General features: G+C 33.0%; 7 protein-coding genes and 1 long non-coding RNA gene across 9 annotated transcripts; 1 reads left to right on the forward strand and 7 right to left on the reverse strand.

Moving 5' to 3' along the window:
* Window positions 1–1,280: 1,280 nt before the first annotated feature.
* Window positions 1,281–2,670, reverse strand: LOC132069461 (protein LURP-one-related 4-like). The gene is made up of 3 exons (XM_059462804.1): window positions 2,327–2,670; window positions 1,842–2,063; window positions 1,281–1,733 (listed from the first exon to the last, which is right to left on the reverse strand). The coding sequence occupies exons 1-3, from the start codon at window positions 2,579–2,581 to the stop codon at window positions 1,599–1,601; spliced, it is 612 nt and encodes a 203-aa protein (XP_059318787.1). The 5' UTR covers window positions 2,582–2,670; the 3' UTR covers window positions 1,281–1,598.
* A 22,520-nt stretch (window positions 2,671–25,190) lies between these two features.
* Window positions 25,191–27,339, reverse strand: LOC132031851 (protein neprosin-like). The gene is made up of 9 exons (XM_059421737.1): window positions 27,158–27,339; window positions 26,977–27,069; window positions 26,699–26,893; window positions 26,423–26,479; window positions 26,245–26,332; window positions 26,068–26,078; window positions 25,949–26,002; window positions 25,719–25,862; window positions 25,191–25,614 (listed from the first exon to the last, which is right to left on the reverse strand). The coding sequence occupies exons 1-9, from the start codon at window positions 27,317–27,319 to the stop codon at window positions 25,240–25,242; spliced, it is 1,179 nt and encodes a 392-aa protein (XP_059277720.1). The 5' UTR covers window positions 27,320–27,339; the 3' UTR covers window positions 25,191–25,239.
* A 5,463-nt stretch (window positions 27,340–32,802) lies between these two features.
* Window positions 32,803–34,514, reverse strand: LOC132069462 (protein neprosin-like). Its single transcript, XM_059462806.1, has 6 exons — window positions 34,358–34,514; window positions 34,111–34,203; window positions 33,826–34,020; window positions 33,701–33,736; window positions 33,169–33,222; window positions 32,803–33,049 (listed from the first exon to the last, which is right to left on the reverse strand). Exons 1-6 carry the CDS (start codon window positions 34,475–34,477, stop codon window positions 32,885–32,887), a joined length of 663 nt encoding a protein of 220 aa, XP_059318789.1. The 5' UTR covers window positions 34,478–34,514; the 3' UTR covers window positions 32,803–32,884.
* Window positions 34,515–54,065: 19,551 nt separating this feature from the next.
* Window positions 54,066–55,283, reverse strand: LOC132031852 (uncharacterized). The gene is made up of 2 exons (XM_059421738.1): window positions 54,995–55,283; window positions 54,066–54,880 (listed from the first exon to the last, which is right to left on the reverse strand). Exons 1-2 carry the CDS (start codon window positions 55,281–55,283, stop codon window positions 54,066–54,068), a joined length of 1,104 nt encoding a protein of 367 aa, XP_059277721.1.
* A 14,406-nt stretch (window positions 55,284–69,689) lies between these two features.
* LOC132030502 (uncharacterized) lies at window positions 69,690–74,647 on the reverse strand. The gene is made up of 2 exons (XR_009408057.1): window positions 74,589–74,647; window positions 69,690–70,024 (listed from the first exon to the last, which is right to left on the reverse strand). It is a non-coding gene; the product is annotated as an uncharacterized LOC132030502 (long non-coding RNA).
* Window positions 74,648–76,824: 2,177 nt separating this feature from the next.
* Window positions 76,825–114,080, reverse strand: LOC132069463 (protein neprosin-like). 2 transcript variants are annotated; one of them, XM_059462808.1, is made up of 8 exons: window positions 113,869–114,080; window positions 113,182–113,274; window positions 112,899–113,093; window positions 112,734–112,787; window positions 77,966–78,121; window positions 77,758–77,811; window positions 77,499–77,636; window positions 76,825–77,374 (listed from the first exon to the last, which is right to left on the reverse strand). In XM_059462808.1, the coding sequence occupies exons 1-8, from the start codon at window positions 114,049–114,051 to the stop codon at window positions 77,291–77,293; spliced, it is 957 nt and encodes a 318-aa protein (XP_059318791.1). In that variant the 5' UTR covers window positions 114,052–114,080; the 3' UTR covers window positions 76,825–77,290. The 2 variants fall into 2 exon arrangements, with proteins under 2 accessions (XP_059318791.1, XP_059318790.1); XM_059462807.1 differs by lacking the exons at window positions 112,734–112,787; window positions 112,899–113,093; window positions 113,182–113,274; window positions 113,869–114,080 and adding exons at window positions 78,223–78,276; window positions 78,487–78,681; window positions 78,771–78,863; window positions 79,509–79,757.
* A 14,174-nt stretch (window positions 114,081–128,254) lies between these two features.
* On the reverse strand, window positions 128,255–130,102 carry LOC132031853 (protein neprosin-like). The gene is made up of 6 exons (XM_059421739.1): window positions 130,058–130,102; window positions 129,893–129,946; window positions 129,637–129,792; window positions 129,421–129,474; window positions 129,149–129,289; window positions 128,255–128,794 (listed from the first exon to the last, which is right to left on the reverse strand). Exons 1-6 carry the CDS (start codon window positions 130,100–130,102, stop codon window positions 128,417–128,419), a joined length of 828 nt encoding a protein of 275 aa, XP_059277722.1. The 3' UTR covers window positions 128,255–128,416.
* A 3,252-nt stretch (window positions 130,103–133,354) lies between these two features.
* Window positions 133,355–137,138, forward strand: LOC132031855 (protein neprosin-like). The gene is made up of 10 exons (XM_059421740.1): window positions 133,355–133,474; window positions 133,611–133,775; window positions 134,734–134,826; window positions 134,916–134,926; window positions 134,994–135,111; window positions 135,205–135,258; window positions 135,719–135,874; window positions 136,200–136,253; window positions 136,349–136,489; window positions 136,621–137,138. Exons 2-10 carry the CDS (start codon window positions 133,614–133,616, stop codon window positions 136,999–137,001), a joined length of 1,170 nt encoding a protein of 389 aa, XP_059277723.1. The 5' UTR covers window positions 133,355–133,474; window positions 133,611–133,613; the 3' UTR covers window positions 137,002–137,138.
* Window positions 137,139–144,179: the final 7,041 nt, after the last annotated feature.

Consider the following 144,179-nt stretch of genomic DNA (forward strand, 5'->3'; position numbering starts at 1 on the left):
ACTGTTCATTGAGTTTATTTTAATTCCTGTGTGTCTGTCTGTATGCCCTATATGATAAATATCCAAACTAACTTAAAATGGACCTTTTAAAAAAAAGTGATTTTGTAATTGGTCAATAATAAAATTCCGTAATTTTAAAAAATTCCAGATTTTAAAAAAATCCATATTTAAAAAAAAAACCTATTAAAAAAAATTCTAGATTTAAAAAAAATCCAGATTTAAAAAAATTCAGATTTTTTTTTAAAAATTCCGTAATTTAAAAATTCCGTAATTGGTCAATAATAAAATTAGTAATTTAAAAAAAAATCCAGATTTTAAAAAAATCCGTATTTAAAAAAAAATTCAGATTTTTTTTTTAAAATTACGGAATTTTATTATGACCAATTACAAAATGCCATTTGGCTTTTTAAAAGAGTTAATTTTCATTGGCCAAAAGTTTTGCCAAAAACAAATTAAGGGTATTTTTAGACCTAAAATTTGGATGGAAAGATTGATCAAAATGTTTAAAAGCATGAGCCTTTTTAATGTCGATTTTTTCCGTTATTTTAATTCCTGTGTGTCTGTCTGTATGCCCTATATAATAGAGTCCGCAACTTAAATGGACCAAAAAGTGGTCGGAGGTATCAAAATATAATTTTCAACTAAATTAGTGCGCAATAAAATCAAACTTTAAATTTACTGTTAAGTCCGCCCAGCCCTTTATTCATTGGCCAAAAGTTTTGAAATTCGTTTTTTTTTTAAAACGACTTAATGTCAATATTTTACATAAAACCTAATATCTTTTTCTTCGAACAATAATGTAGGCTCAACACATCAAGTATACCTATACGTTTGGATCATCGTTTTAGGGATTGTAAAGTGCCCCGAAGTAAGTTTTGTTTGTTTGGAAACTTGTTATCTTTAGGTTTAAGTGTTTTATTTTATAGGGTTTTGATTAATTTAATACGTCGCACAAGTTATTATTAAACGAAAATAAAACTAAGATAACTAATTTTCGTAATGATAATTAGATCAGTGAAAATGTACTTTTGGATTTTGTCCCGCTTAATCGGTATAACGTTGTTCATTCGGATAAAAGATTGCTCTTAACGCATCTATAAATAAGACTAGTGTCTGCTCTTAATTGGTTCACATCTTTTTCAGACTATAAGGATTCTAATTATTAAACTTAGAGCTTCTTCTATTCTAAACTATATACTCTACAAACCTCATAGCAGTTTCGGCAGAAGTAGAATAAAAGGCCATTAAGCACAGATTTCTACATAATTCAACGAAGCAAGTTAATTCAAAAACCCAATAATATATATACCAGTGGTTAACAAATGCAAATATTTAAGAAAGGTCAGATTAGTACCTTTTGAATTACTCATTACAAAAGTTGAAGATTTCTACAACAAGAAATGCAAACAAAATGTAACTAGACTATTTGTTCTCTTTGTCCTACATCTCAAAGCTTAATTCTCTTGTAAACTGCATATACAAATTTGATCTCCTATTTTACAAAGAGAAAATAAATGCACACAACACATTCTAAAATCAGAATGGTGGTTCATATGGAAGAGCCCCATATTTCTTGAATTCTTCATATAATTTCTTGATCATAATTTGCGAGTAATCAAACCGCAAACTGTCACTAAAGCTATAATTAGTGACTGATCAACTTCGGGTTCCACTTCTAGAGTTAACACATCATCTCCATAAGCAAATCCTCTTGATGATTGCTTTTGTTTTAACTGCAACAAGAAAAATCAGTTTTAATTAATCTTTATACTAACAGTATATACAACTTAATAAAACAGGTGTTAAAAAGTGATATGAATCCAAGATTTCAAAGGACATACCTCTGCAACAATTTCTCCAGTATAATTTGTAACTTTAAATGATGATTTTCTGTCCAATTTTTTAATCTTGTAGCAGCTTTCGATGGATTTTTCATGCCCCAAATTGACATTACATATGACATTTCCTCTTGAAAATGTGCAATTCTTTCTCACTTGAAACCATGGCCTTCCTTTAAATCCACCACATAAATATCCATTCCATCGACCAAAAACTCTCAATTTCTGCATAAAGAAAAAGACAAATAAATATAAATACCAACTTCCATAACATGAAATATACCAAAAACATTACTCTCTCTGTCCTAATATATGTGTGGCAGTACTGTTCAGATTTTGAAAATCAAATGAGTTATTCTTTGACTCTATATCTGAATTCACAGTTAAAATCAAGAAGTTTGACTCTCGAAATCTTAACAGTGCCACATAAATTGGGACGGAGCGAATAATTCAAAGTGACAAAAAAAAATTGCCGTCTTTTTTATTACCTCTTTTTTGATGGAGAAGAGAACTTGACCATTGAGATCCATGAGAAATACTTCATTGCTACATTTTTCTTGATAATTATCAACTCTAAAAGCAAGTTCACCTTTGGAATTAAAAACAGTACATCCATTCCCATGAAAAACTAGTGATTTCATCCATATGGTAAAAGTTTCTCTTATGGATGTAACATAAGGAGATGAACAAGAAGAAGGAGAAGTAGGAGGAGAAGATATATTTTCTGGATGAATTTTACCCATTAGAGAAAATTAAATAAAAGCTAGGAATATTGATGAAGGAGATGAAAGGGTTTGAGAGAAGATTTTGGATTCTTTCTGATGAGTGATATAGAGAAGTTGAAGGGCTATAAATAGAAGTTGAAGAAACAACCACTAAAAAATAGCTGAAGAAGCAATCAAGAAAGTAAAAACATTTGACTTTAGATAACATTTTGCCCACGTTTACGTGTAATGTTGACAATGATTTTTATTTTTTTATTTTCTAACCATTTTGATATTTGCTCTTCATTAGTCCGATTAATTTAAATTCGCATATATGTAGGATGCTTTAAAATAGGAAATGCTCCTTATTAGAGGTTCTTACATCTCAAGATTCAAATTCGAGACTTTTGGTTAAATAGAAAAGATCTCATTCATCTCACTATACATCTATTATTGTATATAATAATCTAAAAAAATAGAAGAGTAAATTGTGATAACATATTAAATTATCTGACAGTGTAGCCTTTTTTTTTTTTTTCCAGTGTATGCTCCTTAGTCATTATTACTCCCTCCTTCCCATTTTAATTATTGGTTAAAAGTAATAAATGCACGATATAGTTTACTAAGTTACTTATATTTTTAGATAGTTTTTTAGAATTGAGCAATATTATAAAGGATTAGTACTTCTTTAATGTTAAGGGTATAGTTAGAAACAATTGCTAACTTTAGTTTTATATGTTTAAAATGATTATTTTGAGACAAATTATTTGAGCCAAATCGACGGTAAAAATGGGACGACAGGTGTACAACTTAAATTTCAGAGGTTGATGGTAAGATTTATTGTCTTTGTTTATTCTTCCAGTCTGTCTTAGGCAATAAAGTAAAGTAGAAGATGACTGTTCACTGAGGGGTCTGTTCACTGATTTTTATTATAATCCTCGTGACTAATTTTTATTTGGATTAAATCCGGTGTGTCTGTTTGATTATTTTATATGATAAAAAATTATTTGGATAACCCACCTTATACCTTGAACCAAACGACCACTGAGTTTATTTTAAATCCGGTGTGTCTGTTTGTATGCCCAATATAATATGCTTTTTTGTGGCACTGAGTTGGCCTAGTGGAGAACCACTAAACCAGAAGAACATTTTTCCCCTTATAGTTCTCCTAGGAACTAAATATTCTTTTTGTAAAGTTCTAATATATGGTCAGTAACTCACTTGGAGGTTACTGACCATATATTAGAACTTGATGAAGACTTTGAGGTTCACATTTTATTACTCGAATTGATTCTTCATTTGAAAAACTCAAAAATCCGTTCCAAAGTTTTATTCTTTGTCTAGTTCTTTGTATCCATGTATTCTTTTGGTTGAACGGTAGATCTTCCAAAATATGGAATTGCATTTCTACGTTTTAAATAGTAGGCAGTAACATTGTCAGAAATTTATATAAGGATATTCAAAAAGATATTGCAATATTGAACTGAGATTTGAACCTGTGATTATAAATGCCCTTTTGAACCTCATTTTCTGCTAAACTATTATGTTTCCTTATGTCAAAATGATTCCACAGCAAGATACTTTTATTTTTATTTTTTTTATTTGCAAAGTATAATTGAACACCTTATTTCTACCTAGCTCCACTGATAGGAATTGAGCACTTAAGACTTCGAGTCAACCTGTTAAAGAGTCTCAAATTGATTTGAGACATGTGTAATCTTCAATTTAGTTTCATGAGCTAGTTTTTAAAAGTTGAATTAGTTCCAATATTCATTTTTTGTCATAGTAACAGTCAGATTCATCCCTATTTCTTGCTTTCTTTGTAATTAATTTTCCTTTTTTCCTCTGTTTTTTTCAAACATCAAATTTTCTTCTTAGTCAGAGTTTAGTGATTTGAATAATCATTACGACTTTTTGAGATTAATAAATTTGCTAATTCCGAAGTCAACTCCTTTTCTTAATGACATTATGCTCAATTCAGTGGGGTTCCACTTACGTTTGTGTAACGACCACTAAATATTTCTTCAAAAATAAAACATAGAACAAAGAGGGAATGCAAAGGACTGTTCGAAGTAAAGAGGGACGCAATTAGAGGTTCTAAATTCCACTTAGAGGCAAAGGAATATTTTTTTTATATAAAAAAGAAAGGAACGCTGTCAAGGATTATCATTGATTAAATTAATAAGTAGTCATTGTTAATTGCCTGAGTGCATTATTTTTCGTGCTTATCACTTGATGAGGGATTATTAGGTACTGATAGTGACCAACTGTTTATTCTACATTACTTTGAGACAGTGAAAAAAAAAATGTAAAAAAAAATGTAAATATTAATACTCCGACATTTAAGAAAGAGTTTGACTTTTATGTGAAAAATAAGTCTTGAATATTCACTACAAGAAAGTATAGAAATCGCAACAAAAATTTTTATATATGGCAACAATTTAGAGTGTTCAAAAAAGATTTCGACAACAAAAAAAAAAAAAGTTGTTGCACGTTGTTGTAATAACAAAACAAAAGTTAAGAACAAATTTTTTTTTTTTTTTTTGTTGCAAAATTTTTAAATCAATTGAATAGCAACAAAAAAAAATTTTGTGCCAAATATATTTTTTCTTGTAGTGATTTGTGTGACTGTAAATCATTTCATAAAGTGAATTTGTTTCCAAATTAGGAAAGAGGTTATTCATTTTGGCACAGACTAAAAAGGAAATAGGTTCACATAAATTGAAACAGAGGAAGTATAAATATAACTTCTTATACGTTATTAAACTATATACATAATGGGTGCGGACATAAAAAATAATAGAAACTTATTTTTGCTCCGTGTCGAAAGTATTTGGTTCAGATGAAACCCCAGCTAAAACAAGTGCATCCAACCCTAACTAGTGTTTACATCAAGTCATATTAATTAACTATGGTCAAGTAAGACGAAAGCACTGTATATGAATTAACCATAATAAAGTGATAACTATATAACGTTTCATACTCATTGGTTTAGCATAAACATCAAATATAAATACAACAACATATGCAACACAAGTGGGTAAACATCACATAGAAATAAATACTAATATATTTTTCTACATCAATTACCCCTACTACGTGGTAGTTATTATGAAAACGAGTAAACTTGAAGTTGGTAGTTATTATGAAAACGAGTAAACTTGAAGTGCACATTTAAATTAACATTGAGGTGATGTCCACTGGGAATTTCACACTTTCATGAAAAGTTGGAGCTGGTAAAATGACATCCATATTCTTTTTTTAGTGGAAGAAAAATATGATATTTAATAATTATGAACAAAAAGATGTTATTATTTTCACTGATTTTTCTGCCTTCGGGCGGCAGACTCAATTATGCACCGGCCCAAAAATAAAATTGATTATTACGGTTGAGAATTATGATGAATTTGACTTCGAAATTATTATATAACTCTCAAGCTGGACTAAGGTGAACTTCATAGATGTAATAATTTCAATCTTGAAATCATCATTGTTTTCAATCATTACCATTATTATTTGTTTCTATTATCTAAAATTTTGGAACTCTCTGAATTGTCGTAAAACTACCAATGTAATAGTAAAATATAATCATCATATTAACAAAACACGCTTTTATAGTTAAGAAAAGAATTGCACATCGAATGTGTCATATATTATTTTCAAGACAATTGTGACGCCCCAAATTATCAGCATATCGTATTGCCATATGCTCAATTTCAATAGGGTGGAATCATTTGTGATATCAACCACCTTGTTTTACTCTTTGCACAAGAATGGAATATGTTGAAATATGTTATTGGGTCGTGTCCATCTGTATAGAGTTAATTAGCTTATTAATATACTACCTCGTCCCCTTTTTAAAGCATATCATATTTTATCCGTCTCATATAATCGTTAAAGTTACTGAAAATATTTGTCCTAGGATTAAAATTTGTGATTTTACCAAATCGAGATATAATTACTTAATTTTGTTTTATTTTACCCTTAATATTAAGTGTTCTTGAAAGTACGTACATTGGCTACATGGAAGTTTGAAGAGTTCAAATAAATAATTATTGGTGGATATTGTGATTGTAATACGACTAAAATTAGCTTAGCTCTTAACTAGAATGCAATTATTGAAGAAAAATAAATTAGTAAAAAGAAAATTTATTTATGATTTCTTAAGAGGCGTCCAAAAGGAAAACGTGACAATTGATATGAGGTGGAGGGTAAGATGAGAAATATTTAATTAATTTTAGCTTAGTTTGTAAATGAACAAGTAATTTGAGACATATATTTTTGGTAATGTGGCTAAGTAATATGGGACGGATGAAGTAAATATACTATTAGGGGCACTGAAAAACATAGTGTTTCCCAATAAATATAACCAGGTACTCCCTCCGGATAAAAAAAAGTGTCCACTTAGTCTTTTTATCCTTGGGTCAAAAAAGTGTCCACTTATCAAATCAATAAAGAATCTAGTTTTTCCAGATTTGCTCCTATTAAGTGTTATGATCAAATCTCAATATCTATTTAATTAGGGCTAGTTTAGTCAAATTATCTATTTTTGTTTAGAAGTTAGTATTTTTTTAAGGGTGTGCAAATGGCTAAGTGAATTCTTTTTTTAATCCGAAGGGAGTAGAGTTTACAAGGAGAAAATTCTCAACATCTTAGCACATAGAGAATATATGTAGGTAGTGAAATAAGGTAGTTCGATCGGTCAAGTAAAGATTCCCAACATATATTATTGTATATCTATTTTCACAAGGAAAAAGCCGTAAACATTCTAAACTACTCCTTCCGATCCGGATAAAAAAAGAGTCCATTTAGCCATTTGCACACTCATTAAGAAAGTACTAACTCCTAGACAAAAATAGGTAATTTAACTAACCTACCCCCAATTAAATAGGCATTGGAATTTGATCATAATATCATATACTCCCTCCGGATAAAAAAAAGAGTCCACTTAGCCTTTTTTTTTCTGGATCAAAAAAAGAGTCTACTTAGCAAATTAAGAAAGAATTAATCTTGTTTTTCCACATTTGCCCCTATTAAGTGTTATATGATCAAATCCCAATGCCTATTTAATTAGGGGTACTTCAGTCAAATTACCTATTTTTGTCTAAGAGTTAGTATTTTCTTAAGGGGTGTGCAAACGGCTAAGTAGACTCTTTTTTTGATCCGGAAGGAGTAACACTCAATAGGGGCAAATATGAAAAAACAAGGTTAATTCTTTCTTGATTTGCTAAGTGAACTCTTTTTTTTATCCAAGAAAAAAAGACTAAGTGGACTCTTTTTTTTTTTTATCAGGAGGGAGTAGTATTTACCTTGAAATGCTACGGTATAAGATTCGTTCTTGAATAACTATTTTCCATTACGTATTCCTCTGTTTCAAAAAAGATTGTAACTTTTTATATTTAGTAACTCTTTATGCCTAATATTTTATATATTATATTTAAGATCACAAGATTCAAAAGGTATTTTGATACATTAGAAAATATTTTACTTTAAGTAGGCGTTTGGACATACGATTTCATCTCATGAGATGAAATCAGCGTTTGGACATGCGATTTCATCTCTAATTTCATTTCATGAGATGAAATCCCAAATCATCCAAAAAGGCATGATTTGGGATTTGAAATCATGATTTCAAAAAATGTAAATGTAAAATTTGACCCATATGTTTATATTTTGTAAAAAAAAAAAAAACCATAAGTTGGTAGATATATTTACCAATCATGTTTGCCAACCATTTATATTAAATATTAATCTGCAAGTTGGTAAAATATATTTACCAATCATGTTTACCATGTGGGAGGATTATATTAAAGAGTAGTTACATTACTATTCATGTTAAATTTTTCTTTTTATTGAACTAAAGTATGATCAATTGATGTTGTATTTTTTAGAAAGGCCTTCTAGTAGCGTATTAATTTTATTATGAATTATGATTTACTCATTTGGTAAGATTGTATAAGAATTGGAAAATTTTTGATGATTTTCACAACTTGTGGGGTTTTTATATTTATAAAAAAACTGCAACTTAAGAAATTCAAAATGCATGTCCAAACATGATTTCACCTCATGAGATGAAATCATGTCCAAACGGCTCCTAAAATTATAAAATTTAAAAGTCTTTTCTATTTTCTAAAATTCAGTATCGAATTAAACAAAGACAAATAAATTAAAATTGAGGGAGGATGCTCTTTCCAAAAGAACGTAGAACATTGTGTAGCTCCTCGCAATAAGACAGATTGACCGTCAAAAGTTGGACGTGGCATTTTGTGGAACTAAAGCTTATCACATATTTACTTTATAAAATAATTCATCCATTTCCTTAAAATATGATTGGATAATAGGATATCATATTAAACATAAAGTTAAAAATTAGGATAATTGTATAAATAAATTCTAAGTGCAGGTTGATGCATGCACACCAAAGTTCTTAAAAGTTTGAGTTTGACAGACCATTCTAATTCATCAGCATGATAAGGTATAAATATCCATTTAGGTTACTGTTTTTTCTTTATTTTTTTTTTGGAGAAAAAGTTTTTGAAGTGGCGCAAGCATCTATTGAAGAAATTTAGGTTTGTTTTTTAACTAAGTCTTGATAAGGTATTCACGTGCATGCTGACATTGGTGAACTCACGTTGGAAATAATTTGTTAATGTTTTTTTAATGATTCAATGTTCCTTTCTTTGAGAAAAAAATATTTATTCTGTCCTAATAAGCAAGCATTTAATTGACAACGTGCTACCAAATTGCTGCGATCATCAGCATACCATTTAATTTGGAACACCACTTTTTATGTTTTACTTATTTTTTAGTTTTTATTTTATAGTTTATAATCTATTCAAACTTCAGAAGCTATTCAAAGGTTTTTGGAACACTAAATTAGCGGGGGGAAAGAAATGCAACTTAAAAAGTGTACTTAGACAAATTTAACTTGAGATATATACAAGAATAAGTTGCTGATGCTTAACACTTAAAACAAGAAAGAATGAGCTCATTGGTAATCATGAACCTAAAATAAGATTAAGGGCTACGTTTGAAGTAACTTATCGTATGTGGTTTAGATAATTGTTCCCTTATTAAATTGTTTATAGAGGTGATGCGGTTTTGTCCTACTTTATTAAAATATGCATTTTTAGTTTATAGTTTATATAGAGTTAAAAAAAATAAGACATCCTCTTGGTGACACTTGCGTTTCATGAACGAATTTGATGATCCAGTAATATGCCCTCTTGATATTCGCCTGATTGTTGTTCCAATTCAGTGATTAATTTATGTGACCATCAAAGAATTTTACCGATTTCTTTTATTCTATTAGATTTTAAGATGTTTCGTGATTACAAAATAAAAACCAATAGAAAATGAAAGAAAAATATAAGTGAAAGTATGTGAAATGAATAATGTCAAATAAGACCACCTATATTTCTCCGGATATAATTCATCTTTGGGCATGGATTGTAAATGTTTCCATGGCAAATACATAAACAAGGAGAATTTTTTTTTCTGGTCAAAATAAACGAGGAGACTTAAGAGTTATCAACTGAACCAGGCCCCCCGTAAAAAATAATGTGCTTAAACATTTCATTTATTCCATTTGGAAGATCGAAAACCTTATAAAGATTAGGATTATCACTGTGCGGGTCGTTGCTACATCTATGGTCTCACCTTTATAGTTTAATACTATAATTTTCCTGCATGAAGCGTCATACTGAAATTTTCTATGGGGAAAAAACCGGAGCCCATGGGAGGTTCAGGTATGTTCGCGGGGCTGTAAACCATTCCTCCCCATTCAATGTTCGCAGCAAAGGTTGCCAAGTTAGTGAAGATTTGTTGAGGCCAAAAACCAAGTTCTTTATGGGTTTCTTCAGACAAAACTCTCCAATTTCCATTCGCTAGATCCTTTTGATTTCAAAAGAAAATGTGCTCGTTATATAAAGTATTGTACTATTGAAAAACTTGAAAACAATTCTAGAAAGAGAAATGTAACATACACCCGATCGATGTACATTGGATATTCAAATATGTGCTTAGGATCTCCACGGCGTGAAGTTTTAGTAAATGGCGCTTCAATAGGTAGTTGGTTGTCAACTAGTACAAATCCAAGACATAGTATATTGAAGCAATGCTTTTTACCAGCCTAAAACACATAAAATTATATATCAAGTCTTAATAATTTCATGAACACGAGATAAAAATTCACAGGTACTCGTGAAAATAACTAACCTGAAAATGTATAAACCTCCTAGTTTTACTATTGCCATATAATGTTGGATCAACCTACACAAGAAATAGAACTATCATAATAATTTAATGGTAGTTTATTGATACACGTCAATTCTAACTTGCATTATATTTTAGACGTGAAATATTTAATCCTCTAAACACAGAATAATTTGACTGCAAGAAATCAAATATAACAGAATAAGCAATGGACATGCTATTAAACTTACTCTCCAACCAACTTGTAAAATGTCTGACCCTCTTTGAACTTTCAGTCGGCATCCGCTATCTGCTGACCCTTAACATAAGGCTTCCATATAGTAGCTGTCATTCCAGCTCCCCCGAACTTGTTTTTCGGATCATTAAGAGTTGAAACTATTGCAACCCTCAATATTTTAACAAATTAATTTTTTTTAACTAAACAAATTAAACCTAGCTGAAAAGAGAACCAAAAACTAGAAAATTAAAAGTTACCCTGTATCCTTTTGCAGATAAGAATCTTCTTTTCGGCTCACTACTGTGGTTGCTAGTCTGTGTAAAAGTAATAATTTAAAATATATGAGATTTTCTGCTAATGGTGAAAACTAAACATCTTTACAAGAAACATATATGCATTTTTTCATGTACTTATATTTTGTTTTGTCACCTTGTCATCATTTGTAATCAAATTATTTTAATCTCTTAAAGATGATGGACAGAAAGTTCAATTGTCAGTATAATTGTTATGTTTTGCTATTAGCTAAGCTAGATTGGTCATGAACTCATGATAAGGTGTTTCATTGTGCTTGTAATTAACTAACTTAATAGTTGACATTTGGCAACTTTTCTTTCAGTAATTGCAAATGATAATTAGGGCATTAAGTTAAAAAAATCACAATTATATGGTATTCCTCTTTATAATATTACATGTACTGACGACGTTCTAATCTACCTCTTAAACATCAATCATTTTAAAAGCCAGCTTTATGTGTTTCCTAGTAGAACATCCTAGTATGATTTTTTATCCCGATTGGAAAAAGGAAATTAAAAAAAATTAAGGTCTAATTTGCGCGTATAACGTAGGTATGAAGCTTGAGAGAATTGGGGAAATAAGGGTTATTATTTGGTTGGAGTAATGATTAAATCCCAGGGTATATTTAAACGAGATTAGTATTTTGACCCAAAATAAGTTTGGAGGATATTTTTAATTTTTTTTCAAACCAAAATTTACTCTTTAAAAAAATTAAGGTCTAATTTGCGCGTATAATGTCTAAAAGTAAATTAAATCCCATAAACTTGGGAAACTCTGACCAAAATTTACTCATTAGTAGCACAAGCTGGGATGTTCATATCAAAGCGACTATCTGCTACTCTGTTTCGATTTGAATTTTTGTCTTGTCAAACTTTCTAATTTCTTATTGGACTTTCATTATATAAGATGCAGCATTGTAATAACTAGTAAAGTCTAAAAAGCAAATAATTGCATGGTTTCCCTTCAAATGGGTGGTCTTTAATTTTTTACCTTCAAAATCGAACTTACATATTCAGTTTGTTCCATATATAGAGTTGGTGAAATTGAAGTTCATAGTTTCTGTATTTGTCCTTTTTGTTTTACCACTTTTTTCTTTATTTAGTTTTCAAAAAAAAAAAAAAACGAAAAAAAAGAAGAAGACACTATTAGGCTGCATTAACAAATTTATTTTTAAGAATAATATTAGGACTATATTAGGATAAGTAAGGGTATATCTATGAACAAACACATTTATGGAAAGTAAATGTACATTTGGTTCAGAAAAAAATTGGAATATGACAACTATTTTTTTTTATATGACAAAAGAGTCTCGGAAAAATATTTCAACTCAACAATCTAGATCCGTTTCCTATGCTTTGTACAAATTTTTCAAATTCAAAAACTTGCCTATCAAATATGAAAAAACTATTCGGGGAAGTTGAATATGAGATACGCATCAAACTAAGATCCAACTACATTGGGCAACGTCTATTAATTCAAACAAGGTTTGACGCAATTTGCAAAAGAAATAACATTAAAATTTTAAAAACACGCACAATAAATTTACTTAGATCAATAAGTATACCACGGCACAAACATGTGTCGGTGTAGGTGAGCATAATAAACATGATAAAGTTAAATATATGATGACGAAAATCATAAAAATCTACAAATCATTTAAGGAAAAACTTATATTCCACATTTAAGGAAACACAACTTCCTTACCTTAACAATTGCAGCCCGGTGCACTAAGTTATGCAAGATCCGGAAAGGATCGGAGCACAAGGATCTATTGTATGCAGTTTTACTGTATTTATTGCAAAATGTTGTTTTCACGGCTTGAACCCGTGACCTCCTTATCACATGATAACAATTTTACCAGTTACTACAGTGCTTCTTCTATTGACATAGACTTTTGCTTTAGGCTTTTTGGTGATACGCTAACTTACTTCTTTGTTAATTTCACTAAGTATTTTGTTGATGTTTTGACTTTTAGTTTTTTGGAAAAGCCTTTTTCATCCAAGTTCATAACGGTTGAATTTATATACTTTTATATAGATATAGTTATCGTACGAAAGAATTTTTTTAAAAGTTTAGATTTCACAAAATATAATTTGTGATTACTTCACTATTCGAGTACCAGAAAAACTAAATCATGAATCTAATGAAATTTTTGTGATATGAGCTAAACATTTCAAGGGAACTATATGTAAAGAGATGAGACTGATCTTTCATAAAAAAAAAAAAGTTAAAGAGTCAGCCCAAACCACTCAATCAAAAATTATGATTTCTACTTGGAATCATATCTTATATACGTTTAAAGCTACATATTTGATGATGCTGTATTCAGCATTCTTATAAATCCTCTCCACACTTGTATACATTATCATTAATATATTTGTATACATTATCATCAATATATACAGCACTGTCATGTTAAACATGATATTGGAACTAAATATGAATTTTCCTCTTTTTCTGTCTCTATATTTTTTTTTTCCTTTTTGACTAACTCGTTTTCGGATGAATATGAATTAAATGCCAATATATTTTTAAAAGAATACACTAGATAAATATTGTGTAAAGGATTCTTAGGTATAGAGCCATTGGTGTAGCTACATAAACTAAGGGTGGTCAGTCGAAAATCCATAATTTGTCGAAAATATATATTGTGTATATCAAATTTAGTATTGCGTATTAAATCTTGAATATCATTAACGAAATTTTTGACTTCGCTACGTGGACCTTCTAACTAGACAAAAAAGTTGGTTTTAAATTTCTCTAAGAGATGCTATAGCTAGGTTTTTTTTATCTTTTTTTTTTTGTTGGGGGTGGGGGTGGGGGGTGGGGGGTGGGGGGCTGCTTGGGGGCAAAAAGATTTCATTTTTCATTGTTTTTGCCTTCTCGGAATAAAAAAGAGCAAAAAAAAAAAAAATCTTTTTTAAAAAAAAATGTGGAGATAGGTTATGTTGCTGACTGGTCCCCATGATAAAATAGCAATATTGGAAATTTTTGTTTCTTTTCCTCCAATAAATAAAATGTAATATCCCTAGCTCTTTAGGTTCACATAATTAGATACTCTTGTTAAGAAAGGGAATCTTCACTCACTATCAAAAATTATTTGAAGGTCCATATATATACGTCCCCTTCATGCTTTTGCCAATTCGAATAGCTGGTTTTAGGGATCAGCATAACCCCATCCTATTAAATACATGGCCCTTTTATTATTGGAAAAAAAAAAAAACACTAAAAGCATGATGTGTTTTATTGTCGTTTCCAATTTTAATAATTTGTGGCATTACCTAGAGATTTTGTTATAGATACTTTTTTTTCTTTTTCTGTTTCCAAATACACAAATAAGTTCTCCAGGGTCAATGCAAGTCTCAGGTTGCATGACTTCTATTATAGAGTATGGTCACATGCATTAATACTTTTGTTAATTGGATTTTCCTTTCATAATTTTGGTTTTCTTGAAACAAGTAGCGGGTTTCGAATGTGTTACAACTCTTTTGAATCGTCAGATTTTGTAATATAAGGTAGTGTAGATCGAGAGACATGGGATTGATCATAAAAGGAAAAACAAATAAAGTATAAAAAGAAAAGGATAAAAGAATTCCTGAAATATACAAGAAAGGATTTACCAATTAATCACAATTGGTAAGTCAATCTACTTGATTGGTCTAAATTCAGCCCATCTAACCGTTCAGTTGGAATGGGCCAAGTATGTAACCCAAATTGATCCATGAAAAAAATCTTATCAAGATATTTAAATATTTTTGGGAAAAGGACACTGTGTGTTCACTCAACCAAACTAATCCCACATTTGATCACTGTTTAGGCTTAATCCCACCAGGAGTCCAGTCGGCCCAACTTAATGCCAAAAAATGGCCAGGGGGCCCAAAATAATGCCAAGGCTGGTCGGCACAACAACCCAGGCGCTTTAAAAAAAGACTTTTTGTGGCGACTTAGGCTGCTACAGAAAAATCAGGCTTTTTGGTGGCAATTAAAAAGTCGTCACTAAAGGTTAAATATCCAACATGTATAATATGTGTATATTTAGTAAGAAATATCCAAAAATATGTATAATATGTGTATATTTAGTAAGTATATACAAGAATAATACATTTTTATATACATATGTTGGAATTATATGTACACTTTATATACAAAAATGATATAGTTTGTTTATATACATATGCTGGAATTAATTATACACTTGATATACAAGAATGATGCAGTTTATATACATATGTTGGAATTAATTATACACTTTATATACAAGAATGATACAGTTTATATACATATATACACAAATGATATATATTATATACAAAAATGATACATACCTTAGTGATTCATATTTTATACAGTTTCTATACATTAAGGATAGGTACTGATACATAGTTTTATACACAAATGATACATATTATATACAAAAATCACCGCAAAGTTTTTGGGATATATCTTACTAAATATACACATATTATAGATGTTTTGGGATGTTTAACCTTTAGCGGCGACCTTTTTAATTGCCACTAAAAAACCTGATTTTTCTGTAGCAGCCCTTTAGTGGCGACTTTTAGTCACCACAAAAAGTCTAGTTTTTTAAAGCGCCTGAGCTTTTATTGGAGACTTTTTAAATCTTTTGTGGCGACTAAATTGGCTAGCGGATGGAAATAGTTTATGGGCTAATTTTTGGGTTTGGGAATAGACGGGCCAGCGCGTGGGATTATTTATCGCCCAACGGTCATTTGTGTCCTTTCCCTAATATTTTTTATATGATATGTTACATATATCATAATTTTTTTTTTGTTTTTTTGTATTAATTCAGTTTGTCATCAAAAACAAATTCTAAGAAATAAATAAGGAAATTAAAACTTGATAGAAGTTGAACGGAGTGAGTTGGACTATAACACATTGTCTAGTCCATTTCACTCCAACTCATCTCACCTAACTAACTTTTGAGAAGGGCTGGACGATGGTCCATTAATTGAGTTAGTTCATTTAAGAAGAAATCGCATGACTTGACCTTCAAGTGGAATGATTTTTAATTTTTGTCCTTTAGCAATTGACTTTATACAAAAGTCATTAGAGATATAATTTGTGGATATTATAATGCGAAAATATAAACTTATGTTCCGTAAGAAAGTTATTTTTATGAGGAGCAAAAATGGAAGACCACCCCAAAATAAGGGCATTGGTGTTAATGACCCTCATTTTGACCCTCCAAATTTAGCACAACTTGCTCAATTACGACTCTAAGTCAAAGATTGACTTAACAGCTGGGGTTTTCACAGCTGGGTTTTCAACGCTTCTATCATCAGTCAATTATTGTGTATAAAAAAATATTCTGATCTTCTTTTCAAGGTTTTAATTGCTGTAATTGGCAAGTAGTAACTACGTACCAAGGTAACTTCCTTCGATAGATAAAGCTTCATTAGAATATTGAAATTTGTATCGCCGAGTATTGCCAAATGCTCAATTTCAATAGGGTGGAATCATTTGTGATATCAACCACCTTGATTTACTCTTTGCACAAGAATGGAATATGTTGAAATATGTTATTGGGTCGTGTTCATCTACATAGAGTTAATTAGCTTATTAATATACTACCTTGTTCCCTTTTAAAGCCTATCATATTTTATCCGTCTCATATAGTTGTTAAAGTTACTGAAAATATTTGTCCTCGGATTAGAATTTGTGATTCTACCAAATCGAAATAAAATTACTTAATTTTGTTTTATTTTACTGATAATATTAAGTGTTCTTTAAAGTACGTACATTGGTTACATGGGTGTTTGAAGAGTTCAGATAAATAATTACTAGTGGATATTATGATTATATTACGACTAAAATTAGCTTACCTCTTAACTAGAGTGCAATTACTGAAGAAAGATAAATTAAAAAAAAAAATTATTTATGATTTCTTAAGAGGCGTTCAAAACGAAAATGTGACAATTGATATGAGGTGGAGGGAGTAACATATAAATATACAATTATGGGCACTGAAAACACAGTGTTTCCCAATAGATATAAACAAGTAGAATTTACAAACAGAAAAATCTCAACATCTTAGTAGATAGAGAATATATATAGGTTGTGAAAACAAGGTAGTTCGATCGATCAAGTAAAGATTCCCAACATATATTATTGTAGATCTATTTTCACAAGGAAAAAGCCGAAAATCTTCTAAACTAATACTTATGATTCTTTCTTGAATAATTGTTTTCCATTACGTATTTTCGATTTGTTTGTCTTACTTTACTTTTTTGTTTGTTTCAAAAAAGATTGTCACTTTTTATATTTAGTAACTCTTTACGCCTAACATTTTACATAGCATATTTAAGATCACAAGATTCAAAGGGATTTTGATATTTTACACAAATCTTTAATTTAAAATTATAAGATTTAAAAGTTTTTTCTATTTTTTAAAATTCAGTATCGAGTTAAACTAGACAAATAAATTGTAATTGAGGGATTCTCTTTCCAAAAGAACATTTTGTAGCTCCTCGCAATAAGACAGAATACAACAACAACAACAACAACAACAACAACAACATACCCAGTTGCATCCCATAACGTGAGGTTTGGGGAGGGTAAAGTGTACGCAGACCTTACCCCCACCTTGGAAGGTACCCTCGGCTCAAAAGAAAACAAGGAAAACAAGGGAAAAAAGTCAGATACGGACCAGCAAATCAAAACCATGTAAAAATGAGAAATAGCAAGAGCAACGAAGTCATGATAAAATAACAAAGATAGATAAGACCGCAATAAGACAAAATGACCGTCAAAATTTGGACGTGGCATGTTGTTGAAATTAATTCCCTCCATTCTGCTCAACGTCAAGAATCTCACGAGGAAGATGAAGACGGAACTGGTTGTGTAGATGAAGATAAGATTGGTGTACAGGTTTTAGAAGTCAACTGAGGGTTTATGTCTTAATGTGACTTGTGTCTATTAGGTCGGTTTTGTGCAACATTTGGTCCAACTGATATTTATTGGGCCTCCGGTGGAATTGGGCCTTGTCCAAAGCCGAAATGAAGTGAAGAAACTTGGGCCTCTCGGCAAAGACAACAACAAGTGCCCAAGTCTGATCTTTACAAGGATAAAATCATATGGAAAGATTCCTTCTAGAATAGATATTTGTAGATTGTTATGTGACAGCCAATAGGAACATGTACACAGCCAATAAGAATTTGTACAGCTGTATAGGAAACGTACACATTCATTTTTTTTGTATTCTAGCTAGAATAGATTTGTATTTATACATGAACCAGTCCAGTGAAGAAATCAATCAGAAAATTTCACAAAAACAAATCTGTCTATTTTTATTTCAAATTTTTACATTGTATCAGAGTAGTTCCAAAAGCTCTCAGTCTAAAATCACTCTCATTTTTATCATCTTTTCTTTCTGAATCTTCTATCACTTCATCCTCATGGCTATCACCCCTGAAAACACCTCTGAAGCAAGCACTGGGAGTGAAACCTCTGGAGTAATAGACCAGACTCCCTTATTTTCTCCATGCACACTACAAGCAAAAATATATTTCGCAACAAAATTTTTTTTGTCGCCATAGATCGATTATTGTTGCAAAAAGTAGTTTTAGCAACAAAAAAAAATAATATTTTGCTGCATGCACTTTTTCCAACGGCTGTTATTGCAACAACTTTTTTTTTTGTTGCCAAAAGTACTTTTTGTAACAATAATCAATACTATGGCAACAAAATTAAATTCTTTGGCAACAAAAAAATCATTTGCCAACAATAAAACTAAGTTGTTGCCAAATATAAAATTTTTTGTTGCAATTTCTATACTTTCTTGTAGTGGCATCAGACTCACCTGGTATGACCCTTGTTTTGACTCCATTTGATGGATCTGGATATGGTGCTTGGAGGAGATCAATGCTCATAGCACTTTCAGCCAAAAACAAACTTAGCTACATTGAAGATTCTTCTGCTGCACCTAGTTCTGACTCTGCTGAATACAAGATGTGGAGTAGATGCAATGACATGGTGACTTCCTGGCTGCTCAACTCTCTCTCAAAAGAGATAGCAGGAAGTGTCATCTACTCCAAATCAGCCAAGGAACTGTGGAAGGACCTTGAAGATAGGTTTGGACAACCAAATGGTGCTATGCTCTATCATCTGCAAAAATAGCTTGCAAATTTAGTTCAGGGGTCATCAGATATTGCTGGATACTACACCAAAATGAAAAAAATCCGGGATGAACTTGACACTCTGTACACAAAGGTAACATGTTCTTGTGCTTGTAGCTGTGGAGGAAAGGATAAAATGAACAAGTCCCTATAGGATGAAAGGTTGGTGCAGTTTCTTATGGGTTTGAATGATGTGTATACACCAGGTAGGAGAAACATTCTGATGATGTCACCACTCCCTAGTGTTAATCTTGCTTACTCACTTCTGATGCAAGATGAGAAACAAAGGGAGAGTTACATGAACACCAACTTTCCTGGGGGTTCTAGTTCTTTTCTTGTTGCTCAACACTATCCTATGGGACAAAGGTCATCTGTTCTTTGAATTTAAGGGTAAGAAAATGGAACTTGTGTGCTCAAACTGTAAGAAACTAGGGCACACTGTTGAAAAATCCTTCAGAATCATTGGGTTTCCAGCTAATTTTAAGTTTACTAAGAATAACAAATCGCAAGCTGTGAGGAGCAATGCAGCAGTATCAGGTGCAGCAACTGAAAACAGAGCATTTTCACAAGATCAAATGATGCAAATGATGCAGATGTTTCAAAGCATACAGGGTGTGAGTCAAGAAGTCACAGCATCAGATGCACATGCAAATGTTGTGCATTGTGCTGGTAACATTTTCAATAATCCACTAGCTTATTTCTCTCTTATCAATTCCAGTTCTTGGATCATTGATTCAGGGGCCACTGAACACATGTCTTTTCACCCTAAATTTTTCACTACTCTAGCACATTTACTTTCACCTGTGTTTATTAACTTACTAAATTCTTTTAGAGTAAAGGTAACTCATGCAGGCACTGTAACTCTTTTTCCAGATTTAGTTCTGAAAAATGTTCTTCTAGTCCCATCTTTCAGAATTAACCTCATCTCTGTCCAAAAATTCTGCAAACAGTTCTCCTGTATTCTAAGTTTTTTCTTTTCTTTATGTTTTATGTAGGACCCTTCAGTGAAGATCCCTCTGGTTCTTGGTGAAGCAAGAGATAGATTTTTCCTATTATCTTCTAGTATCAATCAGTCCAAGTATTTCCTTAAGTCTAGTGTTTCTTTAAATCAATGTATTTCAGTTTCTAGTGTTTTTCCTATTCCTATAAGTTCTCAGTCTGATGTGCAATTGTGGCATATTAGATTGGGACACATGCCTTTCAATTCAATGAAAAAGTTTAGTTTCATTTCTTCTACACAATGTGTTGATTGTTCTTGTCAAATTCGTCCATTAGCAAGACAAACCAAGTCACCCTTCCCCCACAGTTCCATCAAGACTAAAAGTTTATTTGAGCTAATTCATATAGATAATTAGGGCCCTTATAAAACTGCCACTTACAATGGTTATAAGTATTTTCTAACTATTGTTGATGACTTTAGCAGAGCCACTTGGACCTATCTTCTAAGTGCAAAAAGCAATGCTTTCTCTATGCTTAAATATTTTATGGCTATGGTAGATAGGCAGTTTGGGGCTAAGATAAAATACATCAGATCTGATAATGCTTTGGAATTGGGAGGGGCGTCAACTATCCTTGAATTTTTTGCTTCACAAGGGATTATCCATCAAACTTCTTGTGTAGCAACCCCTCAACAAAATGGAATTGTCGAGAGGAAGCATAGACAATTATTAGAAACTTCAAGGGCCCTTTTACATCAATCTAAATTACCTCTCTGTTATTGGGGTAAATGTCTTCTTACCTTTACTTTTCTTATTAACAGATTTCCTTCATCAGTTCTCAAAGGAAAAACACCCTATGAAATACTGTTTGGTCATCCTCCTGACTACTCTTTCCTCAAAAGTTTTGGTTGTCTATGCTTTGTCTCTACTCCTACTCAACATAGAGACAAATTTAAACCTAGAGCTTCACCTTGTGTTTTCCTGGGTTATCTAACTGGAAAGAAAGGGTATAAAGTGATGGATTTAAAGACTAAGAGGATATTTGTATCAAGAGATGTTCAGTTTCATGAACACTCTTATCCCTTCTCTCTTCCTATAAGTACCCTACCACCATATCATAGCCAACCCTCTACTCTGATTCTTGATGATAATGAACCAGACTGTTCCATCCCTAATGTCTCTCAATCATCTGTTCCTGATTCTGAAAATGATCCTATAGTTGACTACCCTGCACTCTCTACACCAACTCATGTTGACCCTTTGCCTGTTTCTGATAAGGATCATGTTCCCCATGTTCAAGTTCCTAACCTTGTTCCTATGGAGTTATAGGTTGCTCCTGCTTCAAGAAGAGCAGAGAGGGTCCACAGAAGGCCTATTTACCTAGATGATTATCATTGCAGTTCAGTCTATTTGACTGATTTGGATTCTATTTGTTTCTTGCCCCTCTAACACCTCCTACTTTCCCATTCACTGTTTTATCTATTTCTAATCAAAATTTCCTCACCTCTATTTCTTCTATTATTGAGCCAACAAGTTTTACATAAGCTAATCTAGACCCTGGGTGGAGGCAGGCCATGTCAACTGAAATTGAGGCTTTGGAATCAAACCAAACATGGGATATGGTGGATTTACCACCTGATAAGAAGGCCTTGCCTTGTAAACGGCTGTTTAAGGTGAAAAAAAATTTAGATGGTTCTCTTGAAAGATTAAAGGCTAGATTAGTGGTTCGAGGGGACATACAAAGGGAAGGAATCGGTTTTAATGAAACCTACTCACCTGTTGTCAAGATGACAAGAATCAGATGTATCTTGGCAATTGCAGTAAAGAAGCGATGGGGACTGTCTCAACTTGATGTAAACAATGCCTTCTTGCATGGAGACTTGTAAGAAGAAGTTTACATGAGACTGCCCCCTAGTATGGTTTCTAATTTTCCTAATCAAGTATGCAAGCTTAAGAAATCACTCTATGGTTTGCGACAGGCTTCTAGACAGTGGTATGCAAGGCTTGCAGCAGCCTTGCATTTCAAGGGATACTCATCTTCACTAAATGATTACTCCCATTTCTTTAAGCATACAGGGGATTCCATTTCAATTTTAGGAGTGTATGTGGACGACATAATTTTAACAGGCAATGATGAGTTGGAATTGAACAACATTAAGGCATTTCTACATGAAGAGTTTCAGATAAAGGATCTGGGGGACTTACATTTTTTTTTTGGGGTCTAGAGATTGTTCGTGAACCCCATGGCTTGATTGTTAACCAAAGGAAGTTCACTCTTGAGTTGTTATCAGAATTCAACTGTGACCATTTGAAAGTAGTTTCATCTCCCCTCAATCCCTCACTCAAATTATCTGCAGAACAAGGTGATCCATTAGCTGATCCGACTATTTACAGAAGATTAATAGGGAAATTAAATTACCTGACACATAGTCGTCCGGATCTAAGCTTTGCTGTTCAACACTTATCACAGTTCATGCAATCCCCAAAAATTCCCCATTTTGATGCTGCTTTGCGTGTTCTTCGTTATTTGAGGTTGGATCCTGGGCAAGGTCTATTTATGCGAGCCGATGATTCTTTGTCACTTCTTGCCTTCTGCGATGCCGATTGGGCGTCTTATATGGATACTAGAAGATCAATAAGTGGGTACTATATCAGCTTGGGTGGATCGCCTGTTTCATGGAAGTCCAAGAAACAGGTTTCAGTTTCCCTCTCCTCCGCTGAAGTGGAATACCGCTCGATGTGGCGTGTCGTGGCAGAACTAACCTGGCTCCACAGTCTACTTACAGATCTATTCTTACCTCCACCACTACCTATTCCCCTTCACTCAGATAGCCAAGCTGCACTCCATATAGCACGAAACCTGTTTTTCATGAACGGAGGAAGCACGTCGAGTTAGACTGCCACTTCGTCCGTCAACAATTCCTCTCCGGTCTCATTTCTCTTAATTTTGTTCCCTCTTCTTCTCAATTAGCCAATATCTTCACTAAATCTTTGTCTGGTCCGACGCACCACTCTATTCTCTCCAAGTTGGCGGTTTCTTCTTACCCCTCCAACTTGAAGGGGGGTGTTGAAATTAATTCCCTCCATTCTGCTCAAGGTCAAGAATCTCATGAGGAAGATGAAAATGGAACTGGTTGTGTAGATGAAGATAAGATTGGTGTACAGGTTTTAGAAGTCAACTAAGGGTTTATGTCTTAATGTGACTTGTGTCTATTAGGTCGGTTTTGTGCAACATTTGGTCCAACTGATATTTATTGGGCCTCTGGTGGAATTGGGCCTTGTCCAAAGCTGAAATGAAGTGAAGAAACTTGGGCCTCTCGGCCAGCACAACAACAGTGGCCCAAGTCTGGATCTTTACAAGGATAAAATCTGTTATGGAAAGATTCCTTCTAGAATAGATATTTGTAGGTTGTTATGTGACAGCCAATAGGAAAATGTACACAGCCAATAAGAATTTGTACAGCTGTATAGGAAACGTACACATTCATTTTTTATTTTTTTTTTTGTATTCTAGCTAGAATAGATTTGTATTTATACATGAACCAGTCCAGTGAAGAAATTAATCAGAAAATTTCACAAAAACAAATCTGTCTATTTTTATTTCAAATTTCTACACATGTTGTGGAACTAAAGCTTATCACATATTAACTTTACAAAAGTTCGTCCATTCCTTAAAATATGACTGGATAATAGGACATCATAGTAAACATAAATTTAAAAATTAGGATAATTGTATAAATAAGTTCTAAGTGCAGGTTGATGCATGCACACCAAAGTTCTTAAAAGTTTGAGTTTGACAGACCATTTGCATTTTTCTAAATCATCAGCATGATTAGGTATAAATATCCACTTAGGTTGCTGTGTTTTTTGTTTTGTTTTGTTTTTTTTTGTTTTGAGGGGGTGGGGGGTGGGGGGATTTAGAAGCGGTGCAAGCATTTATTGAAGAAATTTAGGTTGTTTTTTATTTAAGTCTTGGAGAAGGTATTCACGTGCATGCTGACATTGGTGAACTCACGTTGGAAATAATTACTTAATGCTTTTTTAATGATTTAATGTTCCTTTCTTTATGAAAAATATATATTTATTCTGTCCTAATAAGCAAGCATTTACTAGACAACGCGTTACGAAATTGCTGCGATCACCAGCATACCATTTAATTCGGAAGACCACTTTAGATATTTTACTTATTTTTTAGTATTTATTTTGTAGTTTATAATCTATTCAAACTTCAGAAGCTATTCAAAGGTTTTTGGAACATTAAATTAGCGAAAGAAAAAAAATGTACCTTAAAAAGTGTACTTAGACAAATTTAACTTGAGATATCTACAAGAATAAGTTGCTGATGCTTAAAACAAGAAAGAATGAGCTCATTAGTAATCATGAACCTAAAATTAGATTAAGGGCTACGTTTGGAGTAATTTATCGTATGTGGTTTAGATAATTGCTCCCTTATTAAATTGTTTATAGAGGTGAAGTGCTTTTGTCCTAGTTTGTTAAAATATGCATTTTAGTTCCCAGTTTATATAGAGTTACTTAAAAAGTAAGACATCCTCTTGGCGACATTTGCGTTTCATGAATGAATTTGATGATCCAGTAACATGCCCTCTTGATATTCGCCTGATTGTTGTTCCAATTCAGTGATTAATTTATGTGACCATCGAAGAATTTTACCGATTTCTTTTATTCTATTAAATTTTAAGATGTTTCGTGATTACAAAATTAAAACCAATAGAAAATGAAAGAAAAATATAAGTGAAAGCATGTGAAATGACTAATGTTAAGTAAGACCACCTATAATTCTCTGGATATAATTCATCTTTGGGCATGGATTGTAAATGTTGCCATGGCAATACATAAACAAGGAGACTTTTTATTTCTGGTCAAAATAAACAAGGAGACTTAAGAGTTATCAATTGAACCCGGCCCCCCGTAAAAAATAATGTGCTTAAACATTTCATTTATTCCATTTGGAAGATCGAAAACCTTGTAGAAATTAGGATTATCACTGTGCGGGGTCGTTGTTACATCTATGGTCTCACCTTTATAGTTTAATACTATAATTTTCCTGCATGAAGCGTCATACTGAAATTTTCTAACGGGAAAAAAACCGGAGCCCATGGGAGGTTCAGGTATGTTCGCGGGGCTATAAGCCATTCCTCCCCATTCAATGTTCGTAGCAAAGGTTGCCAAGTCAGTGAAGATGTGTTGAGGCCAAAAACCGAGTTCTTTATGGGTTTCTTCAAGCAAAACCCACCAATTTCCATTCACTAGATCCTTTTGATTTCAAAAGAAAATGTGTAATTAGTATCTCGTTATATAAAGAATTGTACTATTGAAAAACTTGAAAACAATTCTAGAAAGAGAAATGTAACATATACCCGATCGATGTACATTGGATATTCAAATATGTGCTTAGGATCTCCACGGCGTGAAGTTTTAGTAAATGGCGCTTCAATTGGTAGTTGGTTATCTACTAGTACAAATCCAGGACATAGTGTATTGAAGCAATGCTTTTTACCGGCCTAAAGCACATAAAATTATTTATGAAGTCTTAATAATGTCATGAACACGAGATAGAAATTAACAGGTACTCGTGAAAATAACTAACCTGAAAATGTATAAACCTCCTAGTTTTACTATCGCCATATAATGTTGGATCCACCTACACAAGAAATTGAAGTATCATAATAATTTAATGGTAGCTTATTGATACGCATTAATTCTAACTTGCATTATATCTTAGAGGTGCAATATTTAATCCTCTAAACACAGAATAAATTGTTTGCAAGAAATCGAATATAACATAATAAGAAATGGACACATTATTAAACTTACTCTCCAACCAACTTGTACAACGTCTGGCCCTTTTTGAACTTTCAATCGGCATCCGCTATCTTTGCTGACCCTTAACATAAGGCTTCCATATAGTAGCTGTCATTCCAGCTCCCCCGAACTTGTTTTTCGGATCATTTGGAGTTGAAACTATTGCAACCTTCAATATTTTAACAAATTTAATTATTTTTAACTAAATAAATTAAACCTAGCTGAAAAGACAACCAAAAACTAGAAAATTAAAAGTTACCCTGTATCCTTTTGCAGATAAGAATCTTCTTTTCAGCTCACTACTGTGGTTGCTAGTCTGTGTAAAAGTAATAAATTAAAATATATGAGATTTTCTGCTAATGGTGAAAACTAAACATCTTTAAGATATATACATGGATTATCTTTTTCTTATTTATTATATTATGAATTGTTAACCTGCATGATTACATAAATATATAACTGAAACAATAGATTCTATTGTTTGGAAACGGATTATTAATGCTATAAGCAGTAAATTGATTTTACATTATCTTACCTTACCAAATTGAGTATAAAGTGCGACATCTTCGGGTGGTGGCATAAGTCTTTGTCTGATAAGATCATCTTTAGTAACTCTTTTGATAGGAACTGATCCTAAAGGACAACCTCGATCGTTTAGCCATATCGTCGATGACTTATTAGTTGTTGGGGTAACTGAAGTTTGCATTATCCTAGGTAAGGTAGGCTTCATCTGTCCATCCAAAACTTAAATTCTAGATCAATATATCCTTGTTTAAATGTTTATAGTAATAAATAGATATTGGAATGACATGCCTTTGGATGAAAATTGTGATTCTTCAACGATGGATGATCAAATGCAGGTTGCTTGTAAAAATCCACACAATCATATATATCTCCATACTTCGTCTGTGAATCAAAACTTTATAAATAAGTTATTTTGGTTATAACAATTGCATATCTTGCTATCCAATGTTTAACCCGAAACAAATACTACCTTAATGGTTGTGATTGCAGGTTTGTTCAAAAGTTTAAGTTGTCTTTCCAACTCTTGATCCTCTACTTCAGATAGTTTTATTTCTCCTTGAACCTCAGTATAACTCAGAAGAAAATATAATACCAGCAATGTTTGTTGAATAATTCTTCGATTTATCTGCATTGCCTGAATTCATGAAGTATGTTTTTATTGGTATGTAAGTTAGGATATACGAATGTAAAACAAACTAACTAGGGACGATAATTAATCCACATCTACATCAGGCAAAAGTACTCATAGAGCATGAGACAAAACTATAGTCTTAATAAGTCATTTGGTTTTTGAGGTTTTCCTAGACCAACACTTTTTTCAAACATAGTTCCCAACTTATGATCATTTCATCACATTAAATTCCTAAAGTTATTAACTATTGATCGAACTAAGTCATATGTACTAACTTTATAAGAACTTTTACATGAATTATAAATGTAATTTTACTAGCTGTGACAAAGAATCTATCATCTGTTACTTGATATCAATCGACACTTGTTATAAAAAGTTAAATCTAATTGCCTTTTAGCTAACTTGACAGTGCAAATTTCATTATATTGTCATTGTATATAAATTAAACTCTTCAATTGGTGGAGAGAAGAACGATGGCATTTGAGAAAAACAGTTTAACTACTGTCAATTTTCAGAGAGAGCATACACCAAACAGATCTAAAAGTGGAAAACTAAAGAAATTCAGTTGTTAGAGTGGAAAATAAAAAAATAAAAAATAAAAAGATGTTACAGAGGCACCTTAAACTATATAACAAGCTACATTATAATATCAAAACACAACATGATGAAAGCACTAAAAAGTGTACTTACTTGTTGCTGTGTGTTTGTGAGTTGATGTTACTACGAGGGAGATGTTATATAGAGAGGTAAATGAGATTTAAATTGGCTAATTAATGTAGTTTCTTCTGAAGCAGGATTAACAAAATCTGCAAAAAGTTTCAGTCAACGAACGTTTAAATTCTAATGCTCATTTCTGAGTAAAATCCAAAAAGATAATCTTATAAAGATTTTCTATTTAATGAAGGTTGACTGTTCACTTCTTAGTAATCTACAAAAAAAAGATAATCTCGCCACATAAATTATGATCACTCCTTGCGTAAGAATTTGGAGAATGATATGTTTCTGATGATTTTTTTCTTTTTAAAAAACAGTTATCGTGCTTCTCACGAGCCAATTCTGTAAAATGAGCTTTCAACCACAAGTATATAAAATCTTGGTCAAGAAGTGACGTGACGCTTATCTTAGAACAGAAAAGTTATTATTATCCAAACCACACCCCCCCGCCCCCCCCCCCCGCGCCCCCACGCCCGCCAAACATATTGTCCAAGTACTTAAACATTTTGATTCTTTTCCTATTTATCTTTTTCAGGCGGTATATATCAAGTAAATCATAATCAAATCATTTTTTTGGCGCGCGGATTGTCCTTCAAATGCACTGGTCTTTAATTTTTGTCGCTTTTTTTAATATCGAGGTTTGGGATTCGAATCTCAATTTCGAAAAAAAATAATTCGAGGTAGAGTTTTGTAGAAGAAAGTTAAGGCTTATTTGGGCGAAAAGTTTTTGCAAAAATTGGCGAGTGTAAAAAAAAAAAAAAAAAAAAAAATGCCTTAATGCAAGCCTCTACCTTAAGGTAGAGATTTGCCTTATGCCAGAAGGCAAAACTCTGCCTTAAGCTAGAGTTGACTGCGAATTCTACTTAAGGGGTAGTAGAACTCTGCCGTGTGAATTCAAACTCTACCTGCGCGATTTTTTAAAATTTTTTGAGCTTGAAAATAATTCGAACTCGTAACCAAGGAATTTTTAGCGAAAAAATTTAAGGGAAAAATTAAAGACCACCCCCCCAAGAAGAACAATCGTGCAAATTGCCCTATTAAAATTGGGGTACATTCAGCCAAATGAATGCACATCATTTTTTTGCGCGGATTGCCCTTCTTTTGGGTGGTCTTTAAATTTTGCCCCTCAAATTTGTGGTCTTTAAATTTTGCCCCTCATATGTTGTGTCTTTTAAGTTGTGCCCTTCGCTTGGAAAGGTGGGCGAATACATGAAGTTCGGGTTCGAACCCCCGCTCGCATAAAATAAAAAAATAATTTCGCAAGGCAGGCTTGGGGGGAGTGTATCTCTGGATCCGGCATACAATCTTTAAGGAAAAGCTAAAGTTATGCGGATCCTAAGATAACTAAAAGTATGCCCCATAAGGCAGAATTTTTCCTAAGACATAGTTTAGTTATGCCCTAATGGGGGGCGGATTTTAGTTAAGGCATAACAAAATTATGCCCCAAAGGAGAACTTTTCCTTAAGGCATAGACTTTGCCTTATAAGGCAAAGTTTAAGTTATGCCTTAAGGAAAAGTTCCGCCTATGGGCATACTTTAGTTATGTCTTTGGAGCATACTTTTTAGTTAAGGCATAACTAAAAGTTTACCTTGAAAAGTAAAAAAAATAAATATATATATATATATATATATATATATATATATATATATATATATATATAACTAAAGTACGCACATCCGTACTTTTTTAAACATAACTAAAAGTCTCCATTAGGAAGGGCATAGCAAAATTTAAACTTTGCCTTATAAGGCAAACTTTTAGTTATGCCTTAAGGAAAACTTACGCCTTGTATGGGGTATACTTTTAGTTATGTTTTTATAGGACACACTTTTAGTTAAGGCATTACTAAAAGTTTACCGAGAATGAAAAGTTAAAAAATAATAATAAAAAAAAAAAATGCTATATATATATATATATATATATATATATATATATATATATATATATATATATATATGCTTCAAGGCAAAGCCCCTCCGGCAGACTTTTAATGGGCAAACTTTTATCTCAGGACCCCGGCATAAACTTGTGAAGAAATTATCAAAGTTATCCGGACCCGCATACTTATGCCTACCGCCCATAAGGCATAAGTATGCGGGATCCGCATAACTTTCGTAATTCCTTCACAAGTGTCTTGGGTGGGGGCATAGCGAATTTTAAACTCGCTTACGAATTTTTTTTAAAATTTTATTTGTGTGTGGGTTCGAACCTGGAACCATGGGTTTTAAGCCAGAATGGGCGCAAAATTTAAAGATTTCAAATATGAGGGGCAAAATTTAAAGACCACCCCAAAAGAAGGGCAATTCCCAATGCACATTGACCATCCAAACATTCATCATGAAAATCCATAAACCCACAGGCCTAAGGTTGTCTATAACGGGCCCAAGGTTTTCCTTCCGGAGCCCAAATCATTCAGCACACAAAGTCCAACTCAAAATACCAAAAGAGCAGGGTCAGTCGCACAAATGCTCTATTTCGGGGGTTGTCCTTAATTTTTGGCCCTCAAATTACTTTCTTTAATTTTTTTCCCTTTGGCACTTTAAGTGGCAGAAAACACTCCTGAGATTCTGGGTTCGAAGTCCAGTAGAATATATAAAAAAAATTCGTAAGGCAGAAGAATATATAAAAAAAATTCGCAAGGCAGAATATTTGCTACAAAATTCTGCCTAGCGAAATAATTTGTGAATGAGGGAGAAATAGGTCAGGAAGAAACTATATGATTCCACAATCAATTGCGGATCAAAATTCAAAGAAGGGGATTAAAAAATAATTCTTATGCATAGAGTTCAACAACTTATATATATGCAAACAAAAAGAACTTACTCCATTTACATAGCATAATTTATCATTGAAGAGTTCAATTGAACTAAATTGAACCCCCTTCCCTGTCCATAATCATCAAACTAACAAGCAAAATGAAGATTCCAAATGGAAATTCCTTGTAACTAGCTAGATTAACATTTGAGATAAATCTTATGAGTGACAACAAAAGATGGATAACATATATACTTAAAAAAAACTTATACTTACTCCGTCCCAATTTATGTAGCAAAGTGGCACCGTTTGACTAGACACGTAGTTTAAGAAAGAAATAAAGACTTTTAGAATTTGTGGTCTAAAATAAGTCTTGAATATTTTTGTGGTTGTAAATCATTTCATCAAAGATAAAACTGAAATTTTGAAGTTAAATAATTTCTAAATATAGAAAGGTTACGTTCTTTTTGGAACAGACCAAAAAAGAAAATGTGCCACGTAAATTGGGAGTATTTTTTTGTATTCAAACCTTTTTTTCTTTTGAGTTGTAGACTGTAGAGACCTTAAAACAGGGACAAGAGAAATTATATACTTAGCTGTAAGTCCACTTAGTTTTTGAATAATTAGAAGTAAAACCAATAAAACCTTTCTTTATACCGATTGTTTGCACTGCATGACCTTTTTTTGTATTTTATCTCCAGTTAACCACTCGAAAGAATCCTCATTAGATGTAGTTAGGTGAATATTTTTAGACAAATTTGTCCGCACTGGACTAGTAGAGGACAAAAATTAAAGAGTTGCATAAGAAAGGCCATTTTAGCAAATTCCCAATTTATACCGCTCCAGAATTCACTAGGAGAAATGGACAAATAGCCACATTTTGGATCGCTAATCAATATTTGGCCCTAGTATCAGAACTAATGAAAATTTAGTCGCTGTCTAATACATAAATAAAAATGTGGACAAGAATATCCTTAGCTAAAACATGAAAAAATTCCAGTAAATGTGCTAGAATTTAAAGCGTTTACAAGCGAAACTCCAACACACTGTATTGGAATTTGAAAACTCCTTGCAGTTGTGTACACACAAGGCGCCAAAATTAAATCAACCCCTTCTTGGGTAACATTCCCAACTCGCCCAAAATTTAAACGGATTTGATTGTAATTTTTTTGTTGACTTGACTCTATGAGCTTAATTCGAAATAGATCGTCACATTAAAGAGCCAACTTAAAAGGAATCAAATTGTTGTAAACTGATGGGTGAAATGCAACACAATTTCAAGTATACGAAAACAAAATTTGACACTGGAATTATGTTGTTTGGAAGAACTTAAAGTAAATCAAAGTTTTATGAAAAGTACATGGGAGATTTGCACGACAGGCATAGTACCGCATGCAATCATAACAGCATTTATGTGATTGATTGTATGGGATTCACTTTTAAATTTTATAGTATTTGGATCTTGATTAGCTTTGTATGGTTAAAACAAATATATCTACACACATTAAATTAAGAGTTAAAGCATGAAACTTTCATAAAGAGGTTGGCGGAATGTGATTTTATCAACCGCAAATTAATAAACGTACATGACATTGAATAGAATTTTGCAAACGAACAATTCTACATATGTTTTTATTGTCTAATTGGGTCCTTAGGTCCCCCGAAAAACATATAATGCGGAAACTTTTCAGGTCCCCAATATGGTTGATCATTGACCCTATAATATCTTTGATTGTCAAGAACTATGGGTGTGTGTTTTGCATTTATCGTTTCGGCATTACCATCTAAAACTATAAGTCCCCGACAATAAGCATCAAGATGGGGCTCTGGAAGTACAGGGAAAACACCACCGCCCATTTCAGGATAAGATACACCTGCTGGAGTATATGTCACTCCTCCCCACTCGACACTCGTAGCAAAATTGTCTAATTCGGTGAAAATCCTTTGAGGCCAAAAACCAACTTGAACTTGATCTTTTCCAATCAAAAGCCACCAGTTTCCATTTGCTAGATCCTTTAGTTTTCAAAAGATGTAGTTTAGCATTTTCAAAAGGCTCAAAATTCTAATGTTAAGCAATTATTGAAAAACTTAATAAACTAGACAAAAAGATACATAAATTGTACCCGATCGATGTACAAAGCAATCTCCCATATTGTCTTCCCCTTTCGAGTAACTGAATGGAATACGCCATCAATAGCTATATCACTGTTTACTAATACAAAGCCGGAGCATAGTGTATTGAAGCAATGTGTCTTTCCGGCCTACAAACATTGAATAATTAATAAACCATCATATATTGAGGTGAACAGCTAGATTGAAAGACCCAAATTTCATGAACACAAGATAGAAATCATTTAATGAAGTACCTAAGAAAACTTACTTGGAAATGTATAAAAAGCCTAGTTTCAGTACCCCCATATAATGTTGGATCCACCTATAACAAGAAATAGAACGGTCATAACTAATAAAACTATTGCAAAGTAAGAAAATAGTTGAATTTATTGTAATAAATAATGGGTTAAACTTACTCTCCAACCAACTTGAATTCTATCTGATCCTTTTTGAATCTTCATTCGGCTCGCACTATTTTGTGTACCTTCAACCCTAGGATTCCATAGACTAGCTACCATTCCAGCTCCAGCAAACTTGTTATTTGGATCATCCCGAGTTTGAACTATCGCACGCTAAATATAAAAGATAATTTTTTTTATTAACTCATTATATAGATTATCCAAATTACCTTTATATTTATTCACTTGAAATCTTAAGTGGAGCTTAGAAGAATTGGTCAAATGATAAATCGCTAACCAACTTATTCTACATGTTATTACTTCAATTTCAACCCAAAAGTGAAATAAAACACACACACCAAAAAAAAAAAAAAAAAAGGATTCAATATCATATTCATGTACCGTGTATACTCCTGTTGCCTCAAGATTGTTGTTAGTCTGCACAACAGTATATGTCAGATTTATACATAAAGTATTAACCTATTATACTGTGTAAGAAGAAATAATTTGGTGCAAGATTATCTTACATCCTCTAATTGAGATTCAGATGTGAAATCTTCTGGTGGAGGCATACGTCTTTGCCTAATAAGATCATTTTTTGTAACTCTTTTGATGGGAACGGTTCCAGCAGGACAACGTTCATTCCCTGACCATGTATTCGGAGATACATCAATAGTTGAGTTAGTTGGAATTTGCTTTATCTTTGTTAAAGTGGGTTTCATCTGCAAATGCAAAACTTGTTTTAATTATCTATCTAAAATACTACATCCTTATAAAGATTAATACACAAAAAAAAAAAAGAGAATATGTACCCCAGGATGAAAATTGTGATTCTTCAACGATGGATGATCAAATGCAGGTTGTTTGTAGAAATCCACACAATCGTATGTATCTCCCCATTCAGTCTATGAACCAAAAATTTCATAAAACTTATTAGTAATCTTTGTTGCACTATTCAACGTCATGCTATCGGATTAATGTTACTTGTGAATATATAAAATTGTTGAAGAATAATCAATCAAGAATAAACTTGTAATACAAATAACCCAAAACACATACCTTAATTGTCTTGACCGATGGTTTGTTCAAAAGTTGAAGTTGCTTCTCCAATGCTAGTTCCTCTAGTTTGGATAACTTCATTTCTCCTTTAACTCCGTCATAGCTCACAAGCAAACACATTAATACTAGCAAAGTTTGTAGAGCGTTTCTTTGATGAATCATCATATTCTGAATTCATAAAGAAAACCAATATTAAGGAACCAAATATAAAACAAAGATATAACCACATTTCATTGCATAATGTAAATAAATGGACTCTACCCAGAAAATGATTATTGAGAAAGAATAAAAAGAAGTGTCAAATAGGCACCTATGAAGATTGGAACTATGTATGAGCTGTGTTTTAATTTGGTGGCCTATTCTTCTATTAATTTATAGAAAAATGTTGAGAGTTCTAAATGGTACGTGTAAAGCATAAAAAGGAAAGAGCTTATTTTGTGGAATTTGTTTGGATAAAACATTTAATAATTGGGTTTTGTTCAAATTAAAATTAAGTAACGGATATGAAAGGAGAATAATTTTTTTTTAAAAAGAAGTGCAAATGTGCCGTGAAAATGGGAGGGGCCGTATTATCAGGAATCCCATTTAATGAAATCTGCAAATACTCCTATTTAATGCTTTATTACTTGGTCTATGGATATTCATAATATCTCACTCTTGATATACATTACTAGTATTTCCCTTTTTTTTGTATATATCTTCTAAGCTGATTATTTATTTCCTTTTTTTTTTTTTTTTGGCAAGACATTCCATTATCAAGAATCCTTCTAACTAGTACGTTTATGAATAATCAAACTTAAAAAAATAAAAAATAAAAACTCCAAATGGGAAAGTACTTGTAGCTAAAATATGAGATCAATGTTATGATTGACATACGCTTAGTTTGTGAATAATTAGATAACCAAATCATAATCTTTGCACCGTATAGCCCTTTTTTTTCGGGCCACTTTTTAAATGTTATCCCCGTTAGATTACTTTGTGTGTGTGTGGTGTGGCGGGGGGGGGGGGGGGGGGGAGGGTTTGAAATCATTTAAAAGTAGAGAAATTTACGTTGTAAGTCAATGGAAAAATCATTTAAAAGTAGTAGAAATTTACGTTGGATGAATATTTTCTTTAGACAAATTTAACCCCACTGGACTAAAGAGGGAAAAAAAAACTATTAAAAGTTTGCCTAAAAAGAGCACATTTGTGCAAATGACCAGTTTATACTGTTCTAGATTTCACAAGGTCAAGGCTCATTAACAAACGCTAATTTCCTATCAAAGCTTGAAATTGGAGTCTCAAATCCTATGGCCAAACGCCTACTTAAATATATCCTTTGTACTCACATATATGCTACATTTCTCACTTATCTATTTGAAATAGAAATTTTAAATTTAACCCGTGAAAATGTAATCTTTTTCAGACAGAGCAATTAAACAGAGGACCTACTTATATGTGTAGGCACCTATCACATTTTCTTTGACAAACATCTAATATAAAGATCGAGTTATAGAAGAGTTTTTAAATGGCTGTTATATACAAGATATTAAAGTTAAGGGTGAATAGCGATTTTAGTCCCTGAGTTATTATTTAATTTCACTTTTAATTCTTGTGTTATTCGGCTTAGCACATTTAATCTTGAATTAAATAAATTGTGTAGTTTTGATCCCTAAACTAACCAAACTAACGGAACTGAGGAAAACTTAACATAATGCTGATTTGGTGATTTCTCTTTCTTTTTTTTTTTAACAGAACAATGGAGTTGGAAAAAATGCATATAATGTATATCATGGAAGATGGCATGCTTTTTGTAGATATTGCTTGTGAACTAATGATACTTCTGCAAGTTACGTACTAAAAAATCTTTTTTTTTGGGGCTTGGGCAATATATCTTAGATAGAGTTCATAAGATTTTGTTTTTAATATTTTTTTTTCTCAGTTATCCCTGCCCATCAAATGTCAAGACAGACAAGGTCTATAGACTATAGGTTATCAATTGCCTCAATGAATTTTTAATTCAAGCTCTTGCTGTCAGCATACTATAGGATCTACTCCTCTCCCTCTCTCCTCCTTTATATTTTTCAATTCAATATTCTGGTTTTTCAAGCACATACTCCGTTAAGTATTCCTCACTTTCGATTGTTTCGCTGGTTTAGGGATCAAAACTACATAAGTTGTTTAATTCAAGGTTAAATGTGATTAGCCGAATAACACAGGGATCAAAAGTGAAATTAAGTAACAACTTAGGGACTAAAATCGATATTTACCCTAAAGTTAATGGGATTCTTAAAGGAAAATTTATGTTAATAAAGTTTATTGCTTGCTTATAAGAAACGGAAAAGGGTCATGTTTACCCTTGTACTCTTTAAAAATGGTTATATTTACCCTTCGTTATTCTTTTTTGATTTATTTGCCCTTATCATCCTATTTTGGGATCATATTTACCCCTGAATCATTAATTGCCTTTGTCCCCACCTTATTATCCCACGTGACGCCTATGTGGATATTATTTTCTTTTAATTTAAATATATTAAATTAAATCCGACCCTTCCCAAAATAAACCAACCCACTTGCAAAATAAATGCAATTGACATTAACAGACGGAGACCTTCTTGAAGCTTCTGTTAGTTTTAATCTTAGGAACAGCAATTTATCTGGTCAAATTCCTTAGACTGGTTCATTTAGATATCAAGGTCTAACAACATTTTTTAGTAAACCCATGTTATGTGGGCTTTCTTTGCAAAAAAATTGTAAAAACAGTACAAACAATATTCATCGGATCAAGTTCAGGGTTCATTAGGTAATGACGCGACGAATTCACGTAAGGGGTTAAAACCTGGATTTATTATATTGATCGGTTTGGCTAATGCATTTGGAGTGGCATTCATTGGACTAGTGATTATTTACTTGTATTGGAAAAAGGAAGACTCTGGTGGTTGCAGCTGTACTGGAAAAGGGAAATTTGGTGGGAATGAGGAGAGAATGTTTTGTGATTTTCCATGTATTAATGGGTTTCCGAATAATGATTCGGAAGTTTGAGTCTGAGAAGCGAGGGGGTGGTGGAGCTAGTGGCGAGGAGGGCGATCTTGTGGTTATTACTTTGGGGCTCAAGTGGGTCGATTTATTTGGGTTGGGCCGGGTTTAATTTAATATATTTAAATTGAAAGAATATAATATTCACGTAAGCGACACGTAGGATAACAAGGTGGGAACTTGGGGAGTTAACGATTCAGGGGTAAATATGATCCTAAAGTAGAATGGCAAGGAAAAATATATAAAAGAAGTATAACGAAGGGCAAATATAACTATTTTTGAAAAGTACAAGGGCAAATATGATCCTTTATGAGCGGTAGAAAGCTTTGTTATCCGGTTTGAGCCGAGGCCAGGACCGAGTAACCGGTTAACAGACCGGCCGGTTTTCGGTTTAAAAATCGAAACCGGCCACTGGTTCCGGTTTAACCGATTTCGGTTCTCGGTTAAAAAATCGAAACCGGGACCGATGGGTTGAAACTCGTCGAAAACCTTTTTTTTTTTTTTTTTTTGTATATATATATATATTATAGTATTTATTAGTATATTGTAGGTATATTTACATATGTAATATAAGTTTATAAGTAAAGTTTATATATTTATTGTGTACAAGATATATATATATATATATATATATATATATATGTATATATATTAAGTTATATGCTTAAGTTATACTACATATACCTAAAATATAATAAGAATATACTTATATATATATCAATACACTTAGGTTATATAACTTATATTAAGTTATATGCTTAAGTTATACTACATATACCTAAAATATAATAAGAATATACTTATATATATATCAATATACTTAGGTTATATAACTATATATATATATATATATATATATATATATATATATATATATATATATATGTTTAAGTTATATGTATGCTTATAACTTATATATTATAACTTAAGTTATTTATAGCTTAAGCTTTTCTAAGTTTATAAATTCGTATTTTATAAATTAAGTATATTTATATTATAAGTATATTCTTAGTATATTTTAGTTATTTTTCAAGTATATAACTTTCTAGTTTTTAATTTAAGTAGATGTATATTATAAGTATATTCTTAGTATATTTTAGGTATATTCCTAACTTAATATAAGTAAAAATATGAACACAAACAAATAGAAGAAAGCTCAATGAGCCATATATTTTATTCATTCTTGGATAACATTTATTTGCAAGTTGTAATTTTTTTCAACTTGCAAATAATACATAAGTTGCAAAGAAATAGTAGAATAATAAAATCACCAATTGTCAATCATTTGATTAATTTCCCCCATATCATATTCGATCATGGAGATATCTTCAAATTCTACCAATTGGTCCGCTCCACTTGCTATCAAATCTTCAATCTCTTCCTCTTCGCCTTCCACCGCTTGTAAGTTTTGGTTGCATCGCTCCGATCTAATCCAATCGCGAATGCACACTAGTACTTGCAAGCTAAATCCGGATAATGAGTGTCTATGGTCTCCAATTTGTTGTCTTCCTCGGCTAAATGCACTCTCCGAAGCCACGGTTGATATTTGAACCGTAAGGATATCTCGAGCCATTCTTGAAAGTATCGGATAACTTGCCTTGTATTTCTTCCACCATGCTAAGACGTCCAAATCATCTAGTTCCTTGATATCCACATTTGGCTGCATCAAATAAAAGCGATATTCATCAAAGTTTGCATTATGAGAAGGAGTTGGATGTAAATGTAAAACTTTTAAATGCGACAAACCCGACAAGCCCTTTTTGCTACTTTGAAAAGTAGTGGGGCGTGGAGCAACGGGTGTAGTATTTTCTTCCAAATTAGAATAATGACTAAAAACTTTTCCAAACTCGGCATCAATCGCGAGCTCGGCGTCAGCTAAAGATGGTTCAACTTCCTCTTCAATTTCTAAAAAGGTATAAATTTGACCAACCAATGCTCTAGTATAAGACATTTTTAAATAAGGATTTAAAAGAGAACCCAATATAAATAAAGTTGGGATGGAAAAAAAATACTTCTTAAATTTTGTTGTCATATTAAAAATAGCCGCTTGATAGCCGGATTTATTTTTATACTCTTGTAAAACTCTAGCTATTTCCGCTAAGTAGGCTAAAATTTCGGTTACCGTGTGATAGAATTGTTTAAAAAAAGCTAGAGTTGCATTATAAAAAATTTCTAAGAGTTCAACGCATTCCTTAACATCTTCCCAATCCGTAAAATTTAACCAATTATCATTATTAATATTATATTTGTTGTGAACTTATTGTATGGGAATCCTATACTCATATGCTTGTTGTAGCATAATGTAAGTGTAGTTCCACCTAATCTCAATTTCTACTTAAATTTTTCTAGGTCTAAGGTTATTTTCCACACAAGAATTCTTAAAATCTCTCAGTCTTCCCCTATTAGCATTACAAAAAAGAAACGCAGCCGCATCTCTAACTTTTTGAATAGAATCTTCAAAACACACAAGACCATCTTTAACAATTAAGTTTAAAATGTGACAACTACATCTCACAGGAAAAATATTTTTTAGCGGAGGGTTTAGTTCTCTTTTTAAAAGACCAACCGCCTTTGTATTATTAGAAGCATTATCTAAAGCAATACAAAGTGTTTTTCTATAAATGTTAAAAAAATCTCATAATAGTAGACATTGAATCCGCTAAAAATTTTCCATCGTGACGACCTTTCCCTTCATCACATAAAAAAGCTATAATTCTTTTTTGCATAACCCAATTATCATCAACCCAATGACATGTAATAGCAAAAAAATCTAACTTATTAAGACTAAGACCTAAATCAGCGGTAAGAGAAACATTACAATTTAAAGAATTAAATACATGGCGCAAATAAAATCTATATTTTTTATACAAATCTATAACATCCGCTCTACAAGTACTTCTAGGAATACCCTCAAATAACGGATTATAACAACGTTGAATGTAAGTAACAAACCCCAAACTCGAAGGAAAGGAAAATGGTAAACAATCATAAGCTACCATTTTAGCTATTTCTACACGCTCTTTTTTCTTGTCATACTTAAAATTTTTACCGGTTCGTGGGTCTATCATCATTTGAATACCCCCCACATTTGAACCCGTTTGCTCTCCCCAAACATCCATATGTTTCTTTCTCATATGACTATTTAGTATACCCGTTCCATTATCCTTACTAGTTCTTTGCCTAAAAGCAAATACTTGTCTACATAGGTTACATTTAGCTGTTTGGCTTTCCTTATCCTTAGTCATAAAATTCCAAATTTTAGCGGTTGGCTTACGAGTTCTAGGCGGTTTGTCTTGTGTATGTAATTGTACAGGACCTGTATCTCCTATGGGATTTTCGGGGGCTTGTGTTTCATCATCATCATCAATTTCATTAAAAGTGTCAGTATAATGTTATTGCATTGCCTCATGATCTAAAAGTGGATTATTTCCACTAACATCAATACCTAAATTAGGTGTTTCTTCCACAAATGTTTTCTTATTAAACCCACCCCTAACAATACCACTACTACCGGCACCACGTCTAAATCTCTTCGCCTTTATTAAATAGAATTAATTTAAGGGAATTTTACATAAATGACTAACATTTAGGGGTTTTAAATTGGGCATAGCTACATTTTAGCTATTTACATTTCGTAGCTACAGTGCGCGCTACAGTAGTTTGCTACAGTTAATTGTATTCAGAAATCGGATTGTATTCAAAATTCGGTTGAGTCAGATTTTGTTGTATTCAAATCAGATGTATTCAACTAAAACATCAAAAACACAAAAATTTGCACTAAAAAAATTAACGAATACACTGAAAAACTGAATACAAGAAATAAATTTCACTCTATTCATTTGTATACACTTCAAAATTTTACCGTATTCATTTGTATACAAGAAATAAAATTAACGAATACACTGAAATTGAATACAAGAAATAAAATTCCGGTCGGATTAAACGATTTGGTTGTTCCGTCCGGATCAGACCGCCTATAGGTCGTCATCAACACCGGATTGTATTCAAAAATAGAAAGCCATTTCCGGCCGGATCGACTTCGTCGTGAGGGAGAAGAGGGAGAGATGGTGAACAACAACCACCACCACGGCCAACAACAACAACAACACCGTCACACCATCTTCTTTCTCCCTCCTTCACCCACCACCATTACATCTCTCTCTCTATACTATTTTTTTCTCTCGTTGCTCTTCTTTCTTCTAAGTAAATCTCCATTTCACCATAAAAATTCCAAAATCACAACAACAATGGTTGACAACGGACCATGGAGCTTACTTCTCGGCGAACCACAACAACAACAACAACAACACGAACCACAACCAACAGCAGTGACCGGAGCTTACTTCTCCGTCTGGATTTCGCATGAAGTAGTGGTGACGATGAGGGAGCAGTGATCGGAGCTCGTTCGCCGGAGCTCCGACGGAGATATTGAGGGCAGAAGGGAGGGAGAAGGAGGGAGGAGGAGAGAGAAAAATGTGGATACAGGGGTTGCTTTTTTATTTTAACTTATTTTGTATGTTTTAGTTATGGAGTGTAATTGATATACACCTTTTAGCTATGAGGTGTAAATAAATTAAAGTATAGCTACTAGATAAAAATAATGTCTAATGTTAGCTACACCATGTAGATTTCCCTTAATTTAAATCACACTCAAATAAATTGCAACAAATTAAATTGCTAGAATTAAATTGCGAAAAATAAAGATAGAGTTGGAATGAAGGTACCAAATTAGGACTAATTTCCAACAAAGTGAAGGCGGCTAGAATTGCAAATCCACCAAAGCTACTTCGGATTGTTGCAAAATCACCAACTCCACCAACAATATTATAATTGCAAAATTAATAATTGAAACTATAATAAGACTTTATAATATTTAATTAAGAAATTTAAAGTGGCTAATTGTTGCAAAGTAACTATAATTGAGAGATTGAGAGAAAGAGAAGAGTGAATTGGTGTGGATTAAAATGAAAATGGAGAGGGGTTTATATAGGGGTGGGGGATGGGTTAAAATGTTAAAAACAAAAGTTTGGGAGGTTGGGGGGGCCAAAATGGGGGTTTGGAACCGTTTGGCAACGGCCATTTTTGCAAATGGACCGTTGGCCAACGGTCCGACCCATAACACACACACTATATTTTTTTTTTTTTAATTCGACCGGTTTAACCGGTCCGGTTCCGGTCCCAAAAAAATCGAAACCGGATCGGTATATATTAAACGGTTGACCGGAACCGGTGATTCAGGTTTTACCGATCCGCTTATCGATTTGAACCGGTTAACCCGAACCGGTTGACGGGCTTACGTATAAGAAAACTCCAAGAAGATAATTTGAATATATTGCTATCACTGATGTTGTCAAATGGACGTGTGAGACTATAGTTGGACGAAATAAGAGGATAGAATTATGTAAGCCAGCTAGCATGTTCAAAATGACATGCCAATAGATCTGCCCTTCTACTATATGAAATTATACGGATATGTCCGTCATTAAAAAGTGGTTTCACATATGCCCTTAACGTTACTTTTTGGGTTACTCATGCCCTTGATTTAACGGAAACCCGACAAAAATATTGGAGGGCAGATTTGTGCAATTTCGAATAGTATAGGGGCATATTTGATCTACTGAAATTCCTAAATATTATGGCAAAAAAATAAAAATATGGTACAAAATATCATTGCATTCCAAAACATAAAAAATATTTGCAATTACAATCCATGCATCTACCATTACATTACATCCAAATTATACAACTAAAAGATTAAATGCAACGACAACCATCTTTTAAAGATTGTTTTCACTAGGGCTGCTTATCGGGCGGATTGAACGAATAACTATGCTTAACGGTTCGGCTTGTGGGATATCCGTTTTTAAATGTACTAATCCGCTAGCCAACTGATAAGATATCGGTTGGTTTAGTATCGGATTAGTAATTATCGGGCTGTTAACGAGCAGTATATCCGTTAACTATGTAACAACTATCACTTTATAATATCTCCACGGTATCTACTTTTTTAATGAAATTTATCCACTTACCGAAAAAAAGAACTTCTTTTCATTAGACTAAATGCAATGAGCCAGTGACGGCAAAAATTACTCCTAGTTTGCTTTGAGTTTTTCAAAGTTCAAGCCAATGTGTAAAAATATTTGTTAAGGTGTGATTCAAACGTATGTTAAGAGTTGAATGCCAAATTATTGGCAACACTGCAATAGTTAGAGCCCCCAACAACAGAATCTATGGAAGATTAATTTAGAAGTAAATAAGTGAATATTATTGAATAGAAAAATACCGAATGAGGGTTGGGGCTTTAGCTTTACTGCTTTAGTATTTACAAATTACAATACATATTTTATATACCTAGATAGTGGTAATAATGTAAATATCATAATTCTTAACGAGTTAACGATTTACCAGATAAGAAAATTAACTAATCCGCCCCCACACCAATAAACCGTTAGCTATAAAATTTTAACCCGCTCACAAAGCGTTAATCCAATAACCAAATGCCAATAAGTCAATAAGCCAATTTTACGGTTGGGTTATCAGTAACAATTCGGTTTTGAACAGCCCTAGTTTTCACAAACAAAAGCACCATTTTTCATTTTCAAAAGATTTTTTTTACTAATGATGATATCATTTTTATTTTTCAATTTGTTGATGACCTGGATATCTTTCGTCTTCCCAGTCCCAGTATCTACACGATAATACATGCAACAACTGCCGCACAAAACATCAACATAAAAAAAAATTATTACAAATTTGCCACAAAAAAAAATCACAAGAAAAAAAAAGATAACTTACATTAGACTTATGACACCTGAAAAAACGTCTCCCGCAGTGCTGAAACTTCGATAACAATAATAGAGAGAATATTACATTTTAAGCATTTATACGGTCTTACATAAAATTCAATGTGGTCTGATCCTTTCGCGAATTCCACGCATAACAGAAATTTAGTAGAACTATAATGACTTGTGATTTTTTTTTTTTTTTTGTGATCTGTAATGACTTACATCAGACTTGTGATTTTTTTCTTTGTGATAGATCTGTAATGATTTTTTTTTTATGTTTATGTTTTGTATGGCAGTTGTTGCATGCATTATGGTGTAGATATTGGAACTGAAAGACGAAAAATATCCAGATCATCAACAAATTGAAAAATAAAAATGATATTATCATTAGTAAAACAAATCTTTTGAAAAAGGAAAATGGTGCTCTTGTTTGTGAAAACAATCTTTAAAAGATGGTTGTAGTTGTGTTTGATCTTTTAGTTATATAATGTAGATGTAATGTAATGGTGGATGCATGGATTATAATTGCAATTTTTTTTTTACGTTTTGGAATGCAATGATATTTTGTGTCACATTTTTTTTTTGCCATAATATTTAGGAATTTCAGTGGATCAAATATGCCCCTATACTATGTGAAACTGCAAAAATCTGCCCTCCAATATTTTTGTTGGGTTTCCATTAAATCAAAAGCATAAGTAACTCAAAAAATAATGTTAAGGGCATATACGGGACCAACTTTTAACGACGGGCATATCCGTGCAATTTCGTATAGTAGAAGGGCACATCTGGACCTTTTCCGATAAATATATATCCATTTTAATCCGCTCGAAGACTATTTAGCCTAATTCAATTTAGCTCCGAAAATAGCTAAATTGACTCTTGAAAAGAAAAACGTGATAGTTGTTTTGGGACAGAGGGATATGTTGAAATTAGCTGCACAATGCCAATACATTTGAATAGGGGTGTACAAAAAAAACAGACAAACCGCACCAAACCGATAATCTGAACCAAATCGAGAAAAAAAAAACCGATTAGTGATTTGGTTTGACTTGTTTGGTATTGGGGAAAAAAATCCGATCATAATTGGTTCGGTTTGATTTTAACTAAAAAATTTCAAACCAAACCAAACTAACCCCGACATTACATGTATATAATTTCTTTTAAAAATATTTTATACATAAAAAGTTATTTGAAATGTAATTTATAATATATTGTAAACTTTTTCATAGTTTTAGTCTTTTAACTTATTATTTCAAACTTGAACTTAGAATCTTGAATAGCCAAATAAGTTTTATAGTCTATAGATATTAGTAACTCAAATAAAACTCAAATCAAAACCAAAATGCTAACAAAAGATCCATTTCTTGTCGTTTGAATAGTCATTCATAATCACACAGAAATTAATTCACTCTTTCAATCTATTTTGGGCCTTTCTTTACAAAAATAGTTTTCTAGTAGCATGTCGAGAAAGAAAAAAGTTAAACCACATTGGCCATATAGGCTAGGCTACATCAGGCCTTAACCTTTCAAAATATAAAATTTACCAAGAGTAAATTGAAACAATTACATTAATTACTGCAAAAATTGGCTTTAACCTTTCAAAAAGAAAAATGTTGAACTCATGCGAGCACCCTAGGGAAACAGGGCTCACCTAGAATCTCTGGTTTCGTAGATCAGCGCCTTATCATAGATAAAGGTACTTTAGCCCATAAATTTTCATTAAATGACATGCATGGAGAAAAATTAAAGACCAGCGATTTGAGAGGCAAAAATTAAAGACCGGTCCTTATAAAGGGCAATCCGCGCAAAACAAAAAGTTTCTCTTGACCTTTTGTAAAAATAGTGTGAAATTGAAGATCAGATTGAAGAAATATTGAAGTTTTTCATAAGAAAACCCTAGATCCTTTAGAGAGGTTCAAAGAGAAGACGAAATAAACCGACTTGTTTATTAGAATAATGAATCATCCGTGTAATTACAAAATATCTCCACCTTATATACATTGGGCCTACAAACTAGTTGGACTAACAAACTTAAGTGACAGATTAGCCACCTTGGGCCAGTACAAGCTAAAAGAAAGAAATACACTTCATGTTGGGCTTGTGTCATGTTGGGCTTCCGTAATTCTAACACCCCCTCAAGCTGGAGGGTGAGTGAACTCCCAGCTTGCTCAACAAAAATCTGTGTTGACCACCAGGCAATGTCTTGGTAAATATGTCAGCCAATTGAGAAGAAGTGGGGACATAGTGAAGAGAATCAACCCAACAACAAGCTTTTCCCGTACAAAATGGCAGTCCAATTCAATGTGTTTTGTGCGTTCATGCAGCACAGGATTTCTAGCAATGCTCAAAGCAGCTTGGTTATCGCAAAAAACAGACACAGGAAGAACAGTGGAAACACCCAGATCAGCTAAGAGGCGCACCAGCCAAGTCAATTCAGCAACAGTCCTGCGAAGGGCCTTGTATTCAGCCTCAGTTGAAGACAAGGACACGGTGGGCTGCTTTTTTGATTTCCAGCAAATAGGACTATTCCCTAAAGTAATGTAGAACCCCGAGACTGATTTCCTAGACATAGAACAAGCAGCCCAATCTAAATTTGAGTAGGCTTTTAAAGAAAAATCAGCAGTGTTGGAGAGGAGGATGCCTTTGGCAGGGTCATTCACAAGGTACCTAAGACCATGGATACCAGCCTGTATGTGGGCATTCCTTGGAGCATTAAGGAATTGACTGAGGTATTGAACTGAGAAGGATATGTCGGGTCTAGTATGTTGCAAAAAATTCAATTTCCCCACAAGTCTTCTGAAAGGAGAAGGGTTTGGAAGTAAATCACCAAAAGTAGGAAGGAGTTTGACATTGAGTTCCAATGGTGCTACAATAGGAGAGGCATCTGAACAGTTGAGCTCAGCAAGAAGTTCCTTTGTGTACTTATGCTGATTTATAAGAAACCCTTGAGGGTGACCGGAAATTTCAAGACCCAAGAAATAATGGACAGTGCCAAGGTTTTTGATTTTGAACTGGTCATCAAGAAAAGACTTCAAGGAGTCCATTTCTACAACATCATCACTAGCTAACAAAATGTCATCCACATAAACAGCAATGATGACAGTGGACTGAGGAGAGCACTTGGTGAATAGGGAGTAGTCATTTAAACTGGGGTGATAACCTTTAGAAATGAGAGCAGTTGACAATTTGGCAAACCATTGCCTAGATGCCTGTTTATGGCCATATAGAGATTTCCTGAGCCTACAGGCCAGAGGTAAGGAATCAGGAGCAGAAACAGTGAGGCCTAAAGGGATTTTCATATAGACTTCCTCAGATAAATCACAATGGAGGAAGGCATTGTTGACATCTAATTGATAAACAGTCCAGGATTTCTTAGAAGCAATGGCAAGAAGACATTTAATGGTAGTGAATTTGACAACAGGGGAAAATGTTTCATTGTAGTCAATACCAGCTTTTTGAGTATTACCCCTGATGACAAGTCTGGCTTTGTACCTCTCTATACTACCATCAGATTTTTGTTTGACTTTATACACCCACTTGCAACGAATAGCTTTCTTGCTATGGGGAAGAGGGATAATGTCCCAAGTGTGGTTAGCCTCTAAAGCCTGGAATTCCTTAGACATTGCATCCTGCCAGGAAGGATTGCTAGCAGCCTGTTGATAGTGTTGGGGTTCATACAGTGATGTAACAGGAGATGGAGGTGAAGATGGGAGAGAGGCTGGTAGAACAGAGTGACAAATGTAGTCCTGAAAATGTACAGGTGGGGTAACAGTTCTAGAAGATTTTCTAGGAGGATGAGTGACCGGAGAAGGTGGAGTAGGTAGAGGATCAGTGAAAAGAGAGGGAGAGGGAGTAGAAACAGGAAAGAAAGTAGAGAGAGAGGAGGTGGAAGGAAAAATGTGTTCAACAAAGGACACATCTATGGAATAGAAAATGGATTTGGAATGCAAATTAAGTAGTTTGTAGACTTTTTTCCCAAAGGGATAACCAATGAAGATGGAGGGTATGACTCTGGACTGAAATTTGTCTCTGTGTGGAATAGGAACTGTAGCATATGCCAAACAACCAAAGGATCTGAGGTGGTGATAAGTAGGAGGAACACCATGAAGTACTTCATATGGAGATTTATTTGAGAGAATAGAAGAAGGAAATCTGTTGACAAGGTAGGTAGCAGTAAGAATGCACTCACCCCAGTATTTGATGGGTAGTTTGGATTGGAAGAGGAGTGCTCTAGCAGTTTCTAAAAGATGCTTGTGTTTTCTATCTACCACCCCATTTTGTTGTGGGGTGTGAGAGCAAGTAGTTTGGTGTTGAATGCCAAGAGAAGCAAGATAAGTGGCATGAGAAGATGAGGATCCTAACTCAAAGGCATTATCAGTTCTGAGAGTCTGGACAGAGGATTTAAAATGGGTAGAAACCATGGCTATGAAGTCTTTTATAACTGAAAAAGCATTCCCTTTACAGGATAAAAGGTGAGTCCAGGTGACCCTACTGAAATCATCAACAATGGTGATGAAATACTTGAAACCATTGTATGTGGTGGTGTGGTAGGGTCCCTAAACATCAACATGAACAAGTTGGAAAGGGGTGGATGAGATAGTGGAACTTAAATGGAAGGAGGATCTCTGTTGCCTAGACATTGGGCACACAGGACAAGTAAAGGACTGTTTGGGAGAAAATGTGGTAGACAGGTGAGGTATGGTAATCATTTTTGCAAAAGGTATATGACCCATCCTTTGATGCCACAAAATATCAGTTTTATTTATTGAAACATCAGTACAATATTTGGGCATTATTACAGAATCATCAACATGGAAAATAGAAGAAGAATCAGTTGTAGAATCTATAGAACATGCATCAGCAGAAACAGTAGGAATAGAAAAGCAGTCAGTGGTAGAAGCAGCAGTAATTGAAGGAACAGAAGCTGAAGTTGGGACATGAGGCAAATGTTGAATGTATAGTCCATGTTCCACCTTACCAATTTCCAGTGGCCTCTTCAGAGAAAGGCCCTGTAAAAACATGGAAACAGTAGTGAGTAATGCATGACACTTGAGTTGAGTGAGAAGTTGGAAAATTGAGATTAATTGTATTGGAAAGTAGGAACCAAAAGTACATTTGTTAGGGTAATGTCTGAAGACAAGGACAGACAACCAACAGATACCACTTTTACTTTGTACCCATTAGGTAGAGTGACTAAAGAAGGTTTCAACAACGGGTGTATATCATGTAAGAGGTGTTTGTGTGGGGTCATATGATTTGTAGCCCCAGAATCTAATATCCAAGACATGGAATCTAATTTAGAGGCACTACATGCAATTGAACCACCAGCATTAAAGATAGTACTATGAACCAAACCTGCAAAGGTGGGATTGTTGGCAGAAGTGGGATTTGAAGCATGGGAAGGTGGTTGGACCTGCTGGAAAAGGTTCAAGATGTGAGCATATTGTTCCCTAGAAAACCCATGAGGATTATCATCTGAGTGCATATCAGGACCAGTAGGTTGCTCAGGAGAATCTATTTGAGCACAGGCTGCAGATTTTCTGTTTCTTGTAAACTTAAAATCCTGTGGAAACCCATGAAGTTTGTAGCATTTGTCCACAGTGTGGCCTGGTTTCTTACAGTATTTGCATAAAAGATTGGACTTTTTAGGATCAAAATTCACTCTTTGATTGTATGTTCTTGGGTAAGTAGGTGCAGATGACCTTTGGTAGTTGTTTACAGGAGGTGCAGATGATGAGTTAGAACCAACATGAAATGATGAACTAGGTGATAAGCCATTGAATGGATTGGAGGAGCTAGAACCAATATGGAAAGAAGATGAACCAGGTGAAAACCCATTGAATGGACTGGAAGAACTGGAACCAACATGGAAGGATGAAGAACTAGGTGAAAAACCAGGAGACTCATGCTGAATTTCCCTTTGTTTCTCATCTCTGATCAACATGGCATAAGCTTGCCCAATAGTTGGTGCAGGGTTCATCATTAAAATATTGCTCCTCATAGTAGAGTATATGTCATTTAACCCAGAAAGAAATTGGACAAGTTGTTGACCCTGAAAGAACTCATGCATTGCACCACAAGTACAAGGTCTCCCAAAAGAACAGGTTCCCAACTCATCCCGTAGCCCTTTAAGTCAAGTAAAATATGTTGCTATATCAGATGAGCCTTGAGTAGTAGAATTTATAGCTCTCCGAAGGCTGAAGTATTGAGAAGTTTTTGCAACCCCATACCTTTCCTCTAGATTATCCCAAGCCTCTTTTGCAGTCTTATAGTATATAACAGTGTTAGCAATTTATTTGGAAAGAGAGTTCATTATCCAGGCCTTTAACATGTTGTTACACCTCTGCCATTGAGAATAGATAGCAGAATTTGCCTCAGGAATAGCAAAAGAACCATTAATGAGCTGTAATTTATTCTTAGCTGAAAGGGAGATAATCATTCCCTCTTTCCACTCCCCATACCCTATCCTAGCAAAAGGTACTGAAACCAACACTGTCCCCGGAGTATCTGAAGGATGTAGGTAAAGAGGATATGAAGGATCAGTACTAGGGTTCGTGTTCGTGTTAGGATTTGTGGAAGAGCTAGAATTCGCATTCGTAGTTTCAATAGGCATAGCTACGATCTACAACTAGACAAGTTTACAGCAAACAAGCACAATCTAGCAGAAACACAGGTTCTCAATAACAACACAAGTTAACACGCTATGTAACTCTTAAGCAACAACACAAATTATCAAAATATGTGTCTAAAGGAACAAATCACAGTATATAGTGTTAAGAAAAGGGAAAGATGTCACCGATATGTGGATCCAAACCCTAGATGCGGACAACTCATCCAATATATGAATCGAACTTCAAATTAACTTCTTCTACCACGAAATCAACCGAATTTCATCGTTAGGACAATTAACTCCACTGAAACAGCTCAAAAATACGAAATTGAGACTTTGAACAACTTGAAAATCCTTCAAACTAGAAAATTTTCCGATATGAAGGTAGAGAATGAAGAGATCTACAAGGTTCGCTCTGATACCATGTAAAAATAGTGTGAAATTGAAGATCAGATTGAAGAAATATTGAAGTTGTTCATAAGAAAAACCTAGATCCTTTAGCCAGGATCAGAGAGAAGATGAAATAAACCGACTCATTTATTAGAATAATGAGTCATCCGTGTAATTACAAAATATCTCCACCTTATATACATTGGGCCTACAAACTAGTTGGACTAACAAACTTAAGTAACAGATCAGCCACCTAGGGCCAGTACAAACTAAAAGAAAGAAATACACTTCATGTTGGGCCTGTGTCATGTTGGGCTTCCGTAATTCTAACACCTTTGGCGTAGACCGTAGTAGATTCGATCAAATTTATTGGTAATCTATGACTAGATTGTCTTTGGATTATACAAGGAAGAGAACAATCAAAATTCATCACTCCTAGATTATGTTAATCCTTCTTTTAAAAATTAAAGTAATTTAATATCATGTATAATGCCCATATATATATTCAACATAGTAGAAAAATTGATAGGTGATCAAAACTTCTTCAACCCTCGTAAAACTTCTTCAATCCTCGTAAAACTTCTTCAATCCTCGTACATCTGGTAAATAAAGTGAGTTCAATTGATGTTTAGTATTTCAATGTCATGTTAATTAGTTTTGTTCTTTAAGTATTAGCTTTTGTTTTTGTACATGCATAGATATTAAGTAGTCATGATTAAAATAATATATATATTATTTTAATGGCCACAGACTATGTTGATTCGCCAAAGAATTGTTCGACAAACTTTGCTGGTATTATATCTTCTTTTGAGTTATGACGGAGTTCAAGGAGAAATAAAGCTTATCCAAACTAGAGGATTTAGAGTGGGAAAAACAACATAAACTTTTAAACAAGCCGGCAGTCAATACAATTAAGGCATATATTTGGGCAGAAAATCATTGTATTCACAAGGGTTTTGGGTGTCATATTAGTGTGATAATACTACTTTTCTAGAAGAAAAAACCATCCTCCATTCTATTTTCTTTTATTTGAAAATTATAATTTTTGTACGTCATTGTACTTTTATAATTGTTTCTTACTTCATTTTATCCAGAAAAAACGGAAATTTAAGAACGAAATTACAATTGCTTTGATAAAATCTATTTTGATATTTAATCAACATGGATAAATTTGTGAAAGATGGACTGGTGTTTATAATCTCTTGAAACTTTTCTATTGGGTAAAAATTTTTTACCTATTCAAAAGTCACATATTGGGTAGCAAGACATCCAATTAGTGTAACAAATAATACTTTTTAACGATGTTTCGTACACTGATGAAATATGGGGATACATACGACGGTGTAGATTTCTACAAACAACCTGCATTTGACCATCCGTCTTTAAAGAATCACAATTTTCATCCCAAGGCATGTCTCTACTTTTTTCATTTTAATTATTTTCATTTTTAAATTATAATTTAGAATTGTTGATACATACAATTTAAGTTTTTGATGGACAGATGAAACCTACATTAGCTAGGACGCTACAAAATTCAGATACCTCAGCAGCTAATAAGTCATCAAACATATGGTTAAAGGAAAACGGTTGCCCTTTTGGAACTATTCCTATTAAAAGGGTTACTAAAGATGGTCTCATCAGACAAAGGCATATTCCACCACCAGAAGGTATCGCGTTTGAATCCACACTGAATAATGTTACCCCAAGTCATTCTTTTGAAAAAAAAAAAAAGACGAGAATAATCGATCATTCATGTATTTTATTGTTTCTACACAAATTAACAATGATAGCAGTAGCGAACCCAGGATTTCAGGGTCGTGGGTGCCTCATTTTCTTTAACATGAGTTGCTAACGATGACATAATATAAATGCACAACTATTTGAATGCAACACTAAAAGAAAGCTGCAACTAATATTATCATTACCAAAAGAGGCTTTTAATCACAAGTTTCATACAAAAGAAAGACTTCTAGTCAGTAGTCACAAGTCCGATCCAAAAAAAAAAAAGACTTAGTCTCAAGTCTGATCCAAAAAAAAAAAAAAAGGACTCTAGTCAGTAGTCACAAGTCCGATCCAAAAAAAAAAAGACTTAGTCTCAAGTCTGATCCAAAAAAAAGGACTTGCAGTCACAAATCACAAATGCGCTCGACGACTTTTCATTTTTTGAAAATGATGAATAATAGCATCATTACTTATAGTTGCAAATATCCCACGCTCTACATAGCAGACTAAACAACCATTTAAAAATTCATCACTCATACTGTTGCGGAGTTCATTTTTGATGTACTTCATCGATGAGAAAGCTCGTTCCACAGAAGCAGTAGCAACAGGAAGAATAAGAGTCAACTTGATAAGCAAATAAACAAGTGGCCAGGAAACTGTGCAATTCGATTGAACCGCACTTTAGCAAGATCGAAGAATCCCTTCATATTGAAAAATCTCTTATCGAACCTCGAACATACACTATGAAATTATCAAGTCAGTAACCGAGATCTCAAAGCTTGTTGCTATCAAACTCATTCAGATAATATTCAGCCAACCTCATTACCTTTTTCTTATCAAAATTACCAAATGACTTAGCTGGATGTAAACAAGCCATACCAAGAAGTAAATCAGTACTAACAGTGTCGAAACGATTATTAAGCTCCTGAAGCAACAAATCAATAACAGTAACAGGATAAAAAATTCCAACACGAAAATGATGAGAATATGTAACATCAAGAGCTCTACGTTTCAACTTCCCAGGAATGTAGTTAGCATCCATCTTCGGAATAAATATCTCATGCTTATTACAAAAAGAAAGGGCATCATCTAGTAATGATTTCCATCCCCTATCCCTCATCATTTGCAATTCTTGCTTTGCAGTATTGAGCAGCCCCATAGCATTGACAATATCTTGATCCATCTTCTATAACGAGTAGTTCAAATAATTTGTCTTCTTCAGAACTTCCAACATCAAGTGCAACATAAAAACAAAATCAAACCCCTTAATCTTATCCACAAGACTTTCAGCTGTAAGTCTATCGATATAATTTGGACACTCACATGCAGCAAATTCAAGAACATAAAGAATTGATGGAAATATATCAATGAAGTTCTGCAATGTTTTATAATGAGAACCCCAACGCAGTATCACACGGTCGTTGAAGCCCACGTTCTGATTTAGTCCCGTCTGTGTGCACTTCACCGTAAAATGAGCAACTCTTCTAACTTTGCAACTTGATGTTGTCCGAGCAAATCCGCGCTTATAAGATGCTCCAACAATATTCAATACATTAGTAACTATACAAAAAAAATCATCCACATCTGAATTTTTCTTCACAAAAGCCACAAGTGTCAAGCGCAATTGGTGAGCAAAACAATGAGTGGAATATGCGGATGGAGTATCACGCAAAATTAAACTTTTAAGACCATTTAGTTCTCCTTGCATGTTACTAGCACCATCATAACCTTGTCCACGTATTTGAGATGGACTTAATGAGTGATCCGAAAGAAAAGAATAGAGTGTTTCCTTCATTGATCGTGCAGATGTATCATTAACATGGACAATACCAACAAATCGCTCTATCACTTCACCTTTTTTGTCAACATATCGTAGAACAAGTGCCATTTGCTCCTTGTGTGATATATCCTTCGATTCATCAACCAGTATTCCGAAATAATCACCATCCATGTCTTCAATAATAGCTTTGATTGTTTCTTTTGCACAAGCATCAACAATATCTTTTTGAATTTTTGGACAACACATCATTTTATTTTTTGGAGAATTTTGTAATATAATGCTTCCAACTTCCTGATCCATGGCTCCATACCATTGCAAATGTTCAAGAAATATACCTCTATTTGTAGATGATATGCTCTCATCATGACCACGAAACGGCAATCCTAATCTTAAGAGAAACCTTGCCACATCAATTGAAGCACCCAAGCGATGTCGAGATTCATTTTTGTCTTTCTCGTTACGCTTGTCAAAAGAAGTGTGAATTGATTGTGATTGATTTATCAAATCAATCATCATGTTGAAACACTTGTTGTGGATGCTATTTACCTCTCCAATATGAGTTTTGAGTCTTTCCTTAGCCTTGTTCCAACCCTTATAACCCTTTTTCGTAAAAGCATCTCCCATATTTCCACGAACATCATGCTCATTTTTAAACAAATAGCAACACAAACAATAAAAGCATCTTTTGATATATCTTGTACTCTAACCACTTGGAATGTCGACCTTTGAACCAACCAGGATGAAACTGACGCATTGTTTTCTTTTTCTCCCCAAACTGAGTTTTAGGAAAATCATGATTTATAGGCTGACAAGGTCCTTTTTGAATATAATATCTTCTAACTTCATCATGTATATTAGGGTCATATTCGCAATAGGCCTTCGTTTGCCGTGTTCCGTTTTCAAATAATTGAAATTGATATTTGAAGGATTTGTATCCCTCTGAACTTCCGAAGGTATGGATGAAGCAACAGGTGGAATAGTAGAACTAGAGCTTGGTTGTCCACGTTTTAACACGGTGACAAACTTATCCATCCGATTCACAAGATTTAAGACAATTCCTACAAAACAAGATTCAATTAATGCTCCTTTTAAATGTAGCATACCGAAAGAAAGAACCATTTCCAAATTTAGAAAGGAAAGAAACAAATATGCTTATTTCCAGACAACAAAGAACACTAGTATTACAATTTTGCAAGTTCTATTATCAATTTATGCTCACGTTCGCTCTATTTTGTACTACAAAGCAATAGATTATGGATAGAATATACTTTTTATTTTGCTTATTAAGAAAAAAATAGCACCAAGTGCTTGAAACAAGCTTTGGCTTTAGTCCAATATCTATGTATTCTGCTATTCCAATGCAATTATTTAACATTCTTAGCTAATAATGGTTTATGTAAGTTGTATTTTTGTTGTTTGTAAATTCAGTGAAATGCTTAGTTAAAGTCTACTACTTAATTTGATCTCTCCTTGGATAGATATATCAAATGAGAACCACCATGAATGAAAATACAATAGCCTCATGGCAGACATGTTGAAATAGCTTTTAAAGTTATTTCATCCATCGTTCCAAGCTAAATTTATATGTAGCTTGGGATGAGTTTTCCCTCGTTCTCCCCAAAAGCCTCTCTTTTGTTCATAAAATAGCTGGCGAAAAGCAATGCTTGTGAATTCATTAGCCTAGCGCTATTTTTATTCAGACCACTAGAAATGCACATAAGAAAAATTCAAAATCATGAGCCAAAAGTTCTTAGCCAAAAAACTAACAAAGGAAAAAACACAAATTACACTATCCACAATTTGGTATTCAAATCAACAATATATGATTAGCAACGAGCCAACGATGAACCATTAGACGGAAGATTGGTGAGAAAATATAGAATCCCTTAACTTGTAATGTGTAAGAACTAAGAAATAAACAAACATCATTAGAAAAATTAAATCCCCCAAAACCCTAATTCAAATTTTTAGCTCTGAAAAAATTAAAATACCTGTGTTCTGAGATTAGTGGACGACGATAATGAAAATAAAAAACGAAATTGGAAAGAATAGGAGAAGAACTGAAGAAGATTGAAATTTGGCTTTGGGGATAAGGGTTTTGGTTGCGGTGTCTCTTGTTTTATTTTTGGGAAAGGTATAACCCTTTTACCTTTTATTTGATAAACTAAAAAGTAGGAAAAGTAAAATATTAAAATATACAAAGTCAACAAAAAAGCGTTCTTATACTCCGTATATACTAACTCACAATGGCACAAGAAGAAAAGGAAGTAAAAGCTCTAATTATGATTAGCTAAAAAATTAAAATGCGCACGGAGGTTCGAACATAGAACCTATGTGACCCACCAAAACACTTAATTTGGACACTGGAAACCAAAGCACCCACTACACTTTTTGGTTTTTCGTGGTGCTTTAAATATTTATACCCATTTTTCATATATTTTTATATGACTATACCTAATCCGCGTCGGGTTTAACGGGTCTTGGAGCGCCTCCAAATTACATGTAGGTCCGCCCCCGAATGATAGTGAGCCAAGAAAGAGTTACATGTCCTCGCGGGGGATACAAGGTACATATATACGAATAATTAGTTATTTACCACCTTCTCGTTTGCAATTTTTGACAATCCAATGACCAACATTAAAAATGGTTTTTTGTTTACAGTATCATCAATTTATTCTTGTATTTTTAATGATTTTTTTTTTTTAGCGTAGCATATCAAATTGTGCTTCCGTGGTCTTTGATTTGCCATTTTGAGCATGGAAACCCCGAAAAAGTAGAGATAGTTAAATAACTGATTTTTTGGAATTGACTTTTGGTTGACTGATTCACTTGTTTTACGATATGCAAGGATTGGATTCTCACTTGGGCTCTCATTTTCACAATTTCTCCTAGGTCCCAATTTTTTTTTTTTTAAACCGAATAGCACTAAGCAAAGCTTAGTGGGTGCTTGTCATAAGCTGTACCTAAAGGACAAAAAGAAATTAGGATTTTCGGCAAATATAAATGGAAAATTTTAAAAACTATAATAATAAGTTAACAAATATTGTATTTTTCATATTCAGCTTGCAATAGTTCAAATTCCATATGATCCAAATAATAAATTTGCTGGAGCTGGAATGTCAGCTAGTTTATGGAATCCCGTATTGAAAGTCAACAACACACTACATGTCGATTGTAAATCCAGAAAGGGTCAGACATTTTACAAGCTGGTTGTAGATTAAGTTAAATGATTTACTCATTGATAATTTAGTTACTGCTATGTTTACTTGCAATAGATATTTGCTTTTTAGTTTTAAGAGGTAGATTAGGGGATAGAAAAAAGAAAAATAGGGGAGATACATGGAGTAAGAATTAAATATTGACCTCAAGGATGTGGGTTAGGAACTCTATCATGAGCTCCCATTCAATCCTGATAACTCTGTGTTATGTTTTCAGGTGGATCCAACACTATACGGGGATATCAAGACTAGATTTTTTATACATTTTTAGGTATTTTGTTCAATGTACTTTAATGATTTTCGTTTTGTGTTTGTGAAAGTAATCTAGCTATTTACGTCAATTGAAAGAGTTCATGCTCACTGTAGGTGGCAATACACATTGCTTCAATACGTTGTGCCCTAGTTTTATCATAGTTAATACTAAGTTCCCCATTGATGCGAGTTTTGATATAATTCAACAACATGGAGATAAAAAAGTATGGGAGATCACATTATTCATCGAATTGGTACATCTTTAACTATTTTGTTTTACAAAATTATTTTTGAAGTCTTTAGTTGATATTCGAATAATTCATTTGTTCTTATTAGAATTTGAAACGTACTAAATACTAGTAATATAACATTTCTTTTTTAAAAGGATCTAGCCAATGGAAACTGATGGCTTCTGTATGATGTAATAACAAACAAGTTGGTTTTTTGCCTCAAGAGATTTTCACTAAGCTGACAAGCTTTGCTAATAACGTGGAGTGGGGCGGAGTAGCGTATAGTTCATCAGGTGTGTCTAAACGTCCGATAGGATCTAGCTGTTTTCCTGTTGCAGATCCTTATTATGATGCTTGTTGTAGGAGACTTAATGTTTTAAATAATAAAGGTCAGACGGTACATATAGACAAATCGAACGTACGTGTTACAGATCCTAATCACTATGGTGTTATGGATGTACCACATTGGAGAGGTGGAAAGTATCAGCATGTGGTATTTTATGGAGGACCTGGTGGGTTCGTGACAATATGTTAATTACTACTATGACAATATTTACTTTCCGATCCATGTCCAAACAAATAGTATGAAGTTTTTGCTAGTCACAAATTCTGCAGGTCACATGCTCTAACTTTTCCATCTTTTTTTGGTGTTGGTTTTTGTTTGGTGTAAGCAAATAAATATTAAAAGAACTTTAGTTCGACAGGAGCTTTTAATTTTAGTCGAGATTTTTATGTCATTCGAAAATAAAATGATAAACATTTTCTCCCTTTAATTTCACCTAAAATATCAAATTCACCCCCTTTTGTGTCTCAATTGATTTTTGAAAAATGTTACCCTCCTAAACAGACCTTTGAAAATCGAAGATCTGATGTAGTGTAACAATGGTACCGGTTGTAATCGGGCTATTTATTCTAATGACTTTGAAAATGAGTAGTCTTGAATTTTTTATTCTATTTCTTTGATGGGCCAAAAAAAGTTGAGGTTTAACAAATTTTTCCCCATAGACAACACATTTAATTTTAAATCTTGAAGATTTTCCCATAAAATAAGCAGAGGTAAAAATTTAGGACAATCCATTTTCAATGTCATCGGGTGTAATTTCCTGGTTGTAATCAACTGGTAGAAAATGACGCATGGTGTCCCAAAAGTGTCCGGTCAATAATATTTGTCCCCGCTTAACAAAGTCTTTAAAAACTTATCGTAACTTGAAAAAATTCACGGGGAAAAGTTTATGTTGACCATCAGGCATAAGTTCTAGCTGTAAAGCCCTAGTTATCTTGAAATCCTATAAAATCTGATGTTAATATGTGAGCAACATCTAAGTGAATTATGTAGGTATATATGATGATTTATTAAGTTATATCTAGGTAATATTATTAGGATTTGCCGTGAATTTCCTGGATTCTACAATAATTGTGTTTTACTTCGAAAGGTTTTTTTGGTGGAAAAGGTTTTCTTTGTGGAAAAAGATTCTAACATACCTATCCTTTTCTTGGAAGAGAGGTTTTGAACTTCTATAAATAGAACATTATTTCTTCTTATACATAACACAATAGCATCCACAATGTAGTCGTTAAAGAGAGTTTTGTTTAGGGGAGATTATTTTCTTAATAGTTTTCATCATTCTTTTATATTAGTTTTTGATTTGATATGTAGACCATTTGACTAAACCATATTAATATATTATGCATCTCTTTTAGTATGGTTTTCTTTGTCATCTGATTTATCGCCGTCAAGGTTTACAATTGTTACCTTCCGCATGAGGCCCATTTAGTTAGATCCCCAATAAGTGGTATCCAAGCCAATGGTTTAGCGGGTTGAAGAGAGGTTCAAGGCATGTTCAAATCAAGCTGTAACCAATATCACGATAATGAAGATTTTGTCTAGAGTACTACATGTGGAGATGAATTTTTAACCATAGTTTCAACATCTCTGCTGTTGCATATATATATATAAAGCAAAATATTTTATACCAATATTTTATATATAATAATTTTAACCATGATATATATATCTATATAAGATTATGTGATATAGAAAAAATACCAAATATATATTTGCCGGTAAAATATCGGGCCAATAGATTTGTTAGAGTATATATATATATATATCTATAATAATTGTCTTTTATATATATATCTGTGGTATTTCTTATATGGAAAAAAGGATTCTACCATATCTATCATTTTCTTGGAAGAGAAGTTTTGAACTTCTATAAACAGAACATTATTTCTTCTTATACATAACACAATAACATCTACAATCTAGTCGTTGAAGAGAGTTTTGTTTAGGAGGAGATTACTCTCTCAATAGTTTTCATCATTCTTTTATATTAGTTTTTGATTTGATATGTAGGCCAGTTGGCTAAACCATATTAATATATTATGCTTCTTTTTTAGTATAGTTTTCTTTGTCATACCGATTTATACCGTCAATATATATATATATTATATAAAAAAAAGCTTCCGCATGAGGTTTTGTTATTTCTATCCCAACAGATATGCCTTGGTGTCTTAATTAAGAAAAGGCTAGAGGGGTGGGAATGTAATTTTGTTTGGTCATTAAATTTGAAGATAATAGTGCAGCAAATTTATATGTATACTAGATAAGCAAGGCCCTTGATTAGCACGAGCCCAGCATTATCCCTGATAAATGAAACATGAATTTAGTCTATTTTGGACAAACATTAGAAAGAGTTTTAATACATGATTGATGTATGGAAAATGTTTTTTTTTCTTCTGATAAGGTAAAATAAATTTCACTAATAAAGTATCGAGTACTCAAGGAGAAAAATTTATAGCATTCTTTATTAGAATTACACTCCAAAAAGTCGAGACAGTAAGAATACGGAGTAAAGATAGATGGACGAATGGGGTTGCATCAAGGATCAGCTCGTAGCCCATTCATATTTTTCTTAGTGATGGATGAATTGACACGGCATATTCAAGGTGAGGTGCCGTGGTGTATGTTATTCGCAGATGACATAGTTTTGATCGATGAGATGCGTGGTGGAGTACATAGTTTTGATCGATGAGACGCGAGGTGGAGTAAAGTGTCACGTCCCAAACCTGACTCTTGGCGTAACAAGTATCTGATGCTATGAACAACACCGGAAGCACCTTATAAATAATTAAACGTCAAGTCCCTTTAAAAAGTCTTTCATTATTTGATTAGACACGTTATAAATAACTAAGTAAAGATCACAATCACAATTAACGAAATAAAGTCAGCGGAAGTCCATAATAAATAAGTTATCAAAATGCAGCAACACCCATGAGAGTCGAACAATGACTTCACGACTACCCACAAAACCAACAACTATCCATGGAGCCTCTAATAAGATAAAAAAAAATAGTCTAACTTTCGGATGCAACCTGGAAAATAAAAGCAATAGTAAAGATAGAGGGTGCCCCACGAACAAAGTGTGGGCACACCAAAAGACTGAAAGTAGCAAACTCTCCTAGTCCGCATGCATATAAGGAACTTGCTCCTCAGTGTTACCTAACACACCATAAAACACAACAATGGTATGCCTGCGTACTGGGTACTCAGTGAGTGTCTCCGGAATAATAGTTAATGTAAAATAATCTAATATAAAGCAGCAAACTATGTAACTAAAGGAGTTCGAAATCCAAAGGTAAAACAAGTCATTAGTAGAAACCGTTACGAGCGAAATAAATCACCTTCAATCCACTATGCCATTTTATCAGAATTTCATCTTCCATTTATGAACTTAAGATTATCATCAAATCACTCATGAATAATCAAAATCATGCTCGTATAGGACAAACCAATAAAGCGAAGGGATGACCACTTAAGGTTCCCTAAACCAGCATAGAAGCACCATATCGGGGTTGGTCACCCTCGATGGCTATCCTTCCTCCCGAATAGGTAGGCAAAACCATATCAGGATTATGAACCCTTGGTGGCCACTTTTCCTCCTGAATGGCTAGGCAAACCACACTAGGATCCATAGTGACTATCCTTCCTCCCGAGTAGTTAGGCCAAACACAAACAACAGAAATCATGACAAAATAGCCAAATCACTATCATGGCATAGAATCTGAATAACTCATTATGGACTATGTTCATCATCCCATTAACAGGGGTACATCAAATCATTAATGGGTTTATAAACCAACTTCAAGTCATTAAATGAGATCAAGTTCAACACAATCCGTTCATAGAGCAAAACACATGAAATATCCAAGCTTTTCGAAATCAAGTTTAAGCATCCCTGATGGGGTAATTCATGTTCAAGGATCTAAGCTTTATATGTAGGGGTGTCAAATTTGGCTCAAAAGGTGATGACCCGCCCAACCCGCGCAAACTTTTATGGGTTGGGCTCAAGATAATTTTATATTGGGCTGATTTCAGCCCAACCCAACATAGCTCATTTTAAAGTGATCTCTAACTTAGCCCAATACCAGCTCAATTCTAGCCCATTTTTAAGATTTACTTAAATTTGAATTTATTGCTTGAGATTTAGTTTATTTGTTTAATATATACACTTTTCTTGTATCATGTATCTTATAAGTTTGTGGTGTGTTCAATATGAAGGGGAATATTTTTCAGGAAAAATGTTTTTCTCGAAAAATATTTACCACGAAAAATTCGTAAAAATAATTTTCAGGAAAATATTTTTCGCAAAAAATGTATTTCTAGAACATATTTTCCAAAAAAATATTTTTCTAGAAAATAGACCCTTTAAAAAAATTGGGTCAAGTTGGACGGGTCATGACCCAGCCCATTTTTAGTTCATTTCAGCCTAAATAACTTTTGGGCCAATGTTAGCTCAACTTATTTATTACCTCAGCCCATTTTTATTGGGCCAATTTCAGCTCAACCCGCCCATTTGACACCCCTATTTATATTTCAATTTCAATCATCCTTTAATAAGGGAAAATCATGTGTGTGTGTGTGTGTGTGTGTGTATATATACATATAATACACATAAAGGTTTAATGCGGGTTTGTCCCTCACGCACACAAACCTTGCCAAAGAACCACTTTAATGTTTGAAAAGTATGTTCGAAAAAGAGATATACCTTGATTCCTGCTATAACGCTACCAAACAGGCCTTTCTGAGGTTCAACAATCACACTACAATGATTAATAGTGATAAAGTCCAGAACTTTAATCAAATTCTAAGAGTTCCTACCCTTATCCGAAAACTAGGGCTTTTCGTGCCCAAAACGTGTTCTTGAATCCCCCATGGATTCTTAATGTTTCAAATACCTTACTTTCATGTCCCAAATGGGGGAACGTGCGGGCACCTATTTTTTCTCACCTAGTAGGAGAATTCGTCCCTCATCACAATTTAAATCAACAAAAAATATAAACCCAACCATCGAATACAAATAATATGTCTAGAATAGATAAGTAAATACGTGCAGAAATAATACAAATAATCCCAAGAAATCTCGTCTAGGGCCGTACAAGAGCCACTACTATAAGACTAAAAGTTGAATATGAATACATAGTCTGAAAGTGGAATACTGTCTCGGAACATCAAAGTAAGACAAGTAAATCAGAAGAGGCATCCGTGCGGATCCGTCCAGGGGCTCACCCTGGATGCTCGTCAACAAAGCCTCAGGAATCAGCCACGAGAAGAGGAAGTCGACCCTGTCACGTCCTCTGCACTCATAAAAGAATGTAACAAGGTAGTATTAGTACAAACACTATATACTGGTAGGTATCATAGGCCGACAACAGTTAGCTAACATATATAAAGGAAGAGACTGAAAGATAAACATGCCACAATCGTTGTCCTCAACATGAGATCAAGAGAGTAGTATCACAAGTACAGAAAGATCAATAACCGAATCACAGCCTATGGTAAAGCACATAAACACAAGTCTGCCAAGTTTCCCACAATTCCTCAGAATGATCACAACCATAAGTACAATCCATGAATCCGACCAATATATGCAAATAAGATGATAGTGATGAATACATATGCAATGCAATGATACACACACGCTTCGGGCGGAATACATCCACGCCTCAATAGTCATGACCCATGGAGGACCCGTGAAGTCCATGTACCTGTTGCGGCTCACAACCCGATCCAATATATATATATATATATATTTATTGCGGAACGTGCAATCCGGTCCAAAATAGGTTTAATATATGTTGCGGCGCGCAACCCAATCCAATATATGTATAAAACATGTTGGGATCCAATATATGTTGCGTCGCGCAACCCGATCCAATATAAGTATAATATATGTTGCAACGCGCAATCCGATTCAAATGTATGAGTATGAATGCATGAATGAAATCAATGCTAATGAGAATCTATCAATATCAATGGTGCCATACATGGACACATATCATGAGAATCTATCAATATCAATTGTGCGCCACATGGACACGTATCACAATATCACAAATAAATCAATTTCTTCCTCTTTACAAGACAATACCCAATAAATGAGAGATACGGTTTCACAATCACAATAAGGCAACTCAACATCAAGTCTAGTATTACAAACGTGGCAATAAGCCACAATCAAACAATAGTACCAACCTAAGTAATCCATCCCAACTTCATATCCGAAGTCGTACATGCTTTCTCCAACAATCACTAACTCTACATATGCTTCGTTAACCGAAGTCTAACCATAAGGTAAGCCGTAGCCTACCTGGTAGCCGAGCAGGAGCCACGAATAATCACACATTTGCCTTGCGTTTGCGGAGAGCCACAAAATACTCAAAGTCTAACCATAATCGAGTTCTAAGTTAGAAAATAGGAAGAACATAACCTACATTGCTAGGCTATCTTTCAAATCAAAAATCAACTATGGAAAAGGGAAAACAGTCCCACATGTGTAAAACGGGTATTTCGAAAGTGAAATCGGTGACCCAACATTCTAGAAGTTCAATTCTACTATTCAATTGCTAGATTAACTCAAGAATAGGTCAGATACATCATTCAAGTGAAAACCCCCAACTTGGGTATAAACCCTAACTTTCAAACCTTTAATTTCATCAACAACAATGGAAGATTCAAGACTATTAGTTACTAAATCATTAAATTCCATACTTAGATTAGTCAAATCTATCAACAATTCTCATTTAGGAAGACTTTAACTCAAATGATGAAATAGACATTGAAAACCCATATTTCCTCTTAAGTTCTATAGAGATTCTAGCATGGATTAAAGCTTAGGAAAAGATAAAGGAATGGATTTATGATTAGGGAATTTACCCACAAGAGAAATCAGCAAAGAACTCTCCAAATCGCCTCAAAGGATGCTTAGAAACAATAAATGAAGTGATTGAAAATGAAGGATTCCAACTAAGCATTAAATAAGATTCTAGTCCCATCATTCACTGCAGCGGGTGGTACATCGCTACGAGCTGCCGTGACGGTACCCTCTGCCATTTCGTCACATCCGCCATAGCGGACGGTCTCCATATCCTCAGCCACGCTATAGCGGACATGGCCCTCGCTGTGGTGGGTTTGCTACGACGGATCTGCTACCGCTACGGGGACATCAGACATCAGAAAACTCTAGTTTTTGACAAACCTATTACCAAAATTCGATAATCACCTGAGACCTCACAAACACAAATCAGACAGTACAGTCACAGTGTCACACATAAAAACACGTTACGGACTCATCGCGATCTCGAAATTCCCAACGGAGGTCTATTTCATTGGGTCAACACCCAATGGCCAAATACTAAATTTCCAACCAATAACTCGAAACGCTCCCAAGTGCCTTGGGAACCGAACTGAATACCCCACCAAGTCACAATCGACTATCCGGATCTCTTGAAATTGAAGGATTTTCAAAAAAGGCCCGCTTGTCCAAAAGTCAACTATTGGTTGCACATTTTTTACTTTAAGGCTCTATTTCACATACGACATCATGAATCTCGCTCGATCACCTCGGGAACAGTACGAACTATTCCTGCAGGTCAAAATCATACTAATAGGGCTCGAAAAAGGGTCAATGGATGTAAATGAGTCAAAAGTGCTATAACGACCAAACGATTTGCTACACTTACACTAGTATCATCCCTCTCAATAATATCAGTAAGAATCATATGACATACCTTCAAGAAGTTTCCCAAAGTCTCTTTCAACTTTTCTTTCTTTTGTTTTCAAGAATCTATGATTTTGAAGGATGAACTAGGATTAATTTGATGTAAAACCAATGGCATTTGAGAAAGAACATAACTTAGAGTTTGAGAGAGGTCCTTAGGGTTCTTTTCCTCTAAAAAGTCGGCCAAAAAGAACTGAGGAAGGGTTATAATGAAGTTAGGCTTTTAAGGTGTCGTTCTCGGTGCGCAGCCGTGTAGCTGGAGGCCCAATCATACAGCCAAGGCAGTAACACTACCTCCGATGCACGATCTCACACCTGAACCCACTTTGTGCAGCCGATAGCGTAGATTATGTAGTGCCCAAGAAATGGTTATAAATCCTAGCACAGAGCTCCGATTGAGCTCCATAATATATGGTTGGAAAATTATTTCAAAGACCTACAACTTTTATGTCTTGAGTTTTCTCAAATTTCTAACGCAACTACCTAACAACTGGGCATAAGTGCAATGTACCTCAGACTTAAATGGATTTAAGAGCTCTTACGAACTTCAGTATTTGGTTTAACTTCAAAACGACTATCTTTCACCCGTATTCATCTCGATAGGATTCATATAGCTAAAATGTCACCTTAATACCAATTTTAAATATTCACGCTTAATCTATATTTACGGAATGTTACATAAAGATAGGCTGGAAGTTTGGAGAAAAGCGTTAAAGTCTAAAGATTTTAGGTTAAGCAGGACTAAAACGGAGTACCTAGAGTGCAAGTTCAGTGACGTAGAGCATGAGTCAGAGGTAGAAGTGAAGATAGAGGAACAAGTTATATCCAAGCGATGAAGCTTCATGTATCTGGGGTTCGTGATCCAGGGAGACAGGGAGATTGACGATGATGTTGCGCATCATATTGGAGCGGGGTGGATGGCATGGAGGCTTGCCTCAGGGGTGTTGTATGATATGACGGCGTTGGTTATAGAGTGGTGGTTAGACAAGCATTGTTGTATGGGGCAGAATGCAGACCAATTAAGCATGCACAAGTTCAAAAAATGAAGATAGCGGGGATGAGAATGCTCAGATGGATGTGTGGGCATACTCAGAGAGAAATGATTAGGAATGAAATTACTCAAGACAAGGTGAAAGTGGCATCAATGACAGACAAGATGAAGAAAGTGAGGATGACATGGTTCGGACATGTGAAGAGGAGGTACGAGGATGCTTAGGTAAAGAGGTGTGAGAAGTTGACTATAGCAGGAGTTAGGAGAGGTAGAGGTAGGCCGAAAAAGAACTTGGGGGAGGTGATTAGGCAGGACATAGCACAAATTGAGCTAACTGAGGACATGACCCTATATAGGAAGGTATGGAGGTCAAGAAGTAGGGTAGAAGGTTTATAGGTTAGTAAATATTGTCGCCTTCTGTGTGGGGAGGGAAGGGATGAGTCCTCTCCTCTCCTATTTATCCTTTAGTAGTAATATTCAACGTGGTTTCCCATTCCTTGATGTTTATTACCATCTACTGTCACTAGTATTTTTGTATCTTGTTATTTTGCTTCCTCTTTTCTAACATTACTGCACCATGTTCTTTCTCTGAGCCGAGGGTCTACTGGAAACAACCTCCCTATATCACAAAGGTAGAATTAAGGTCTGCGTATATCCTACCCTCCCCAGACTACACTTGTGCGGTCACACTAGGTTTGTTGTTATTGTTGTTGTTTGTTTCAGCATTCATTAATGCATTAATGTGATCACATTCAGATGGGAGAGCTAGCCGACCTCCCTTTACGTGAGTGCTATGACGTCCAAGGTTAGCTACCCACACACTTGTTACAGTTAGCATTTTCGCGGGCAGGGTTAGCGCTCGAAAAAACTACTTCGAACTCGTTGGTGCTCTTTCGAGACTTTGCTTTAAAAGAGTCGTCACTAATTTTTGGGAAATTAGAAAAACCAATTTTGAAGGGTTTATTCATACAGTATTGAAAAATCATTCTTAATTCAAGTTTTAGGTAAGGGTTGGTGATCCCCTAGAAGCGGTGTTAGGCACCCTAGTATTAAGGATCCGTACTATATGGTTGACCTTCGAATTTCAATGTGTGAGTATTTGCATGAACTGTTTATTTAGAGTTTATTTGTCATGTTGCCTATCATTTTTTTAAAAAGAGTTGAATATGTTCCCTTTATATATAGGGTATTTAGGTATGGATTTATGATATCCGGGTATAATTAGTTCCTTTTATATATAAGGGTAGTAGTTTTTCCTATAGGAATAGATAGAAAGTTCATTTATTTTTGGATTTGGGTGACCAAGTTTTATTCATGCTTTACTTACACATGAATTTGGGTTAATCCGTTTAATATACTTTCAGAATATCCTTACCTAAATTTTTTATAATTAGGCGTAATTTGAATTTGTTTTGATTTTCAAGAAAAGAGCTCTTTATATGTTTTGCGCGATTGATTTTTAGGAGAAAAATGAATTGTACTCATATGGTCTAAAATCTTGCATATGCTCCTTAAAACGTACTTCTTTGCATATATCTATTTTATAACAAAGTCCCAATTTTATTTAAGAAATAAGAGCATTTCAAAATCAGTTCGTTTTTAGCAAAAATGCTTTTCTTATTCGTTGAGATCATATGCCTTAGCCCAAAAAAATACTAACCGTGATTTATTACATAGAAAAGACCAAGTGGGTTTTAACCCCAAGAAGCAATTTTAGTTGGGTTTTCTTAAAATAAAAAAAAAAAAAAAAAAAATAAAAATAAAAACCAAGCTGTATGGGCTCTAGCCTAAACACGCCCTATTTCTAACCATTTAAAAATATAGGCCTTAGCCACGTTCATTGACCACAGATTTATGTAAAATCAAATGGGATTTTAGTCCAAAAGAGACCTTCATCATTTGTTTTAAAATACTAGACTGAATGGGCTCTAGCCCAGAAAAAAAAAAAAAGTTTTCAATGAGCATTCGTTTTCTTGAGAAAAATACAAGTGAGCTATAGCCCAGAAATATCAAAACTTTTTACCAAACCCAAAAACCAGAAAAGACACGCTTTCAATAGTTTTTTAAGAAAGAAGCCTTTTTGCCTAATCTATTTATCCTCTAAATTTTCGCACGCTGCTATACCATTTTTGCATTCCTAAAATCTTTTCAATTTATTACTTATTGAAACAATAGCAGTTGCCTCCCATTTTTAAATCTTTAAAAATCTGTACGCATTCTCAAGATTTTAAAAAAAGGTTTTTCAGGTGCTAAAGTCAATCTAAATGGCACATGTACCGTTTTCCTAAGATGCCTAATTCATAATAAAGGTTCCAATAATATTTATGGGTTTACAAATAGCAAGCACAATACAATCAAGCCAATGATAGCAGAAATACGATGGAATAGAATAAAATAAAGTGGGGTGTACCAAACCCCAACCCATTTCACCCATGGCTGGGCCTTCATATTATTCTTACCCATGATTGGGCCTTCAATTATATTAGCTTCCTTTTCTTCCTTTTGGACCCGAAGACATTTGAAGGAGATTTTCCCAATTGGGCTTTTAGCCCAATAAGGTGGCTGGACCTCGGCCTGAATGACCATGCAGTAGAGAGGGGAAACAACAAAAGACCTCTATTAGTTTATATTTACTCTTCCTATCACACATATGATATGTACACATAATATACAAAGTATACTACTATTTTATAAATCCCATTCTATACATTAACATGCAATATATATAAACAATATATCATATTTATTCAAGAGACCACGTGAGGCATATGTGTTTCCCTCTCCTCAAACTCAACATCCCAAACTAGGTGGTGGAAGGCCAAGTCATCACCCCCCTTTTAATCTTGATGCCGCACAAGTTTCAAGAGGTTTCATGGACCTCCGGCATGGCTGGTCACCAGGGAAGGGTTCAAACTAGACCCCTTTTTACCTAAACTGCCTCTCAACCAACAAACAGGGAAGACACAAATTTACATACACCCACACATGGTTCAGAATAAATAAGATATGCCTAATATATGGGTGTATGGAACAACTTATCAACCAACAAGAATAAATGAGACCAGTAGAGAAAAACATGACTTGAGCATAAAAATTGAAGGTGATCTATATGGGCACAGCATAGCCTAAACTAAACTTAAACCAAACAAACCACAACAGATTAATCAAATGCAGTTCTGAATAAGATGGAATCAGGCAGATGTGATAAAGTATAAGAACACAAAGGGAAAATCATTATCTAAGCACAGTGTCATCACAACAGGTTTAGTATACATAAAGTATACCTGTAACTATCTAAGCATAACTCTCAAATGGTTCTAGACATTTTATAGATAATTCAAGTGAATACTTTGTTATCTTCAAGACATTATATTCTAAGCCTAAATGATTCCTCTTGTAAAGGCAAAAATAAACAGGTAGATACAAATTATAATCTTAACAGCTATAGCATAGCCAAATCCAAGCAGGTACAAACCAGGGTCCTTTATAGGTGTGATATCATGTTATTTTTTCACATAATCCAATTCAAGACATAAGCAATGATGGAAACCAAGCTAGGATTGTCTATAGAACCAACTGCCCAGAACCCTTTAAGCTATCATGCTCCCATATAGGGTATATAAATCTTAGACACAATCAGTTACACCCCTTTACACGACTTAAGCAAGTGGGAAGTTCAAAGTCTCAAATTGCACAAGGATTCCACATTTTTATTCTAGGTGTCCTAACCTTTACTCTTGATTCTATCTTATTTGCAGGAAAGTTTAAATTAACTTAAGGGATGCACTTAATCTTAGCTATAACCTTATCCTTAATCATCATCTTTTCTTTAAAATTGAATAAGTATCACATATTTCTAACTTTATATGTTGCACGGGAGGAAAACAGCTTCATTCAAACATAACTAGAATAGGACAACTTTATCTGTTGCTGGGCTTTTAGATTAATGGACTCATGGCTCAGTTCAAAGAAGGAAAAGGAAAGAAATCATGATTTATTGTTTAAAGAATCACAGAGAAGAAGGGTCAAATATACCCCCCATCAGCCTACATGCTATCTTGACTAAACACAAGACCATTGACCTTCTTACCTTTTAAAAGAGGCACTTATTAGGACTTGGGGTGAAAGGGAGGAACAAATAACTTTTCAAAACACAGGTTGAAATCATAATAATACACACAGAATCTACATAGGGTCCAAATCATAAACCTAACTTAACTGGTTGCTAAAGGTTCTGTCATATACTATCATGTCCTTTTCACAAAAGGGAAAGGACTCTTCCATTTCATTTACCAAAAAAGGACTCTTCCATTTCATTTACCAAAACAAGCAGTGTCCCTTAAAAAGCAGTTTTTCCTTTTCCAGTTTTATTACAATCTCCAACTAATCCAAACATTTATCTTAAGGCATATTAAGGCAGACACAACAAACCAAGCTAAATCAGTTTCCAGCAGTCCATTACAAGTGTATAAACAATTCCATCTTTTAAGACTCAACAATCTATCAGAATGACAAAATGACACCAAAGTGCAAGGGTGAGAGGTTATGCCCCATAGACTTGAGAGGGATGCCCGATGACAACCTTTTATTTGGGAGAAAAGGTACTGTGGGTCAAACAATGCTTGACCCTTTCTCAATCCTCTCCTAAGGTCTCTTTAAAAGACCTTCCCCATCTAGCCAAGTGGTTTTCAACCTCAAACCATACAATTATGACCTTTTATTACCTCCCCCTTTTCCCAATCACACACCAAATGAGACCGGGCATTTTACAGATCAACAGACAAGCTGTTTCCCTTTTTAGTTCTCAAATACTACTTTCTTCTATTCCATTCCTTCATACGCTCTTTTTACTTAGATTATTATCATGAGACTTTTTCTTTATGTCTATGCCTATCTTTAAGCCTAGGCAGTTTGCAAACAAAGGGACTATAATTACTATATCAGTTACTTATACACATAGGAGAACAAAGAAAATATTCATGTCTCAATGTAAAGCCTTAATCTCTAAGTTGTTCAGGACTTGGACAAATCAAAGTCAAGTTGCTTCTTTTCATTCTTCTTTCAATACTTGGACTCACAAAATTTGAACATTCATGATCCCTTACCAAGTTAAGACTCATACATGGGTGAAGACAGCACAGATACAGAGCATAACCTATCAGTTCATTACTTTTATAAATTACTTTATCTCTAAATCACATCACTTATGAGGGTAGTGTCAACAAAAGAAACCACACATAAGAGGACAAATTTTTTTCTCAGACTCCATTTTCATTTCATTTTTTATTTTATACCCTTTCAGTTTCAGCATGATTAGGTGGCAAAGTTGAAAGTTAGCCTATTCACCATTGATTCAACTAGATCAGCTCTAGTTAGGCTTAAATGAAGACTTCATCTTGTGGTCCCTATCATTTCTCTCATTTTTTACTTTTCCTTTTCCATCAGATTCTTCACATTTAGGGAGGTTAACTACTACTAGGTGAAGGGCCTGTGGTATAGACTAATAGGACAAGTTGTGAACACTATAAGAATGAGCAACAGATTCCATCAAGACAAACCAGCCTTAAGCAGATCAATAGGGAAACAGAGTTCACATTTAGGTGTCATGATCATAATAGTCCTAGAATTTTACTATGGATCATGGGAAATTAACATACATTTGTCGCAATTCATAGGTGGTTATACATAATCTACATTAGGTGATGATACAAGCATAGTCACAGCCATGAGCAAACAATCAAGTTGTAGACTTAAGGCATGAGCCTACTACTCCTTCATTCTAGTATTAGACAATAAACAAACAATGGGCTTATCTTGTCTTACTCTATACTAAGTGCAAGATTATTTAAGAGGAAGGAAGCAATGAGACATCGCACTATTATATTCATAGTTCAGCAAAACAGATTCATATCTTTTATCTAAATTTTCCTTATTTTATTCATTTTCCAGAAGAAAGAGGAGCACATCAGGAGCTATATCCAGAAACAATTATCAAATTCAAACAACCTAGTTGAGACTTTGACAATAGACCTTACTTTACAAATAGGGCAATTCATAACTGACTAGCAAAATAGGAAGATTTAACTATAATCACAAGCACACACTAATCACACAGCACAAACAAGGCATATTTAGCACATGAACATACGAGTATAAAATCAACCATGTTCAATCAAGGTATTACACATAGGCAGTCTCACCTTTTTTTTTTTGTTTGTTTGTTTAAATTTAAGCTGAACTTATTATACTTACTATATTTAAGATCATGCTCATTAAACTAACAACAATATTCAAGAAAAAGGCAGGGAAGGGAAAAGGACTTTCAAAACACCTCACACACCTCTTTATGGTGAACACAACACCTCAAGACCACATAAAAAAACAAGACCAAAAGCAATTCAACAGTCTACTTCTTGAATGAACTTCACAATGACATTTTCCTCTATTCTTATCATGTTTTTATCAAATGAATCACACATTAAGCACAAAACCAAACAAGGCATATTTAGCACGTGAACATATGAGCATAACTAACCTACAAATATATTCAAACTAGGCAAGCTATTAAATACTAAATACAAAAATTAAATAAATTAAATCAAGGTTTACCTTTTAAGTGCGTAGCCATGAAAAGAATGGATTTGGGAGCCTCTGTGCTTCCAAATCCCAGCAACCCCAACCACACACCAAGAGAGAAAAAGCAAGAACCAAATATTTTAACTAAAACCCCAACTACTTACTCTAGGTTTTTCAAAATTCTTTTTACTAGGAAGTTTTCTGAAAAAAATCTGAGTTTTTCCACTTCCTTTTTTTCTAAAATTTTCTCTATATATATATTTTCTTTGCTCTTTTCCTCAGCTTTCGAATTTTTTCTCTCCAAAAAGACTTGTTTTATGCAAAGGATGGGGTTCTATAAGTTCAAACTAAACCAACAACAATCGATGTGGGACAAAAGCTTTTTCCCTACAATCTAACCAAATAGCCAACAAATCAACTACCCAGATTGGAAATGAGCCAACATACGGTCATAGCTAACCCTTTTGGGTCGATCTAATCCAACGAACATGGACCAATAACAAAATACCAGCAAAAACAAACTCAAAAGCAAAAGATAAAGGTGATTTTGACTAAAATTTGAAAATAACAGAGTAAAGCAAAGATTTTTACCACATTTGGACAAGAGCGTTCATGGAACCAAGTGTATACTGCGATGTTTCATCAATAAAGAGAGAGAGAGAGAGAGAGAAGTAGGGTGGGGTGGGGTGGGGTGGGGTGGGGTGGGGAGGGGTACTTGTCTGATAATTAAGAGATTTGGGCCGGGTTACAGCCTGGCTTGGGCTGGACTCGGTCCAAATCTGAATTATAATTATCGAGGCCTCAATGTATACACCAAGTGTATAAATATATATGTGTATACTTTGGTGTATACATGGGGTATATCTAATGCTCAAAACAAATAATTTAGAAATTAAAATTGGAGGAATTTTTAATTACGGGCCGTTATTTTAAAATAATTTTAAAAGTCGATCAAATTATAAAAAATGGCCCTGATTAATTATCCTAGCATAATTATTTTAATTATGGCCTTTTTAATTAATTTTTCAAAATTAAATTTAATCATTTTAAAACAAACGCTAATAGGCTGATTTTGCAAAATAATTCTAATTTCCTTAAATTATGGGCTGACTAAATTAATTATGGCCAAGGCAAAGATATAAAAGCTCAATTTTGCAATCACTTAATTAATTAAGTAATTAACATAATTTAAACATTTAAGGGCAATTATGCCTTATTTACAAAGATCAAAGTAAAAAAGGTTAGGTAGCTAATTACTTAAATCATGTGGGTTATTCAAATTTCAAAGGTAAAAATTAAAAAGGAAAGGAGTACGTGCAAAATAATCTCAAATAATAAAATAAGGACCCTACCTCAATTTCCTCTGTTTAAAAAAAAAAAAATTAAATTCAATAAAATGCTCATTAATTTCTAAATAATTATGGTGCATGAACACCACTTTTTTTTTTGTTAATTAAAGGAAAATAAATATTGATGCAGGATCATTTATAAATAATCACTAGCTTTTAAAAATGCTCAGCTCATTTAATTATTATCCGAGGATTCTGGTGACTGAAATAGATTACGGGAGGTAAAAAATTAGGTGTCAACAGCACTTGTAAGGGCTATTGTTTTCTGGGGAGATAGGCTGACACTCCCCCGTGCGTATTGCTAGATCTCACGTACATAGGGTCACTATGTGTAGCTCATGTTTTGTTACAACTTAGCCATTATGTTAAGTTTCAAGTTTTGGTTATCTACTTACGTGTTTAGATTATAGTATTAGTGTTTGGTCCATTATAAGCTTTCGCACCTTAAATTGGTTACATGCTTTCTATAAAGGTATTTTCTTTGTTATGTTTACCCCGGAATTATAGATTTCAGTTTAATTTTTAGTATTCACTTTCAGGATTGATAGATTAAGTATGATTAATTATGTGGCCTTACTTATTGTCAGACAGCTTAGTAAAGTTATTTTTCAATCAGTCCAATCACGTCACACCTCAGTTTTGGGGCATGACACTAGTTTTTTCCTATAAGATAGAACTTGTAGTCAATTGAGCAGGCTTATTGTCTTGAAATATTCTGAACTTCTGCCTTATAGGCAAAAGCTAGAACTTATGCCTTATGGTTAACAAATCCGTTTCTCATCAGACATAAGTTCTAACTTTTGCCAATGAGGCATGACTTGTTGTCAATTAAGCAGATTCATTAAACTAATTTATGTCCATAACTTATACCCGATGAGCAACAAAAGCATTGCCTAGCAAATTTTTTGGAGCGACGACTATTTGTTAAAAAAATTTGTGGAGCTGTTCCAAAATATCAAAAGACCACCCCTTATAGAGGCCATTTGTGAACTTAACCATCAGTTGGAGAATTTTTTTAGGGGCCCAAATAGAGAGTCTCTTGAGCCCAACTTTAGTTGATGCTCCTTCGTATATAGAAGAACATATTTAAAAAATTAAAAATGAGTAAAAGAAATAATTTCGTGTATATAGCTGATGTAACTCTACAATGGCTGAAATCAATTTTTTCTAACAAATATTCCCTCTATTTTAATTTGTTTTTCTTACTTTCCTTTTAATTAGTCCCTTTCAAAATGAATGTTTTTTTTCCTAATTTGGCGTACTCTTTAGTTTCAACATTCCACATGACATATTTAAGACCACAAGATAAAATGATATTTTGGTACGTTATACATATATTTAGTTAACAATCACAAAAAAAATGATTTTTATTTTATTTTCTTAAACTTCGTGTCCAGTCAAACTAAGATAAAGAAATTAAAATGGAGGATGTATATGATTTTTTTCTTCAAAAATACGGTGAAATTAATTACTGTAAGCTAGAGCTTCATTTAGTTTCAAGAAAGTTATTCGATAATATATTGCATAGCAAAATAAAAGGAAATGCTATTTTTTTTTCCCTTGCATTTGTTTTGAAGGCAACATGAAATTCAAAAGTATAGAACAAAGTAGAAACTATTTTCTTCTACTTTTTAAGCGATTTAGAAGAATGCCATTCCAATTAAATATGTGGACTCTCACCAGGTCCCCCATAAAGAACAAAATATAAACCCTGAAAACCATGCGAAAGTGTCCCAGCAAAAACCTTGTACATAGTAGGATTGTCGGTGTGGGTGATTGTTTCATCTACTTTAATCTCCTTTCCCTTCTCATTTAAAATTGTAATTTCGGTACAATAACCATCATAAAGGGAGTTCTTAATAGGAAAAAAACTAGAGCCCATGGGAGGTTCAGGTACACCTGGTGGGCTATATGCAACTCCTCCCCATTCAACATTCGTAGCAAAACTTGCCAAGTCAGTGAAGATCCTTTGAGGCCGTAAAACCAATTTGGTCAAAGCTTCTACCATCTAATAGCCACCAATTTCCATTGGCTAAATCCTTAATTTTTAAGAAAAAAAGGTAATATCAATGTCAGTATTTATGCGATCTCCAGATTATAAGCTATACTTGTATAAACTATAAACTTTATATAAACTCTAAATAAGAAAAATATTGTATATACCCGATCAATGTACATCGTGGTCTCCCAACTTGTCTTTCCACGTTCTGAAAGATAATCGTATGCACTACCAAGAGGTATCTCACTGTTTACTTGCACAAATCCAGGACACAATGTATTGAAGCAATGGGTTTTACCAGCCTAAAAAAAGGATGTATCTCATACATGAAATTGTGTAAATTGAGGTAAATAGTTAAACTAAATGATATACTAGTTTCATGAACTCAAGATGGAAATCATCTAGGTACACAAGATAGGTTACCTGAAAATGTATAAAATGCCTAGTTTTAGTATCTCCATATAATGTTGGGTCCACCTAAAGAACAAAATAAAAACATTATGATTATTTAATTTTGAGTTTACTGATAGAGTTTCTAATTTACATCTTAATGTACAATATTTAAATGTTAGTGTGTCTCCTTCTATGAAACAATAAAATGACATAATGAAAAAGTTGATATTTAACTTACTCTCCAACCAACTTGTAAGATATCTGATCCTTTTTGAATTTTTAGTCGACAACCACTATGTTGTCGGCCTTTAACATGAGGATTGTACAAACTAGCTGCCATTCCAGCTCCCGCAAATCTATTATTTGGATTATTTGGAATTCGAGCTATTGCAAGCTGAATAAAAGATATGTATCTTATATCTTTCGTCATATAAACTTAACTTTCAAGCAAATACAACTAGAAACTGAGAACATAAAAAAATCATAGCAATGTACCTTATATCCTTGTGAAGATATGTATCTTCCCTTTGACTTACTATTGTTGTTGCTCTGCATTAGATATGGACAACAATATATGAGTTCTGCCACGATAATTGAAACTTAAGATCCTTTATGTTTGTCATGAGTTGTTTTTCTTATTTATATATAAATGAATTCTTAACTTATTAGAATCTTTATATTAGTTGTTTAAAAATGGATTCTCGTGTTTAGGTTTGAACTATTCAAGACGGAGGAGTAAATTGGCATAAATCATCTTACACCATCAAATTGAGTGTCGAATGTGACATTTTCTGGCGGTGGCATACGTCTCTGTCTTATAAGATCATCTTTCGTAATTCTCTTAACAGGAACAGTTCCAAAAGGGCATCCTCTATCTTTTGACCATATTGACGATGACCTACTAACTGTTGAGGATTTTGATTTTTTCTTCATCCTAGATAAAGTAGGTTTCATCTGTTTAACCAAATATATAATTGCATGTCAACAATATCATATCCTTTTGAAAACAATGATAATGAAATAGAAAGAGAGTAGAGATATGCCTTCGGATAAAAATTATGATCCTTCAGTAACGGATGATCAAATGCATGTTGTTTGTAGAAATCCACACAATCGTATATATCCCCATATTTAGTCTGTAAATAAAATAACATATAATAAGTAACCTAAGTGACACAAGATGTAACCTTTAAACACAAAATAACCTCACAGAAACAATTGTTAGTAAATGATGCCGCTACTATTTTATTTTTTTCTAATTTTGAAAAGTCAACATAGGTGTGTGTCTAAGCCATTGTTATGCCTGTCTCTAATTTGCAAGGTAAAATGTAAAAGTATTACTCCTTCCATCCAAATTTATATAAAGGTGTTTGATTGGCATAAAATTAAAAATGAAAGAAAGACTTTTAAAAATTATTGTCTAAAATAAGCTATAGATTTGTGTAATTATAAATTATATCATTAAGAAAAATAGGAAGATTAAAGTCAAATTGTTACTAAATTTAGAAAGATGTCATTCTTTTTGGACTGATAAAAAAGAAATAAATTGAGACAAAGGGAGTAATCCGTAAGGAGTACCATCACGTAGACTGTTTGATCAATTTTCAAACACAACAAAATTTTACATACAAAGAAGGAAATATAACATGAGGTCTATTTTCCAAAAAACAGCGTGATAGAGGCATACGACTTTTATTTTTCTTCTACAAAAGTGATATTATCAAATAAGAATAAATGGCTTTAGGGACTTATGACTACAACAAAATAAAAATAAAATGTACCTTAATTGTTTTGACTGTTGGCTTGTTCAAAAGTTTTACTTCTTTTTCTAACTCTGCGTCCTCTAATTTGGATAGCTTTTTTTCTCCTTGCGCCCCATTGTAGCTCAAAAGAAAATATAGCATCAACAAAGTTTGTTGAACAATTTGTTGATGCCTTCTGAATTCATTTCTTTTTACAGCCATGAATTTAGGCGTTTTGAAAAATCAAACTAATAAACACAACATAAAAACTCAAAACTGAATTTTCTAGGTGCAGGTATGATACCTTTCTACAATGAGGAAGATATTATATAGAGATGTAGAAGGGACTAAATTGACTATTGTACAAGATTTTAAATTCATGTGTAATCTTCTAAACTAGGATTGGCAGAATCTGAAAAGATTTTTATTTATTAAATGTTGATTGCCAATTTGTAACTAATATCCAAAATAATAATCTGAACATATATTTTAGTACAATTAAATGAATCAACAAAATAATATCTAAAAAGAACTTTTGACCATATGACCAAGTTGATTGTTTTCTAGTTAAACAAGTGTCTCTCGGCTAAATGCCCATTTTGACATCAACATTGTCAATTCTTAGCATTAAAGTCTTGAAAGACAAAATAGTTTCCATCACAAAAATCTTAAAAGACTTACAATGTTTTAAAAGACAGGTTCAGGACTCGCCTAGGGACTTGCCCCGGGGGGACACTGACAAAACGCCCCAAGGCTCACGTGCGGGGCTTAATTTCAGTGGGGCTTACGCCCTAAGCGCCCGACTATACGCCCTAAAGACGCCTAACGCCTAACGCTCGGGGCTCGCCTAACAGTTCTTACACAAATTATATGTTAAATTTCATAATTAAAATCATTGACACTCACAATTCTTTAACAAATGAATGATATTTAATAGTTTTTCAACCATAGAAATAAGAAAATTGGGTGAAACTCAAATAAAAAGTCGTAGTATTGCATATTTACTATTTTAGAACATTGTGAGGTGAATATCACTTCATATTTAAAAAAAAAATACATAGTCGAATTGTACATTTTCATTTATCTTTAGTCTTTTATCCTATGTATCAAAATTATCATATTTTATTGTTTCGCTATTTGAAAGTAATTTTATTTTTATTCATGAAGGAGTTACGCTATAATTATAATACTTATAAAGTTTGTTGATTGTTTGCTTATAGGGAGATAAAATAAATAGTATGATAGTAATCTGCTTTTAAGAAATTGTGATTTTTTCATTGCTCGAAAGTTAAAATGTTAGAGTTGATTTGCATTTCATAATAGCTTTTATTTCATTGTATTGTTTATAATTGTAAAATTATGTTATATTTAATTACAAGTTCTAAGTGGCGTATAATGGATTGCTTTGATTAATTTTTGGATATATATATATATATATATATATATATATATATATATATATATATATTACAATTTTTTAAAAGTAATTTTACCTATTTAAAAATATTTATTGTAATTATGTTATTTATGAAATACTAAAAATTAAATACCCATGAGGCTTACGCCTCGCTGAGGCATATGTAGAACGCCCCGCCTTTTAAAACACTGCTTACACCCCAGCCCTAGAGTATTGAAAAATACAAAATAGTCGCCATTCCCCAAGTTTTAGAAACCCAAATTAGAAATAAAAATCAATTTCTTCGCCCCAGGATTTCGTCAAAAAACCACCCCCCAACGACGTAAAGCTTCTCCAATTCAGCCATTATTATTCCTAGCTATCACTCATTGTTCTTTAGTTCAGCCATTGTTATCTCCAATTAGTTTCTCCATTGTTGTAAAAGCTCAACCACTTCACCAATGATCATAGACTACCCTCTATGTTGATGATGGACTATGGCCAAGCATATGATAAATTGATTTGTATCAATTGTTAACATTGTAGACATCGAAATTTTGTGGGACTCTACAAGATGAGCCTAATATCTGTTAGGGTTTCTTGTAGGCCACTCTCTCTAAACCCTAGCTCACACTTATATAACGGACACATATTCCCTTGAAAAGGCATCTCAGAGATCCCATAAACTCATGAATATTCAAAAAGAGGTCAATATGTGGCCGGATATTTCTTGACAACTAAATACTTCAAGAAGATTCACAATATCCTTTCATGGAAATCAAATACATCCCATGAAAGTCCACATATCCAAATCCAAATCATCCTACATTCGAGAAGCAAGCTACTAACGGCCCTCGGATTACGGAGAAAATCTAGAAGAGAAGAATCAAGAGAATAAATAGATCTTGTACCCGCACCATTTATCAATAAAATCTCTATTTCAACATATTTTGTTTGTGGTTGTAATTTATTTTCGCATATTAAAATTTGTTGCAAACAAATTGGCATGCCCAGTGGGACCAAGTCTGCCTTCATCTCTTCTTTCACAAATCAAAAATCTGAAACTGCAAGGATGGATGCACATAATCGGGGGCAACTATGATCGATGAAATCTAAGAAGTCTGATTATCTGTGAGATTTGGGTTTACATTGTAGCTTGTCCTACGTGGATTTGGTGTTACTCAGGGAGATAACTTCAATTCATGTCCAAAGTGGGTACATCTATTCTTACCAAGCAAAGGCTAAAAGACACTAGAAAAAATAAAGCAGCCTAGAGTATCTCTTAAACCACACTGCAGTACTCCAAAACGGACATGTAAACTGCGTCGGAAAAAGTGGATTGGAGAATTGGTCTTCACATTGGGGACGGTTGTCATCTTTCACTATTACTTCAAGTCTCATCTTTGAGTTTCGTCAAGTCTACACTCCGACAAGCCTTGAAGTGGGGGCATTTGTAGACATCGAAATTTTGTGGGACTCTACAAGATGAGCCCAATATCTGTTAGGGTTTCTTGGAGGCCACTCTCTCTAAACCCTAGCTCACACTTATATAAGGGACACATATTCCCTTGAAAAGGCATCTCAGAGATCCCATAAACTCATGGGTATTCAAAAAGAGGTTAATATGTGATCGGATATTTCTTGACAATCAATTACTTCAAGAAGATCCACAATATCCTTTCATGGAAATCAAATACATCCCATGAAAGTCCACATATCCAAATCATCGTACGTTCGAGAAGCAAGATACTAACGGCGCTCGAATTAAGAGAAGGAGATCTTGCAAATCAATAAAAAGAGAAGAATCAAGAGAATAAATAAACACCCTATTGGACCTACCCTTCACCATTTATCAATAAAATACTCTTGTTTCTTTATATTTTTTATTTGTGGTTCATATTTTTTCCGCATAAAAAATCAATTAAATTTGTTGCATCGAGAAAATAATAATCAAGACGGGAAAATACTGACCAATCGTTGTATTTGACCGAATATGATTGTTCATCTCTTCTCTCACATAATAAATTCAAGGGCTTTGAGCTTGATCACAATATGGAGCCACGAATCTATGGAGAATATTTTGAGAACTTGTACTTGGATTCAAGGCTTGAAGCTTGATCTTGAATTCGTGGATCTCTAGATCCGCAATAGAGAAATTTGAATGCTTTTAGCATTTAGATCCGGCGTTTGATCCACGAGCTCTCCCGGCTTCTTGTTAGAATTTCGTCCCCTTTCTAAATTATGAGACCCCTATTTATAGTTGTAGGATGGAGGAGTTGTGATAAGGACAGGCTTTATTCGACCAATCAGATTTAAGATGACATGTCGATATTTGATTGGCCGGAACATGTCACTTGTACACGCGGCGCATCTTCATTGGTCTTTGATTTGACTAGGCATGCTGCATCATTTTGACACGTGACATGATCCTATTGGCTCCTTTATTTTACTTGGCGTGCCACGTCATTTGACACGTGGCGCCGATTTGGACCTCTAGGATTAGATGACATCTTGGGCTTAGCAAAGTGGGCTCATCATTTGTAGCCCAAATCAATGGACTAGCCTAACGAAATTGGACCTTTAATTAAATCCGTATTTATTGGACTTAAATAATTGATCCAAGTATACTAGCCAACACTATTTATTTGGACTAACATATCTTCGATTTAATATAATTCGAATTTCTTGTGAATTGAAAGTTAATAAAATTTCGTTATCCACAAATGCCCCCTACTTCAAGACTTGTCGGGTATGGATCTTTGAAGACTAGACTTGAAGTATTAACATGGATCGACACCTTAATTATGCCACATCAAATAAGAATATATATAGAACTTGAGTTCAATGTCCACAGATATCTTTGGTAAAGATTGGTCCACGTTAGACCAAATTAGATAATTAAGGAAGTTGACTTTCCCTTGCATGACAATGCATTCCTTTGCTAGAGATATATTTTTTTTCTTATCTTACCATAACTCCCAAAGATCTAGCCAAAACTTCCGCCGCATGTAGCTTCACTTCCCATTGAGTTAGGATTCCTAAATCTTCTTGAACTCCAATTAATTAGAAGTCCCACACCGTTAATGTTTTTTCAATAGCACCGCATTACCGTGTCTATAAATAGCGTCGGAGTTCTCATAATTTTATCATTAGAAAAAAATCTGTGAGCTCCTCCACAAGAATTTGGAACCCGACTTGCAAGCATCAAAGTGCAATTGGTATTTCTTTTATTGTCTTTTTCTATTGTTTCTTGCATATATTTCTTTTATGGTGTCTTTTGTTCCCTTTTTTGTGTAGATCAGAATAACAAGATCCTGCTCAAGGGAACGATTCCTGCACGAACAAGGTAATCTTAAGCCGCAAAGGGATGGATACTCGTTCCCGCCTTAAAAACGATAAGGTACTCTTACGGCGCAAAGGGATGGACACTCGTCCCCGCCTTAAGAACGGTAAGGTAATCTTACGACGCAAAGGGATGGACATTCGTCCCCGCCTAAGAACGGTAAGGTAATCTTACGGAACATAGTGGATGGACACTCGTCCCCGCGTTAAGAACGGTAAGGTAATCTTACTTAAGGCGTACTCTTACGGCACATAGGGATGGACACTCGTCCCCGCCCTAAGAACGATAAGGTAATCTTACGGCGCAAAGGGATGGATACTCGTCCCTTCCTTAAGAACGGTAAGCTCGAGAAGCTTTGGAGGATTTGAAGGCTTCAACTTGCAGAATGGCAGATTTGAGACTTCATCTTGCCGACTTGGAGGATTTAAAGACTTCAACTTGACAACATGGTAGATCTGAGGCTTCAACCTGCTGACTTCGTAGATTTAAGACTTCAACCTGGAGACTTGGCATATTTAAAGACTTTGAATTACAGATGTGATAGACTTGAAACATTAACTTGAAGATTCAGAGGAATTGAAGACTTCAAATTGCAAACTTGGTAGATTTGAGACTTTCAGCCCGCAGACTTGGTAGAATTGAAACTTCAACTTGAAGACTTGCTAAATTTTAAGACTTCAACTTGCAGACATGGTGGATTTGAAACTTCAACTTAAAGGCTTGCTGTATTTTTAGACTTCAATTTGCTAAGAGATTATAGTCATCCCGTTAGAGAAACCCATGGAAATGGAGATTTAGCCCCATTGAACCATCAGAATTTGGTGAAGGTCCAAATTTCAATGAAAGGATGCTTGTATATATGATTTGCATGTGCATGGTCAGGCGGAGTTCATTTCATCATACTTCACTCGAACAACACATAGAATGATGTATTTTTTTTAACTCATGAGACTGAGCTTAGAATGAGACTCTAAGCGGCCTACGTACCTCGGTGAAGAGGATCAAATCATTCCGTAGTTCAGAAAGAATGAGTTTTTTTTTTTTTTGTCCTAACTTTTGCCTAGGCCGCCCTTTGCAGAGTTTTCAACCTAGCGGACATTTTTTTTTTGTGTGTCCTAACTTTTGCCTAGGCCGCCTCTCATGACGTTTTCAACCTAGCGGACTGATTTTTTTTTTTTGGGTGCCGTGCACAGTTTATTCTCTTGTGGTCCAGGAGTAGCATGCAGTTTATGCTCGTACGTCAAGGAGTGTTTTAACTTGAAGGTTTAGCTCGACTTGAAAAGCTTTTGAAGATTTAGCTTCGCAATTTCAAGATTTAGCTTGAATTAGATGAGCTTCGTGGTTTGAAAATTTGGTTCCTAATTTGATGAGCTTCGTGACTTGAAGATTTAACTCAAACTTTAGGAGCTTTGAGATGTGATAATTAGCTCGAATTTGAGGAGCTTCGCGATTTCAAGATTTAGCTCAAATTTGAGGAGCTTTGCCACTTGAGATTTAGCTCGAATTTGAGGAGCTTCGCGATTTCAAGATTTAGCTCGTAATTTGATGAGCTTTGTGACTAGAAGATTTAGCTCAAATTTGAAGAACTTCGTGACATGCAGTTTCAGCTCGTGTATCAAGGAGCATTATAACTTGCAGTTTAGGCTTGTGCGTCGAGTACCCACTGGGCGTGCCAATTTGTTTGCAACAAATTTTTGATGTGCGAAAAAAATATGAACCACAAATATAAAAGGATTTTATTGATGAATATTGTGGGTACAAATCTATTTACTCCCTTGATTCTTCTCTCCTAAATATTTTCCATAATTCGTGGCTCCATATTGTGCCGATCTGATATGCGAGAGAAGAGATGAAGGGTACTTCAAGTCTCGTCTTCGAGTTTTGGCAAGTCTACACCCCAACAAACCTTGAAGTAGGGGGCATTTGTAGACAACGAAATTTTACCGAATTTGGAATAGGACTCTACATGATGAGGTCAATCCGTCTTTGAACTCTAAAGTCGGTTAGGGTTTCTTGGAGGCTATTCTACCTCAAACCCTAGATGATTCTTATAAAAGGGGGCACATATTCCATTGAAAAGGCATCTTAAATATCCCATAAACTCATGGGTATTCAAAAGAGGTCAATATGTGGTCGGATATTTCTTGACAACCAAATATTTCAAGAAGATCCACAATATCCTTTCATGAAAATCAAATACATCCCATGAAAGTCTACATATTCAAATCCAAATCATCCTACGTTCGAGAAGCAAGCTACTAACGGCCCTCGAATTACGGAGAAAATCTAGAAGAGAAGAATCAAGAGAATAAATAGATCTTGTACCCGCACCATTTATCAATAAAATACTCTTGTTTCTTTATATTTTGTTTGTGGTTGCAATTTACTTTCCGCATATCAAAAATTTGTTGCAAACAAATTGACACGCCCAGTTGGACCAAATCTGCCCTTCATCTCTTCTCTCGCATATTAGATCGGCACAATATGGAGCCACGAATTATGGAGAATATTTAGGAGAGAAGAATCAAGGGAGTAAACAGATTTGTACCCGCAATATTCATAAATAAAATCTCTGTTTCTTCATATTTTGTTTGTGGTTGTAATTTATTTTCGCATATTAAAATTTTTTGCAAACAAACATATATGTTTTTTACTCAATTAAATTATTTGTCAATAATCGACCACTTGATGTATATAAGTTAGGCTACTATTTGGCTAATTTGAGTCCTTATTTGATACTTTGTTGTTCTGTAATGAGGCTTGAAGAAGGTGTTGTTGAAGATCACAATATGGGTAAAGGCTAAGTACCCGAGATAAGGTTAATACTTATTAAGTTGTATTAGGATTGTACTAAGTTGAGTCTATATATTTCAATAGGACTAGAACTCTCTAGAATAGCACTTATATATATCTAGGATATCTATTGTATATCGTCTGTTTATCTCCTATAAATAGGAGCTGGTGTACTCGAGTTTAATCATCCATTACATAAATTTTTTCTCTCCAACTAATTTAAGAATTCTACATGATATCAGAGCTTTAGAACTCTTCTCGCTGCTAGTATTGAAACAATCAAACGCTAATCCTATTCATCTTGAGAAATGGCACCAGCAACTCCCAATACAAACACTCTCTCAATCTCATCTCTGCACCACCGTATTGCATCCTGTCCAGTTAAACTTAAGCCTACAAAATACTTGATATAGAGGACTCAGATGCTGCCACTTATCCAAGTCATGATATTGACTTATCTCATCAAGGAGAAAGAACCTGAATCCACACCAGAGAAGGTGCACAACCTGATTACAATAGCTTAAAGGTGTGTGGATGTAGATATTTTCCATGCATAAAGGGAAGTACCAAGTTCTCTCCAAAAACATATCCTTAGGTTTTCATAGGGTATAGCAGTTTGCACTAAGTCTACATATGCTACCATCCTCTGGCAAGAAGGGTCTATGTGTCCAGACATGTGATTTTTTATGAGTGCACATTCCCTTATGTGAACTCAGATCAATCTCAGGAAAAAATTGATACTTCAACTCACTTGGCTACTTTTGTTGAGTTTTCCTCTCAACTGCAAGCTTAAAATCCAGGTGCTACTACTTCAGGGGAAGTGTTGGAATCAAATGGAGATTGAAACTTATAAAGGAGCAAATGGTGAAGATGTTGATCCTGCCATAGATCCTGCTGAAGTTCTTTGCATCATGTGGAGTAGATTTTGTTGAACCATTCATTACTACTGCTATCCGAACTACTCAAGTTCCAGCAACAACATCAGTTTCTGGTTAATCAAACACTGATGGAGGAGATCAATAAGATGATGAGTCAGAAAAAGCAGATAGTAAACATGAGTCAAATGATACAGGTAATGTAGCACTGCAACCAAATATTCTCTCTGTGTATGATCCTCGTGGCATAAACCTGGAGGTTGATTTTTCAAAACGGTTTAATAGTGAGGAGAATAACCAGGAGGAAGTTGCAACTACTGGAGATGAGCCAAGCCAAACTGAAGTGGTGCAGATCAACCAACTTATGCGCCACGGGGACATCATATGGTGACAAGATATAAGTTAAAATCAGTACCTATAACTCAATGTCTCTCATTGCAGACAAAAAGGAGACATACAGAAGGACAAGGACAAGGAGACATACAGAAGGCCAAGGACAGTAAATGAAGCACTCAGGACTCCACTCTGCTTGCAGCAATCCAGGAAGAGATTGATGCTTTGCACACCAACAAAACTTGGACCTTAATACATAAAACTATAGGTATGAACATAGTAGGTTCAATGTGGGTGTTCAAAACAAAGCTAAAAGCATATGGAACCATAGACATATACAAAGCAAGACTTGTTGCAGGGGGATTCTCTCAACTTCAAGGAATTTTAATCATGAAAACACGCTCAAGTCCACTAAGATATACTATTATAATATTGATAAAAGATTTCAACTCCCGAATGTGAGTTTGTTGCAGTTACAGTTAAAAGTGCACTTCATTGATATATTGATATGATGGAACACTTCAATTAAAATGGACAAATGGAGTCTCCCAACAGAAGGAAGAGAGACTTTATATTTGACCCTCCATGGTAAGTATATAGATCTCTTTTTTGTATAGATGATATTAGCCACACTAGCTACCAAAGCATAGACATTTACTTCATCTCAAATGTATCTAGGTAGAACTAGCCATATTTCAGTTACGTAGGGAAGTTCATGGCTGTGTTATCCATCACAAATCAGATGTAATTGTGTTGTGTGGATGAATCAAATGCTAGTTATTTAAAAAAAATAAAAAATCTCAATAGCTTTAACTTTTGACGGTAAATAAAATGAGTACTACATGCCACAACTTAGTTATATAATCAATACAATACAATTTAAATTTCTATTATTAATTACATTATTATAAGGTTAAAGCCGGATGGGTTTTCCTTTCTTTCTATTTACTTTATTAAAGTGTACATCAATGGGTATTGTTTACCTGCAATGTCAAGTTGTTAGGAAAAATAGCACAATATTGATATTGACCTTGGAATTAAAAAATAGTAACCAAATTATCACAAACACTGTGTCGTGGCAAGCCACTACCTTGAAAGAGATTTTCGGCCCGACACCGGTACAAAATCATTCATGCCCCGCCGCTTCCCCAAGGTTTCACGGTTCTTCCGGAAACGTGCACTCGTGCCTGGAAGTTGGAGTATTTTGCACAAAATACAATTGCCCAGATTTCTAGAGGAAACAAAAAGGATAGAGAAAAAGGATAATTTTGTTGGTGGTTGATATGTTCTCAAAGGTCTTCAATTTATAGGGAAATGCTAATGCGTAGCATTTACGAACAATACGTTATTACAAAAAGCAAAACATCAGTTATTGATGTTTAATAACATGAGTTATAGTGAATGTGTTATTCCTCCATTCAATGAAAAATGCATTGAAAGATCAGGAGTTTGTCATGAATGAAAGGAATTCATTCATTCAAAGAAGTTACATTACTCCAACAATTAACGACTTTGCATTAATCTCAACAGTCCCCACTAATGCAAAGATAAAGATTAAGAACAAACTATGTGCGAAAGGAAGGAACATGTACTTAATCGTCAATATCTTTCGGTTGAATGAACACATAGTGAAATGAGGCAACAACTAATATCCACAAAGTGAAGTACTCTTGAACTTGAATAGATATAACTTGAGACCCCATAACACATACCATATCCTTAATTTTGAGCAACCTCCGCAATACTAACAAAGTGCCTTTATGGTCATGCACACACTGGGTCTAATGAGTGCTTTAAAAAGATGGCCTAAGTCTTTCATAAAAGGCGAGCACACCTTTACACTCATGTAGGTGATTCCATCAAGTCTATCTCATAGACCACCTTAGGGTTATGGAATCATTAAGAGCAAAGAGCTCAACCTTATAAACACTACTACGCGCCAAAGGGATAGGAAATTTAGTGTTTATTGATGACCTATATGGCTTTGTTTGACCACAAATGGGTACCCACCATATTACCTCAATCCATAGGCTTTAGCCCCATCCCCCTTGATGTTTCAAGGATCATTTTCCTTGCTAAACCCTTGGTTAAAGTATCCGCCAAATTTCTTTCGACCTTACAAATTCCCAGGAGATAACACCATGTTTCAACAAGCTTTTAACTGCACCATGTCTGATGCGGATATGTCTCTTTTTTCCATTGTATACACTGTTCTTAGCAATCCCAATTACCGCTTGTGAGTCACAATGTAAGGAGACTGGTGAAGCTTGTCTTCCCCACAATGGCACATCTACCAAAAGGTTTCTCAACCACTCAGCTTCTTACGCTGCCAACTCAAGAGCAATAAACTCGACTCCAGAGAACATGCCATACAGTGTCCGTTTGGAGGACTTCCAGAAATAGCACCTCCACCCAAAGTAAAACACATAGCTACCAGTGGAGCTAACTTCATCATTGTCGGTTACCTGGGCTTGCATCACAAAAACCTCTAAAATAGATTTGAAGCCTTCGTATACGTAGATTCACAAATAGAAAAATCATTCAAAGACATAAATCTATAAGAGACTATTTTGAGCATAACCCAATAAAAATTGTCAAAAGTTTTAGATCCTACATTTTGCTTTGAAACGTAGACCAACCTTAGCCAAAACACCCCGACACTTTTATTTTTATTAGGGGAAAACCCTTCCACAACTCGTATGGAGTCTTGTCTAACTTCTTATGAGGGACTCCATTAAAAATATAACATGTACAAAATAGCTTCCCCCACATGTTGTCCAATTTAACCCGAACTTAAAAGCATGAGTTAAATCATTTCGTTAAGGGTTTTGTTTTTTTGCGTTCAAGCCTACACCATTTATTTTGTTGAATATGTGAGCACTAACTTCATGTATAATACTATTTTTCTCAAAAAATCTCTAGAGTATTAGTAAATTATATTCAGAGACATCGATCTAAGTCTCTGATTTTTCTGTCTAATTGGTTTTCTACTTCCGCTTTGAATTTCAAAAACATGCTTCGCCTTATCTTTTAGACTTAAGAAGATATACCTTAGTGTATCTAGAAAAGTCATCAACAAAAGTAATGTAATACTTCTTTCCACCTTTACTAACCGTGTTCTTCGAAATCGCCCAAGTTATGTACTAGTTCAAGCACCGTTATCCTTCCTATTAGTAATAGATTTAAATAGTTTCTTAGCATGTTTTGCTTCTACACACACAAGACACTTAGAAAATTCATCAATTTTTACCGCAGGGATTAAATCCATTTTTCTAAGTCTTTTTATAGATGCAATATTAGCATGACCTAGTTTACCATGCCATAAATCAACTTGAATTGCAATACATGAATCGAAAACATTTTCATTATTGATAATCTCTTGAACAATGGACAAATAAACCCCCACTAAAAAGATACCCCTTCCCAACAAAGTCTCTCTTCCACGAGAAATGATAATTTTATGCTTCAAAAATAAGTTTAAGGCTCTTTGTTTAGAAGTGCGCATCTAACTAAGTTTCTACGAAGGGAGGGTATATGTAACATTGCTCAAGGCTCAAGTTTTTCCCGTGTTAATTTAAGTAGGATTTTCCTACCCATAACTCCGTTACAGATTACCTATGTAGACACATTACTCATTGACTTCAAAGTTATGGAACAACTCCTTATTAGCATAAAAATGCCTTGAAGCGCCAAAGAAAACTCCAATCGGGCCTTGTTAGCTACTGCATTCGCCTCAACGACCATAGCGAAGAATAACTTCATTCCTCTCAAAGAAGATTGCAAAGCACCTTGTTCTCCCCGGCTTCGAGTTTTGCCCTTGTCTTTGATTACATTGAGCAGCCCTATGATCAAGTTTCCCACAGACGAAACAAGGTCCCTTGAACTTCTGGATTTGGCTCTCCGGCTTGTTAAAGCGAATCTTCTTCTTCCCATTTCCCTTTTTGGGATTTTCTTCTACTTTCCTTTGAACTTGTCTTTCTACAAGATCGAAGTTTCCCAAGGTTAGCTTTTGGAGAGTTAAGGAAAGAGCTTCCATCTTATCTTTCGAGGGTTTGCCTCTTCGCTCATATGATGATCTAATCTCGAAGGGTCAAGATCCTTCTTCTTATACTTCATTGGTTCCCCGTAATCACTCCAAGAAGGCGGGAATTTCTTAAAACATTGGCTTGAAAACCTCACACATCTTCATGCCCTCGATCGTAATTATACCCAAGTTCTCATACTCATGAACCTGTTCCATAATTGGCTTATTGTCAACCATTTGGAACTTAATCCACTGGCCAATAACATGCTTTTTCTTCCCTGCATTATCAAGACCATATTTCTTTTCCAAACCGTCCCATATTTAGCTTATTTGTTAGTAACAACAAATCAAACGTAGGGTTAACATGATTCGACAGATGTCCTCTAACATTTTTGTTATCTTTTTTAAATTTCTTTTTAGCAGCATCATCAATAACAGCATCATCAATAACAACAGCAGTAGAAGAACCACCAGTGGTGTTAGAAACATCAGTAATAACGTTTGGAACATCAACATGTGGTTTATCAAACTAAACATAGTCAACTTCTAATTGTTCAAAGAAAATCAAAAGTTTTTGAGACAAGCGTTTAAAATTGTTTCCATCCAAAGGTTCAAGCTTTGACAAATCTGGAAGAGTTTTGTTTGAAGAAATAGCCATCTGATCAGTATTGTATAAAATCTCTTTCAAATTGTTAGGAAAAATAGCACAGTATTGATATTGACTTTGGAATTAAAAAATAGTAACCAAATTATCACAAATGGTTGTGGGCCGCTTTGAAAGGGAATAAAACTACAATACAAATCGTTCACGGCGGTCGCTCCCGTTGTTTACGCTCTTTCCAAACGTGTATTCGTGCTGGAAGTTGGAGTATTTTGCACAAAATACAATTGCCCTGCATTTCTGAGAGAGGAAACAAAAAGGATAGAGAAAAAGGATAATTTTTTTGGTGGTTGATATGTTCTCAAAGGTCTTCAATTTATAGGAAATGCTAATGCGTAGCATTTACGACAATACGTTATTACAAAAATCAATACAAAACTTATTGATGTTTAATAACATGAGTTATCGTGAATGAGTTATTCCTCCATTCAACGAAAAATGCATTGAAAGATCAGGAGTTTGTCATGAATGAAAGGAATTCATCATTCAAAGAAGTTACATTACTCCAACAATTAAAGACTTTGCATTAATCTCAACACAAGTCACGTCTCTTTCATTAGCTAGTAAAATCACGCTCAGATTATCGCACTAAACTATATTATGAATATTAAGGTCCTGTTTGGCCATGAAAAGCTTTCACTTTTTTCCGGAAAACGTTTTCACTTTATTTGAAAATCAACGTTTGGCCATTAAATTCCAAATACAACTTAAAGTTGTATTTGGAATTTGAAAAACACCAAAAAACTTACTCCATCTCCAACTCCAACTCCAAAATACCAAATAAAGTGAAAATTATATGATTTTCATGGCGAAACGCCTACTAAGAAAATAATTTATCTTCACATCCACTAAATCACCAGCTAAAATAAACTGATGTATAATATGTTGGGATCTTTATTTAAGTATAAATTATTTACAAGGAGTTTTATAGAGATTGGTGTCTTTTAATATAATGAAATGTCTTTTATTAAAAGGGTGTGTTGGTTATTAAATATTTTGTATATAAATACAAATTCAACGTTACGTTGAAAAGTAACTTTTTCTTCTTTCTGAAAAATAACTTTCTTCCTCCCAAAACTCTTTTCTCTTCTACAAAATCTTGCTTTTAAAAATCAGAAAAGTTCTTGCTTTCTTAAGATAGATTTTTCCACTGTTTGCTCAGTGTAGATTTCCAAAAGACTTGTCATATCCACTAAAAATATTTGCGTACGATCCCATGGCAATCTCGTAGAGGAGAGGGAGCAAATATCGTTTTTAAGAAAGTGTTTTGCATGTATTTCAAGCCTTCAGTTATGTGTTCGTTGTTCATATTGTCAAACTTTCATCTTTGTGTTCTTCTTCATATATTTGTGTTCTTGGATTATAATATTTTCCAACATAATACTGTGGGAGAAATTAAAATTGTCCAGAGAATACATTCTGACTCTTGATATACATTACTAGCATTTCCTTATTTTTGGATATATCTTCTTTGCTGATGGTTTATTTTCTTTTTATGCAAGACATTCCGTTATCAAGAATCCTTCTAACTAGTACGTTTATGAATGATCAAACTTAAAAAACAAAACAAAAAAACAAAAAAAACAAAAAACTCCAAATGGGAAAGTACTTGTAGCTAAGATATGAGATGATTGACAGCAAACGATGGATCAATATTAGTTTGTGAATAATTAATTATTTACCACCTTCTCGTTTGCAATTTTTGTTTCCGTTTATGATGAAATTCCAATGACCAACAATAAAAATGGTTTTTAATTTGTTTACTTTTCTAATATCATCAAGTTATTCTTGTATCAAACGATGGATCAATATTAGTTTGAGATCATTTGAAATCAAGAGAACAACGCTTGGTTGGGGGTTTCGAGAGTTGGGCTGCTGTCAAGGTTGCTTTGTCCGTTTGCGGTTCCAGTTCAAGTTAAAAAATTGCATAAATCAAAGAAGAAAGTTTCCACCAGCTTGAGGTTCTTTACTTTTCATGCATTTTTCTGGGTTTTTCTTGCTATTTTAGATGTTATCTTTGATCCATAGCCTAATACATGTGGACTTTGTTCGTGCATGCTTATTTTATTTTCTTTTATATTTATCTTTTGTTCATATTCTCGTTTGTTTCGTAATTGAGTAGTGTCTCTGTTTTGTTAGAGTTTTTTTTTTTTTTTTTCTATATAAGAATATGATTACATAAGATTATTTCCTTATATTATCACTGTTTAGCATATTGTTTTAGACAGATCTACGTGTTAGTGTGTTTCGGTTAGTATGTTTAATAAATTGAAAAATAGGTTTTATTTGGGGTGAAATGATATAAAATTGGTAAGTTTGGGGTCTCAAGAAAATCATGTACGTTTTTTTTTGTTTGTTTTTGATTGCTTTCTTCCTTCTTTTTTTTATTTTTTATTTTTTTATCAAGCTCTCTTTATGTTTCAGTGTAGGTTCCATTTTTCTTAAAATCTGAAGATTCACTAATGTTAGAATATTGATTACTAATGAAATGATTTGAGTTGTAGTTTGGGTAATAAAAACAAAAGGGCTTTAAGAATTAATTCTACATTATGGGTTCCAAATTATTTTTGCCAATATTGCTTTACGTATGTAATGCGTCTTTATTATTAAATGGTCCATTCTTTTGATTTTCCTCTTTATCTTATTCTACGTATACTTGAAATAATTTAATGCTTTCTTGAGAAATAATTGGCTTACCTCATTTGAAATGTTGCACTATTAATAATTTTTATCGAAAATAAGGAGACATTTGTTCTGTGGATATGTTCATTCGTTAGTGATACATTTAAAACTCATCTTCTGCAAAGTTTGTTTAGAATAGTGTGAGGCGTTATTTGCCATGATATGGTCTTTTAATTTTTAATTCATATATATATCATCTCAAAATGGTTAACAACTTAAACGTGATGGCGCGCTTTTAGTTTATATTTCAAAACATTATTACAAATGCCCTATACAAAACATGCTTTATATTTAAAAAAAAATTATTTTTAAATTATTTTTTATTTTTTAAAAAATCATTTTTTAAAAAAATTTTTTTATTTTTTTTTAAAAAATATTTTTTTTAATTTTTTTTTTTTTTTTTTTAAATTAATATTTTTTTTTTGCTCAAAAACTTATGTATGAAAGTTGTATGAAATGTGTATATCCGCTCACACTTAAAAGTTTGCTCAAAATTTAGTGTATGAAAAATGTATGAAATGTGTATATTTAGTTCAAGGCTTAAAAATCCGCTCAAAATGTAAAAGGAAAACAATATGAAATTTGTATCTGCTCATGTCTTAAAATTTAGCTCACATTTTCATGTATAAAGTTCATGTTAGATTTCGTAAAAATTAATACAACTACAACAACATTGTAACATTTTTCATACAATATTCAAGCTTAAAGTTTTCGCTCAAAATTTTGTATATGAAAATTATATTAAAAATTTTGCTCACACATACACATTTCATACAACTTTCATACACAGAAATATGAGGTAATTTTTAAGTCATTGAGCAAAAAAAAAAAATTAATATTTAAAAAAAATATATAAAAATTATTTTTTTAAAAAATAAAAATATTTTTTTTTAAAAAATATTTTTTTTATAAAAAATATATATATTTTCTGGAAAAAAAAAATAAAAAAATGAAAAATATATGAAAATCCGTCATGTTTTGTAATATATCGTTATGTTTTGTAAATCTTTTTATCGTTACGTTTCGTAAATATTTCTCCTTAACATGTATATATACGTAGTTTTCCCTTTATTTAATCATAGGCGTCAATCTCAAAAGTATAATTCGGGGCCTATATCAACCTTAAAGGCCTATTTAATTAACTAATTGGTCGTAAGGGAGTGAGATGGGTTGCGAACATGTTTCAAAACCCGTTGTCAAAGAGTGGGAAAAAAATTACTAAAAAAATAAAGAAAAGCGTCTCAATTTTAAGAGACAAATAATTGCTTATAACGGTAGACTCTTTAAAGGTTGAATAATAACTCGTGTTGACCATAAACATCCGTTTCTTTGGTTAAATGCATATAAATCAAAGAAAAGTCATGGACCATCCCTTGACATTCTAATAATAATTGTGTTCACCTCAAAACTCCCATTAAATGCATATAATCAAAGAAAATGTCATGGTAATATATCTAATAATAATTGTGCAAGACGGACCCGCTTTTTTGCTAAATACATATAATCAAAGAAAATGGTCATTCTCGACACTCTAATAATAATAGAGAGACTATGCTCCGTTTCTATTGAATGCATATAAATTAAAGAAAATTCATGTGGGCCACCCCGCTCCTTGACACTCTAATATAATGAAAGACTTTGCGTGCATACACGCTCCTAAGTTTAAACAATTAAAACATGTTTTATCCAAGAATTAATTATAACCAAGTATAAGCCAATAAAAGCGACCGTGCTAGAACCACTCTTTTGATTCGTGAATGCCACAACACCTTCTTCTGGTAATTTCATCTGCTTTTTATTTTTATATATATATATCATTTCTTTTGATTAGGATTCAATAATTGATTGAACACTATAACTCAAGTCCAAGTGGCGATCGTCGTATAAATAATCCCTATTCAAAATCGTCACTTCAAAAAAAAAACATTTTAAACAATAAAAACCTCGTGTTTTGAGGTCAACGATAGGTTGCTGTATCGACTTAGACGAGTATGATCCGAAGTAAATTTCCCAAAAGGTCATTCATGTCCACACGTAAGAATAATCAAAAGAAGGAAGAAAAGAAATTATAGCACCAACTGCAATGGCTCGAGGCCTTTCCTTCATAACAAAACTAAAAATAAATAACCAACATGAATTGTGGAGGGATGGTTGAGATCACTCAATTTCTTTATAAGCCGTGAGGTCTCGGGTTTGAGCCGGGGATTGGAAAATTCCGTCGTAAACTATTTGACTTGAATTTAATCAATGTCTCCAATATAATGCAAACACCGGACTTCAAGTGGGAAATTTAAAAAAAAAAAAAAAAAAAAAAATATGAACAACATCTTAACAAGTAAGATCCTTTTAAACACGACATGGAATTCTGGTCACTAACAGGACAAAGCGAAAATCAAAAAGCCAAATGTAGTGTATGTAAGAGAGAAACCTCCTAAAAAAAGCTATAAATTAAACTCAAGACGGGTCCTCTCTTGGAAATCCTGGAAAGAGTGGAGCGGAAGGTGTAATAAGAGATCACCTTGTAAACTGGATCATAGGATACATGGGCCATGTATATAAAACCATCAATATAAGAGTTCTTGCATTACTTAATCGCTTAATGTAGCCTTATTAAACCGATTGATTGTTAGAAAAATAGGCTCCATATATAAACGGGGAAGAACTAAACCGGCTTTCATAGAATAGTCTCTGTCTTTAAGGAATTTAAGCCCTCGCTATGTTGTTGCATGAGTTTTAGAATTCCTCTCAGATTTCAAAGAGCCTAATTCAAGTTTCAACAATAAACTCGAATTTTTCACAAGAACACAGCTTTGTGATTTATAGAGCAGTAAGAGAGAAAGGAGATAGAATTCTGAACGTATTCATCCTTTTTCGGGGAGGAACATGTATTTAAAATACCTTTACGCATATGTTATTTGATAAAAGCTTAAATACGTGTATCATTTTTTAATATCATTTCTGCCTCACTTAATAAAAGAAGATTCTGATAGTGTATGATTTCTAAATTTCAATGGTGTAAACTTGAGATTTTGATTGCGCATTGATATGTTAGAAAAATATTATTTGCTATTTCATATCTCAAAAATAGAAGGACTATTCCAAACGTCTACTTTGAAATAAGAATATTAATTCTATAATTTATTAGCCTTAATGGCAGATTTCTTAATGAGATAAATTGATTGTCCCAAATGTTTTGTAACTGAATTTTGATCAACCTTTATGGTTGAATTTGGTCGCCTTTTATGGTCTTTACTACTCCTAAAGATGGTAGACGTTTTCAGATGATAAGGGGCTTATCCTTTTGCCCTATACATACATATCATCAACTTTTTTCATAGTGGAGAAAACATATACAAATATATAGATTTTACTTTATACTTTTGTTTCGGGTTTTTCTATTGTGCAAATCTTTGTTAGATTCTTATTTAAACAAAATTTGTCAATCTGCAAAATATCATAGGCATTTGGGATTGAGTATTAACATGCCTCCTAGGAGAATATATAAACGCTCGCTATCAAGATTTTCAACAAGGAACAGGATCAAGATTTTCCAAAGTGCATTTAGACATTGATATTGCTTGGATTCGTCAATCAGAAGTGGTTAAAAAACAGGAAAGAATATCGCATAGTTTTGGATGGGAGAAAATTGGGAAAGAAGATCACGCTAAATTTGTTTAACAGTATGATTGTCCCAGGTATTTTTTGTGTATAAAATCGGCGTAATTGGTATTTTAATGCTTTTGGACAGGGTTTGGAAAAAGAAAAGAAAAAAAAACACCCGCTGTGTTTGGTAAACTGAAAACGCAAGCTATGTTTGGCAATTATGGGTCTTATTCTTTTGATATATAGAACTTTTTTGAATAATTACTATGTAAAAGATCAAGTTGCTTTTCTTCCGCCATTAATAATTATTACTCAATTTTATGCCCAAGAACGAAAAGAAAAACAAAATATGCTATATGTTTTATATTCTATGAGTCTATTTAATTTTAATTCATGGATGGATGATACATCCTCAAATGGTTAACAAAATTCAAGTTGCTTCTTTCCTTCAACAGCTATTTATTGCCCAAAAATGAAAAGGAAAAAAAAAACACTACAACTAGTGCGTAGACTATTCAACTATATCTCTGGTTTTAGGTAAATTCATGGATAATTTTCAGCTTGTTGTTTTAAACTGGGTAAAAGTTTAAATTGAAGTTTTCCGGGGAAGACGTTCAACACAAAGATGAAATTTCCCTTCTATTTCGTTATGTTAGTTACAAGAGATAATTACCTAGAGATGTCTCTCGGCCATCTCGTCTACCTATTTTAGCTCAATATATCATATATATATATATATATATATATATATATATATATATAAAAAAATATATATATATATATATATATATATATATATAGCCCACGCTTTTTTAAATGTTCACTTTTAAATACATTTTTTCTATTTAACATGAATTTTGAATGAGGTAAAGACTCATCCATTTCATCAGTTTGGGTCATCTTTTTTCAAGTTCTTGAAAAAAAAAATGTTCATCGGATGAGTGAATGGAATTTGATGTAGTTATACAGATATTATAAAAAGGGAACACGCGGTTTTGTTTGGAAAAGTTTGCTATACGCTTGTCTGTTGATTAATATTAAGTTAAGCCCAAATATACGGTACAATTCTCATAGCATTTAGTACATTTAAGTAATGCAGTGTTCATCCTCAAAACTCCCATTTCTATATATTGGTAATATATAAGTATATATTGTGCAATTACTCCCTTTTTCAGTGGAAATTAATTTTAATTTGATGGCTGACAACTGAGAAATAGAGAGACTATGCCATGGCAGAGAAACGACAGTGGAAAGGCACAGTTGAAGAATTGAGAAGACGTAGCAAATACTTTTGATTTTAATTTTAATAATAATAACAATAATAACAATAATGTCACTCTTCTAAAAAAGTAAAAATACACACAATTATATTCTAGTACATAATTTATTTTTTTAAATATTTTAACTCTGTAACAATATTACAAACTATACATAGTACAGTATCGTCGTATTAATTATTACATTAACAACAAAAAAAAAAAAATCGTTTGCAATCCTAAAATACTATTGAGTCACGATATTGTTGTAGTCGCGACGACAACACTTTTTTAATCATTATTTTTATTTCCAATTAGGTACTCTTTATGTCTATCTAACTTGCTATTATATAAGTAGTAAATTCTAACATGATATGTTGATCGACTTTTTTTATCGGCAAAGTTCATACATGATTGAAATAAGTTTAGGGTAATTTTAACCTTTATTTGGTCTTTGGTTAACGTGTTCAAGATGAGGTTTTAGACTTGAATTTGTAAGAATCTAAGCAAAACTTTCGTACAAGAAGAGGTCCTCTTAGCTTACTAATAGTTGAAAAGATGTCTATAAATATAAATCTCTTTTGTAAGTAGTTTAATTTTTTTTTTATTTTTTAACAAAGTATTTATTGTAGAATCTTGACATATCAAGAGCTAAGAGCGAGAGAGATATTGTAAATTTTGACTCTTATTGTGATGATTTTAGATTCAAATTTACCCAATGTATCCTACCCCATTTGTTTAAAATCATTTCAAATTACGTATGATAATGTTGAGCAAAGTAAGATAATTGCATATGAAAATGTGTTTTAACGTGTTTAAACATAATAAACAACTACAATATGTTACACTTTCAAAAGGAATATTAATATTTTATAATAAACTTTAGATCATGACAGAACTACTAAAATAACATAAGGCAACGTAACATACATTAAGAGCAACGTTAGAAAGAAATATTACGTGAGATGCAATAACATGAAATATTTAATTACAAATAATATATAATTAAGTTAACTAAATTCATAGATTGGATGTTCAGTAAATATTGAATTCATCTATTATGTCTGTGTGATAATATTCACTTTCATCATTTAGATAAATTGTATTATGAAAAATGTATTTTTTTTATATAAATTATTTATTGATTCACGCGATACACACGTGCAACGCACATACACTTAAGACTAGTTGACTATATAAATGTGTACAAAGTAAAACTGTGAAATGCATAAAATTCATAGACTTACAGAAAATTGAAGAAGAAAGAAATACAGATAATAAGGGAAATAAGAACCTACCACTCGTTTTTTAGCCGTAACACTCTCTTTGAGTGCATATACCTGAAACAAAAACAAAGAAGATCAAAATTAAAAATATTACAACCCATAACCGCTGAAACAAACAGAGAAGATCAAAATTTCAAAACAATAAAATCCATACGCACATTGTAGAAAAACTAAGAAGATCAAACTTTCAAGAAAATAATTATTACCCCATAACTCACAACTCACAAGCATAAAAGTTTAAGAAAATAGAATTATAGTTACCTACCAATTAACAAACTTAAATGGAAAAATAAAATAAGGGAACATTTATAGATGTAGGCTGACACAGAGTGACACTAAGGCAGTAAAATTCTTCCTGCAAAATGGATAGAAAGATCAAACATATAAAGCAACTTATATTGCATAATTCGATTTCACCATACCTTTGAAAGATTGGATTACGATATGTATATAGCAATAAGTAAGATCATGCATTCTAATATCTTCCTCTTTGTCGTAAAAAAATGAAAACAATGAGTACAATTAGTGTTATTACGTTCCAAACATATAAAGCAAAAAAAAAGAATAAAGAGAGAAGAATGCTTATAATCAATCCATCTGCCTTCTGCCTCTTTTTTATCCTTGCCTATAATCAAATCAGATTAACACCAGAAAGCGGAAGCTAAAATGAAAAATATCCATGTTGATGGAAAAGGGTAAGCAAATAGCATTTGAGGAGACAATTAGATTAGAGTAGGAATAAGATTAGAAAATGTCATAAAATGGTCTTCAGGAATACGAATTGACTTTTCAATTAGTAATAATGAAGAAATTAATGGAATTCAAGTGCATTAATTAATATATTATACCTTCTGTTCTGTAGACTAAACGTTTCAGAAGTAAGGAATCGTATTGTTTTTTCTAATTCAGACTTTTGGGATTTGCTCATCAAAAGTTGATGACACTTTAATGCTTCTTTAATAACTGGTGTGATAAATAACGTCAGGGAGTGGAAGAGTTTGTCTGATAAATAGCGTCTGATAAACATGTTACGGCAATGGATAATATATAAATTCTAATGGTGCTTTATTATTTTTCTATAAGAAAACAGAGTACTCATACTAACAATTCTAAAATAATTATTCAACGAGGCAACATTAACTAAGTGCCTTAATTTGCGCATGATCAATATGTCTATTCTAGTCCAAAATGCCTTCTATAGTTGAGTATTATTTCATAAATCTTATAAGCTCCTTTATGATATAGGTTTGTCTTTCTCCATAATGGGAAACAAATAAAATTCTAGAATCATTCTTTGCTTAAAGTATTAAAAATGCCCTAATAAATGCCATTGTGGTTAATTTTAATCCGGATTTTTCTTCCAAATCAGAAGACTAAGAAATTGTCTTTCAACATGTGTTCTTTACTTCCATTGAATAATAGGACGGTACTTCATTTTTGTTTTTTTTACTTTAAATAAACCAGATCCATAGAGTATCTATCTATATATATAGAGTAAAGCAGGGAAATAAAAATCTGATGTGGCACCTCTTATCAATCAGAATAGCCATTTTTCTTTTTTCTCAGATTTTTGGGGTTTTGACCTTATTTTTCGTATTTATGTGTTATATTGAGAATTAAAAATCAATTATTAACACCTATTAATTACACCGCATCTCTACCTCATCTTCTGTACATTTGTACTCCCTCAGGATTAAAAAAAAAAGTGTCTACTTAGCCTTTTTTTCTTGGGTCAAAAAAAGTGTCACTTATCAAATTAAGAAAGAATTAACCATGTTTTTCCAGATTTGCCCCTATTAAGTGTTATATGATCAAATCCCAATGCCTATTTAATTAAGGGTAGTTTAGTCAAATACCTATTTTGTCAAGGAGTTAGTGATTTGCATGAAATTCATAAATGTTTAAGTGGACTCTTTTTTTTAATCCGGAGGGAGTAAGTTTTAGTTACTTTTTCTTTGGCAGAATTGTGTCTCCTCATGTTTTAGCGGAAGCCTTTTATGAATCTTTTTTAACCCCTTGTCATGTCCTTTTCATCTATTAAACATGCTCGTGAGTCCAGACCAGAAAATTACTACCACTATGTATTCATATTCCCAACACAGAAATGAGACACCGTAGCAAGTTTTTTTCAACTGCATATGCAGTTTAAAGTAAAGTTGGAAGTTCCCCCCTACATGACAAGAGTGTTTTATGGAGCAATTGAGGAAGGGGCGTTCAGGTCCTTGCAATTTTCGGTCTATCTTTTTAATGACACTTCAACCCTTAAAGACATGTAAGTATGCTTGTTTTTGGATCAATTTCAATTTTTGCTTCGTTAGGTTTTTTCATTTTATGAACAAATTTTGTAATCTTTACAAGTATGTGCTCCATAGGTTGTAGTATTATGAAGAATTACTCATTTACTTTGTTTTGTAGTATTTCGTTCACGCTTCCTTAAGAGAATAATTGAGGAATTGGTTATTTTATGCCCTACTGGCACCATCACCAGTTTTTCCATTTGTATTTAGTGCTACTAAGTAGGCGTGTTTGGCCATAGATTCCAAATATGTTTCACATTATTTGGAATTTATGGAGTTGGAGCTGTATTTGGTTATAATTCTTTGCAAAGTAAATTTGATTACAGTAAACTTTCTGGATGTAAAGTGATATGGAACAAAGTTTGCAAAGCACGATCATACTTTCGAGATGGCAGTTATAATAATTTTGGAGCTATGTTGTTCAAGATAAGAAATTATATTTATATAATATCCTTATATTGAGCATTTGGGTTTGAATTATTTTCTTTTCTTTTGCAGTTGGAAAGGAAAGATTGCAGTGAGTACAAAAGATTACCATATCTCATCCGCTAATTGTTTGCTTGGTATGCTGAATTATCTAGATATAATTGTTTTTCCCTCTTACATTCAAATGTTAATCTGTCAACAACAACATTTTCTATCAAGGTAAACTTCGATTATATCGTTCAAAATTCATTGATAGATTACATCATAAGTTTTTACATTTGAATAATATTTCTAAATATATAATTTATTTTTTATTGGCTATTTTATATTAATTTTGCTTATCATCTCTAAAAAAAAAAAAAAAAATCATTCTAGGCATTAAGTATTAAAAAAAAAAAAAAAAAAATTTAATCCCGTATTTCTTCCAAATCATTTCTAAGAGGATGTTTCAACATGTGTTCTTTACTTCCATTGAATAATACACGACAACAACTTTATTCTTTTTTATTTTATCCTTTTCTCCATATTTTTTCTTTCTTTTCAAATATTTACAATTTCTATTAGCATGTTCATTCTACTTTTTTGCATTATAAATTGTAAAATTTTAATTCTTGGTAGAAAAATATTTTAAATTAAATATAGGAATTAATGTTTTACCTTTATACTACTCATTGTCAATTTATTTTGTACTTTTCTATTTTTTTATTAAATTTTTTATCTTTATATTTGTATGAGAATTTTTATACCTATTAATTACACCGCGTCTCTGTCATCTTAAATACACTAGTTTACAAGTAATTGAACACGTTCGATCTCTCTCGATTTCATGGTTTCAAACATTCTTACCCATAGCGATTGAGAGGGACTAACTTTTATTTACGGCATCAGTGAATAAATCTACAACATACTACGATAATGAAACACAATTCTACCAGTGCTAATTTTGAGGTAGTATAATTAATGTATGAAAAAGTTGACTGCCAAATTTTTAAAGATTTTTTTTGAATAACAGAAGGTCTCCCAATTTATTTTTCTTCAGCTATTCTATATACGTCTTTGTCTAAGTGTAATCTATCAATATCTACTTGTATATCTATATCTATATATATATATATATATATATATATATATATATATATATATATATATATATATACACAGAAATGAGACATCAGCAAGTTTTTTCATATAAAAAGCATATTTTTAAAGAAATATAATTTTGTTAGTACAAGTTTACAACAACAACAACAATAACCTATATGTTTTATAGCAATTGAGGAAGGGGCATTCAGTTATATAAAAGTAAAATTTTCATTCCACTCCTTTAATATTTTAACTTCCATTTTGATGAAATTATTTAATTCAAATCAAATTTGGAACGAATTTGACATTATAACTTATGTATCTAATTTTCTGAAGTTATTTAGTTCTAAATAAATAATCTATACATAGTTAATGAACTTTTAAGACAAATACATAATTTAACTTGTTTTATGGATTTCGCTCCTATCTTAATTAGGATTAGGGTAGGCTTTATGCCCTACGCAATCGGTTCGGTTCGGTTTTTGGACATCATCGAGTTGAAATTTGAATTTGACTTTCTAAAATTCTCAACTAAACTCGATCCATTCTAAGTTCAATTCGATTCGTTTTTTATTATTTCGGTTCGGTTACACAAATCGATTTGTTAAATTTATTGAAATTTAAACAAGTAACTATTTCATTTCGATCTTGAGTAAACATAACAAAAAATAATGAGATCCTAAATTTGATGGCAGTTTATAACCAAAACATTAACCAAGAAAAATTATAAATTTTATAAAGCATAATAGCATATAAATAGCAAAACAATTATTTTCTTGACAACTTGTGCAAGCATACAAATCCGCCAACACCACATTACATATACCAAATTAATAATCCGCATCTTACAACTTGCAAGCAGACAAGCATAATAACTCAGTTTGCATCCTCAAAAAAATAAAAAACCAAAAAACTCTAATTTGTATAGGCTAAGATCAAAGAACAAACAAAGCCATGGGTGGAGGCAATGGCCAAAAGACAAAGATGGCTTTGAGCTATTTTATATTAACTTATCATCTCTTTGAAAAGATGAAAGACCAAAATGAAAAAATTTGAGGCCAACAAGTGAATATCAATGCAAGGTGTGCATACGGAGACATTCATTTGCACCACTTCTGAAGTTAAATAAATATTGCTTCGCTATTAAGTATTAAGCGTATATATAGTTAGACTATTAGAATATTAGTCATACTAGTCACTAGTGGCATATAAATTTGGTTTGTTCGGGTCGGTTCGGTTGATAATTGAAGCCAACCGTATCCGAACCGTTAGCGTAAATTTTACAATTGCATTTGTAAATCGAAATCGAATTTTATTATCAAATTGAATTTTAAATTATTTCGAATCGGTTGTTTAAATTCGGATTGAACCGATTTGTGCATCGGGCCTAGATTAGGGGTTCGAACATGGATATGGAAAAAAAAAATCTTTGGAAGAAGCGCTCCCCGAATATTTGTATAGGCGCGATGCGGTGCGAATTATTCGGATTAATTGGGCTCAAATGCGGATATCGAGCACCAATCGAAAATCAAAGAACGTGAAAAATGAGGTAGGAGGTTCGATAGCTTTTGAAAAGTAGACTTTAAAAACAAAAACAAAAAAATTGACATAAATAAATAAGATTAGGACCTAAAAGTAATTAATTAAAAGTTTTAAAAAAAATTGAAAATTATGTAAGGACTACAAAAAGTTGACCGCCGATAGCTTTTGAAAAGTAGACTTTAAAAACAAAAAAAAATTGACTTAAATAAATAAAATTAAGACATAAAAGTAATTAATGAAAAAGTTTTTAAAAATTTGGAAAATTATTGTGAGGACTACAAAATCACATTATCTTATATATAATAGTAATATATAATATGTGCCAGGCATAGATAAGGTGATGTGTGGCACTCTGGCTTATGACCTCCATTAGCATTTATCTTTTTTCTCAATCTTTTGAGATTTTCCTCAATTTTTCCTATCTATATGAATTATTAGAAAAGTTAAAATTCATTTCTTAATTACCCATCTTTACTTCTTTTTTTCAGTTTAGAAAGCCCAAAAGTCACTGCTATTAATTTAACGATTATAGTGATCATTTATGCAATAAAATAAATTCTCCTTTATAGGTGTAACTGTCATCAACTTGCATTAAAATAAATTGTCCAAGCAGTAAAATAAATTTTCCAAGCAATTGGCCCAAAAACTCATTTAATCTTAATTCTCCTTTTTATTTTATTTCAACTCCTCTTATTTTTCTTCAGTTATCTATTCTTCCCACAAGAAAATCCATTTGTTCCAGATTTAGTAATTACGTTTGTTACAAACTGGCCCTCAGTGCACTTAATACTAACTATAACTATATTGCAACCACTCACTATACGTTACTCAATTCTATTGTATATTTCCTCATAAGTTACGAATTGTACTTTTGCTTACTATAAATACCTAAGTGCATTGTTATTTTCCTTTATTTCCTCCTTTACTTAGTATGATTTAGTTTTAAAATGAGTGCTGATTTTCGAGTGTTGTGTACCTTCAGCATTTTAATTCCTGTTACTATTTCTTTTTTCTGTATTTGGATTCCTGTGGCTTTCAAACTATCTGTCAATGTTATTTTAGTGTTAGTTCTTTCCTTTCTTGTTCTTGTTTCTCGCCAAGAGTCTCAAACAAGTTAAAGTTTGTTTGGAAACAGTTGTCTTAAGTTTAAATGATTTTCCAGGAAAGTTTGGCTTCCTTCTTGAGACATATTAACAGTGAGTATGAAATGGTTTGCCTCTGTTCTTATTCCAAATTAGACGTTCCTTGTTCAAAACATGATAGCCTTTGTTTTAAAATGTTACTTGAATTAGACTTTGTTAGCTTTTCTTTTAAAAGATGTGATTCACTGGTATATTTTTCATGTATCAGTGAGTTGCATAGCGTGACTTTTCTCGAGGTATCATAGCTGATAAGATGAAGCTTAATATGATGTAAACAATAATTTCTTCCTTTCCTAAACCAGATCTCTCCCTTTCTTTCCAATGCTATCCTAAATGACTTGAACAGTTACTGTCTTGTCTTGTTAAGTAATAAATTATGTACTCCCTTCATTTACCTTAAGAAAGTATGCTTCAAATGGGGTTGAGATGTTTGTCTGTAGTTCTTTAAAGTAATTATGGTTGAACTCTAGCCTTTGTCAATAAGCTCTTAAAAGTGTTTAAAATTGAGATGCATAGCTATGTGCTAAATCCACGTAATTTCCAGCAATCTAGTTGAAAGAGGTATTAAGCTTGTTTCAGTTGATCTTATGAAGTGAAACATTTCAATTAGATGTTAAAAAGTGTTTGCGCTTCTCTTTTGAGCATAAAGTGTCCAGCAAATTATGGTCTTGAATGCCTTTGAGACTCTATTTGATTACTTTAATGGCAACTTAGGATATAACTCGAATAAGAAGGAAGAAGAATCTTTTTGTCCTCTAAAAAATCTGCTTCAAAATGCTCCGTAACAGCATGTTTATCTTCACTAAATTCGAATGATTACTTATTTGATTTACTCTCATCTCTGTATGTATATTGATAAGAGTCAAATTCATACTTCTAATCCATTTTTTCCCTTAATTTTATGCGTGAACCCTCTCACACGAGTCCAACGGACTCTTCATATCCCATATTCTATGTTGGGTCAGGCCCAACATAATCTTACCTCGAGTCAGCCCATCCGGTAGCTCCGTAGCGATCAACAAGAGCAGCAGAACCAGAAGAGGTGGAAATGGGCTAAGCCCAATTAGCTAACCTTCTCTTATACTCTATTTCATTTTGTTATGTATTTGACTTGTAAAAAAATTAACACTTTACTTGGTTTTTCTTTTTCAACTTAGTTGAATCTTCAAGCGGAAATGTGGAAATCGTAGTCGCCAAAAGATTTAATGTCTTATGATCATTTTTCTTAATGTTCAAAGTTGGCAAATGTAATTGGCTTGAAGGACGAACAAAATGATTTCCAGAAAAAAGGGTCAAAAGGGATTTCAAATGACAAAACACATTCTGGTTACATGTAAAAATGATTCTCTTAAAGTATTACCAAGACTCAATCTTTTATGAAAAAACAAAATGAAGTAAAATGACCTTCTTTCAGAAGTAAGAAACCATTTCCCAAAAAATGGGCTTAAGCCCATAAAACGAATTTTCAAAATTTGGTTTTGAGTGCTAAACACAATGATTTTCCGGAAATTGCTTAAAGAAGTTCTAATGTTTTCCGTGGACTTTTTGGGCTGTTTCAAAGCCCGCAAAAAAATGATTTTCAAAAGTAAAACACCCCTAAAGCTCGTTTTCCAAATAAGATATACTTTTTTTTTCTTCTAAATTAATTAGTCACGAATAAGCTTCTTTCAAACATTATACGTATAACTCTTTTAAACACATTTTACAAACAAGAATACTCCTTTAGCCATAAAAATGTTAGATCTGTAGGTCAACCGCATTGTGCGGATTCTTACTACCGAGGTGCCTAACACCTTCCTCGGGGAATCACCTGAACCCTTATCCTTTCTCTGGTACAAAAGGTTTTCAAAAATATCTTAAATTGGTTTCCTAATTTCCATACAATAAATTAGGTTACGACTCTGTTTGTTCACGATAAAAAGCCAAAGTTATGAGAAGCTTTTATGCGCGAGCGTAAAAGCGGACCGTAACAATAAGCGGGGGTCAAAATTTAAGACATTCATTTTCAATGTCATTGAGTGTAATTCCTGGTTGTAATCAGTTAAAGATTTTTTTTTAGGGGCCCAAAAAGAGAGTCTTTCGAGCCCAACTTCTATTTATACTCCTTCGTATATCGAAGAACATAATGCTTATATTATTGTATTTCGCGTGTATTTGTGTATCGCATGTATTTGGGCGAGACTGCCCGCCTGTGTTCAAATAACGACATTTTTTTATATAAGTTTCTTCTCCTTTTTGTATTTTAAGTTTAGCCTACTATGTAATATTGTATCTCATACGTATTTGATGCCACATGTACGATGTCACTAACTTTGAATGTACGTCATATGTATTTGGTTAGCTACGAATGGTAATTTATAAAATCACCGTAGCTACTAAATATAAATAAATTAATAAAGTACAAATACATATAGTTATCATTAATAATTACCTCTTTGAAAAAGCTACACCCGGTGAGAAAATTCCTATATTATTTCAAAAATTAAAAAATGACTAAAAAAGAAATAATTTTGCGTATATATATATATATGATGTAACATATACAACAATAACATTTAAAATCAAAAAATTTTAACAAATATTCTCTATTTCTTATTTTCCCTTTTATTCCGTTTCAAAATGAATGTTTCTTTCCTAATTCAGCTGATTCTTTAGTTTCAACATTCCACATGACATGTTTAATATCACAAGATAAAATGACATTTTGGTACATTACACATATTTTTAGTTAACAACCACAAAATTTTAAAAAAATCTTTATTTTCTTAAACTTCATGCCCAGTCAAACTAAAACAAATAAATTAAAATGGAGGATGTCTATGGTTTTTTTTCAAAAATATGGTGAAATTAATTACTGTAAGCTAGAGCTCCATTTAGTTTCAAGAAAGTTATTCAATAATATATTGCATAGAAAGTTACAGAATAGTTAGAAAAATATAAGGAAATGCTTTTTTTTCTGCATTTGTTTGGAAGGCGACATGAAATTCAACAGTATACAACAAAGTATGAACTATTTTCTTCTACCTTTTAGCGATTTAGAAGAATGTCTTTCATACTAAACATGTGGACTCTCACCAGTCCCCCATAAAGAACAAAAATACCTCCATTCCGAATTATGCCAAATTGGCTCAAAGAAAACTTGGTACATATCGGGATTGTCGGATGCGTGATTGTTTCATCTACTTTGATCGTCTTTTCCTTTCTCGTTTAAAATTGTTATTTCGCTACAATAACCATCATAAGAGGAGTTTTTAATAGGAAAAAAACTTGAGCCCATGGGAGGTTTAGGTACACTCGGTGGACTATATGCAACTCCTCCCCATTCAACATTCGTAGCAAAACTTGTCAAGTCGCCGAAGATCTTTGGGCCGAAACCAACTTGGTTAAAGCTTCTAGTCATTAATAGCCACCAATTTCCGTTGGCTAACCCTTGTTTAAAAAAATGTAATGTGGATGTCGGTTCGGTACCTCCTCAACAACAAGAGACGGATGAACATTGGGGAGATGGAAGTAGAGGAAGGTGAATCCTCTTACTTAGAATGTATTGTTTGCTAAATATCGGCCTGCCTAAAGAGCCAAAGTTTTTTTTTTTTTCTTACTCTCATTTTTTTTTCTTTTGGGAGGCAGGGTTAAGTTAGCAACAGATAGTTTTTTTTAGACTCTGTAATGCAAGATTATGCAGATAAGCAAATTTTGGGGGGAAAAAAATCCCTATACTTGTATAAACTGTGTAAAAACTCTAAATAAGAAAAGTAATAAGGATTGTGGAATCCCTACGTACCCGATCAATGTACATTGTGGCATCCCAAGTTTTCCCTCCACGTGAGAAAGCATATTTCGGTATGATCTATCAGAGGAAACTCACTATCTACTTGTACAAAGCCAGGACATAGTGTATTGAAGCAATGAGTTTTACCGGCCTAAAAAAAGAGAGGTATATCTCATACATGAATTGTTGAAAATTGAGGTAAATAGCTAAACTAAGAGATATACTAGTTTCATGAACTAGATCAAGATGGAAATCTTCAAGACACACAAGATAAGTTTTCCGAAAGTGTATAAAAAGCCTAGTTTTAGTATCCCCATATAATGTTGGGTCCACCTAAAACACAAAATAGAGACGTTATGATTATTGAATATTGAGTTTACTGATAAAGTTTCTAATTTACATCTTAAAAGTACAATATTCAATTGTTAGCGTGTCTCCTTCTTCCATGAAACAATAAAATCACAAAATGCACATAAAGGTTTATATTAAACTTACTCTCCAACCAACTTGTAAAATATCTGACCCTTTTTGAATTTTTAGTCGAGAACCACTATGTTGCCCGCCTTTAACATGGATTGTATACACTAGTTGCCATTCCGGCTCTCCCGCAAATCATTGTTTTGGTTCATTTGGCGTTCGAGCTATTGCAATACGAATAAAAGATATGTATTTTATATTTTTTCGCCTTATAAACTAACCCTCAAGCAAACACAACTAAAAAAATGAGAACATAAAAAAATCATCGTCATGTACCTTATATCCTTGTGAAGAAATATATCTTCCTTTTGACTCACTATTGTTGTTGCTCTGCATTAGACATAGACAACAATATATGAGTTTTGTTGTATAATAATGGATTCTCGTATTTAGATTTGACCTATTCAAGACGGAGGAGTAAATTGGCATAAATTATCTTACAACATCAAATTGAGTGTCGAATGTGACATCTTCTGGCTGTGGCATACGTCTTTGTCTTATAAGATCATCCTTCGTAATTCTCTTAACAGGAACAGTTCCAAAAGGGCATCCTCCATCTTTTGACCATATTGTCGATGAACTACTAACTGTTGAGGAATTTGAATTTTTCTTTATCCTAGATAAAGTAGGTTTCATCTGTTTAACCAAATATATAATTGCATGTCAACAATATCATCCTTATTAAAAAAAATGATAATAAAATGGAAAGAGAGTAGAGATATACCTTTGGATAAAAATTATGGTCCTTCAATAACGGGTGATCAAATGCACGTTGTTTGTAGAAATCCACACAATCATATATATCTCCATATTTAGTCTGTAAATAAATTAACATATAATAAGTAACCTAAGTTACAGAAAATGTACCATTAAACACAAAATAACCTCACGGAAACAATTGTTAGTAAATGAAGACACTACTCCTTTTATATATATATATATATATATATATATATATATAAAATCTAACTTTCAAAAGTCAAAATAGGTGGGTGTCTCCAATTTGCAATATAAAATGTAAAACAATTACTCCTCCTCCAAATTTATGTGAAAGTGTTTTAATGGATACGAAGTTTAAGAATGAAAGAATTTTTTTTTGAAATTAGATCTAAAATAAGCCACACATTTATGTGCTATAAATCACCTCATTAAGTGTAAAATGAAAAGTTTAAAATTAAATTATTACTAAATATAAAAATGTGTCATTTTTCTTTAGATTTGACTAAAAAAATATCACATAAATTGAGACGTAATGTAGACAGTTTGATCAATTTTCAAGCACAACAAAAGATTCCAAAAACCGTGTGATAGAGGACTGCTGCTTTTGTTTTTCTTCTACAAAAGTGATATTATCAAATAAGAATAAAGTGTCTTTAGCGCATTACGAGTACAACTAAATCAAAAAAAGTACCTTAACTGTTTTGACCGCTGGCTTATTCAAAAGTTTTAGTTGTTTTTCTAACTCTGCCTCCTCTAATTTGGATAGCTTTTCTTCTCCTTGCGCTCCATTGTAACTCAATAGAAAATATAGCATCAACAAAGTTTGTTGTACAATTTGTTGATGCATCCTGAATTCATTTCTTTTTAGAGGCATGCTTATGAGGCGTTTTTAAAAAATCAAAATTAAAAACAGAACATGAAAGCCCAACACTTGATTGGATTTGCTAGATGCAGGTATGATACCTTTGCGACTATGAGAAAGACATTATATACAGATGTATAAGAGGCTAAGTTGACTATTATTCAAGATATTGAATTTATGTGTAATCTTCTAAACTACGAACAATTGACAGAATCTGAAAAAAATATTATTTAATAAATGTTGATTGTCAGTTTGTAACTAATATCCAAAATAATAATCTGAACATATATTTTAGTAGAATTAATTGAATCAACAAATGTTTTTTGTTGATGAAGATTGATGGTTCATAACTCAGCCCATGAAAACGTCCGTCTAAGTCATTTTTTTGCACGGATTGCCCTTCGTTTGGGGTGGTCTTTAAATTTTGCCACTCAAATTTGTGGTCTTTAAATTTTGCCCTTCATATTTGTGGTGCTTTAAATTTTGCCCTTTGTTTTGGAAAGATGAGCGAATACATGAAATGCTTCACACGGGTTCGAACCCCGCTCAAGCATAAAATAAAAAAATAATTTCATTAGCGCTAAGGACGGGACTAGGGAGTGTATGTACCTAGGATCCAAGATACAATCTTTAAGAAAAAGTTAAAGTTATGCCTGATCCTAAAGCATAACTAGGAATAAAAGTCCGCCCCAAAGTTAATGAAATGATATCTTTAAATCAATAATTAACTCCGGCGGACTTTAGTTAAACATAACTAAAAGTACGAGGGGGCATATAAAATATTAAACTTTGCCTTATAAGGCAAACTTTTTTTTTGTTAGAAACTCTATTTTATTCCATCCAAAAAACTTGTACAAATTATAAGAAAATACAAAGTTAATAAGAGTTCGACCTTTAGGTACATGGTAAAATTCCTACTCACTAACTTGTATAAGTCAAACTAGAGCAACTATTACATTAATCAAAAAACAATGATTTCCCCTTCTTCGTTTTTTAATCAACTACACTTAGCTAGGGATAGCAAAATTCATAGCAATAGACTAGAAAACGATTCTCGCCTTTAGAAGCTTCTCCATATTTCCATTTGAAATTTTTTGACCTTGGATGTGAATATGTTGTGCAATCTCTCTCTAGAGTCTATCGGGAAGAAACTCCATGTATTTTGAAATCCGAGTAGGTTCCTTTCTCTCCAAACCAATGCCACTAAAGCATACCAAAAATGCTTTGAACAAGTAATGGACCTTGTACACATTAAAACTTTACAGACTTTGTGTCTAGCAATGTGAGATCCATGTGATTTCATCTTGAGCCCATTTGGACTATATACAACCCCTATTCTTCTAGTGTACCCCCATAGTTTTCTTCCATTACCAACAATATGTATCCTTATTTTGAAGAAATTTTGTGATGGAGCATTCAAAATAAAGATGGGAAAATATTTCTTGGGTCCGCCTCCACGTTGTGAAAGATGGGAAAATATTTTGTACAAAACCAGGATACAATCTATATCGAAAGCTTGGCTAATCTACCTTGTATTGCCGGCCAAAGTGTGAATTTGTATCAAAGGGATGGACATTTGGTTGTAGCATAATACTTTTCCATGTAACTTTGGTATATATGCTTGAAAAAATACATATATATGCTTCAAGGCAAAGTTTGCCCATAAGGCATAAGTATGCACTATGTTGTTTGCCTTCGGATAAGTTTGGCAAATCTTAACAAGTTTATGCCGAATATTGGGCATATTTTTTTAATGGGCAAACTTTTATGCCGGATCCGGCATAAACTGACTTAGGAATTATCAAAGTTATGCCTTGACAACACAAATTGATATACTTATGTAAATCAAACTATAACAATAACTAATTCTAGTTACTCCAAATCTAAAAGAAACATAAGAAGCATAAGTATGCATTAGGCGAGTGAGGTCCGCATAACTTAATTCCTTCACAATCATCTTCCTCGTCAAGAAGATGAAAAAAATTAAAGTATGGCAATATTTTCAAAGTCATGTACCTTATATCCTCGTGAAGATATGTATCTTCCTTTTGCTCACTATTGTTGTTGCTGCATCGGATGTATTGCAATATATGAGTTTTGCCGCGATAATGGAAAAAATATAACACAATGAATTCTCATGTTTAGGTATGAATTATTCAGGTAATAGCATTAAATTGCTCCTAAATTATCTTACGCCAACAAATTGAGCGTCGAATTTGACATTTTCGGGCGGAGGCATACGTCTTTGTCTTATAAGATCATCCTTCGTAATTCTCTTATTAGGAACAGTTCCGAAAGGACAACCTCCATCTTTTGACCATATTGTTGATGACCTACTTCTAGTTGAGGCATCTGAAGTTTGCCTTATCCTGGATAAAGTAGGTTTCATCTGTTCAACCAAATGTTTGATTGTATGTCAACAATATCATACCCTTGTATAAAAAATTTATAGTAAAAAGAGAGTAGAGATATGCCTTAGGATGAAAATCGCGGTCCTTCAACAATGGGTGATCAAATGCAGGTTGTTTGTAAAAATCTACACAATCATATGTGTCCCCATAATTAGTCTGTGAACAAAGAAACCATAAATAAGTTATCTAAGGCACAATAATTATACATATTACTATTTAATATGTACCTTAAAATAACAAAACAATATAGCAAAAATAATTGCTCGTAGATCATAACAAAAACAAATTGTTGAAGTCAAAATAGGTTTTATCTAAGCCATTATTCTCTACAACTTCCCCAAAGACTCTTCCTCAAACATTGACCAGTACATTAATGGAGGTAGCAATTAGGGCTTTGGTGCCTTTTCATTTGTAGATCAAATAATAATTTAAATGCACTTTTTACTTTCGTGATTTTAATTTTGTTTTGGTGCCGAGCTAACAAGAAAATAGCAACTTACAGCTTTCAATGGGATTAGAATGAACCAGCAACCCTATCAATCAGACTTGAAAAAGTAACATGCTGATTTTGGTGTGCCTCAAATTTATTTGTCATATTTACCTTTGAAATAGGAATATTGTTTTTATCTAGAAAAGTGATATTATCAAGTAATAAATTATCAATGTCTCAAAGAAATATGAATACAATGAACCCAAAATAAATACCTTAATTGTTTTGATTGCTGGCTTGTTCAAAAGTTTTAGTTGTTTCTCTAATTCCATGTTCTCTAATTTGGATAGCTTTTTTTCTCCTTGTAACCCATTACAACTCAAAATTAAATATAGCACCAGCAGAATTTGTTGAACAATTCTTTGATGCATCCTGAATTCATTCATTCTTTTGTAGGCTATGTAAGGTCTTTTCAAAACAAATCAAACTAATCAGCATAACGTGAAACCTCTAAACATTGAACTCGATTTACTAGGTGTATGAGAAACTTTGCTAATATGAGGAAGATGTTATATAAAGGTGTAGAAGATATTAAATTGGCTAAAAATTGGCTACTACACAAGATATTAAATTAATATAATCTTCTGAAGTATAGTTAACAGAATGCGAAAATCTTTGTTTAATAAATGTTGTTTGCTCATTTTTAAGTAATATCCAAAATAACAATCTGAACATATATCTCATCAGAATTGACTAAATTTAAAAAGGTTTTTCAATTGATGAAAAGTGATCATTCACATTTATATAATATGTGAAAAAATATTTGACTATGTATTATCACTCTCTCAGTCAAAATTTTGGAGAAATTTACTTAACCTCTTTAACTTTGCTTAGGCTGTAATTCTCTCTTGAACTATTTTAGGGGCATTGCCAATTTCTCGGCCTAAAAAGGAATGAAAAGAAAACAGAAAGAGGAAAAGAATTTGAGATCACATCAACTTTGAATAATGCTAAGACAATGGATAAAATATTAAAGTATTCGTCCAATGAATTTTTTTTTTTCTATAGACAGCGATTTGTTGGTTTTGGTGGTTGGGTCCGACTAGTTATGTGAATTGGATTCAAGTATATTAAGCCCATGAAACAAGAAAGAAAAAGGCATTTCGGCCCTTATGGTTTATACCAATTAATTCGGAAGTGCATCTAAACAACCTTTCTACCCCTACAAAAGATTAAGATTTCCACGCAGACTCTATCCTCTCCAGACCCTACCGTGGACACATTCTGTTAGGTATGATGATGTTGTTGTTGTTGGCTTAGATCAATTGAAAAAAAAAATCATAGAATAGTTAACAATTGACGTGAGTTTGCCAACATAATCTTTGATTCCTTCCGAGTCTTTCATCTCTTGCTCGATCTTTTTTAGGATTCAAAACTTGCATCAAGCTTGAACTCGCTTTAATGCTAATTTGAGTAGATACAATTACTCGGATAGGTAAATAGTAACATCATATTTTTAACGGTGCAAAATATAATTTGAGTAGAACTAGAAAACTTAATTCTTTTCACATAACATTAATTAAAGAACCTAACAAACACCAAACTCAAGCATAGGTTTTGTACACCAACTTTGAATTAGTCTTCAACATTATGTATAGTTGATAGATTATGTAACACCGTCGTGTCCCCTTATGTGTTAGCAAAATAATATAATAAGCATATACTCATATTGTCAGCCATTTTCTTTTTCATTTGGGCCTCCAATAATTATTTCTCTCTCTTTTTTTTTTTTTTTTTTTTCTTTCTGTGACGCTTAAGTATAGTGCTAGATTTTCCTTATGTCGTAACTCTTAACCGAACTACTTCGGAAGTTCCCAGTCCTACTGATTAGATCACATAATTATTAGGGAAAAGGAGAATGTGTGTCCAATCAGCCAAACTAATCCACATTTGACCAATATTTGGGTTTAATACCACAGGTTGTCCGGGCGATCCAAATTAATGCCAAAAAATGGCCGGCCGGCCCAAATAATGCCAAGGCTTGCCAGCCCAACAGCCCAAGCGCTTAAAAAAAAAAAAAAGACTTTTTATGGCAACAAAAAACGTTGCCACTAAAGGGCTGCTATAGAAAAATTAGGCTTTTCAGTGGCAATTAAAAAAGTCGCCACTAAAGGTTAAATATCCCCAAACATGTATAATATGTTTATATTTAGTAAGAAATATCCCAAAATATGTATAATATGTGTATATTTAGTAAGTATATACAAGAATGATACATTTTTATATATATAATGATACATTTTTATATATATATGTTGGAATTATATATACACTTTATATACAAGAATGATACGGTTTGTTTATATACATATGTTGGAATTAATTATACACTTTATATATAAGAATAATACAGTTTATATACATATGCTGGAATTAATCATACATTTATTATATAGGAGTATAAATTATACGTTAATTATACATTTATTATACAATAATGATATGATATTTTATTTTATTTTTACATATACAATAGTGATACATATTATATACCACAATGATACGGTTTCTATGATACATTTTTTATACTTTCTATACAAGACTGATACAGTTTATATACATATGTTGGAATTATATATACACTTTCTATACAAAAATGATACATATTATATACAAAAATTATATAATTTTCTACACATTATATACACAAATGATACATATTATATACAAAAATGATACATACTTTAGTGATTCATATTTTATACTATTTCTGTACATTACAGATAGGTACTGATACATATTTTTATACACAAATGATACATATTATATACAAAAATCGCCTCAGTGTTTTTTGGGATATTTCCTACTAAACATACACATATTATACGTGTTTTGGGATGTTTAACCTTTAGTGGCGACTTTTTTAATTGCCACTAAAAAGCCTGATTTTTCTGTAGCAACCCTTTAGTGGCGACTTTTAGTCCCCACAAAAAGTCTTCTTTTTTTTTTTTTTAAAGCGCCTGGGCTTTTACTGGCGACTTTTTAAATCTTTTGTGGCTACTAAAAATCGCCACAAAAGACTTGCTACAGATTTTAGCTAGCGGATGAAAATAGTTTATGGGCTAATTTTTGAGTTTGGGAATAGATAGGCCAGCGTGTGGGATTATTTATGGCCCAGTGGCCATTTGTGTCCTTTCCCCTAATTATTAAGACTAAAGAAATGTCTAACACCTTCTTTTAGTCAATTAGACCTACGCAATTCGCAAGAATGCCTTTATTTTGGGCTGGTCTTTAATTTTTTCCCATTAAATTGGTGGTCTTTAATTTTTGTCCTTCGTTAGAACTCCTTGGTTTCAGGTTCAAATCCCCGCTCAGTCAAAAAATTTTAATTTTTTTTTGTAAGATTGAGTTTGGTTTCTTTTGGCAAAGATTTGCATACAAAACTCTGCCTGAGTTTTGTTACCTTCAGGCAGTGTTTAAAACTCTAACTTACGCAAACTCTAGCTGATCAGGCAGAGTTTGACTCAAACTTTGCCTAATCAGGTAGAGTTTTCCTTCAGGCATGCCAAAACTCTCCTTAAGGCAAAGTTTTGCCTTATACCTGCAGGCAAAACTCTGCCGTAAGTCCTAACTTTAGCCCGAACAGGCCTAACTTTGCTACAAAATTCTGCCTTGCGAAATTGTCTTTTTTTTTTTTTTTTTACTGAGCCGTGGTTCGAACCCCAAACCTCATGATATTAGGCGAAAGGGACAAAAATTAAAGACCAATGCATTTGCAGGGCACTCTGCACAAAAAAATGATTAAACCTTCTGATCTACACTTAGTTAAGTCGTGGAATATTAGTAATATATAAATCCATTAAGCTCATTCCATAGTTCATGAAAGGGAAAATGACCTAATAATAATAGTTAAGACTCTTAATTACATATATTTCCTTATTTACAAAATATAAGGATATTTTTCCTTATTTACAAAACATACCAGATCTGAAAAAAATAAAAGCCCACCCTTCTCCCCTTCCCCTTCTCTATTTCATACAGATCTGCCCCACCCTTTCCTTCCCTTCTCTTCGTTCTCTGTTTCCTCCAAGAACTCCACCAATGCAACTTTTGACTTTGAAGATGTCAGCCACAATGATTCCGCTAGAGAGATGATGGATAAATATTACATTGGAGATATTGATGCGTCAACAGTTCCTCTAAAACGTGCTTACATTCCTCCACAACAAGCCCCATAAAATACGAACAAGACTTCAGAATTTGTTATCAAGATTTTGCAGATCGTTGTGCCCCTCTTGATTTTGGGCTTAGCCTTTGCTGTATGTCACTACACCAAGTAGAAGTAAATCTGTTGCGTTCTAATTCGGATTGCCACAATATTTTTTGATTGATTTATGTTGTTGTCAAAAGTTGATCACACTTTAATGCTTCTTTAATAACTGGTGTGATAAATAACGTGAGGGAGTGGAAGAGTTTGTCTGATAAATAGCGTCTGATAAACATGTTACGGCAATGGATAATATATAAATTCTAATGGTGCTTTATTATTTTTCTATAAGAAAACAGAGTACTCATACTAACAATTCTAAAATAATTATTCAACGAGGTAACATTAACTAAGTGCCTTAATTTGCGCATGATCAATATGTCTATTCTAGTCCAAAATGCCTTCTATAGTTGAGTATTATTTCATAAATCTTATAAGCTCCTTTATGATATAGGTTTGTCTTTCTCCATAATGGGAAACAAATAAAATTCTAGAATCATTCTTTGCTTAAAGTATTAAAAATGCCCTAATAAATGCCATTGTGGTTAATTTTAATCCGGATTTTTCTTCCAAATCAGAAGACTAAGAAATTGTCTTTCAACATGTGTTCTTTACTTCCATTGAATAATAGGACGGTACTTGATTTTTTTTTTTTTTTTTTTTACTTTAAATAAACCAGATCCATAGAGTATCTATCTATATATATAGAGTAAAGCAGGGAAATAAAAATCTGATGTGGCACCTCTTATCAATCAGAATAGCCATTTTTCTTTTTTCTCAGATTTTTGGGGTTTTGACCTTATTTTTCGTATTTATGTGTTATATTGAGAATTAAAAATCAATTATTAATACCTATTAATTACACCGCGTCTCTTCCTCATCTTCTGTACGTTTGTACTCCCTCCGGATAAAAAAAAGTGTTCATTTAGCCTTTTTTTCTTGGGTCAAAAAAAGTGTCCACTTATCAAATCAAGAAAGAATTAACCTTGTTTTTCCAGATTTGCCCCTATTAAGTGTTATATGATCAAATCTTAGTACCTATTTAATTAAGGGTAGTTTAGTCAAATCACCTATTTTGTCTGGGAGTTAGTATTTTCTTAAAGGGTGTGCAAATGTTTAAGTGGACTCTTTTTTTTTAATCCGGAGGGAGTAACGTTTTAATTACTTTTTCTTTGGCAGAATTGTGTCTCCTCATGTTTTAGTGAAGCCTTTTATGAATCTTTTTTTTACCCCTTTTCATGTCCTTTTCATCTATTAAACATGCTCGTGAGTCCAGACCAGAAAATTACTACCGCTATGTATTCATATTCCCAACACAGAAATGAGACATCGTAGCAAGTTTTTTTCAACTGCATATGCAGTTTAAGTAAAGTTGGAAGTTTCCCCCTACATGACAAGAGTGTTTTATGGAGCAATTGAGGAAGGGGCATTCAGGTCTTTCCAATTTTCGGTCTATCTTTTTAATGACACTGCAACCCTTAAAGACATGTAAGTATGCTTGTTTTTGGATCAATTTAAATTTTTGCTTCGTTAGGTTTTTTCATTTTGTGAACAAATTTTGTAATCTTTACAAGTATTTGCTCCATAGGTTGTAGTATTATGAAGAATTACTCATTTTACTTTGTTTTATAGTATTTCGTTCACGCTTCCTTAAGAGAATAATTGAGGAATTGGTTATTTTATGCCCTACTGGCACCATCACCAGTTTTTCCATTTGAATTTAGTGCTACTAAGTAGGCGTGTTTGGCCATAGATTCCAAATATGTTTCACATTATTTGGAATTTATGGAGTTGGAGTTGTATTTGGTTATAATTCTTTGCAAAGTAAATTTGATTACAGTAAATTTTCTGGATGTAAAGTGATATGGAACAAAGTTTGCAAAGCACGATCATACTTTCGAGATGGCAGTTATAATAATTTTGGAGCTATGTTGTTCAAGATAAGAAATTATATTTATATAATATCCTTATATTGAGCATTTGGGTTTGAATTATTTTCTTTTCTTTTGCAGTTGGAAAGGAAAGATTGCAGTGAGTACAAAAGCTTACCATATCTCATCCGCTAATTGTTTGCTTGGTATGCTGAATTATCTAGATATAATTGTTTTTCCCTCTTACATTCAAATGTTAATTAATCTGTCAACAACAACATTTTCTATCAAGGTAAACTTCGATTATATCGTTCAAAATTCATTGATAGATTACATCATAAGTTTTTACATTTGAATAATATTTCTAAATATATAATTTATTTTTTATTGGCTATTTTATATTAATTTTGCTTATCATCTCTTTTTAAAAAAAAAAAAAAAAAAAAAAAAAAAAGCGTGCAGATGCATTAAAAAAAAACAAATTATGGAGGAGTCTGGGGAAGGCCCGAACCACAAGAGTCTATTGTACGATGCCTTTCTACCGCATTTTAGAGGATGTTTTCCACCCGACTCGAACTCGCGACCTGCTTGGTCACATGACAACAACTTTATTCCCCTTTTATTTTATCCTTTTCTCCATATTTTTTCTTTCTTTTCAGTAGATTTACAATTTCTATTAGCATGTTCATTCTACTTTTTTGCATTTAAATTGTAAAATTTTAATTCTTTGGTAGAAAAAATATTTTAAATTAAATATAGGAATTAATGTTTATACCTTTTATACTACTCATCGTCAATTTATTTTGTACTTTTCTATTTTTTTATTAAATTTTTTATCTTTATATTTGTATGAGAATTTTTTTATGACTGCGCAAAGCGCGGTCAAATACACTAGTTTACAAGTAATTGAACACGTTCGATCTCTCTCGATTTCATGGTTTCAAACATTCTTACCCATAGCGATTGAGAGGAACTAACTTTTATTTACGGCATCAGTGAATGAACCACAACATACTACGATAATGAAACACAATTCTACCAGTGCTAATTTTGAGGTAGTATAATTAATGTATGAAAAGTTGACCGCCAAATTTAGTTAAAGATTTTTTGAATAACAGAAGGTCTCCCAATTTATTTTTTCTTCAGCTATTCTATACACGTCTTTGTCTAAGTGTAATCTATCAATATCTACTATATATTTATATCTATATCTATATCTATATATAAAGCTAGGCATAAACAAGGTGATGTGGCACATCTCTATGACCTCCATTAGCATTTATCTTTTTTTTCAATCTTTTGAGATTTTCCTCAATTTTTCCTATCTATATGATTTATTAGAAAAGTTAAAATTCATTTCTTAATTACCCATCTTTACTTCTTTCTTTTTTTTCAGTTTAGAAAGCCCAAAAGTCACTGCTATTAATTTAACGATTCTAGTGATCATTTATGCAATAAAATAAATTCTCCTTTATAGGTGTAATTGTCATCAACTTGCATTAAAATAAATTGTCCAAGCAGTAAAATAAATTTTCCATGCAATTGGCCCAAAAACTCATTTAATCTTAATTCTCCTTTTTATTTTGTTTCAACTCCTCTTATTTTTCTTCAGTTATCTATTCTTCCCACAAGAAAATCCATTTGTTCCAGATTTAGTAATTACGTGTGTTACAAACTGGCCCTCAGTGCACTTAATACTAACTATAACTATATTGCAACCACTCACTATACGTTACTCAATTCTATTGTATATTTCCTCATAAGTTACGAATTGTACTTTTGCTTACTATAAATACCTAAGTGCATTGTTATTTTCCTTTATTTCCTCCTTTACTTAGTATGCATTTAGTTTTAAAATGAGTGCTGATTTTCGAGTGTTGTGTACCTTCAGCATTTTAATTCCTGTTACTATTTCTTTTTTCTGTATTTGGATTCCTGTGGCTTTCAAACTATCTGTCAATGTTATTTTAGTGTTAGTTCTTTCCTTTCTTGTTCTTGTTTCTCGCCAGGAGTCTCAAACAAGTTAAAGTTTGTTTGGAAACAGTTCTCTTAAGTTTAAATGATTTTCCAGAAAAGCTTGGCTTCCTTCTTGAGACATATTAACAGTGAGTATGATTTGGTTTGCCTCTGTTTGAATTTCAAATTAGACCTTCCTTGTTCGAAACATGATAGCCTTTGTTTTAAAATGTTACTTGAATTAGACTTTGTTAGCTTTTCTTTAAAAGATGTGATTCACTGGTATATTTTTCATGTATCAGTGAGTTGCACAGCGTGACTTTTCTCGAGGTATCATAGCTGATAAGATGAAGCTTAATATGATGTAAACAATAATTTCTTCCTTTCCTAAACCAGATCTCTCCCTTTCTTTCCAATGCTATCCTAAATGACTTGAACAGTTACTGTCTTGTCTTGTTAAGTAATAAATTATGTACTCCCTTCATTTACCTTAAGAAAGTATGCTTCAAATGGGGTTGAGATGTTTGTCTGTAGTTCTTTAAAGTAATTATGGTTGAACTCTAGCCTTTGTCAATAAGCTCTTAAAAGTGTTTAAAATTGAGATGCATAGCTATGTGCTAAATCCCTGTAATTTCCAGCAATCTAGTTGAAAGAGGTATTAAGCTTGTTTCAGTTGATCTTATGAAGTGAAACATTTCAATTAGATGTTAAAAGTGTTTGCGCTTCTCTTTTGAGCATAAAGTGTCCAGCAAATTATGGTCTTGAATGCCTTTGAGACTCTATGTGATTACTTTAATGGCAACTTAGGATATGACTCGAGTAAGAAGGAAGAAGAATCTTTTTGTCCTCTAAAAAATCTGCTTCAAAATGCTCCGTAACAGCATGTTTATCTTCACTAAATTCGAATGATTACTTATTTGATTTACTCTCATCTCTGTATGTATATTGATAAGAGTCAAATTCATACTTCTAATCCATTTTTTCCCTTAATTTTATGCGTGAACCCTCTCACACGAGTCCAACGGACTCTTCATATCCCATATTCTATGTTGGGTCAGGCCCAACATAATCTTACCTCGAGGTGGAAATGGGCTTAGCCCATTTAAACCCTTTTCATCTCTAACCAGCAGCCTCCCATCCTCTTCCCTCCTCATTTTGGCAAACACGTGACCTTCATTTTTTTAATGCAGAAGCGGTTTCACCATTTCAACGCAAACTTTGTTCCCTCTTTCTCATATTTTCGAATTCTATCACCTAAAAGCCAAAAACTTCAGTAATATATTGACCCAAATCGCTGCAATTTTGAAAAGAAAAGAAGAGAGCCTTTTTGGAAATGGATTGTTCTTGGCAAAAGAAATTTTGATATTCAAACGGCCATATCTCAAATCCCGCCCAAAAAGGTCACAAAAAAAACCATAACCCTAGCCTCTTGTTCCACCTATAAATAGTCTCTTATACTATAAAAAATCTCTCAACTCTTGTCTATTTACTTTGGTTTATTTACAAATTTTAGTTCTCATTTTGTTGGTGGATTATTAGTGGATCTAAGATTTCAAAGCCCAATTAGCTAACCTTCTCTTATACTCTATTTCATTTTGTTATGTATTTGACTTGTAAAAAAATTAACACTTTACTTGGTTTTTCTTTTTCAACTTAGTTGAATCTTCAAGCGGAAATGTGGAAATCGTAGTCGCCAAAAGAATGATCATTTTTCTTAATGTTCAAAGTTGGCAAATGTAATTGGCTTGAAGGACGAACAAAATGATTTCCAGAAAAAAGGGTCAAAAGGGATTTCAAATGACAAAACACATTCTGGTTACATGTAAAAATGATTCTCTTAAAGTATTACCAAGACTCAAATCTTTTATGAAAAAACAAAACGAAGTAAAATGACCTTCTTTCAGGAGTAAGAAACCATTTCCCAAAAAATGGGCTTAAGCCCATAAAACGAATTTTCAAAATTTGGTTTTGAGTGCTAAACACAATGATTTTCCGGAAATTGCTTAAAGAAGTTCTAATGTTTTCCGTGGACTTTTTGGGCTGTTTCAAAGCCCGCAAAAAAATGATTTTCAAAAGTAAAACACCCCTTAAGCTCATTTTTCAAATAAGATATACTTGTTTTTTTTCTAAATTAATTTGTCATGAATAAGCTTCTTTCAAACATTATACGTATAACTCTTTTAAACACATTTTGCAAACAAGAATACTCCTTTAGCCATAAAAATGTTAGATCTATAGGTCAACCGCATTGTGCGGATTCTTAATACCGAGGTGACTAACACCTTCCTCGGAGAATCACCTAACATTTACCCTTTCTCTGGTACAAAAAGATTTTCAAAAATATCTTAATTTGGTTTCCTAATTTCCATACAATAAATTAGGTTACGACTCTGTTTGTTCACGATAAAAAGCCAACGTTATGAGAAGCTTTTATGCGCGAACGTAAAAGCGGTCTTGTAACAATATTTGGGGTCAAAATTTAAGACAATTCATTTTCAATGTCATTGAGTGTAATTCCTGGTTGTAATCAGTTAGAGAATTTTTTTAGGGGCCCAAAAAGAGAGTCTTTCGAGCCCAACTTCTATTGATGCTCCTTCGTATATCGAAGAATATAATGCTTATATTATTGTATTTCGCGTGTATTTTGTGTATTTGCATGTATTTGGGCGAGACTACCGGGTTCGAACCTGGGCGAGCAAGGTAAGAGCCTCGCCTAATAACCACCTCAGCCACTCTAACTTTATGTATTTTGGTGTAGCTACGAATGGTAATTTATAAAATCACTGTAGCTACTAAATATAAATAAATTAAAAGGTAGTTATCATTAATAATTACCTCTTTGAAGAAGCTACACCCAGTAAAAATTCCTATATTATTTCAAAAATTAAAAATGACTAAAAAGAAATAATTTTGCGTATATATATAGCTGATGTAACACTACAATGGCTGAAATAAAAAATTTTAACAAATATTCTCTATTTCTTATTTTCCCTTTTATTCCGTTTCAAAATGAATGTTTCTTTCCTAATTTAGCGAATTCTTTAGTTTCAACATTCCACATAACATGTTTAATACCACAAGATAAAAGGGCATTTTGGTACACTACACATATCTTTAGTACCACAAAATTTTAAAAAAAATCTTTATTTTCTTAAACTACATGCACAGTCAAACTAAAACAAATAAATTAAAATGGAGGATGTCTATGGTTTTTTTTCAAAAATACGGTGAAATTAATTACTGTAAGCTAGAGCTCCATTTAGTTTCAAGAAATTTATTCGATAATATATTGCATCGAAAGTTATAGTATAGTTAGAAAAATAAAACGAAATGCTTTTTTTTTCTGCATTTGTTTGGAAGGCAACATGAAATTCAAAAGTATACATAAAAGTAGGAACTATTTTCTTCTACCTTTTAGCGATTTAGAAGAATGTCTTTCATACTAAACATGTGGACTCTCACCAGGTCCCCCATAAAGAACAAAATACCTCCATTCTGAATTATGCCAAATTGGCTCAGCGAAAACTTGGTACATATTGGGATTGTCGGTATGCGTGATTGTTTCATCTACTTTGATCGTCTTTCCTTTCTCATTTAAAATTGTTATTTCGCTACAATAACCATCATAAGAGGAGTTTTTAATAGGAAAAAAACTTGAGCCCATGGGAGGTTTAGGTACACCTGGTGGACTATATGCAACTCCTCCCCATTCAACATTCGTAGCAAAACTTGTCAAGTCAGTGAAGATCCTTTGCGGCCAGAAACCAACTTGGTTAAAGCTTCTAGTCATTAATAGCCACCAATTTCCGTTGGCTAAATCCTTGTTTAAAAAAAAATGGTAATGTGGATGTCAGTTCAGGTACCTCCTCAACAACAAAAGACAGATGAAACATTAGAGATGGAAGAAGAGGAAGGGAAGCCTGTTACTTAGAATGTATTGTTTGCTAAATATCAGCTAGCCAGCTAGGAGCCAAGTTTTTTTTTTTTTTCTTACTCTCATTTTTTTTCTTTTGGGAGGCAGGGTTAAGTTAGCAATTGATAGTCTTTTTTAGACTCTGTAATGCTAGATTATGCAGATGAGCAAATTTTGGGGGGAAAAAATCCCTATACTTGTATAAACTGTGTAAAAACTCTAAATAAGAAAAGTAATAAGGATTGTGGAATCCCTACGTACCCGATCAATGTACATTGTGGCATCCCAAGTTTTCCCTCCACGCTGAGAAAGCATATTCTGGTATGATCTATCAAGAGGAAACTCACTATCTACTTGTACAAAGCCAGGACATAGTGTATTGAAGCAATGAGTTTTACCGGCCTAAAAAAAAAAAAGAGGTATATCTCATACATGAATTCTTGAAAATTGAGGTAAATAGCTAAACTAAGAGATATACTAGTTTCATGAACTAGATCAAGATGGAAATCTTCAAGACACACAAGATAAGTTACCTGAAAGTGTATAAAAAGCCTAGTTTTAGTATCCCCATATAATGTTGGATCCACCTAAAACACAAAATAGAGACGTTATGATTATTGAATATTGAGTTTACTTATAAAGTTTCTAATTTACATCTTAAAAGTACAATATTCAATTGTTAGTGTGTCTCCTTCTTCCATGAAACAATAAAATCACAAAATGCATGTAAAGGTTTATATTAAACTTACTCTCCAACCAACTTGTAAAATATCTGACCCTTTTTGAATTTTTAGTCGAGAACCACTATGTTGCCCGTCTTTAACATGAGGATTGTATACACTAGTTGCCATTCCAGCTCCCGCAAATCTGTTATTTGGTTCATTTGGCGTTCGAGCTATTGCAATCTGAATAAAAGATATGTATTTTATATTTTCCGCCTTATAAACTAACCCTCAAGCAAACACAACTAAAAAATGAGAACATAAAAAAATCATCGTCATGTACCTTATATCCTTGTGAAGAAATATATCTTCCTTTTGACTCACTATTGTTGTTGCTCTGCATTAGACATGGACAACAATATATGAGTTTTGTTGTATAATAATGGATTCTCGTATTTAGGTTTGACCTATTCAAGACGGAGGAGTAAATTGGCATAAATTATCTTACAACATCAAATTGAGTGTCGAATGTGACATCTTCTGGCTGTGGCATACGTCTTTGTCTTATAAGATCATCCTTCGTAATTCTCTTAACAAAAAAAGTTCAAAAGGGCATCCTCCATCTTTTGACCATATTGTCGATGAACTACTAACTGTTGAGGAATTTGAATTTTTCTTTATCCTAGATAAAGTAGGTTTCATCTGTTTAACCAAATATATAATTGCATGTCAACAATATCATCCTTATTAAAAAAAAAATGATAATAAAATGGAAAGAGAGTAGAGATATGCCTTTGGATAAAAATTATGGTCCTTCAATAACGGGTGATCAAATGCACGTTGTTTGTAGAAATCCACACAATCATATATATCTCCATATTTAGTCTGTAAATAAATTAACATATAATAAGTAACCTAAGTTACACAAAATGTACCATTAAACACAAAATAACCTCACGGAAACAATTGTTAGTAAATGACGACACTACTCCTTTATATATATATATATATATATATATATATATATATATATATATATATATATATCAAAAGTCAAAATAGGTGGGTGTCTCCAATTTGCAATATAAAATGTAAAACAATTACTCCTCCTCCAAATTTATGTGAAAGTGTTTTAATGGATACGAAGTTTAAGAATGAAAGAATTTTTTTTTTGAAATTAGATCTAAAATAAGCCACAGATTTATGTGGCTATAAATCACCTCATTAAGTGTAAAATGAAAAGTTTAAAATTAAATTATTACTAAATATAAAAATGTGTCATTTTTCTTTAGATTGACTAAAAAAATATCACATAAATTGAGACGAAGGGGGTAATATATAGACGTAATGTAGACAGTTTGATCAATTTTCAAGCACAACAAAAGATTCCAAAAACCGTGTGACAGAGGACTGCTGCTTTTGTTTTTCTTCTACAAAAGTGATATTATCAAATAAGAATAAAGTGTCTTTAGCGCATTACAAGTACAACTAAATAAAAAAAAGTACCTTTACTGTTTTGACCGCTGGCTTATTCAAAAGTTTTAGTTGTTTTTCTAACTCTGCCTCCTCTAATTTGGATAGCTTTTCTTCTCCTTGCGCTCCATCATAACTCAAAAGAAAATATAGCATCAACAAAGTTTGTTGTACAATTCGTTGATGCATCCTGAATTCATTTCTTTTTATAGTCATACTTATTAGGCGTTTTAAAAAAATCAAACTTAAAAACAGAACATGAAAGCTCAACACTGGATTGGATTTGCTAGATGCAGGTATGATACCTTTGCGATTATGACAAAGACATTATATAGAGATGTATAAGAGACTAAGTTGACTTTTATTCAATATATTAAATGTATGTGTAATCTTCTAAACTACGAACGATTGATAAAATCTAAAAATATTATTTAATAAATGTTGATGGTTAGTTTGTAACTAATATCCAAAATAATAATCTGAACATATATTTTAGTAGAATTAATTGAATCAACAAATGTTTTTTGTTGATGAAAATTGATGGTTCATAACTCAGCCATGAAAACGTGGCCCTGTCGAATCCTGATAAGTTTGAAATTTAAGTTGTTGATTAACCAAACATTTATTAACTTGGTTCATTCAGCTCAACCCATATCAGCCCATAAAAAGTTGGATTGATATGTAGCTCAAATTGATCCATGAAAACTTTTATCAAAATATTTTCAAAAAGATTTTTTTAATTTGATATGTTATATATACTCATACATATTGAATCTTTATTTATGTAGAAATAATATTAAACTTGTTTCAAATTATGTTTCTACTTAAAAATATATTATAAATAAAGAATTATCATGCCATTCATTCTATCTTAATACATGCTTAATTATTTAATCAAATATTATTCTTATAATGCTATTTATTATTTATTGATGTTATTTACCATTTATCATTTGCTATTTTAATTTTTTATTCGTCCATTTAGTAATTTCCTTTTAATTTTCTCCTAAAATCTTATGTCGTACATCTTTGACGAACATAAGAAATTTATATTGATTTCACTTAAGTTTGGATTAAGTTTCAAAATTAAGAAAATAAATAGAAATAACTCATATTAGCTAAATACTTCAAAAGTGTATCAAAAATGTAAATTATAGTCCCTCTGTCTCAATCAAAAAAATGAATTTTAAGGTACAGTAGTTAATTAATCAAATGTTACATGCGCACACTATTAACATGAAATTTATTACTATATCAAAAGAGTAACTATAAAATATTATTTTTATATATTCTGAAAATGTTTGAAAAAATAATGTAGTTAAAAAAATACAATTTATTTTTCAAACAGTAATAATACTAGACAATTACAAAACTTATATTTTTATTGCAAAACTTATATTTTTTACTTTTTTTAAAATATTAAAATATTTTGCAAAATATAAAATAGTTACGTTTAACATGAAAAAGTTATTACAATGTAGATTTCATAAAATGGTTTACCAAATTAAGAAAAGGTAAAAAATGTTATTTTTCAACATGCATCTTTTGGAAGGTAAAAGAAAGCTTGAAGTAAGAAAAATTAATTCTATGGACTTTTTAGTATTTTTTTGTGACTTAATTTGAAAGATTATCTACAAAAAGTTCCTGTAATATCATGGCTTTTAACTATTTATATTTATTTGTAAGTTAACTTTATTGATTTCATCATACAACAATATTTGCGCATCAAATATTTTTGACATTAATTGAATATTGTAATATCTTTGGTAGAAAATTAAGTTAGCCAATATGAATTCAATTAAAAAAAAACAAATGAATAACCTATGAAAGCTCAATTTGGATCATCGGAGACTTTAATCTCAAATTTTTTAAGTAAAATGGAAATTAGAAGAACTTTCAAATGTTTAATTATTATTTTTTAAAATCTAATATAAAAACTAAGAAAAATACTTTCCTTTAATTTTCAGGTACATTTTAGTACTTTAATATTTTGGAAGTCTTTCCATGTATCAGATTAATCGAACCTAGAATCTCTAGTTTCATAAATAAAGATACTTTTGCCCATAAATTTTTATTAAATGAGAAGCAGGGATAAAAATTAAAGACCAACAATTTGTGGGAACAAAATTAAAGACCGGTCCATATAAAGGACAATCCGCGCAAAACAAAAAGTTTGTCTTGACCTTTGGTGTAGACCGGAGTAGATTCGATTAAATTTACTAGTAATCTATGACTAGATTGTCTTTGGATTATACAAGGAAGAGAACAATCAACACTTCATCACTCCTAGATTATGTTAATCCTGCTTTCAAAAATTAAAGTAATTTAATATCATGTATAATGCCCATTTTAGAACTCGTCTACCCCTCTTTATATATAACATACTCAACATAGTTGAAAAATTGATAGGTGATCAAAAATTTCTTCAATCCTCATACATCTGGTAAATCAAGTGAGTTCAATTGATGTTTAGTACTTCAATGTCGTGTTAATTAGTTTTGTTATTTAAATATTAGTATTTTTTTTTTTTGGTATATACATAGATATTAAGGTAGTCATGCCTATATATGTTATTTTAATGGCCACAGACTATGTTGATTCGCCAAAGAATTGTTCGACAAACTTTGCTGGTGTTATATTTTCTTTTGAGTTATGACGGAGTTCAAGGAGAAATAAAGTTATCCAAACTAGAGGATTTAGAGTTGGAAAAGCAACTTAAACTTTTAAACAAGCCGGCGGTCAAAACAATTAAGGTATATATTTCATTTTTTTTTTTTGCGTGGATTGTCCTTCTTTTGGTTAGTCTTTAATTTTTACTCCTCAAATTGCTGGTCTTTAATTTTTGACTTCGCTTAAAAAGGTGGCCGAAAATACTCCCAGATTTTGGGTTCGAAGCCTCGCTTAGTCCAGGTAAAAAAAAAATTGTAAGACAAGACTTTTGCAAAAAGTCTGTCTTATGCTGCAGACTTTGCCTTAAAACATAACTAAAAGTATATCTTATAAGGCAAAGTCTGCCGTCATAGGTTCTATGTAACTTTGCCCGAATAGTTGCGAAAATATTATTATTTTTTATTCTACTACGTTTCAAATCCAGAACCTCGAGATATTTTTGGCCACCATTTTAAGCGAAGGGAAAAATTTAAACACTTGCGAGTTGAGGGACAAAAATTAAAGACCACTCTGTATGACGAACAATTGTGCAAATTGCCCTACATATTTGGGCCGAAAATCATTGTATTCATAAGTTTATGAGCTAATTTTTGGGTTTGGGAATAGATGAGCCAGCGCATGGGATTATTTATGGCCCAGCGGCCATTTGTGTCCTTTTCCCTATTGTATTAGTGTGATAATACTACTTTTCTAGAAGAAAAAACCATCTTCCATTCCATTTTTTTTTAATTTAGAAATGTGATATTATATTTGAAAATTACAATTTTTGTCCGTGACTGTACTTTTTACATTGTTTCTAACTTCATTTTATCTAGAAAAAACGGAAAATTAAGAACGAAATTACAATTGCTTTGATAAAATCTATTTTGATATTTAATCAACATGGATAAATTTTGTGAAAGATGGACTAGTGTTTATAATCTCTTGAAACTTTTCTATTGCGTAAAAGTTTTTACCTATTCAAAAGTCACATATTGGAGAGCAAGATCCAATTAGATTTAGTGTAACAAATAATACTTTTTAATGATGTTTCGTACACAGACGAAATATGGGGATACATACGATTGTGTGGATTTCTATAAACAGCCTGCATTTGACCATCCGTTATTAAAGAATCACAATTTTCATCCCAAGGCATGTTTCTACTCTTTTCATTTTATTTTCATTTTTTAAATTATAATTTAGCATTGTTGATACTTACAATTTAAGTTTTTGATGGACAGATGAAAGCTACGTTAGCTAGGACGTTGCAAAATTCAAATACCTCAGCAGCTAATAAGTCGTTAAACATATGGTTAAAGGAAAACGGTTGCCCTTTTGGAACTGTTCCTATTAAAAGAGTTACTAAAGATGATCTTATCAGACAAAGACATATTCCACCCGCCAGAAGGTATCGCGTTTGAATCCACATTGAGTAATGTAAGATAATGTTACCCCAACTCACTCTTTTGAAAGAAAAAAAAAAAAGACGAGAATAATCGATCATTCATATGTTTTATTGTTTCTACACAGATTAACAATAATAGTGAGCCAACAAAAAGTTACATGTCCTCGCGGGGATACAAGGTATATAAATACGAATAATTAATTATTTACCATCTTCTCATTTGCCATTTTTGTTTCCCTTTATGATGACAATCCAATGACCAACATTAAAAATGGTTTTTTGTTTACTTTTCTAATATCATCAAGTTATTCTTGTATTTTTAATGATTATTTTCTTAACGTAACATATCAAACTGTGCTTCCGTGGTCTTTGATTTGCCATTTTGGGCATGGAAAAACCGAAAAGTAGAAATAGTTAAATAAGTGAATTTTTGGAATTGACTTTTGGTTGACTGATTCACTTGTTTTACGATATGCAAGGACTGAATTCTCACTTGGGCTCTCATTTTTCCAATTTCTCCTAGGCCCCAAGTTGTTGTACCAAAAGGACAAAAAGAAAATAGGATTTTCGGCAAATGTAAATAGCTAATTTTAAAAATTATAATGATAAGTTAAAAAAAATTGTATTTTTCATATTCAGCTTGCAACAGTTCAAATTCCATATGATCCAAATAATAAGTTTGCTGGAGCTGGAATGTCAGCTACTTTATGGAATCCTCGTATTGAAAGTCAACAACACACTGCATGTCGATTGAAAATCCAGAAGGGGTCAGACATTTTACAAGCTGGTTGGAGAGTAAGTTAACGATTTATTCATTGATAATTTAATTACTTCGGTGTTTACTTGCAATAGATAGTTGCCTTTTAGTTTTAAGAGGTAGATTAGAAAAAGAAAAAAAAGATAAAAAAAAAAAGAGGGGAGATATATAGAGTAAGAATTAAATATTGACCTCAAGGATGTAGATTAGAAACTCTATCATGAGCCAAAAAAAAAAAAAAAAAAAAAAAAAAAAGAGGGGAGATATATAGAGTAAGAATTAAATATTGACCTCAAGGATGTAGATTAGAAACTCTATCATGAGCTCCCGTTCAATCATGATAACTCTATGTTTTGTTTTCAGGTGGATCCAACACTATACAGGGATACTAAGACTAGATCTTTTATACATTTTCAGGTATTTTGTTCAATGTACTTTAATGATTTTTGTTTTGTGTTTGTGAAATTAATCTAGCTATTTATATCAATTGAAAGAGTTCATGCGTACTACAGGCTGGCAATACACATTGCTTCAATACGTTGTGCCCTGGTTTTGTCATAGTTAATAGTAAGTTCCCCGTTGATGTGAGTTTTGATACAATTCAACAACGTGGAGATAAAAAAGTATGGGAGATCACACTGTTCATCGAACGGGTACATCCTTAACTATTTTCTTTTACAAAATTATTTTTGATGCTTTTGGTTGATATTCAAATAATTCATTTGTTCTTATTAGAATTTGAAAGGTGCTAAATACTAGTAATATAACATTTGTTTTTTAAAAGGATCTAGCCAATGGAAACTGGTGGCTTCTGTATGATGTAAACAACGAACAAGTTGGTTTTTGGCGTCAAGAGATTTTCACTAAGCTGACAAGCTTTGCTAATAACGTGGAGTGGGGAGGAGTAGCGTATAGTTCACCAAGTGTGTCTGAACCTCCGATGGGATCTAGTTGTTTTCCTGTTGGAGATCCTGCTTATGATGCTTATTGTAGGAGACTTAATGTTTTAAACGACAAAGGTGAGACAGTACATATAGACAAAACGAACGTACGCGTTACAGATCCTAATCACTATGGTATTATGGATGAACCACATTGGAGAGGTGCAAAGTATCAGCATATGATATTTTATGGAGGGCCTGGTGGGTTCGAGACATTATGTTAATTACTACTATGACAATATTTACTTTCCATGTCCCAACAAATAGTATGAAGTTTTTGCTAGTCGCAAATTCTGCAGGTCACAATGCTCTGACTTTTCCTTCTTTGTTTCGTGTTGTTTTTTTGTTTCGTATAAGCAAATAAATATAAAAAGAACTTTAGTTCTATAGGAGCTTTTAATTTTAGTCGAGATTTTTATGTCATTAGAAAATAAAATGATAAACGTTTTCCCCCTGTAATTTCACCTAAAAAATTAAATTCAACCCCCTTTGTGTCTTAATTGATTTTTGAAAAATGTTACCCTCCTAAACAAACATTTGAAAATTGAAGATCTGATGCAGAGTAACGATGGTACCGGTTGTAATCGGATGATTTATAAGAATGACTTTGAAATTAAGTGGTTCTGAATTTTTGATCATGTCTACTTGATGGGCAAAATTTCAGGTTTAACAAAAAAAATTCCCCATGAACAACACTTTTAATTTTAATCTTGAAGATTTTCCCATAAAATTAGCGGGGGTCAACATTTAAGACAATCCATTTTCAATGTCATTGGGTGTAATTTCGTGGTTGTAATCAGTTGGCAGGAAATGACATGTGGTGTTCGGTCTATATTTTTGTCCCCACTTAACAAAATCTTTTGCTTATGAGGCATGACTTGTGGTCACTTGACCAGGTTGATAAGGGAAAATGACATAGAGTACCTAGTTGAGACTCTTTATTACTAAATATATAAATAATTTTTCTTATTTACAAAATATAACAAGTATATTACATTTTGTATCAAATCTGGAAAAAGGAGCGCAGCCCCCTTCCCTTCTTCACGGTTGTTTCTGGGTTTCGAATCTGGGAAAACAAAAATGAACATCCAACAGCGTACTTCTGAGACCCTTTTCTGTACCCAACCCCTACAAAACTACACAAATATGAACATCCACCAGTGTACGAATGCATGCAATGAATCTGAATATATTAATCTATTGATTTTCTTGTATGAATTGGATCATCAATTAATTCAATCGAACTTGAATCCAACAAATTTGGGTTTCGGAATTGTTGTAACGCTGAAGGAAGAGGATTTGTTATAATGTAGAGAGAGAAGAAAAAAAAAAAAAGGACAAGCTTTTTAGAGTACGTGTGTGGTGTTGCCCATGCTCTTTCTAATTTTGATGGTTAGTTATTACACCAATTTTACACAGTTTTTGTATACGAAATTGTAAGTGAAATTCTAAGCCTAAGATAGATTCGAACCATGTTTTTTGCAAATTTTGGAGAGAGATTCAAATTAAATTAAAGTTGTATGATAATGGTATGTTGAATTTGTGTGAAAATTATATGTTGTAGTCATATTAAATTTGTATGGATATTGTATGAAAGATATATACAATGTTGTTGTAGTGGTATTAAATTTCTAAAAACCTAACATGAACGTTATACAAAATTTATATAGTTATATACATATTTTATACTGATTTTATACAGTTTCTATACACGAAAAATGTGAGCGAAATTCTAAACCTTGAGCGAGCTATGCACATTTCATACCGTTTTTATACAGTTTTCATACACGAAAAATGTGAGAGAAATTTTTAAGTCTTGAGCGAGATATACACATTTCATACCGTTTTCATACATGAAACGTTGAGCGAATTTTTCAAGCCTTGAGCAAAAATTTCGTATATGTTTTGTAAACTGAAAACTATCGTCATGTTTCGTAAATAAGTTTCTTACTATGTATATATACGTCATTCTCCCAACTAAATTATGTCTACGACTTATGCCCGATGGGCAACAAAAGTTATGTCTAGCGAATTTTCTGAACCAGAAGCTATTTTTTTAAAAAAGTTATTGAGCGGGGCCAAAAAATCAAGACCACCGCTCAAGCCATTTGTGAACTTAACCTTCAGTTGGAGAATTCTTTTTTTTTGTTTTTTTTTGTTTTTGCGCGGATTGTCCTTATTTCGGGGTGGTCATTAATTTTTGCCCCTCAAATGGGTGGTCTTTAGTATTTGTCCTTCGCTTAATATCTCGAGGTCCTAGGTTCGAACCCAGGCTCAGTAAAAAAAATAAAAAATCGCAAGGCATAAGTTGGGATTCGCATCCAACTTATGCCTTAAGGCAGAGGTTTGCAAAATTCCAGCAAAGTATTTTTTTTTTCTTGCCAGAGTTAGAAACCCAACTTATGCCTTACGAATTTTTTTTTAAAATTTTGACTGAGCGGGGGTTCGAATCCTGACCAAGAGGCTTTTAGTGAAGGGCAAAAATTAAAGGACACCAATTTGAGGTGCAAAAATTAGAGACCACCCCCAGCGAAGGACAATCCTGCAAATTGCCCCGGAGAATTTGTTTAGGGGCCCAAAAAGAGTTTTTTGAGCCCAACTTTTGTTGATGCTTTTTTGTATATCAAAGAACATAATGCTTATGTTATTTCAAAAAATAAAAATGAGTAAAAGAAGTAATTTCGTGTATATAGATGATGTAACACTGCAATGGCTCAAATCGAAATATTCTAACAAATATTCCCTCTACTTCAATTTATTCGTGTTACTTTCTATTTTAGTCTGTTTCAAAGGAATGTCTTCTTCCTAGTGTGTTTAAAGGATCTTATTTGGTCAGATATTGTTCTAAGTTTTTATTTTTTTATTTATTTTTTATTTCCCACTTGATGTCCGGTATCCGCATTGCAGCCCGTCTAAATCCAGATTGCGCAATACAGGGCCAATTTCTGACGGAATTTTTTCCATTCCCAGGGGCTCAAATCTGAGATCTGGTAGATAAGGGGGAGGAATCCGAACCATCCCACCACAATAACCCATGTTGGTTTGTTCTTAGTTTTGTTATGATAGCTACCACTCCAAATGCATAAATGTTATCCTGGACGTTGAGCTAACGACTCTCTAGAGAATTTGGATGGACACTTACCTGCTAATTCACTACTGAAAGCACTCGAGTCTTTTCTGAATTGGAGTTGGCGTGTGCATTCCGTGCATCGTGCGTATGTCGCGCGTGCACCCCGTGCGTCTCGCGTGCACCCCGTGCATCTCGCGTGCATCCCGTGCGTTGCACGTGCATATCATGTCACTTAGTAAAAGCTTTATATAAATCACATATTTAGTTAAACAAATGTGTGTGAGATATAAGCACAAAATTAAAAGGAAATAAGTGTGATCTCAAAAGGATGAAATTCGAAACAAACTAGTCTTGAATATGCTTTTACACACTTATACTTGTGGATGTCTTATTACCCCCATGAACTATTTTGAAGTGGAATTAATATCTCCCTAAATGCTGAATTTGCACAAAGTAAACACACTAACCCTGTTATTTATTTTCTGTGATTTACATATATGACACGTGCAATGGAACCGCGAAGAGTCTCGATGTGAGACGTAGAGCTGTCCTGAAGGAGTTCATCACGTTCCTTTCAATTTTGTTTTTCGAGTTCATGTTGTATAAAGAGATAAAATGAAACTTTATTGTTGGGGAGTTGGGGAGGGATTGGTCAATTAATTCTTTCCTCTGCTTGTTTATTTACTTGCTTATCAATTTTAAACAAGTAGAGATCATCTTAGCATAAGCAGTAGATCATCTTTAATTTGTTCACTCAGGGGCGGACCCACCCTATGCCCAGGGGTGTCATCTGACATCCCTTCGTCGATTTTTTTTTTTTTTTTGTGTATATATATATTTTTTTTTTTGTGCATATATATATATAATCTAAAAAGCCGTAATAAATGTACAAATAAAATAAATGACAGTGCTTACACAAAAGGAATGCGTTGGTCTGGTTTAGTGCCTGGATAGTTCAGTGGTCTACCCGTGTTCGAGCCTCAGCAAAGTGCATTAATTTGGCCTATTTTCAGTTGTTTTTTTTTTTTTATATATATTAATTGTACTTAAAAAATGAAGGTTGCTGGCGCCTAGCCGGGTTCGAACTTGCAATTTCCTGTATGGTTAGAAGAAACAAAACCAGCCCGATTAGGATATTAGAAATTAAATCCTTTTTTATATCATTTATTTCTTTGTTTAATTTTTTTTTAAAATTGTTTTTATTACATAGGGGATAGGGGAAGGAGAAATGGGGAGGGATTACAATATGGGGATTTGAACCCTCACCAACAAGGTGATAGTTTAGGTAGCCAACTAACTGAGCTACTAAGTCCCTACCACTGTTTATTTTTTTAAATGTCGACACCGCTTACAAAAATTCCTGCGTACGCCACTGTGTTCGCTTTCTTCGTAGGTTATAAACCATGCCATTCACGTCATTAGAAGAAGATCATCGTGGTTATACATATACCTACGGAGTTCGAGCTATAATAACATTGGCGGTCTCGATTACAATTATGTTTTAGAAACATGATTGTAACGAGACCGCCAATGTTATTATAGCTGGAACTCCGCTGGTATATGCATGATCTTCTTGTAATGACACGGTTTAACTACATACGTAAAAGGAAAGTGATAAATGTTGATCCTATATGCTATTAGTTTAACTAATTAAAAAAGGAAACTAATTCAATAAAGGAAGAAATCATGTCCCAACAAATTTATCCAATATTTTGAACTGTAAAAGTACATGCAATTTGAAACTTGCTGAATAGAAAGGATTTAAAACTGAAACTTCATGATTAAAGAATTTAAAGGAGAGGGAATTAAATAGAAGAACGCTTGGTGCTTTATTTCTATAAGAAAACTGAGTACTGATACTTCAATCCTAAAATGATTACTCAACGAGGCAACATTAACTATAAGTGCCTTAATTTGGGCATGATCAATATGACTATTCTAGTCCAAAATGCTTTCTATAGTTGAGTATCTTTTACGCCCCGCACTTTCAGTGTTACACCCCGTACCTCGGAGAAACACTGGTTAAATTTGAATGTAAGTATGTCGAGTTATGGCTAGGTAAAACAACTTTGGAGTGTGATGAACGAAACATTATTAAGTATATGGTTTAAGTAAAGGATGAGTTATGATCTTGTAAGTCGTAACCGGGAAGGACCGCCTTGGAACCAAAGGACATGACCATTATCAAGTATGATTAGTGATAAATATCATGTAATCAGAGTTTCGTCAGATTTTGGGACCAAGCAAATCAACAAAAGCAAGTTTGTCGAAAATTTGGAACAAGTTGGCAGAATTAAGGACAGAATTTTGGGTCAACTTTGGAGGGGTATATCTCCAAGTATATGGGGAGTTTTAAGGTGTTTCAAAAGCTTAAAATGAAGTTCGTCGAGTCTAGTTTCCAACGCAACAAACCGCTCATCGATACGACGTCGGAGTAGAGAATTATGGACGTTACAAATTCAGCTGACAGAGCAGAAACAACGCTGCTACAGTGCTGCTACAGTACTGCTACAATGCATCGACTTTAGCACCTATATAAGGGGCAAAAACCCCATTTTTCTGCACAAATTTACCAAAAACATTCCAGAAAATTCAGCCAAAGCAAGAGAGCTTATATATCACATAAAAGCGAGGATTTTTGAGAGGTTTCAAGTTACGGAGTATTAATCGAGGTCCGGACAACGTGTAGTAACGATTATAGTTTTGTCTTGCATTGGAATTGGCTTAGATTCAAAGTAAATATTGAAGATATTGCTGATCTGGAAAGAATAAGGTATGAATCTCTCCTTATTAACATTAATTTCAGTTTATTTATGGAGATAAAGTTATTACATAGTCGTATAATAAGTTGGATAGTTGAGAAACTTGGAAAACATCGTGTGAGATGTTTTATGGAGCCTATTGGTGTTGATAATGTTGTTGTGATGTTGGTATTGTTGCTGTTATTGTTGGTTATTGGATTGTGATTTCGGGCTAGGCATATAAACAGGAGTGATGCTGCCCGAATTTCGACATATTCTAAATGGATTTAAATTAAGGGTTTAGGATGAGCATATGATGATGATCCTAACAATAGTATGAATGGTCATATATGTAGATTATGAGGCTACGAATGATCTTAAGTGAATTGTAAGACAGGAAGTAAGTTGGAAGTCGAGAAATTATCTTCCAGGTATGTTAAGGCTATTCCTCTTTCTTTTAAAGGCATGATTCTTTTCCTACCAACCCATGCATGAATTCCATAAAAATTCTCATTTCCAAGAATGTTAGAGATTCATGACTCTTAAAGTTTTTATGGTGCTAAAGATGAATAATTCTTTTTTTTTTTTTTTTATGATAATCATGATGATGATTATGAGGGATTTATTTATCAAAGCCCCAAGGCATACGGATTTCATGTTATTATGAGATGATTTTATTCATAGAGATTTCCAAGTACATGAGCTTTATATTATTATGAGGTGATTGGGCTTACTTTGCAATTTCTTAATTTCCTTCATTGTTGGTAATCTCACCTTATGACCCTTGTTCCTTCAAGGTGGGATAAACGATGATGATTGATCCGTAATATAATCGGAGGCTACCGACCTTACGTCACTCCGATATAGTTGTGGCTTTTGATTGGGCTCCTATGCATGCTTTATATATATGTATGTATTTTCTCACACCGCGCCGCGCTATAGTCGGCCGGGCATGACACGTAGATGTGCACACCACTGCAGTGGGCATGTTATGATATTGCCTCGGACGCGGGCTAATGATGATAACACCGAGCCTTAATGGCCGGGCATGATACTATATATATGACACCGAGCCTTAATGGCCGGGCATGGTACTATATATATATATATATATATATATGTATAAAAATATTTTTTTTAAAAGGCTAAGCATGCATGACACCGCCTTATGAGGCATCCAGATGTATAGGTTATCTCCCTTATTCCATGTTACCTTCCATATCTATATTATGTTGTTATTCATGCCTTACATACTCAGTACGTTATTCGTACCGACGTCCCTTCGTGGATGCCGCGCTCATGCCCGAAAAAGGGGGAGATGGATCGACCGTAGGTGTTCTATTACGGATTTTCAAGAGCACTCCACTTATCGAAGCCGTACTATTTGGTATTGTCCTTATGATCATTGTATTCTATGTGTAGAGGCTCGTAGACGTGTGTGTATATTAGATGTTTTATAGCTCCACCGGTTCATATTGTTGTATAATATTTTGGTGGCCTTGCTTTGCCTTATTTTGAGCTCTTGATACTTTATCGTTAGCCTTGCCTGCTTTATGATATATATTATGTTGTGGCGACCTTGTCGGTCCGC

The sequence above is a fragment of the Lycium ferocissimum genome, chromosome 9 (genome assembly GCF_029784015.1).
Source record: "Lycium ferocissimum isolate CSIRO_LF1 chromosome 9, AGI_CSIRO_Lferr_CH_V1, whole genome shotgun sequence".
NCBI lineage: Eukaryota > Viridiplantae > Streptophyta > Magnoliopsida > Solanales > Solanaceae > Lycium > Lycium ferocissimum.

What these genes read in the sequence shown, in the direction of transcription:
- LOC132031851 (XM_059421737.1), bottom strand. Translation starts at nt 27,319, where the DNA reads ATGCAGATAAATCGAAGAATTATTCAACAAACATTGCTGGTATTATAT. An exon ending in TTTATACTCAATTTGGTAAG is followed by an intron (nt 26,480 to 26,698) that starts GTAAGATAATGT and finishes ACTTTTACACAG; the next exon opens with ACTAGCAACCACAGTAGTGA. An exon ending in GGAGGTTTATACATTTTCAG is followed by an intron (nt 25,863 to 25,948) that starts GTTAGTTATTTT and finishes TATGTGCTTTAG; the next exon opens with GCCGGTAAAAAGCATTGCTT.
- LOC132031852 (XM_059421738.1), bottom strand. Translation starts at nt 55,283, where the DNA reads ATGGGAGATGCTTTTACGAAAAAGGGTTATAAGGGTTGGAACAAGGCT. An exon ending in CATATCATCTACAAATAGAG is followed by an intron (nt 54,881 to 54,994) that starts GTATATTTCTTG and finishes AAATTCAAAAAG; the next exon opens with ATATTGTTGATGCTTGTGCA.
- LOC132031855 (XM_059421740.1), top strand. Translation starts at nt 133,614, where the DNA reads ATGTTGATTCGCCAAAGAATTGTTCGACAAACTTTGCTGGTGTTATAT. An exon ending in CGGCGGTCAAAACAATTAAG is followed by an intron (nt 133,776 to 134,733) that starts GTATATATTTCA and finishes TTTCGTACACAG; the next exon opens with ACGAAATATGGGGATACATA. An exon ending in TGTCCTCGCGGGGATACAAG is followed by an intron (nt 135,259 to 135,718) that starts GTATATAAATAC and finishes TTTCATATTCAG; the next exon opens with CTTGCAACAGTTCAAATTCC.
- LOC132031853 (XM_059421739.1), bottom strand. Translation starts at nt 130,102, where the DNA reads ATGCCACAGCCAGAAGATGTCACATTCGACACTCAATTTGATGTT. An exon ending in TTTCTTCACAAGGATATAAG is followed by an intron (nt 129,793 to 129,892) that starts GTACATGACGAT and finishes TCTTTTATTCAG; the next exon opens with ATTGCAATAGCTCGAACGCC. An exon ending in TTTTACAAGTTGGTTGGAGA is followed by an intron (nt 129,475 to 129,636) that starts GTAAGTTTAATA and finishes TTTGTGTTTTAG; the next exon opens with GTGGATCCAACATTATATGG.
- LOC132069462 (XM_059462806.1), bottom strand. Translation starts at nt 34,477, where the DNA reads ATGTGTTTGCTTGTGAGCTATGACGGAGTTAAAGGAGAAATGAAGTTA. An exon ending in CATCGGTCAAGACAATTAAG is followed by an intron (nt 34,204 to 34,357) that starts GTATGTGTTTTG and finishes TTTGGTTCATAG; the next exon opens with ACTGAATGGGGAGATACATA. An exon ending in AGGCAACAGGAGTATACACG is followed by an intron (nt 33,223 to 33,700) that starts GTACATGAATAT and finishes TTCTTGTTATAG; the next exon opens with GTGGATCCAACATTATATGG.
- LOC132069463 (XM_059462808.1), bottom strand. Translation starts at nt 114,051, where the DNA reads ATGCCTCTAAAAAGAAATGAATTCAGGATGCATCAACAAATTGTACAA. An exon ending in CAGCGGTCAAAACAGTTAAG is followed by an intron (nt 113,275 to 113,868) that starts GTACTTTTTTTG and finishes ATTTATTTACAG; the next exon opens with ACTAAATATGGAGATATATA. An exon ending in GGCATTTTATACATTTTCAG is followed by an intron (nt 77,637 to 77,757) that starts GTAACCTATCTT and finishes TCCTTTTTTTAG; the next exon opens with GCTGGTAAAACCCATTGCTT.
- LOC132069461 (XM_059462804.1), bottom strand. Translation starts at nt 2,581, where the DNA reads ATGGGTAAAATTCATCCAGAAAATATATCTTCTCCTCCTACTTCTCCT. An exon ending in TCTTCTCCATCAAAAAAGAG is followed by an intron (nt 2,064 to 2,326) that starts GTAATAAAAAAG and finishes TTCTTTATGCAG; the next exon opens with AAATTGAGAGTTTTTGGTCG. An exon ending in CTGGAGAAATTGTTGCAGAG is followed by an intron (nt 1,734 to 1,841) that starts GTATGTCCTTTG and finishes TTCTTGTTGCAG; the next exon opens with TTAAAACAAAAGCAATCATC.